This window comes from Dipodomys spectabilis, unplaced genomic scaffold, assembly GCF_019054845.1.
Source record: "Dipodomys spectabilis isolate Male_0828 unplaced genomic scaffold, ASM1905484v1 ptg000069l, whole genome shotgun sequence".
NCBI classification, from domain to species: Eukaryota; Metazoa; Chordata; class Mammalia; order Rodentia; family Heteromyidae; genus Dipodomys; species Dipodomys spectabilis.
In genome coordinates, this window is record NW_024870746.1 from 22,814,667 (window position 1) to 22,957,891 (window position 143,225).

General features: G+C 43.3%; 3 protein-coding genes across 20 annotated transcripts; all 3 read right to left on the minus strand.

The window, feature by feature from the left end:
• Positions 1-37,530: 37,530 nt before the first annotated feature.
• Positions 37,531-58,687, minus strand: Cd46 (CD46 molecule). Of its 3 annotated transcripts, none has more exons than XM_042681315.1 (11): positions 58,462-58,687; positions 54,646-54,834; positions 54,169-54,271; positions 53,474-53,562; positions 52,114-52,311; positions 48,421-48,603; positions 45,243-45,290; positions 42,361-42,402; positions 39,368-39,403; positions 38,457-38,480; positions 37,531-37,874 (listed from the first exon to the last, which is right to left on the minus strand). In XM_042681315.1, exons 1-11 carry the CDS (start codon positions 58,607-58,609, stop codon positions 37,597-37,599), a joined length of 1,338 nt encoding a protein of 445 aa, XP_042537249.1. In that variant the 5' UTR covers positions 58,610-58,687; the 3' UTR covers positions 37,531-37,596. The 3 variants fall into 3 exon arrangements, 2 of the variants coding, with proteins under 2 accessions (XP_042537249.1, XP_042537250.1); XM_042681316.1 differs by having other exon boundaries at positions 37,641-37,874; positions 38,457-38,517; XR_006147683.1 differs by lacking the exons at positions 37,531-37,874; positions 38,457-38,480; positions 45,243-45,290 and adding an exon at positions 47,789-47,990 and having other exon boundaries at positions 39,386-39,403.
• A 3,711-nt stretch (positions 58,688-62,398) lies between these two features.
• Positions 62,399-97,483, minus strand: LOC122109129 (complement receptor type 1-like). Of its 5 annotated transcripts, XR_006147679.1 has the most exons (16): positions 97,097-97,483; positions 87,964-88,143; positions 87,266-87,365; positions 86,174-86,259; positions 83,815-84,210; positions 81,810-81,983; positions 81,623-81,725; positions 79,743-79,828; positions 77,964-78,191; positions 76,391-76,567; positions 73,175-73,357; positions 71,411-71,434; positions 70,281-70,356; positions 66,361-66,465; positions 65,157-65,257; positions 62,399-62,596 (listed from the first exon to the last, which is right to left on the minus strand). XR_006147679.1 is itself a non-coding variant. In XM_042681312.1 (15 exons), exons 1-15 carry the CDS (start codon positions 97,218-97,220, stop codon positions 62,584-62,586), a joined length of 2,055 nt encoding a protein of 684 aa, XP_042537246.1. In that variant the 5' UTR covers positions 97,221-97,483; the 3' UTR covers positions 62,399-62,583. The 5 variants fall into 5 exon arrangements, 1 of the variants encoding a protein (XP_042537246.1); XR_006147680.1 differs by lacking the exon at positions 76,391-76,567; XR_006147681.1 differs by lacking the exon at positions 77,964-78,191 and having other exon boundaries at positions 97,097-97,482.
• A 10,817-nt stretch (positions 97,484-108,300) lies between these two features.
• Cr2 (complement C3d receptor 2) lies at positions 108,301-140,427 on the minus strand. Of its 12 annotated transcripts, none has more exons than XM_042681300.1 (26): positions 140,288-140,427; positions 133,142-133,324; positions 131,335-131,434; positions 130,578-130,663; positions 129,639-130,037; positions 126,588-126,764; positions 126,403-126,505; positions 125,756-125,841; positions 124,359-124,748; positions 121,962-122,150; positions 121,777-121,876; positions 121,369-121,451; positions 120,257-120,664; positions 119,269-119,445; positions 119,098-119,188; positions 118,738-118,814; positions 117,515-117,922; positions 116,965-117,138; positions 116,821-116,890; positions 116,446-116,528; positions 115,566-115,955; positions 114,454-114,639; positions 113,033-113,218; positions 112,208-112,231; positions 111,165-111,240; positions 108,301-108,409 (listed from the first exon to the last, which is right to left on the minus strand). In XM_042681300.1, exons 1-26 carry the CDS (start codon positions 140,343-140,345, stop codon positions 108,316-108,318), a joined length of 4,398 nt encoding a protein of 1,465 aa, XP_042537234.1. In that variant the 5' UTR covers positions 140,346-140,427; the 3' UTR covers positions 108,301-108,315. The 12 variants fall into 12 exon arrangements, with proteins under 12 accessions (XP_042537234.1, XP_042537235.1, XP_042537239.1 ...); XM_042681301.1 differs by having other exon boundaries at positions 116,821-116,887; positions 140,288-140,426; XM_042681305.1 differs by lacking the exon at positions 140,288-140,427 and adding an exon at positions 131,761-131,915 and having other exon boundaries at positions 133,142-133,203.
• Positions 140,428-143,225: the final 2,798 nt, after the last annotated feature.

Genomic DNA, 143,225 nt, shown 5'->3' on the forward strand with positions numbered 1-143,225 from the left:
TTTTCTTTTTTTTTTTTTTTTGGGTCTGGTCATGGGGCCTGAACCTGAACTCTGGGCCTGGGCGCTGTCCCTCAGCTCTTCAGCTCAAGGTTAGCGCTCTACCACTTGAGCCACAGCGCCACTTCCAGCTTTTTTCTTTTTTCTTTTCTTTTATTTTATTTGAGAACATACTGTACAGAGGGGTTACAATTACATGGGCAGGATAATGCATACATTTCTTATCAAGCATTGCAGCCTCCTCCTTTGTTTACCCTTCACCTCCCTTCCCAGCCTCCCCCCTCCCCCCTCCACCCAATCATTCCCCCCCCCCCCCCCTCTTTTTTTCTTATGTGGTGCTGAGGAATCAAACCCAGGGCCTCTGGCATGCAAGGCATGCGCTCTACCACTGAGCCACCTTCCCAGCCCCATACATCTTTATTTCACCGACTTCTTCACTGTGGTGCTGGCTTCCTTCCTTTACATTTTGGACAAAACGGGAAACTTGGTAGGTATATTTATTTGGACATTAAAATATTTTGGCAGTGTTTAGGAACCAAGAGTTTTAACATGATAAAGCAAGATTTCCCTCTTGTCCAGAGAAGTTGGACAGTCTGGACTTTTTTGGTCTTTATTCCCAGATGGCCCCAAGCAGGCTGAGCCCGGAAGCAGCTTCCCATTAGGGTTGGCGTGTTCCTTTCGCTTGGCACAGTCCCTGCCCATCTAGCTTCACTCCTTCAGTACCTGTCTGGCCCCTAAAGGCATTGGGACTGTTTACTTCTGAAAGGGATGAAATAGGCTTTTGAGGGATAACCTGGGAATATACGTATATTTCTTTGCAGACTGGGGTTTGAACTCAGGGCCTCATGATTGCTAAATATGTGCTGTACCACGTGAGCCACACTCTCAGCCCTTTTTTTTTTGGTCGGTTGTGGGGCTTGAACTGGGCCTGGGCACTGTCCCTCAGCTCTTCAGCTCAAAGCGAGCTCTCTACTGCTTGAGCCACAGCACCACTTCTGGTTTCCTAGTGGGTTTATTGGAGATAAGAGTCTCACGGACTTTCCTACCCGGGCTGGCTTTGAACCATGATCCTCAGATCTCAGTCTCCTGAATAGCTAGGATTACAGGCATCTCAGCTCTTTTTGTTAGTTGTTGTTGTTTTTTGCCAGGCCTGGGGCTTGAACTCAGGGCCTGGGGGCACAGTTCCTGAGCTTCTTAGAAGCTCAAGGATAGCACTGTACCTTGTGAGCCATATCACCACTTCTAGCTTTTTCTGTATATGTGGTACTGAGGAGTCAAACCCAGGGCTTCATGCCTGTTAGGTAAGCATTCTACCACTAAGCCATATTCCCACTCTACCACTAAGCCAAATTCCCCACCCTGCTATTGTTATTTATTAGATCACATGTTTTGCCCAACTGGCCTGATACCAGGATCTTCCTACCATACCTCCCGTGGAGCTGGGATGACAGCACATCCCACCATACCAGCTGACTGGTTGAGATAGGGGAGGAGTACCTCACTAATTTTTTACTTAGGCTAATCTTGACCCTCAATCCTCTTGATCTCTACTTCCTGAGTACCCATATTACACAAACCAGCATAACTTGGTCTCCAACTAGTATGGTTATTATTATTTCAAAGGGAAAGTGAATAAAGAGGAGACTTAGAAATGTATTAGCGATACAGATTTGGGAGTGCTTGTAGGGTCCTCAGCTAGCACATATATCTGAGATGTTGGCCTATTTCCCCTTCTTTTCTTGTGCTGTCGGCGTGTTTAGCACTTAGTAGGTACTTAATGATTTACTTCATGGATCACCAAGTGCCAGTTGTGTGCCTCCTCCCAGATGGTAAACAGAAATGCCATTTCACATGGACCCGGCCTGCCAGTTCTGCCTGAGACCGGATCACTGCCCGATATATCTGTAACACCCACTCCAGCTTCTGATATCCCTGCAGGCTGGTGCCATCAGCTCCTTACGCAGCTCTCCGTCTTGAGAGCATGATTGCTTTCACTGAGTAGAGACCCAGTCCCTGTAGAGCTGCCGTGAGGAGAAAAACGGGAGGCCCGGAGAGGCCGGTGCATGCCCGCTTGCCTGCTTGCTTTTCCCACCAAGCTGCCCAGTGGAGTTTGTTGCAGTTTGCTGCCGGTACAGAGTGCCTGCATTCCATACCCTGAACGAGGGTGGGTCAGAGTTCAGCTCATTCCCTTTAAAGAAAAAGAAGTCCTTGTCTTTGGCATTTTGAAGTTTTGACCCAGATCGTTCGGAGGCTATGGAGTGCTCATGATGACTGGGGAGTTGGTTTAGTTCTTTTGAGGCCTGTGATTATAGAGGAGCTGGGGAGCTCAGTGAGCCAGGGGGCTCGAGTTGAAGCTCTGCCTTTTTGACTTTCCCGAAGCCAACTTGGCCGCATGGGCTTGTGGCCGTGGATGGAAGGAGGCAGCACCTTCTCCTGGCTCTGGAATTATCTTTGCCCCCTGAAATCAAACACTACACGCAGCACCCTGTAAATCTGCTTCCTTGTGAAGCCTGAGTGTGCTTGCTGAGTAAACATCCTCCCATGTTTTTGGAACTGAATTTATTTCTGCTTCCTGGTCATCCATTCCCCCCCACCCCCTTTTTCTCGGTGCCCTGTAGAATCAGGTTAATAAAAAGAAGCCCTAGAAATTAGACAGAGGCACGTAACTAAGATGACTGTATTAATCCTAGTAAAACTGTGGGTAGGAGAATGAGGATTGTGGGAAGAAAAAGATTTGGACGAAAAGTGAAAGGAAACAAAGCCTTCCCACACGGTGTCATCACAAGGCTGTGCGAGTCACCGGTGGTCCCTGCCGCACCCTTCCGATGGGGAGTTGTGCTGTGACTGTACCACTGTGGTCCTCTCTCTATCCCGTTCCACAGCTGGGTATGGTCCCCTTGGCCCAGCATTGCTCTTGCTCTGTCATCTCTCATGACTGAATTGCCTCTTCTGTGTCACTTGCACCCACCCGTGAACATCTCTATCGCCATGGCAGTGAGCAGCCACATCATTCACCAAGTTCATGGGGTGATGGGCCAGCTTTGTGCCAAGCCTACTTCTCCCTCCTGAAGGAGGAGGCTCCCTGGCAGAGCTCAGAGCCCTTTGTTTATTTGATCCTGGGCTCTTGGATAAATCAGGAATGTCCTGACATGAACTTAGGCATGTTTTTCCTTCCCTGGAGAAGGAAACGATGGCAGATGGGATTTGAGTGAGCAGAGGACCATTCTGGGTGGGCCTTGCTTTGGTACCATCAAGGCCACATTCCTTTGGTCATCAGACAGTAGGTGACTTCTTTATTGGCATGCTCTACTCTAGAGCCCAGAAGGTGTGAATCTGAAGCACTTTCCCCCCTGCTGGGAGCCTGGCACAGATGCTCTGGGCTTCTTTTAAAACCATGGAGCACCATGGTTGTCTTCCAAGTGGTCCTTCTTTCTGCTGGGTAAAAAACCTTGCACTAGACTAGCTGCGTAAGAAGGTGGCTTGGGAGGTGAGTCTGGGATATGGTAGCTGCCAGGCCTCTCATTCATCTTTTCAGAGATTTGACTTCCTGATGTGATGTACTTTGTCAGTCCACTGCCCCTGGGCTTGAATATATGTCTCATCCTGGTCAGGTCTGGGCACCTATGGTTTGGCTGCTGTTGGAAACCTTTGTATGCCGTGGGAACCTGAGACTCACTAGATATGTGTCTGGGTCTAGTAGGGTACGATCGGAGCTATTACTGAAAACATCTGTGAGTATGGAGGGCAGGAAAATGTTGGGAGCTCTGTGCTTTGCTACAGCAGAGACCCATTCGTACCAATAAACAACCCCAGTGAGTCTCGGAACATGAGTGAAACACCCTTTCTGTAAGAGTTATGGGTGTGTGGATGTCTGTGCTATGCTTCTATAGAAGGATTGGGAGGTGAGCACTGGATGCGTCTTCCTTGGCTATCCCTGAGAGAAGCAGGACATTGGCCTCTTCAGATCCAGGCTTGGCTGTCACTCTGTTTTGCTGCTTTTTGTGTTGTCAGAAGGATCTTCTTGGGAACAAATGACTCAGCAACCTGAATCTCTGAGACTCTGTGGCCCAAGTGCCTTCTGGGAAGTAACAGGACGTATCTACGTAGGCCCTAGAATTTTGAGCTCTGGAAGAATGGAGATACAGACTGATGTTTACACTGGATCCTTCAGGCTGCTGTTTGGGTTTTCAAATTCCTGCCCTGAGAGAGAGAAGGATCTCATTGAACAGGGTAAGCTGGCGATGTATTAATTATGCTTTTTGGTCCTTAGGAAATTCAGGGGAGAAAAGGGTTCCGGTACATGCTCTCCCCATCCCACCCCTCCCCCCAAAAAGAAGAGGAGAAAACAATAACAACAACAGAAATCAGCAATGTCTGTAATTTGTAATTCTTATTTGTGCTGAAAGAGTTAATGGGATGGAGATCTCAGGGTAAAGACCATTTGGCCCCCATGGCTGGAAGAAGCCCGTCTGGTTTAAGAGATGTTGTGATGTATGTAGCCTTTCGAATAGGACACCCCTGTCTTGGGCTTGGGGGTGCTGACATTGAAAGAGTTAACCTAGTTTGTGGCTAGGAAACCTCTGAGAGGTGAGCCTGCAGGGGCAGGGACCTCTGTGTCCCAGGGGAAAGGGCTTTTGGTGGGGAAAAGGGCTGACAAGCGTGGCCAAGGAAGCCGAGTGTAGGCCCAACTTTTTTTTTTTTTTTGCCTTGTTTGACCAGCCTTGGCACTGCCCTCTCGCTCTCCAGGGGAAAAGCTGCAGTTCTGCTCTTGCAACACAAGGAGCAGGCTGGAGAATTTAGATCTGCGTCACAGAGCTCAGAGAGAGAGAGAGAGAGAGCTCAGAGAGAGAGTGAGAGAGCAAGTGAGCGAGCGAGCTCCGTCGATAGGTCTGCTAGCAACAGCCCTGCTGCAGCAGAGAGAGAGAGAGAGAGAGAGAGAGAGAGAGAGAGATCAAGAAACAAGTCATAGCAACACCAGGCACCAGGTTCTGCCAACTCACTTACCAAGCGTTCAGAAATCTGTCCGGGGCCAGAGGCCTCTAGGTAGCCTAGGCTAAGGAGATGACATGCAAGGTGGCACAGGCGGTTCCTGTGGGGAGGGGGTGAGGGGTTAGGGGTGGGAACAAGAGGTTGTGGGGTGATAGCAGAAGGCGTAACGGGACCGGATTCTAGAACATTCGGGACTGCAGCACCTTAAGGCTGGACGATGATTTGGGTCTGCGCAGGCAATGATGGGTGGTCGGATGGGCTTCAGGACTTGATGGCGTAGCTGCTTCTTCACCCACGTACGTATTTGCCGGGGTCGGGACGATATCTCTGCCTGTGTGGGTGCTTTGTCTCTCTCACCTTCTTTCTTGCTTTTTGCTCTTTTATTTTTTTTTCCTCCTCAGAGGGAGGCTTTTTTTGTTTTTGTTTTTTCCACTTTAATTTCTTTCCCCTTAGTGTCAGCTGCTCAAGCCTGACCAGGAGAGAGGAGTGAACAGGTCCCTAGCTTCCTTACTTGACCTCTCAGCCTTTACCCTATTTTCTTCTAGTGGACAGATAGACTGGTTTTCCAGGTTGTTTGGGTGTCAGCGTCCATCTGTCTGTGTAGATCTGTACGTGGAAGGAAGGGAGTGAGAAGTACCGAGAGGAAGGCAAGGAGGGACAGGATTTCCAAGGGGTTCTCTTCTTGAAATATCTAGCCCCTGCAGGCCTGGGGCTGGTGGGAAGTGGGGTCTGGATGGGGTGTAGGCCGGGAGAAGTGGGATAGGGCTGGTAGGTTTGTCACTGCGTAGTTGGGGAAGCAAAGTGGGGAATGGTGACGCAGTCACTGTTACATCTTGTTAGTAGCTCTGTGGGGACAGGTAGTGGGGATCTTGGGGGTCTGTAGGGCCAGCTGAGAGGGGTTCAGGATGAAGCTAGCATTTACAGATTAAATGTCATCCTTTTGGCTTTGGAAAGTTGTTTACCTTGCGCTCTCTGTGTCTCCATGTTGGCTCCCTTCCAGTTCACATGTGATGGCCTTCCCTGTACTGCTGCATCATTAACTAAGTGACTGAGCTGGCCTTCCATTGGCCAGGGGAGGGCTCTCACTCCAGACACTTCCTCTGATTGGCTGGAGAGCCAGTGGCAGGTGAAAAGCTTTTTTTCATTGGCTGAGGGTAGGGTATCAAATCTGAATTTGCATTTCACTTGCTTAAAGGGAGGGGGGAGAAGCCCAGCAGCTTTCTAAAATCTCTTTAGGGGTGTGCGTAGGCTCCTGTGTCTGCCTGCTTTTGACTGCCCAATCGAAGCTTCTTTTTTTATGCCTTTTTTAATTTCAGGCACTATAAGGGAGAAGAGCTCAGGGCTCCCCAAACTTTTTTCTTTTTCTTTTCTGTTGAAGGGAGGAAGGTTTGGGAGATGAGTGCGCAAGCGGTTGACAAAATAGGAAGAAAATATTTGTCCCTAGCTTTGGTGTCAGGAAAAGGGAAATTTCCAATCAGACACACCTCAGTGTTGCGGCAAAATAATTTCTTGGCTCCCCTGGAAACGCCTGGGCAAGGTAGGGCAGAGCTGCTGTTGCTGTTGCTACCACCCTGGGCTTCCTGCTGACTCTGGGCTACTCCCCGGGGACCAGAGATTTGCATTGACGTCTGGGGCTGTCCAGAGATCATCAAGGGGCTGTCCAGAGGTCCTCAAGAACCAGTCATGAGCTTTGCCCACTACGAGAAGGATCTTCCTTTCGGAAGCTGGCCACCGCCTGGTACTTGGAAAGGTAAGCTGGGCGACCAACCTCAGGAAATGGTCTATATGGTGGGAATTCCCACAAAGGTAATGGGGTGACAAGAGGGCTTAGAGGTCCTGGGTCAGAATAGCTTGTCAGTCTGAGGAACTAAGAGAGGGGGAAAAGTGGAAAAGGAGAGTCAAACTAGAGCAGCAGGCTTGTTCACCCCTGATTAGGGAGGGTCCTGGCTCCTCAGCTTCTCCTTGTGGTGCCTCTCACATTTGTGGGGAGGGGGTTTCACCAGCCCTGCGCCATGCGCAGTGGCCCCCACCCATGACTGCGCATCTGGGAGCGCAGTGCGCCCTGGGTCTCCGGCCTAGGACAAGCACCGCCCTCCTAGTTACATAACGCAGGGCACGGCATGTGCCTTCTCGGCCCTTCCTTGCAACCTTACCTCCTCCCTCCCCAGAGCCCACAGAGGTGAGGAGGGTCTAGTTTGTGAAGCAGTGGAAGATTTCACTCCTTGGGAAAGGCTAGTGCTTGTCCAGTTAGTGACCAGGACTAGGTTTGAGGACAGAAATGATTTGCTGTCCTATCTCAGGGCATGGGCCACAGAACGCCCTTCTCAATGTCCTGTGTCACCTACAGCCAGCCCCCAGGACATTTTGGGGGGCGGGGGGTGACACCTTTCTTTCCCTCAGATCCTTTCTGACTTGGGACAAGAAGGCTCTGAAGAAAATGTGACAATTGTGAGCATGAGGGAAGTTGTGGAGGCCTATTGGGAGGTGGTTGGCACATCCCTCCCTTGTCATGGGCTCCTTTTTCCCTGGGTAGGTTTATAATCTTGGGACTCTTTGGATCGGCTGCCATCTTGGAGGCATTTCCACTGGTCTCCCACATGGTGGCTGGTGGCGTTGGTTTTTCTGGACCTGCTGTGCCAGTTCCGCAGAGTGGGCGGGGGGAAGGGGCGGGGGCTATGACGGTGGGGGGACAAAGGCGCAGTGGAGGCGGGCACAGTGGTGGAGGCTGCCGCAGTGGAAGATGGCCCCAGGGGCAGAGAACCGCCCACCCTTGGGCAGCCCTGGCTTGGGGGTCTAGATAGAAGATTGCTGTTTATGGGTTCCATGACCTGAGGCCCCCCCCCCAGCTTTGCTAGAGTGTGGAATTGGGCTGTCTACGTCCCCTCATCAGCCAGAGGCTTGAATGCTGGGGGGTTGGGGAGGGAATGCTCATCTCTGAGGTGTCAGACCTGTAGTTTCTGTTACCCAAATAGGCTTTGTCTCCCGGCAGCTTTCCATCGGGGACAGGCAGTGAGGTCCATGACAGCCGGTAAGATTTGTTCAGAAGGCCCTCCCTTTAAAAAAAAAATACCAAAAACATCATTCCCCCCCCTACCCCCCGTTCTTCCTCCATACTCCTGGCCAGTGCCATGGATCCAGCTGCCATCCTCTAGTGGGCTCCCTGCTGCCCGTCTCTCTCTTCTCCAGGCCCTTGTACGTGTAGCGGCCATCTTGTTTTTCTTGCTCAGATTTTTAAAATGGTTTCTCGTCATTCCTAGGATGAAATTCCTTCCCTTTAGCTGGATGCTAGGGCTGTATGCAGCTGGCCTTAGCTTTCCTGCACAGACTGACTTCTCTTGGTTTCCCTAGGTGGACCTCGCATTCCAACAAAACCAGGTGATTCACGTTTTCTTGCTTTTCTTCTCTCCCTGTTTTTATTAGTGGTATTTTCTATGTCTCCTCTCTGCATCCACCTGTGGCATCTTCACTGGCACCACGAATCTCTCCTGGCAGCCTGTGAGAAGCATTCTCCATAAGTACCCCTGCCACTTGGGCAGACCCCAGACTCTGCTCCCCTTTTATGATACTTGAGTTGTGGTTCTTTTTGAGAAATCTCTAGAATCTGTGCTCCAAAAGGTAGGCCAGAGAAAGGAGAAAGACATATCTATTTGGGGCCTTCTGATTGTCAGATGCCACGTCAGGCTCTTATCTTGGCAGTTCATAGTTATTCTATTTTACTTTTTACTATAACCTCGTGAGGACCGTGGCTAGCAAGTGGTTTAACTGGTCACAGGCAGAGTGCTGGCCTTCCAAAGCCTTTGCATTTTTTCTGTCTGAATCCTTAGTGTTTGCAAGATGCCTATTAGGAGGTGGATCCCCAAAATGTGACTATTTAAGGAATGTTGCCTCTTAGGGGAATTTGGGTGACCGATCTTCTTCTGCCTGTGATCTGGGTCACTTAGCTGTTTCATTCCTACGTTATTAACTTTCTCCTTTCCCTTCATGGCCAGGTACACTCAAGATGTAGTTGGAATGACTGGATTAACAAACCTAGGTTGTCCTGACTGCTTTCCTCCTGGGAGGGGAAGCAGAGGAGGGTGAACCCCAGGCATTTGAGGCATAGCACAGAGACACCGAGCTGGATATACATAGGCCTGCATCTCGATCCTGTCTCTTCTCAGCTCTGGGCGGTTTTAGACAGGTCTTTCGATTTTTCTCAAGTCTGAATGTTTTTTGTTTTGTTTTGTTTCCCCCTGTAAGATAGAGCTGCAACAACATATTATTACAGAAATGCTCATAACAATGCCAGGTAGGTATAATAGATGTACCAGGTGTCTAGAAGGAACTGGGGGAGAAGGAAGCTTGTATGTCCCCTCCCCCTTGGGCACCATAGGCAGGGACAGGGAGGAGATATTCTGGCAGTACCCATGTTACGCCTGCAAGGGGGTGCCTGTCTTTCTCCTTCGGGGAGTAAATACCTCTCTACTTCAGCAGGAATGAGCTGTAGGCACGAGCCATGGACTGTTGATGTGTTGGTGGCAGAGTGAGGGTTAATCAGCGAGCCTTCCTGGGAACATTTGGCTGCCAGGTTTTGCTCCCCTTCTTTCCGAATCTCAGCAGTGTCTGCGTGCTTCCTGACGCTGTTGTGAGTCCCCGTGGGAGGGGAGCTGGGCACCCTGACGACCCTCATCACCAATTCCGGGGCTGCAGAGCGGAGAGTGACGACAGCCAGTGAGTCTCCTGTCGACAGCAATGGGGGCCCTAGTGACGGCTGCTTTGTTGTTTTTTTCCTCTTTGGAAGATGACTCAGTGTATCGGGAGCCGGGAGATGGAGCTCTCAGCCGAGTGGCCAGAATGTTCTGTCAACATGAAAGCAGCAAAAAAACAGCTCTGAGCTGGGGCTCTGAGCCGATTTCCTTAGCTTGGGATCATTTTCAGGGAGAGCTGGGCAGGGAAGAAGACCACTGTCGGCCCTTAGGATGCCGAAGAGACAGTAGGTAATTCAACCAGGGCTCTCTGACCCATGAATTTTAGAGCTGGGAAAGCGAATGCAGCCAATGGTGTTATTTAGTAAGCTGGGAAAACAGGGTCTTTTTTTTTTTAAGCTCTTCTCACTGGTCCTAAATGTCAGACATCTTCCCAGGGCCAGAAAAGCCTTTGGGATTTCTTATCCAGGATCTTTCTGTGACAGGCTTGGGGGTCATTCTGTGAAGAGGGGATGGGGTGGGATGGGCCAAGGAGGCCTCAGTGAATGGGAGCACTCGTGGACTTCAGGACTATGGTGCCTCCGTGGGATGTGGACCTTAGGAGTTCTCTGTAGGGAGCCCTGAAGGACGGCCGACCACCTCACCTGTCCTAAGCTAAAGGCAGCCCTTGGGCAGGTGGTCACCCCCGCGCAACTCAGCTTATAATCTTCCCTTCATCTTCCTCATTCCCTTCTAAGGGGAAATAATAGACTTGGAGTTTGGTCTCCCTCCCTTCCCGCCCCACCTCAATCATGGCGGCACAGGGTTCTAGGATTTTCTTGATCTGCAGCATTGCGCTACGGGCGCGTGATTCCCCACCCCCACCCGCCCCGCCCCGCCCTGCCCGCCTGCCACGGAGAACAAGAGACAAGATGAACCTCCACTGCCACTGAATCCTGGCCAAACTGAGATTCCCTTCCTTTTCCACCTTGAGCGAAGTGGGGGTGAGGCTGAGAAGACACAGGAACAACATGGCCCGGAACATGCTGTGGGTGCCATTTTTTAGTCAGATGGTTTTTGGTTGCAGACATATTTTCTTGGAGCCAGTCGCCTATGCCCAAGGACCCTCCCAGAGTGACTCATTGGGGTCACTGGGAGAAGCGGCTCCCAGCCTTTGGGAGGCAGCGGAGGCAGGCAGATGTGACCGAGGTCATTGCAGGGAGGAAAACAGGGCGTGTGGGCTGTTCCCACTCAGCATGCAAAGGTGACCACAGCCCCCTTGGTGCTGTATCTTTTTGAGTGGAAGGCTGCTTGACCTACAAAGATCGTCTGTATGGGAGATGGGACCTTTTGGGTCATCCTCATTTGTCCTGAGCTAGGCACGTGATAAGAAACTGGGTTCAAGCTTCAGAAGCCTGGTGTCTCAGGGTCGTTTTCTCAAGAGGTGACGGACAGGCCTTTCTCAATCAGACCCTGGCCTTTAAAGCCAAGATGACAGGGCTATATCATTTTGCCTACTGTTCACTTTTGTTTATTCAGTCAAGGATATGGTTCTAGGGAACCCTAAGTGGGACCCAGGGTATGTGTGTGGATCTATGCAGTTCACCTCATTGTGCAGTTGGCTCTATAAGCTGAACCTCCCTGCCTTTCTCTCTCTTCTTTCCCGCACAGAACTTGGGAGATTGCAACTTGGTCCTGGGTGGGTAACCACCTCTTGGCAACTCAGGCTAAGCTGAGGATGGTAGCTCTGTATTCAAGACACTGTGATGATCAAGACTCCACACTTGAGTGGAAAGTATGTGTGTGTGTGAGAGAGAGAGAAAGAGAGAGAGAGAGACTACTGGTGCCTGGCAGTTCCACTCTCCACAGTATTTATTTGCATTCCCGTACATTCTTTCATTTCCTTGAACATCGGAAGTGGATAGTTCTTGTCCCCAGCTTCGATGTCTTCTCTGTTCTTCTACTGCGCACCCGCCCTTAGTCCTCCAGAAGAGAGAACTAGATTGATTTTCTAGTGCTGCTGAAGAGCCGCAGAAACTGGTATTCAGGGTTCAGCCTTCACACATCCTCCGTATATCTGGGAGAAGTCAATTTTCCCTAAAATGGAGCCGACAGCCTGTGTTCTCAGTGAGGAGTACTAATGGGCTTCATGGAAGGACCCTGTGTGCCCTCAACTGCCCTCCAGCTGTGAGGTAAGCCTCCCAATTGGCTGGCCCTGGGAGGATGGGCCTTGCCAGCACCTAGCATGGTTCTCTGCCAAGTTCTAGCTCCAAATCTCTAGGCTGGTAGGAACCTAGGCTATATATAGCATTGTGCTAAGCAATTCTTATCAGACGTGTCTGCCTTCCTGGGCTGGAGAGGAACATTTCTATCAGAACAGGAACAAGGAGAGTGAGCCATCTCCAGGGGCTGGGAAAGGTGCGTGCGTGCGTGCGTGCGTCCGTGCGTGCGTCCGTGCTTGTGTGTGTGTGATTTGGAACTGCCAAGAATACTCTTTCCTGTTCCAGATGCCGATGGATTCAAAGGTCAGGCTGGATGAAGGTGCTGGGATAGGATGAGGACCAGGAGGGGCTGGTAGTTGGAGGTTAGGCTTACAGAAGGAGAGACTCAGTGTACCTGGCACGGCCAAAGGCAACTGTGCTTTACGTCAAGAATCAGCCTCATTTCTCATAGTTTCCTGTTGGCCTTGCTTTGCCCTAGCATATCTTTGACTGCCTCCCCCTCCCCCCTCCTTCTTCCTCTCCCTTCCTTTTATCTTCTTCTGTGTCTGCGTCCTTTTGATTTTCTTTAGGATTTGTGAAGGTAGGACTCAATTACCAAGAAGCCTGGAAGCCCAACAGCTCTGCCTACAGCCTCGTTCAGTAAGCAGAGGAAGCTGGGGGTATATGAGCATGTTGGGCTGGGTGGATAGTCTCTTCCTGTTCTAGATGCTGCTGAGACACCAGTTTGTGCAGACGGATATGACATGGTCCAGGTCTTGCCAGTGAGTCCTCACCAGGCTGCTTAGTGGAAAATCAGAAGTCGCAAGGGAAATAGCACCAATCCTACCTCCCAGGTGAGTCAAGTGCTATTCCCTTGGCCCTTCTCCAACATTCTTCCCTTTCTGCAAAGACTGTTTTCCTGACTCAGTGGGGGAATCCTCAAACTTCTCCATTCAGAATCTCAAACAATTGCTCACTTCTTTCCCTTCTCCCACTCTTGGCTTTTCTGTGAATGGGGTTAGTAACCCACAAAGCGCTGGGGGAAGGGTAGCCAGCTGAACTGACCAGGCTGCTAGATCTGTGGGAGATAGCTGGGTAGTTTTCTGGGTGTGGTAGTGGCAGAGCAATTGGACTCTCCCACATGAGTGAGTGGGAACTGTCTTTGGCCCCAGATTATTCTGGGTTTAATCTGTCAGTGGTTCTGGGTGCTGCCTTGAGGCTTAAACATTTTTCTTCCCTGTGTAGTGTGACTTACCCCAATGGGGTTTAGTGTAGGGTGGTGGTAGAGTTTAGATGGGGCTGAACAGTGGGCTCTTTTCCTACCTTGAGGGTTTCCTTTGAAGGAATAATTTTATTCTAGGTCTTTTTTTGTATGCCTTTGCTTTAAAAAAAGAAAAAAAAAAGACTTGGCCCAGTAAGTTACTGCAGAGAACATCGTTAAGCAGCTGACGCAGACATGCTCTTTCTCTACTACACTTGTTGCTGGCCCCGGTAATAGCAGTAGTGATAAGCAGTGATAATGTCCTGCAGAGCTAGGAGGTCTGTCTCATTATTGAGTTCAGAAAGCTGACTGCAGACGCTTGACATGCACCCAGAAAGCTCTCTCTCATCAAGTCGCTTACAGCAATGTTTTTGGCTAATGTAGCCAGCTAGAGCTGACAGACAGCTGATTGGCTGGGGTCTAAAGAGGAAAACAAAGTGGTACTGGTACCAGGTAATTTTATGAGGCACCTCTATAAGTTCCCACCTCTGGCCACATTATGGTGGCTACTCTTTTCTGCAGTCTCATCGATATGTATCCCCATTTCCCCACATCACTTCTGCCGCTGCTAGCCTAGGGAAAGCTGGCAAGTTCCACCTTACCGGGGCTTCATCTTTTTCCTCCCCCTGTGAGATGAGCCTCTGAGTTGGCTGTGAGCAGCCGGAGATCCTCGCCCAGTGAGGGAGGTTCAGACAAGTCACTATATCTTCCTTCAAGGAGCTTGACACATCCAGCCTCTACAGCGAGAGTGTCCAGGGATGGTTCGGGAGGTGGGAGGGGGCGGAGGGAGCTGGAATGTGAATAAAGAGGAGAGATGGGCTCTGGTGCTGCTGCGGAGGTGAAGAAGAGCCAGCCAAATTCCTCAAGATGTGTCAGCCTGGGCTGGCCAGCACTAGCTTATGGCTGGAGCCAGATGTAACTGTTGGCTATGCCTGGGAACCTCAGCTCTCAGTTCTGCGGGGCATTCCTGGTGACCACAGCTCCAGTGAACTACCGTTCATAGCCCTGCCTTGCCTGAGAAGGAAAACTGGGATGGAATGAAGGGAAATTGGTTTTGCTCCTAATCACAAAGTTGTCTCTATTAGGGTTGATGTACCCCTGCTCGTTTCCTCTATCTCTTAGTCTGATCATTTGCTCCCAGGTCACCAGCCTAGCTTCTGAGGCATGACAAGGGGGCATTGTGTGCTACCAGTCAGGCACGCAGGACAGTTGGTACCCTTAAGTTGGGGGCCCAACAGGTCTGGCACTTTTTTCTTGACCTTTGAGTCCCTGAGGTCTGAGAGCCAGAAGCAGCATGGGTGGGGCCTTTCCCTGTGGCATCCAGCTGAGTTTAACAGAACCTGTGGTGCTGGGGCCCTGGTGACGTGGCTTGGCCGGAAGTCATGAAGGAGGGGCCCTGCCCAAGGCCCTGATTGGCCGGCACTTACTCTGTTCCACTGAATACTGGTTTTGTCCTGGCTGTGAATTGTTTAATACCTATCTCAACTCTGTCCACTGGCTTGAGTGCGGCCAAGGCTTGAACAACAACTTTAGAGTATTTCTGTACTTCCCACGGGCCACTTTTTCAGGGCCTGTGGCCTCCTACCCTCTGAGATTTGTTTTTTTTTGGGGTGGGGGGGTCCGGTCATAGGGCCTGAACTCTGGGCCTGGGAGCTGTCCCTCAGCTCTTCAGCTCAAGGCTAGAGCTTTACCACTTGAGCCACAGCGCCACTTCCAGCGTTTTTCTTTTTTGCTTATGTGGTGCTGAGGAATCGAACCCAGGGCCTCATGCATGCAAGGCAAGTGCTCTACCACTGAGCCACCTTCCCAGCCTCCCCTCTGAGATTTGTAAGAGTTAGATAGCACCCTTCTCCAAGAGCCAGCTGTCAGTGGAAGGCTCTTATATGTCTCTTTCTTCTGGGACTTGCAGCAGCTGCAAAGAAAGCATAGACTGGATTTGGTTCTTTGCTAGCTTCTTCCACAGGAGCTGTTGATGAAGACAGATCTCTGGGGTACTGTGGTCCGCATGAAGCCTGGTGCCACAGGGGTCATCAAGCCCAAGTGGCAGTGTGTGTGGTTGGATCACAGGAGCAAGGCAGGAGGTATGGATGGACAAATCCAGTGCTCTGGGCCTGGATGATTGTGTATGTCCCCTATGAAGGATTTTCGGCCGAATGCCTGGCATTTCAGGCAGCATGGTGCCAGGTCAGGTCTGTAATGAGGCATGAAGGTATGAGATGGCATCAAAGTTCTGGTCCCCAAGTGCCATCCAGGTAAAAGGAAACTGACCTTTGTTAAGCACCCCCCCTATCTAATTCTATCTTTGGAACAACCATGTGACTGAAGTAGGTGTTATTTCCCTTTTATGGTTAAAGGAACCATGAGTATTAAATGACTTAACCAAGGTCACACAATAGCTAAGTGAAGTTGGTTGAGATTTAAGTCCAGCACTTCTGATTTTGAAGCCAGTACTTTTTTTTTTCTCACCCTTGTGGGCTGACGTCAGATTTAAAGAAAAAAAATAATTATTTATATTTTTTGATGAGGTAAGACCTTTAGAGACGTAATGTGAACCAAGAGAAAGACAGGCACTGGGGACCTTTCCACATTCTCGTGGGTCTGTGGATGTCCACTTTGGAGGAGGCAGGTCAGAGCCTAGGGACTGGAAGTGTCTCAGGGAGATGTACCCCTCTCAGATGTGTGTGGAGTTTCTTCTCGATGCCAAGGGCTGTCCTAGGCACATAGGGACGTAGACCCATCTGTTTCTGCTCTTGGGAACATACATTGTATGTGTGAGGAAAGATTGTTTATAGTAAAGAAATTCAAAAATCTAAGTGAAGTGCGGTAGTACGGGCCTATAATCCTAGTACTCAGGAGGCGGAGGCAGGAAGCTTGAGAATTTGAGGCAAGCTGGGACTTTATAGAGAAACTCTGTCTAAAAAGAAAAATAAGAAAAGGAAGGAAATCCAGATCATGGAGAGACTACAGGCTCCGCCACTTGGGATGCCACCACGATTGAACTTTCCTCTAAAGGGTTAGGCTTTTCCCCCTTTCTCCCTTGGCCTAATAACTAGGGCAATCCTTATGAAGTCTGGGTAGCTATAAAGAATGTTCAGTGAGTCAGGAGTCAAGATGGAAATAGATACTAAACCTTAAGTCACCAGCAGACTAGGTCCTCCCCTCCCCATTTGCTATGGGTGGCCTACCGTCTCCTACCTTTACCAGGTGCCAGCTGGCTTCCGTGTCTCAGTCTGGTCACCGTGCCCCCGTCTTATCCACGAAGCACAGGGAACATTCAGGTCAGGTCTTTGCCGAGTCACTGCTCAAATATGTGCCTGCTGGAGGCAAAACTCAGAGCTCAGCTGCTCTGCGGGGACCTGTGGTTCCTGGGACCAATGACTGCAGTAGGCTGGGAAGGGATGGACCCAGGGGGGAAAGAAGTAGCCAGTGTCAGGTGCTTGGGGCTGCTTTGTGCCATATAGGTAGGTTGTTGTTGTAGGAGAGCAAGAGGGTGTGTTTCAGTGCATGTAGTTTCAGGGCTCAGGACTTGTTTACTGTGGAGAAGCGGCTGGGCCCAAGGTAACTCAGGCTATGTGATTCCTTCCTGCCCGGCCTGCCATGATTTCTCGGCCCACTTAGATCACAAAAGCGTCCATGTTGCCAGGGGTCTGAAGTAGCATAGGAAAGACTAGTGTGGGTTGGAGGACACTGATCAGGAAAGGTGGGATTTATCCTGCTAGGCATAGAGGAGAGAGACAGCAGACGTTGATTATTGGGGTTTTTTTTGAATGGCTTCTGGAGAAGGAACAGGGCAAGGAACAGGGAGCTGACGAGGCTCTCAGGTGACTCCCTCCAAGAGGATTGTGGGAACTGCTGGGGGTTCCTGCTGAGCTGTAGGAGGCTGGGTTGAGAGACCTCCTTCTAGTGCAGTGGCCCTACGTCATGGGGAGCAATGGGACTGTGGACAGGAGAGGGTGTCTGTTCCCTGGGCTACCTGGTGTGCCAAGGTTTTCCTTCATCTGAACCTTCTTTTCTCATGTGAGTATTAAATAAGAATATTAAATAAGAAAACTAAAATGTTAAACAAGGTAATGAAAGAAAAAAAATAAAAACAGAGCTCTTAAGAGTCTCTGGATCCATGTTGGATTTCAACTCTTGAGTTAGTCATATAGAGCTACAATAAAATACATGAGGGAAAGCCTGGAGTCCTGAGCCTGGGGGCGATGGAGACGCTGGCCTACCTTGGGCACGGCAGAGCCATTGTCCTGCCCACCCTCTCTGAGGCTGTGTAAGGAAGAAACCATGGGATTAATGGCTCGAGTTCAATCTGTTAGACTACAAGGCTTGGCGGATACCTCCTATATGTCTTAAGACACTGCCTGCTAGCCACTTTGTAGGATATTTATCTGGGGTCCATAATAACTGAGCCTGTTCTGTCCCTGGTGTGGTGAGGTGACAGGGGTTGGGGCTAAACTCTGGCAGGAGAGGAGGGAATGGATGCACACGCACCCATCATCTTACACACACATAGCTCTTTTTGCATTTTCTGGCTCACTGGGTCCTCAAGCAAGTCTGCACCAGTAGGTGACATTTGTCCTGTCATGGATGGCACCTAGCCAGGCAGCAGCCTGCCAGTACAGGCGGCTCGTACCTGTTTACTTTTGGTATTTCTCCCAGGACTCCCATCCAGCTGTCCTTTGCCTGGGGTCCAGCCAGGGGCCATGGGTTCTTTGCTGCTGCCGCTGTGGGTGTGGGAGGGGAAGGAAACCTCAGAATGTCTGTATTCTCTTAACTTCTTGGAGCTCTTCTTGAGAGCTGGTTCATTCTTGGCTGAGAAGCCAGACACTCTCTGTGTATTCCTAAAGAAGGTATCCTACATGTAGAGACTTCTGGAATAGGTTGCGCTTTAAGTCATGCTGATAACCTGAACTATGCTTCATGCATGTGCATACAGATGTATTTTGCTGCACATCGCTCAGAGATGAAGCATCTCCATGGGGAGAAGATCTGTAAGGGATGTCCAGAGCTTTGTCCAGCTTGCCCGTTGTGTGTATGTTGCTGCTTACCTGCTAGAAGTGCTGGCTAGTGTACAATGTGCATTGAGATACTAGAAACATTGGCATCAGCGCTCAATTTTGCCTCTGGATTAAGTTGAAAGACGAGTGAGTCCTGGCCTGTGCAGAGGAAGCTGGTGAGAGAACTTCACCTGCCTCAGGTTTCTTAAATCCTGTGCATAACCCCATTCTTTAAAAGGGTGCTGAGGTCAAGTATTAGGACTGTTTGACAACTTGACCATACATCTCTTTGCATGCCCTTCATTTGATAAGTCATTCGATAGATTGGGAACTCATATGAAGGGGTAAAGAAGTTTTTTTATCTTCACTTACAGCAGATTTGGTCAGGATAGCTTGAGCTTTTTCTGGGGTGTTGGGATGATTGAGGTTAGATAGGAGTTGTATGCATGTGTTTACACGCGGATGTGTCTGCATTTGTGTCCGTGCTGTAGCATGGCATGGAGGGAAGTCCTGTGATCAGGAATGCATAAGTTGTTTTGGTGAGGAAGTCTTCAGAATCCTCATGTGGGAGCTTTGTCATGCTGAATCTGGTTCTTTCTGTTCATCGTGAAGATAGAAAGAGGGTGAGCCACTGGGCACTGGTGGCTCACGCCTGTAATCCTAGCTACTCAGGAGGCTGAGATCTGAGGATCGTGGTTCAAAGGCAGCCTGGGCAGGAAAGTCCGTGTGAGACTCTTATCTCCAATAAACCACTAGAAAACCAGAAGTGGCACTGGGGCTCAAGCGGTAGAGTGCTCACTTTGAGCTGAAGAGCGCAAGGACAGCGCCCAAGCCCAGAGTTCAAGCCCCATGACCAACAAAAAAGAAAAAGAAAGAGGGTAAGCCAACCCTGCAGCAGGGACAGTGGTCCAGTAGAAATCATGGAGGACTGTGATTGGGGACCATGATGGAAGACTGTGATGAAGGGCTGTGATAGAAGACTGTGCTGGAGGACCGTGATGGGGGACCGTGATGGGGGACTGTGATGGGGAACTGTGATTGGAGGACTGTGATAGAAGACTTGGATGGAGGACCACGATGGAGAACTGTGATACCTACTTGTCTCCTTTGCTGAGTGGCCTGGGTTGATTAAGTCATGCTTGTTTCTTATTGACCAGTTTTGGGGTTTTTTTTGCCTTCTTTATTTCCTGTTTCCCAACCTCTTGTAATCCTTACATCTGTATGAATATGCTCATCTTTCAATAGCTGTGGTGGATTAGCTACCAAAACTTGAAGCTGCTCAGATCCCTTTATAGAATGTTGTAGTGATTGCATTTAATGCATACACATCCTCCCATGTACTTTCGGTCAGTTCTAGATTACAAAAGCAATGCCAAATGCCATGTAAATACTGTGCAAATACTGCATTTCTCAGGGAAGACCAACAGGAAAAAAGCCTATATGTGATGGTAAAGATGCTATCTATGTATACATATCTGTACACACATGTACATGTATATTCATATAACACATGTTACACACAACCTGTATGTACATATATATATATATATATATATATATATATATATATATATATATATATATACCCATATATATATATTTTTAGAGTCCATGATTGGGATGAAGGCATGATACAGGACCCACAGTTATGGAGGGCTGGTCATATTTGTCCGTGCAATTATATTATTTCCTTGTGGTACAGCTCTTCCTGTGTTGCTGGTACCACTGAACATGTGCTAGTAAGCATGTGACTTTTTTTTTCTAGTCCTTATTATTTTTTTATTATCTTTAAGTAGTTGTACAAAGGGATTTCAAGTCCTCATGTCACTTTTATGAGTGCAGCTGTGAAGGAACCATAAACGAATGGAACCATCTTGAGGTGTGGAACGGCTGCCCAGACTCCTTCCAAGCCCTGAGTACCTGAGGAGCCGACAGGGCATCCTCACAGGGACCAGGGAGGCTCCACAGTGTACCGTCTTTGAGATGAACGTCATAGTAGAGACCCTCCTGCCTCTGCTGCTTGAGTAGCTGAATTTCTAAGCATGTACTACTGTACTTTACCAGGGCATAAGTCTTATTTGGGACAGGGGTTGCTTAGCTGTACATTCCCTATAAGGGAATAAGTTGTTGCTAATAAGTTGTTCCTTCTTTTCAGCTTAAACCCTCGGCACTGACCTTGGAAGTGCGAGAGCACGTGTCACTCTGCTAGGTGAGAAGGGCCAGAGAAGGCCAGCCCAGGCAGAAAGGAAGGGGACACCAGCTTCTGGCCATTGGCTGTTCTCCAAAACAGGTGAACTTTGTGTTCACAAAGGGACACATTTAATCTTTTGGCTCTAAGAGAAGTTATTTGTGTATATATTTTTTTGTTCCTCTATTTTCCCTCTTCTTTCTCCTTCATACCCCTCCCGCTCCCAACTCCCCCCCCCCCCCCCCCCACCAGCCTCTAAAGAATTTAATCTGCTGGACAACAAACAATACTGTTATAAAACTTGGAAAACAAGAGGGCGAGGTCTCCTGACAAGGAGAAGGGCATTCTGGGTAACGGCTCCAGGGAGCGTGCCAGGCCTGAGATGGAGCCGGGCGAGAGCCCAGTTGGCTGGGTACCTGAGTGCCTGCCCCTGCACAGCCCTCTTGCTGTACTATCCCGGGTCCAGAGGGGAAAGGACCAAACTGAAACCCTTACAAAGGAGAAGTTGTGCTCATTCTCTTCTCTGATCTGATGGGAATACACTAGACTGTGAAGCCTCCTGCATCTCTCCCCTTCCCTTCCCTCCTCCTTGTCTCTCTTCTTCCTCCTCCTCGTATCTCCCCCTTCCTTTTCCCTCTTAACTTCTCCCTCCTCCTTCCTTTCCTCCCTCTTCTTTCCTTCTTTCTTCTCCTTCTTTCTTCCCTTTCCTCCTCCCCTCCCTTCTCCTTCCTCCCTCCTTTCCTCCCTCTTCCCTCCTTCCTCCTTCTCTTCCTTCTTTCTTCCCCTTCCTCCTCCCTTCTCCCTCCTCCCTTTCTTCCCTCTTCCCTCCTTCCTCCTTCTCTTCCTTCCTCCTCCTTTCTTCCCCTTCTTCCTCCCTTCTCCTCCTTCCTCCTCCCTCCTTTCCTCCCTCTTCCCTCCTTCCTCCTTCTTCCTCCTTTCTTCCCCTTCCTACTATTCCCTTCTCTGCCTCCCTCCTCCCTCCTGTTTTCTCCCTCTTCTTCCCTCCCTTCCTCCTCCCTCCTCTTCCTCTTTCTCCTCCTGCTCTTCCTTCCTTCTCCTGCTCCTCCTTCCTCCTCTTTCCTTTTCCCTCTGTCTTTTCCTCCTGCTACTCACTGCTCTTGAGACTGGCAGGCACAGGGGTTCTGCTAGCAGTGAGACTGCAGTAGCAGTGGAGGTACAGCTACTAGCAGGCCAGCAAGAGGGAAAGCTGGCAAGACAAAGGGATTGGATTGGCTCTGGACTCAAATCTACCTCTGGCCTGCCCGTCCTCCCTCCCCCAGGTGGGGACGTGGAGTCATTTCTCGTCACAGGGTGTGCCCCAGTCCTTGTGCTCCACTAGGTGTGCACCCGACGCTGGGTAGAGGCTGGAGGATCTGCTCTTGCTTCCTGGTGCTGGCCTGGGGCCATGCTTCAGTCAGGATATCTGATTGTTGAATGCCCTCTTCTGGGGGGCAGGAGCTCTCTTCTTGGGAGAGCATGGAAGGCTCTAGAGGGAGCTCCTGGGGAGCCAGCGTGCAGGCCTGTGAGTGTGGCATCCGGTAGGCTATTGTGTGTTATTGTTTGGCATCTTCAGGAGGGGATATCAGCTCTGCTGGGAGAGCTGGGCGGTTGGGGCATCTTTGCCACAGCTTACAGTGTCAGGTCTCACCTGCGGCCGAGGTTTCCCATCCCTGTCCAGGTTCACTGAGCCAAGTAGATGATGAGGGAGTGGCGAGGGAGTGGCACTGGTGCTTTTCCTTTGGGCCACGTTGGCTTGGGTCTGTGAACTCTGTAGTAGACATTATGTTTGTGTAATAGACCATAGACATGCTCACTTTCCCTCTAGTGAACAGCCATGGCTTCTGTGCCTACCCTCCCTGGGAGAGCAAAGCCCTCTGCCAGGAGAGCATGGAAACTTCTGACCTTCACTCTGTCTCTCTTTCTTTTGTCACCAGCTACTCCCATGTCCATCTGGCCCTGGGGGCGGAGCTGCTTTGGTGTACTCTCCCAGCTAGCTGGTGGTCCTAAACCAGGGCCTTGGTGCCTCGTACTGAGTCTGGGAGCTTTTGAGTCCGGGTTTGGCTGGTAGTGTTGGGGAAGGGGCAGAAAATCGAAGATCCCCTTCCTCTAATCTGAGGGCAGCCAGGAGAGCTGATACTGGGCCTGCTTTGCTCCAGAGGACCCTTGAGGCCCATGCATCAGAAGGACACTGTCCCCCCCACTCCCCCTTCCCCCCAGGGTTCAGGGTCTCAGTTGTATAGTGGCCCAGAATCCTGAGCCCTCTTTTTGGGATTTTGGGGCAGCCAGCTCCACATTCCCCTCACCTATTCCCTTCATTTTGTCACCCTTTCCTTGGATTCATTAACCACAGCCTGCTGGCATGAGGCCCTGCCCTGCCAGCTAAAGACAAAATGTCCAGGATGCTGGGCCTGGACTGAGAGTGACAGGAAGCGGGCAGCTTGTTCAGTTCATAGACACAATGGTCTGGGGCTATCTTGAAGGCAGGATGTCCTTGCCCCCCACACCCTTCCCCCTCCCAATATTGTCCCTATATCCCTTTCACTAAGATGAGTACTTCTAGGAACCCCAGGGCCAGCCTTCCTAGAGGAGAGAAGATGGCCGATGGGCTTGGCTTCCGGTGCCCTCCCTCCCCCGCTCCTGGCTGGAGCTTACATCAGTCACGTAAGTAGCTGTGACTCAGCACCCAGCTCTAGGTCAGGAGGGAGCTGCTGCTGCCCAGGCAGGAACCTTCCCACGTTCTGCGTGGATGCGTGGGGGCAGGAGGTGGGGGCAGCACAGACCAGGCGAGCAGGATGGGCTTCCTGGGGAGAGCACCCCTCAGTTCAGCAGGGCTCAGAAACAAGGAAGTCCCACTCCTTCCCATTTTCTTCCTGGGTTATTTTTTGGGGCACTATTCTGGGCCACCTCGTTTGTAGAAGAAAGCGGTCTTTGCGATCTTTGTTTCTAACCAGCAGTCCATGAAGCGTGTTTAACCCTTAGCTGTGTTGTCTTTGGCCTGCGTGTTTGTTTTTTTGCTATCTGGTTCTGTGTGCCTTTAGACAGAATATGTCCCTTCTGGGTTGTTGTGTCTCTGTTGAGCACTGTGACTAACTCCTGTCTCTCAGCTTTCTGCCCAAGTCCTCTGAGCATTCGTGTGGTGACTAGTCTATCCCAGCCTCAGTCTTGACAGATAAAAGACACTGGGGCCCATTCTGGGCAAGTGGCAGGGGCCTGTTCCCAGTGTTTAGGCCAAGCAGGAAGTCTGAGGAGTCTGGGAGTGACCTTGCCTCCATCTTGGGGCCCTACCTGGGCAAAGTGTCCTGACATGGGAGGGTGGGAAAGCTTCTGGATAGAATGTGGGCAGAGCAAACAGTCTGGGATGGAATGTGGTCCCCCAGACCTCTTCCTTACACAGCGGCACTTCTGGGGACTGGCTTCCCCAGCCCTGGCTAGGTGGGGTTCCCTCCTAGGCAGTCCTAGCAAGTCCTTCAACATGGCCCGTTTCCTTGGGGCCAAACCAGAGGTAAAGCTGGGAGAATTCCACTGCAGAACCCTCATCACAGATTTAGGTGGCCCTCAGGCTCCAGGCCAGTGAAAACCCTAATCAAATCACCTGTCTACCCCCAGCGAGTGAAAACAGTCAGCTTGTCAGGAAAAGAGTCATTGCTCAGTTGTCTCTGAGAGGAAACCCGCTTCTGTTGGGAGGGCTAACACCAGAATGACCCTTTCCTTTTACCCAGTAGCACAGGAAGGACAGAGGGTCCAGATACCAGGTTTAACATTCCTCTCTCTTCTATTGACGTTTACAGCAATGCATTGTCAATGCTTCCTTACTTCTTCTTCCAGAGAACTAAGAGCTAAGGTTTTAGACCCAAGGTTGGGACCCTGGAAACAATTGCTGCCTGCTTGTTCCCTCCATGATAGTTGCTCCCTTGTGAGACACAGCCCTTCTCCTGGACATGGGCGGGGGAGTCACATCTTGGGTAGCAGGAAAGACACATTATTAGTTCAATATCACACTGACCATACAAAATAGGTACAGTCAGCAGGAGAGCAAACCAGACTAGTCTTCGGTGTGGCAGGTACTGGGGGTGGGTGGTAGCTGAGAGTAGATGGAGGAACAGCACAGGTCCGGCCTCGTGAGAGGAAGGGTGTCTCCTGCAGGACACCTGTGCATGTCACAGAGGATACCAGTGATGGGAAATTGCTTAAGGAAGGGATTGGCTGAAACGAGAATCAGAAGGATCGAATGTCTGATGCATCCCCCTTATATGGGATGTGGATCCTTGGAAATAACAGTCATGGGTAATGCTCGCTTCAGGGACCCTAAGGTCCCTGCTGTCACCTGCTTCACAGGGCCCTGGTGTTAGTTGCAGTGCGTCTTTCAGAGCCCCAGGATGTAGATCTGCTTTTACTCTCTTGTGCCTGTTACGGAGGCCTTAGGAAGTCCTGTGGTGGGCTGCAGTCTGGTGCTGGTGTCCAAACCGGAAGAGTAGGACCACTTCTGGTATCTTCCTCATTGCCGAGGGAGGACTACACAGAAGCACCAGAGGTGCAGGAGAGGAAAAGTAGGTTTCTCCAGTCCAGCTGACCCCTTATAGAACCCAAATCAAGCCCTGATTTCCACCCAGGTGTGCTGTGTAGTGCTGTAGTAGTATTATCACTTTCATGCAAGTATCTTGGCTAAGCTAAGGTCCGTGTCCCCCACCCTGTGCTCTTGATAGTTAAGCTATAGAGCTGACAGCAGAAGGAAGAGGAGCAGGAACATAGATTTGGGAATAAGAGACCTGGAATCTGTTCTCTGTTGGTCATGGGATACATTTATCTGTATTGAAGGATTCATTTCTTCTGCAAAATTTGGGACAGTACCAGCTCTGTGCGACTATGGTAAGGAATAAATTGTGAAGATCTTGATGTCCAGCTTTTATTTCCTTTTTCCCCTGTAGCTAGCAACACACAGTGTTACTGCCAGGAGCCATAAAAGAAATAAGCTCTCTCTGGGAGCCCAAAAGAATTTGTTAGGGAATTTAAACCCCACAGCCCACCACCACTTCCATTCCACTCTGCCTCTTCTTTCTCTGGCTTGTGACATCATAGGAAGCGCACCCATCTCTTCTAAGCATCAAATAGCAAAAGAAAAAAATCAAAAAAGAAAACAGAGGAAAGGACATCTGATTTATAATCTTGCTTGTAAATTTCATTTTCAGGCTCACGATGTGCTAAGAAGTGTGTCTTTGTAATGCAAGGATAGGGTGCCAGCTTTTTAAGTCATCCAAAAGGTCTGATCAGATCGCCAGTGAAGCGGGGGTCAGTTGAATGTTCTGAATGTTTTGTACAGGGTGGGGAGGAGGAGCCCATGCCCTATCTGGAAAGGCTACCCTAGCCCATGTGAAACTCGATTGCTTTCACAGCCTCAGACGCTGGTCTACTGCCTGGGCCCTGAGGCAGTAAGACAGTACACCTGCAGACATGTTGCATGCTGGGAAATACTGCAAAGATGGAGGGCCTTGTAAGTGTGCATATTAACATACTTAAATGTTTTGTGTGAATGTTTATAAACTTTAGTAGAATTAATGGGTATTGTATTGCACGCACATGTCTGAGGCATTGGCCGGGACTTTGATGCGGCTTTGAGGAGCGCTGTGTGACTCGCCTTTTAAGTCTTCTTCATGGATCACCCTGTCATGTCAACACAAGGAAGTTTTGCTCCTGGGAGGAATGAGTCTTCTGATCGATTGCATCTCTGCGCTTTCTTCAGTGAGATCCTCTTCTTCTGGAAGCTGGTTTCACATGGTGGCTTAGATTTTTCCATCTTTGTATCTAGCACCATTTGAAATCAGTGTTTTAGGAGTAAGAATCGCAGCGTGGCCAAGATTGGATTAAGGAGGAGCTGCTCACCAGACTGGCTTCTCTCCTTTCACCTTGAACTTGGGGTGGGTGGTAGGGGGCGGGGAGGGAGAGATTTGAATAGCAACACTCACTCTTGAGTGTGTTGGGATTTGGAAGGGCGATGTGAGGGAGGGTTGTGTTGAAAATAATGGCTTGAGGAAGGGAGTAGGTGGTATTATCTGTGGATTGCTAGCAGCCATGCTGAGCATTAGCATGTCTGGAGGGCCTTGGAGCAGTTGGGTAGTGATTGCAAGAAAGGGGTGGGGGAGAAGGCTGTGTACCTGGAGTTCTGGCTCACCCACATCAGCACCGCCCACCTGCTCCTGGAGGAGGCTCTGAGCATGCAGCCATTGATGCAGTGCAGTTGACATCAGCCTTGCCAGCTGCGCTGAGGTGCCAACCGGAGCAATACCACGGGCCCATCTCTTACACAGGCTGACCGATTTCTCCTGGTGTTCAGAGTCTGTTTTTGTCTAGCACCATTTGAAATCGGTTATGATGTAGGGGGAAAAGCAGCAACCTCGAAGCCTCGTGCCAAGTCTTGGTCCGCTGCAGCCCGTGGTGTCCTGGAAGTGGATGAGCCAAGAGTGGGCAAGGAAGATGGCACTTGCCCTGCTAACTTTATTAAGTGCACGTGCAGTGTGTTCTTGCAGAGCTAAGCGGGGAGAGCTCAGTTGGTTTTTAGAAAGAAATTGCTGTCAATTCCCACATGTTCTCAGAGTATTTTCTGAAACTGAAATGCTGTTGTAAATTGTATAAACCGGTTGTGTAATTGTTGGGCTACCTTTCTGTTAAGATGAGTCTGCTCGTGCATCCTGACCTTAATAAATAACTATATTCAATTTATCCTGTCTGTGTTTTTTCCAGCTAGTATTTTCCATTCATAATTCTATGGCGATGAGAAGTGGGTCCTGAAAAATTAATTTGCTGCGCAGATTCTACGTACTTCGACAAGGAATTTGCAGTAGGTTACAGCAGAGACATTGAAAAAAAAAAAAAGGTTATTAAGGCAAGAATTAAGCCAAGAAGTAAAGTGAGAGAAAAGATCAGGAAGGGGAGGGGAAAAAAGGTTGAAGATCTAGCCCAAGGGATGTCACTTATCAAAGGGGAGAGTTGTTCTTGGGTCCATAGGAGCAGCCCCCAGGCCTGTGTCTGTGAAGAAACCGTTCCAAACACTGTCACCGGGCCCTTAAGAGCGAGCAAGCAGCACTAATTGCAGTTGCATTATAACAGACGGAGTTCTACTTTTGGCTGGTAGTTTATTTCAACCCTCGAAGATAGGGCAAGCCAGTTTTGTCAAGCTATTCAGAGATTCACCAGATTTGACTATTTTTATAGGAAATGGTGTTTGGAGAATCTTCAGGAAAAGAGGGCTGTTGACCTCCTGGATCATATCCCCTCACCCCGGGAGTTCCATGAAGTTATTTCAAACCAGTGGTTCTCTGTAAATGATGGCAAATCAGCCGCCTAGGAAAACTTTTCCTGAGCTTACATCTCACCAGTCTTCCCCCAGATGGCTGCCCTGCCGAGTAGGCTGGGGGTGGGAGGCGGATGAAGCATTTGCTGGGAAGACTTCCCAGTGAATATGATGCAGCTTGCAGCTGCAGAGCTATTTCAGGCTCTTGGTAGAAGAATCCATGTTCTAATCCCCAGGATGTGGTGGTGGAGATAGTTAGGACCCTCGGTTGCATCTTTCTAGTCGCCTCCCCACTGAAGTAGGTTCAAACAGCATCCTCAAATATCACAGTATTGGGTCTGTGGTATTAAGTACACGTTAAACTGCCCTGCCCCATGACTTCATTTACTATTGAAAATACAGGATGCTGCTGGGTGCTGGTGGCTCATGCCTGTAATACTACCTACTCAGGAAGCTGAGATACGAGGATCGAACTTCCCAAAGCCAGGCAGGGAAGTCAGTAGGACTCATGTCCAGTGAGCCACCAGAAGAGCTAGAAGTGGAGCTGTGGTTCAAGTGGTAGACCAACCTTGAACAAAAAAAAGCAAAAAAAAAGCTAAGGGCTAAGGGACATTGGCCAGACCCTGAGTTCAAGCCCTAGTACCAGCACAAAAAAAAAAACGAAGAAAAGGCTTTTCTAACTTAAAATGTGGCCTGAGGACTGCCAGCATTAGTGTACTAGTTCCCAAGGCTGCTGTAACAAATGACCACAAATTTGATGTCTTAAAAACACATTTATTCTTAATAGTTCTACAGGTCCATAGCCTGAAACCAGTTTTCCTGGACTGAAATGAAGGTATTGGCAGGGACACAAACCCTAACCCTTCAGAAGTGCTAAGAGGAAATAGACTTTTCTTGCCTTTTTTTTTGCATCTTGAGTAGGATGTTAGGCTTGTAACTTTTCATCCATCTTTAAAGCCAGCAGTGTTACATTTTGCTGCAATGGGCACATTGTTTTCTGCCCAACCCAAATATGAGGCCCTTCTGTGAGGATCCATGTGATTAAATTTAGAGTCCTACCTGGATATTCTCCCTATTTCAAGACCTTTAAATAGGATTTTGGAAGAAAAGTCCCTTTTACCTCCTAAAGTAATATTCACAGGCTCCAGGCATGATGAGGGCCATCATACGGCATGCCACCAACAGCAATGCCTGAGAGCTTACTAGAAATGCAGAATCTCTGTGAGGCTAGGGAGGCTGAAACAGGAGGATCAAGTACTTGAGGCCAGCCTGCACTATATGGTGAGAAAAAGATGTAGAACCTCAGGGCTTATTTGAGACCTGTTGAATTTTACTCTTTGTTTTTTTTCTTCTTAAAAGATAACTATATGATTTACCTGAACACTAAAATTTGAGAAATGTAGTGCTATGGAGTCCTAATTGAGGATTACGTCAATTACAAAAATAAGAGTGCTAATTCCTGAGTCTTTGCAGGTGAGGCTGGGTAATGGGGTGATACAGTTTTTCCAACCATTGAACCTATGTGCTCATCTATGCAAGAACAGTTTCCTGAATTCTCAGTGAAGTCCCAAGTCCTAAATACCAGCATGCCAGAGCGCTCGCTTATTTGCAAGAGTCTGGCACAGGGTTTGCCATTGCAACATAAAATAATCTTTTATTTATTTTTTAAGCTAAAGGGCGGTAGATTTTATTAGCTTACATGGCTTCTTGCATCCGTTTTGCTACCTCTGACACAGGTTTTCTTGGGCTTTGTATGGTAAAATCAGATTGGGGAGTGGGGTGTTTCCACCTGTGGCAAATTAGTAAGAAGTAAGGAAAATTGACCATAAGATCTAGAGCCTCCTACCCCAAAATCTCCCCCAGTATTGATCCCTCTTCCCCTAATATCTCCCACATATTTATATAAACACAAGAGATTAAGCTTAACCCCTTACACAACATTAATTTTACAGGAGCAGAAGCGATCTAGTGTTATACCAGATCCAAAAAGAATTTTTAAAATGGCTTCTGGTTACCACAGCAAGCTACAATCTAAATAATGCCAGTGAACGGATGTGGAGCAATTTCCAGTACTCTTAAGAGGCCACAAGAGGGCAGCAGTGCTGCAGTCGCAAAGACCTGCTTCATGTCTAATCTTTTCTGTCAGCCTGGAAACTCGGACAGCAGCCTAGTTTTTAAGAAAAGTCTAGTTGTTGAAGAAAAGACTCTTGTACCACCACATAGAGTAGCATTCACAGGCTGCAGGTATTATTAGGGCCATTATACATTGAAAATTCACTCAAACTGCACTATTTCTGCAAGCCAGCCTGTTAAATTCTGCTCTTTAAACAATCTATATGCTGTTTAAATATGCAAAACTCAATCTTGGTTTAAATAAGTTGGCAGACAGGACCAACCTTTAGAATACCAGAATTACCTATTTCTTTTAAGGTGCAAGTTCAAATTCCTTCCAAGCCCAACTCTATTTCAGAAGATTCTGTTACCTTAGAAGTTCTCCCTATTTGATGGGATTTCTTTTTAATGGCATGATGAACTAAAAATTTTTAAATGCTATAGTCAATTCACCCAGTGTTAGGTTTTTTATCTATATTTTTGTGCCACAGCCTTTGCTTATGCAGGCAACAGAACTTGCAGGCAACAGAACTTAAGTCTTTGAAGGTGTGTGTGTGTGTGTGTGTGTGTGTGTGTGTGTGTGTGTGTGTGTGTGTGTGTGTGTGTGTGTGTGTGTGTGTGTGTGTGTGTGTACATGCAGGTCCTGGGTCTTAGACTGAGTCTGGGTCAGAGTCTGGGTGCTAGGGGTGTGTGTGTGTGTGTGTGTGTACAATGTACATGCAGAGTCTGGGTGCTAGGGGTGTGTGTGTGTACATGCAGGTCCTGGGTCTTAGAGTCTGGGTGCTATCCTTGAGCTTTTTTGCATAAAGCTAGTGCTCTACCACTTGAGCCACAGCTCCACTTTTGTATAAGTTCCTTGGAGATAAGAGTCTTCATGCGCAGTTCTTTCAACTGCAACCCTCAGATCCCAACCTCCTTCTAGGAGGATTACAGGTCCAAGCCACCAGCGACTCAGCAATTTTCTGGTTTCTTTAATAGGAAGAATTAAACTATGATTTTCTTTTGTGAACAATAGCTTTGACCTTCCAAGTTTACGTGGAGAAATTGACTTGGCTTAAGAATCCCCCATGGAGAGATTCACTGTCTCAGGTGTGCATTGGAAGCACCTGGGCCACAAAAACCTCTGCCCAGGCTGTGCCCAAATCCATTACAGAAGATGCCTCTGGGGTGGGGCCCAGGTGTCACCAAAGCTCCCCAGGCAATCCCCACGTGCAGCCAGGGGTGAGAAACACTGGTCTGATTGGAGAGTTAGCAAGTCAGATTTAATTAACATCTGCAAAGACTGCAAGATCTTTGCATAAACAAAACCAAATCCTATTCTTATGCACAACTCAAATTTTATGTTCTATTTCCTGGGATTTTTTTCCCCCTTAGTCCTAGGCATTAAGGTGATATAGGATCTTATCTTCTGTTTAGATACACCGTGTGTACATGCTTAACTTCAACAGCTTTCCCAAGGGAAAAAAAATGCACTAGGAATGTAGAAGAAAGCAAGGACAAATGGTTGGAGTTCCAGGTGGATTTTCTAAAGAAGCTACTAGGATTTTAAACTATATTGCTAAGAAAACTAGACTCCCTCCCCCCAGTCAGGGTGTCACTGAAGCCTCTGAGCTGAACAGGGACCAGGAGCAGGGCAGGGAGATCATTAGGAACAGGTGGAATGGTTAGCGATAGGCTGCAATTAGAAACAAACGCCGCTTTAACACAAACACCAGCACACGTGAGACTCCTGCACATCATACGTCTTTAGTTCTTGTCAGCCTTGAACCAGTTTTCAAAAACCCAATAAAAGTTCTTGAGACATTTCTGCAAATACATTTATGTCGCTGACAAAAGTATTTTAAGTTCAAATATGCCTGTTTCCCTGGCAAACCAACTTTGAAACAAAACTTTTCCTCATATTTAAATAATAGACAGATTGACAAATTTATATATATATATATATCAAATATAAATCTCATTGAAAAAATAAATTTGGAGCTGAACTTCTATAAATTAAATGTATTTATTTATTTTGGGTCCGGTCGTGGGGCCTGAACTCTGGGCCTGGGCGCTGTCCCTCAGCTCTTCAGCTCAGGGCTAGCGCTCTACCACTTGAGTCACAGCGCCACTTCCGGCTTTTTTTCCTGCTTATGTGGTGCTGAGGAATTGAACCCAGGGCCTCAAGCATGCAAGGCAAGCACTCTACCTTCCCAGCCCTGAATTTAAGTATAAAATATCTGGTGAAAATATATTAAGTAGGTTTAAAAAAATACTATACTACTTGCTTGCTTCTAAGCAATTCCTGCTTTTTTTTTTTTTTGGTGCCGCACTGGGGCTTGAACTCATGGCCGTGCACACTCACTTTTTCCTCTTATAGCTGATGTTTTTCCACTTGAGCTGTGCCTCCAGTTCTGGCTTTTTGCTGGTTAACTGGTGATAAAAGAGTCTCACAGATTTGTATGCCTAGCCTGGCTTTGAACCACAGTCCTCAAATCTCAGCCTCCTCAGTAGCTAAGATTACAGGTGTGAGTCATTAGTACTTGGCTTTTAAAATATTTTTTTTCCTGCTCAAACTTTTCTTCCCAAGTATCCAAGCCAAGGGCAGATGACAGAGGGCAGCTCTCCCTGTGTTAAACACATGCCTTCACAGTAAGACAGTATCTATTCTCACCCCTCTTCATTCTCTAATCCTAGGATCTGAGGGGCAACTGGCCACTTTGGCTATTCAATGTAACAATTTACCACACAACTTGGAAAAAAGGTGGTGGAGTAGCCTTCCCCTTTCTGCCCTCTGCATGGGTTGGGGACTCTCCTGATCAGAGCTGAGCTCTACCTGAGTGTCAAATGCTACCTGAGTTGTTTACTGTTTTCCTTCAGTATGAACACCAGTAAAGAGACTGTTTGCTTCTCTGAAGTACTGACATAGTCTGGACTGTCTTTCAGGATACAAAGATGAAATGTTTCTGTTAGCAAGCTCAACGTCCAGGGACTTGGGTCTCAATTGTGACGTAACCACTTACTTTTAGATGGAAGTTTCAGGTCAGACCTTTCCTTACTTACATAGGAAAAACAAAGCCACCCACGGCCAGAACTCAGCCAGCGCCTCCCTGAGGCCCCAGTGTTCATGGTGTCCCATCATCTAGCATTGTTATTAGGGGAGACAGTCCTCGACTTCTTATAACTATAAAGTTCATTGATGTCACAGACAGAAAAGAAAAAATAATGCATAAAATTTCTAGTTTCTTCAAATCAAACATGTCTCCAAAAAATTGAATTCTATCTTACCAACTTTTACTTTATTTTACAATAATATTCTCAGTTAAGGAGATCAAATGCCCAAATTCCCAATTTTCAATGTTGTTCTTTGCAAACAAAACCATTTTCCCCCACTTGATTTGGTAGCACTGCACTGGGTGAACTCAGAACCTTGTGTTTGCTAGGCAGGAGCTCTACCACTTGGGCCATGCCCCTCAATACCTTCTGCATTCGTTATTTTTCAAATAGGTTCTTGTATTTTTGTCTAGGCTGGCCTGGACTTTGATCCTCTTATGCTTTCTGCTTAGCTGAGATGACAGTTGTACACCATTGTGCCCAGATATTGGTTGATATGGAGGTCTCACCAATTTTTTGCCCTGGCTGTTCTCAAACTTTGGTCTTCCTGATTTCTGCCTCCCAAGTAGCTAGGATTATAGGTGTGAGCCACTACACCCAACTTTTATTTATTTATTTTTTTAGAAAGGGTTTCAGCCTCAGAACTGCTGGGATTACAGGCACCATAACGATACTGTGAACTATATTTCTTTGATTATAAATCTCCTGCTTCAAGATGGACTCACCCTTACATAAAGTGTTATTTAAGGGAAATCAGGCTCTATTGCTTGTTTACATTAAATTTGTACACATTTCAAGGCATCCAAGTCAGGTGACTACATTCAAGCCACATTAAAATGTGAGCATTATGACTTAAGAGCTGCATTTCTCATGGTAGAAACAGTAACCTTGTAGATAAGAAGACTACAAAGATAAACAGAGCTGGGTGCTGGTGGCTCACGCCTGTAATCCTAGCTACTCAGAAGGCTGAGATCTGAGGATCTCAGTTCTAAGCTAGCCCAAGCAGGAAAGTCCATGAGTCTTGTATCTCCAATAAACCACCAGAACACTGGAAGTGGTGCTGTAGCTCAAGTGGTAGAGTGGTAGCCTTGAGCTGAACAGCTGAGGGACAGCGCCTAGGCCCAGAGTTCAAACCCATGACCGACAAACAACAACAACAAAAAATGGAAACATGTTTGTGGTCATCGTGCAGTTGGCTTGGCGGGAGCAGTTGACTTTCTCTGGTAGTTGGTATACTGAACTCTAAACCTGTTTTCCTACAAAGATATCATCAAAGAAAAATACTAGGTAAGCATAGAAATAAAATTCAAGAATTAAATTCCAGAAAAACAGACCTGGTCTCTTCCTCAAAGCACTGTGGATTTAAACCCCAGACCCTTATGCATGCCAGACAACTGGTCTGCCACCGAGCATAGATTTCCCCTAGCGTGAAGGGGACAATTGCAGAAAGAGACTTGATAATATTCTCAGTGTTTAAACTAGCCAACAAATGAGCCTTGAAAAATTAATTTCAAGTGTCTCAATGTGTCTCTAAAAGCCCTCTTCTCCTATATTTTTAATTTCCTCTGAAAGGATTGACTTGTTTTAGTGTTTTGTCAGTCAGTGGGAAAGACCTGAGAGAAACATGTCTTTCCCTAATATTACAAATTTGAATGTGCAGCTCTGATTTGAAATAGAAAATGCAGTGCCCCCAAGAGGAGCTCAAGCACAGGAAGGCTGCACATACGCCTCCTGGTCAGGATCAGATATTTGAAGTTCAAGTTTATGTTATGCATTCTTACCGTGCATGTCTTCATAAAACCTGTTTCAGTGTAATTCTGTCCCATGAAATAAAATGCTAGTTGCATATGTAATTTGAACTTTTCTAGGGAAGAAACAGGCGTAATAATGTTATTTATTCTTCCCCTCTCCACCTGTCCCAACCCTCACCCCCTCGTATTGAACTCAAAGGCTTCATACTTCGAGCTAGGCTTGCCTGCTCAAGTCTGGTGCTATACCACTTGAGTCCCCTCCAAGTAAGGTTTTCTGCTGGTTAATTGGAGATGAGAGTCATAGGGACTTCTCTGCCTAGAATGGCTTCAAACTGATCCTCAGATCTCAGCCTTCTAAGTAACTAGGATTACAGGCAGGAGCCACCAGTGCCTAAGCCAATCAATACCCTTGACTACAAGGTAGTTTTTTTAATCATAAAAAAGCAGAGGGCTGGGCTGGGAAGTTGGCTCAATGGTAGAGCGCCTGTCTTGCATGCATGAGGCCCTGGGTTCGATTCTTCAGCACCACATTAGCAGAAAAAAAAAAAGCTGGAAGTGGCGCTGTGGCTCAAGTGGTAGAGTGCTAGCCTGGAGCTGAAGAGCTGAGGGACAGCGCCCAGGCCCAGAGGTCAGGCCCCACAACTGGACCAAAAAATAAAAATAAAAAATAAATAAAAAAAAGCAGGAGGCCTAGTTCCCTCTTCCCAGCCATGTAGATGTATATTCTAGCACAAAGAAAGGAACTCTTAATTTGTCTCAGTTGGAAAACAGAATGATGAGGGTTTCACTTGAGGAGATGCAAGCCTCAACTGTTCAATATTGAAAAATTATACTATGTATTATATAACTATATAATAAAGGATAGATTACATAATTAAGTCAGAATATATAACTATACTAAACTATAAATATATATTACACAGTATACATATAATGTATATACTACATATTAATATAAATTATGATTATATAATTATAGTAAATATACTAAAATAATATGTATTATAGTATGTTAAAAAACATATAATGTATATTAGACTATACACTCTAATACAGAGAAACAACTTGTCAAGTTGGATTTGGCTATATTCACCAAATTAAAGCAGTTTTGGTTTCTCTGAAAGCATGTTTTCCTTCTCTGTGTTCTTGAGATGAACTGGTTGTGCTCATTGCTCCCCTCTGGGATCAAAAGCACAGTTAGGTTCGGATTTGTAGCTGCTCTAGAAGCAGAAGCAACCAGATGCAAGGATGGAGGGAACAGAACTAGTTAAGCCTCCATCCAAGCCAATACCTGTCAGTACACGTTACATTTTACAAAGGAATGATAGAAGAAAACATCAGTAAGTTAGCAAGGGGAACGGGAGGGATCTTTTGAGTTCCCTCTTTGATCCTCACTGCCGACATATTTTAGCTCAGGTACTGAGATCTAAAACCCACAGAATATTTTCCAGAACAAAGCCATTGTTGCAAAGAAACAAAACAGAAAGCTAATAGACCTTTTCATGATAAAAGCAAATCTTTCTCTCCTCTCTTCTTCTTAGAGAGAAGCAAAGTTTACTTCTCTGTAGCTCTCCTCTGTTAGGTAAGTGCTGGAGGAAGAGAAAGAGCTAAATAATAAGTAGTAAATAGCGATATTGCATCAAAAAGAAGCCAGACAGTTGAGTACATGAGATAAAAATCAATGACAGGAAGGAATGGAAGGAAACATAAGCCTTAGGCTCATAAAGTACCATGTTGTGATTCTCATTGAGGGACCTGACAAATGAATTTGTACAAGAACTTAACTCTGAAGTCATATGTCATCTAGCTGATGAATACATAATTTCTGTTCAAAGAAATTCAATTTTTGCACATAGCAAATCTTAGAAAAAATTCATTGAATAACACTGTGAAAGGAGAAATGGGTCTAGACTTTAAAGTACCTTTGATTTTTGAGGGAATATATATTAAATCCATGCCATCCTGTCTTCGGCATTTTCAGATGAATCCTGTCTTTCTGCACTGGCATCCAGTGTGGTTTTATGGCACTTTATTTCAACTTGAGGGAAGATACATTTATTTACGTGCCCTTCCAAATTCCTGGGACAGTTCTGATTTCATTATATCATATGCTTTCTAAACTATGAACAGTATTTTTTTTCAATGTTTTAGAAAGGTTTGCTGTATGCTTACAACATTGGAGAGCCAACTAGAAAACCCGGCTCAATGTTAATTTGACTGTTTTGCTCTGTGTTCTTGAAAACTGTCTGAGCTGATTGCAAATTTCAAGCTCTCTCTGCTTGATGAAATGTTGCCTTCAGCACAGACAGCTTGAAACACTGACAAAAATCAGTCTGGCAGGATTCTGTGATCTGAAACAAGAAATAGCATGAATGGAGAAATCCATGATAACATATTGCCTCAGATAATACAAACTATGAATGGTATCAGCAATTATCATTAATTTCTTAACTCTCACCTACCCAGGGCCGATTTATCTAGCACAAACAAAATCAGGAGAAAACCATCACAAGGAAATAAAAACATCTGTAGTTTGGGATCACATGGACTTGCAAGATGAGAGTTAAACAATTGCCAGGCCCGGCTACAAAGGATGATAGGATTGGCTAGGTAGAAGCTGATTCAGACCAATGGTCATATTTTTAGTCTTGCACTTGCCAGGCAAGTACTCATCCACTAAGCTAAATCCCAACCAAAAGTAAGATCTTATCCATCTGTTTTTGTGCTTTGAAAAGAAGGCTGTAGAAAGGCAGTTGTGTTCCCAAACCATTACTATGCCAGTTTATACTAAACCCATGTGTGGGCTGGGAAGGTGGCTCAGTGGTAGAGCCCTTGCCTTGCATGCATGAGGCCCTGGGTTTGATTCCTCAGCACCACATAAGCAAAAAGAAAAAAGCCGGAAGTGGCACTGTGGCTCAAGTGGTAGAGGGCTAGCCTTAAGCTGAAGAGCTGAGGGACAGTGCCAAGGCCCAGAGTTCAGGCCCCACGACCGGAATAAAAAAAAAAAAAAAACCCATGTGTGTACTAAGTTTTAACAGCACCTCAAGAATGTTCATGGCTGCTACCCTATTTCAGCTGCCCATAAGAAAGACAGAAGTAGCTCCGTACATTTTATAATCTTGTATAAATGAGTTTCCAAAGACAATCTGATTTGATGGAAAATACATTTTGTCTTCATCACCGCACCCTGCGCATTAGCTCTTAAAATCTTTGAACTCTTCAAAGTGATGTTTCTATATATATCACTTGAGAGTGGCGAGTTTTTGACTTGACTGTTTATTGAGAATCCTGGAACTTTTAGCTTCCTGGGCAATAGTACCGCTTTTACTTTGCTTCGATCTAGAAAATGAGGAGAACATAACAGAAATCAAATAGTGCTGTTCTTAATCCCCGTTAATGGAAGTAACTAACTGAAATTAAATGGATTATCTGAGACATCTGATACATAGCTAACTGATACAGATAAATGGAAATTTTCATCATAGATACTCCAGTGACTACAACTGTCAGTGTGTCTATTTTGGCCATTGGTTCCCCTTTAGGAAGTGGTCTATCTAGGGTAGGAAGGGGCTTGTAATGGCCTGTGGTTCACCTAGGAACTTAAACTTCCACTCTCACAAGAAACCTTTTCTTACAGTTACCTGCTGAAGAAATACATAGGTTCCCTATATTGCCATGATGTTGAAAGTAGATAAAAATACTTTTAGCAAAAAAAACAAAAACAAAAACATTTTGTATGTCACGTGAATGCATAATTTAAAAACAGTGACTTCTGTTGGGAGTATAGCAAGCATGAGGCCCTGGGTTCAACCCCCAGTAAGGGGGAGAAGGATGGTACAATACAGAGAACAAACAGAAAGCTGGAGAAAGCATGCTGAGAATATGAAGGCCTAATAAATGAGAAGAAATGCTTTCACTTACCCTTTCTTTCTGGGGCCAAGAATCCTGTATAGGCAGAGACAAATGATAGCAATTGAAACAACTGCAAGACACCAGGAAAGAAAGAAAAAAAACTGTGAGTCTGAAACCTCATTACCAGGACTAAATTTAAGCAGAAGAAACAAATGCTGGTGGGGAAAGGGTATTTTATTTACACACATTTATCGTCTATTTGGTTTCTTCATTATCTAACTCCTTGGCATCACACAGTCCCATGACAAGGCAGAGAGGAATCATAGCTTAACTTAGAAAAGTATCGAAAGTACGTTTAGAGCCAGGTGTCAGTGGTTACTAGGAGGTTGAGATTTTAAGGTTGAAGTTTAAAGTCAGCCTGGGCAGCAAAGTCTATGAAACTCTTTTCTCCAAGTAGCCACCAAAAAAAAAGGCCGGTACAGGTAGATCTGCAGCAGAGCACCAGCATTGAGCAAAAAACAAAAGGGTAGTTCCCAGCTTGAGTTCAAGCCCCAGTACTGGCACACACACACACACACACACACACACACACACACACACACACACACACACACACACACACACACACACACACACACACACACACACACACACACACACACACACACATCACATTTGACAGAAATAGTGTACTATTATAACTTAAGAAGGCATATGTTATTTGTTTGTATATGTATGTGTACATATATACATAATAGTATATGTTATATACACTAAACTGTGTAGTAAATATAATTGAACACATATTACATAATATAAAATTACCAATGAGAATATATCATATATAAAAGATTAGGGTTTTATTAAGATGGTTTACTTAATCTTAAGTTTCAATAAAAACTACCAAAACTGAAAAACTTCTTAAAATGAACTTTAGAGTATTATTTTGACTTAAGCAATGTTAAATTGGGGATACTTACTGAAAATAAGAATAATCAGAGCAATGATCCATGCATCTAAGAAAGAATAAGAACAGAAGATGGTGAACATACCTTGGTCTCTAGATGGGGTCTCTAGATGGGGGTTAAAGTACTTAGCTGAAATTATCTAAATACTAAAGTTTCTCTAATTTTAACATGATTCCTAATATATCCCAGGTCTGGTCATGAAATCCTAAGCCAGTTTCCACAGTTAAGGGTAAGATTTGTGACTTTCAGTTTTCAGGTCTTTGTTCTGTAGTTACCCTAAATTGTATAGTAAAGCTTATCATAGAACAATTAGAATTATTACTAATTTTGAGGACAGTCATTTAAAAATATATTTCTCTTATAGTTAGTTCAGTTCAGTTACCTGTTTGGATTTGTATGTGTGTGACAGAATGAAACTTGAACTCTGCCTTGTACTCCTGCTTAGCTTTTTACTCAAGGTGGGTGCTCTACCATTTGAGCCACACCACTACTTCCACCTTTGGCTATTTAATTGGAGATAAAAGTCTCATGAGCTTTTCTGCCTGGGCTGGCTTTGAATTGTGATCTTCAGATCTCATCTTCCTCAATAGCTGGTATTATAGGTGTGAGCCACAGACGCCCAGCTTTGGTTATTATTTATTTTAATGATTATAAGAAATTAAAATTTTCTGTGTTTCCTTATAAGTGGATATGTAGAATAAGTCATACATGTTTTATTAACTGATCATATAGATGCTATTTATAGCCTTCACAATTAATACTTAATCTTAACATTAACCCCTTTTCTTATCTTCCTTCCATCTTTGTAGACACACCCCCAAATAGAGACATGCCCTAGCTGCCCAGGAGACACCAGGGCACAGGAATAACAAACACATGCAGAGAAATCTGAATGTGCAAGTTTGGCTATCCAGAGGACACTAAATAATTCTACAGAAGCTAAACTTTTACAAGTGCATCTGTTAGTAGTATCTCTGCTTGTAAGCTACCACTATATTTACTGGATTGCTGTTAGTCCATATGGCAAGTGTTATGCTTACCTTTGCTCTCATTTCATACACAGATGTTCAACAGTCTATGAAAGCATTGGAATTACTGGCATAATGGTAGTCTGACCACAGAATTTGAAGTTAAAACATAGACAGTCCTCAACTTGAGATGGTTTGACTTTTAAGATTTTTCTGACTTTACAGTGGTGTGCCAGTGATGCATATTCAGTAGAAACTGTATTCTGAGCTCTGAGTTTGTATTTTTCCTGGGTTAGCAATAAGATATGGTCTCAAGATGCCCAGCAGTGGCAGAGAGCCATGGTTTCCAGTGATCCAAAACCAGGAACTCTGCCCGGTGTGGCTAAGCTATACTGCTTCATAGGGGTTAGGTGTCAAAGGGATTTCACCTTTGGAAATCTTATATATATGTATATATTTTATATGTATATATATACATACATATATATAAAATATTTGTGTGTGAGTATCTATCTATATATATAATGTGTGTGTGTGTGTGTGTGTGTGTGTGTGTGTGTGAGTATGAGTGCACGTGTGTGTGTATGTGCATGCACTCCAGTACTGGGGCTTGAACTCAGGGCCAGAGCAGTTACCACTTGAGTCACACTTCCATTTCCTGAAGTTTGCTGGTTAATTAGAGATAAGGGTCTCACAGACTTTCCTACCCAGGATAGCTTTGAACTGTGATACTCAGATCTCAGCCTCTGAGTAGCTAGGATTACAGGGGTGAGTCATCAGTTTGTGGTGGGTTTATCAGGATTTAAGTTTCCAGCTGTGCAGTCAGCCATCTGGATGGTGCTGAATCCATGGATTCCACCAATTGCAAATCAAAAATATTTGGGGGGTAGAAAACTTATCAGTACTAAACGTGTTTTCTTGTTAGTCCCTAAATAAATATAACAACCATATAGACAGCATTTGCACTGTATTATTATATATTAAGTACACTCTAGAGCTGACTTAGGGAAGGCATTTCCATATTATATGAAAATACTATATAGACCATTTCATAAAAGGAACTTGAGACCATCCACAGATTTTTGGATACCTGGGGTGTGGGTTATGGAACAAATCTCTAATGAATACCAGAAAATACTAAGAAAAAAATAAGCTGAAGTAAGTTTTTAAAAACAGTTAACTTTTATGAAGCTAGTCTAAGTCAATGAAAAGAAATAGGTTTATATCTTCTTTTACTCACTAGGAAATCTTTTTATTTCCCTTAAAGGGAAATATATATTTAATATATAATGTGTGAACTGTGTAAGCCTACATAAAGGTACATGAAGCCAACTTTTCCCAAATGAAATATAAGTCAATTTATAGAACTTTAAGGTTCCTGTACAAAAATATATAAATAGAAAACAAATTTATATGCAGATTTTATTTTTTTTCTTTTTGAGTACGGTCGTGAGCCTGAACTCTGGGCCTGGGCGCTGTCCCTCAGCTCTTCAGCTCAAGGCTAACGCTCTACCACTTGAGCCACAGCTCCACTTCCGGCTTATGTGGTGCTGAGGAATAGAACCCAGGGCCTCTTGCATGCAAGGCAAGCGCTCTACCACTGAGCCACCTTCCCAGCCCAATATATGCAGATTTTCTTAACAAAATAACACTATCCTGTGGAAAGCAAGCTGCATTTTATGTATTTTAACCTATAAATAATACCACTAGCCAGGTTCTGGTGACTCATGCTTGGCTACTCAGGATGCTAAGATCTGGAGGACCATGGTTTAAAGCCAGCCTGAGCAGAAAAGTCCATGAGACTCCATTTCCAGTTAACCAGTTATCCTTACCTAGATTTCCTACACACACTATTATTTATATTTGTCCTGGTATCTGCACAAAGTAACCATAAATGTCAGTCATCACTAATGATTTATGACATGTGGTTTCTTTCTTAACTACTGATACTTTAGGATACTTGGAAGATAAAATATTTCCATGTAAAATATAAATAAGGTCTCAAAATGCAGGGTTATAAGCAACCAAAATAAGAACCTAGTTCTTGGTCAAAGAGTCCTTGTTTCGGCTCAGGATATCCTAGAAAAAAAAGAAGAAATATTGGTTTAGTAAAAAAAAAATTTCAAAAAGAAAACCAAAAAATAAAGCCTTTAAAATCCTTTAAATTCATGGTTGATTTCTGACTTTGGTATAAAAAACCTTAAAGTTTCACTCTCTTTTTAAACTTGTATTAATGTTTCTCATTTAAAGTAGCATCATAAATTCAATAAACTCGTATTCAAGATTATGGGCTTCCTTCTTCCTGTCCACTAAGGTTTCCCCATGCTAGTACTGTATAAGCCTAGCGAATTTCTTTTTAGTATATTCTCAAAATCAGTCTTTGAACTCGATATGATACTAATTGCAACTGAAAGATAAAAAGCAGCTAGATAAATGCTTCAGTTGTGAATCTAGAATGGAAGAAAAACTTCAACCAATAAAGGCTTCATGTAAATACCTTCAGCTGAAGTCATACTCTTAAGACATTAAATATAGTGAAGAATAAAATTCTAGGAACAAACTTAGCTCAGGAGGCAAAAGACTAGTGCAGACACAAGGACAGAACACTGCTGATAAACACATGGAAAGACGTTGTGGTGTGGATGTGAATTCATACCCAAAAGGCCTCAGGTGTTGAAGTCTTGGTCCCCACATAATAGCTCCAAACTTTGAGAGGTGATTGGATCTTGAGGGTGCTGGCTTAGTCAGTGGATTAATTCATTGATGGAGTGAGTCACAATTTTAGGAAGCTGGGCTTAGTTGAGAACCATGATTATGTCTTTGAAGTGTGTATGTATATTATTCCTGTCTGTCTATTCATACTTCTTCCCTCCCCTTTACCCTCTCCTCCTCCTCCTTTCCACTTCTTTCTGGCCACCATGAGATGAACAGCCTCTTCTGCACAAGCAACTGCCATCATGATGGTTTCCCTCCCCATTTCAGCCCCATGACAGTGGAGTCAGCTAATTATGGACTGAAACTTCTGAAACCATAGGTCAAAATAAACCTTTCTTCCTTTTTTTATTTTGTCACGGCAATGAAAAACTGATTAAGATGGACAGCATGTATTAATTGGTGCATACATACATATATTCTTCAGTAAGAGAAAGGAATAGACAGTTGTTTAGGAGGTGAAGTTTCAATGATACAAGACCTTAAGAACATCATGTTAAGTGAAATAAGACAGAAAGTGACAAATATATGAATTAACTTACATGAAGTACCTAAAATAGGCAAAGTTATAGAGATAGAATAATAGTAGGCTAGAGAGAGAGAGGAAGGGACAGAGAAAGAGAAGACAGTTGTTTAGGAGGTGAAGTTTCAAGCAGAGATGAAGTTCTTGAAATACAGAGTGTGATGGTCTCACCATCATGTCAGTTAACAGTGCCACTTAATTGTATTGTTAAAGTGGGAAACAAAAAGAAAACAGCTGGGTGCCAGAGTCATGCCTGTAATCCTAGCTACTTAGGAGGCTGAGATAGAAGGATCTCAATTCAAAGTCAGCCTGGGCAGAAAAGTCTGTGGGGGTGGGGTGGTCATGGGGCTTGAACTCTGGGCCTGGGTGTTGTCCCTCAGCTCTTCAGCTCAAGGCTAGTGTGCTACCTCTTGAGCCACATCACCACTTCTGGTTTTTCTGAGTGTTTTGTTGGAGATAAGAGTCTTACAGACTTTCCTGCCAGGCTGGCTTAGAACTGCAATCCTCCTATCTCAGCCTCCTGAGTAGCTAGGATTACAGGCGTGAGCCACCAGCGCCCAGCTCTGTGAAGCTTTTATCTCCAATTAACTACCAAAAAAGCTGGAAGTGGAGGTGTGGCTCATGTAGGTAGTGTGCTAGCCTTGGATGAGAAAACTGAAGAGCAGCACTCGGATCTTAAGTTCAAGCCACAGTACTAATATATACACCAAAAATAAAAAAATAAAAATAAAAAGGAAAAATAAAAAGCCAAACTACATGTACAACCTATGCATAATAAAAGTGTTCTAATGTACAGAAATAGAAACCTTAAGCTATTGATAGTAATTAATTTAGTTAATGGACTAGAAAGTTTTCTTTTTCCTCTACATTTTTGTAATATTTGAAATTTTACAAAAATGTTTGCATATTGCTCTTAGGAAAGATAAAAAAGTATATCCTAAATAGTATAAAACACTTAAAACTGACAAGTTCATCAAAGATGCACTGTACTCATAATGGTAACCCCTTTTTACCACTGAATATAATAAAATATAATAATAAACTGACAAATGCAAAACAATGTTCATTTTATACTAGAAGAGCTTTAGTTTACGAAAGTTCTCATAAATCAATAAAAATATTTTAAAATACCTAGTAGATAGAAAAATAGGCAACAGATATGAATATACATAATGAGTATATGATTCTCTAATATATATGTTAGATATGAGTAAGTAATTGAATATACATAGATAAATGGGTACAGTGGTATATACTTGTAGTGAAGGATGACTGTAGCCCAGAGTTTGAAAATAGTACCGGTAATGTTGTGAAATTGTCTCCAAAAAAAAGGCATTTAAAAACTGTAGATTAAAAATATCATTTAATCTTATTAAAAATTAAAGAAACCGGCTCTGGTGGCTCACGCCTGTAATCCTAGCTATTCAGGAGGTTGAGATCTGAGGATAGCAGTTCAAAGCCAGCCCAGGCAGGAAAATTCATGGACCTCTTATCTCCAATGAACCACCAGAAAACCGGAAGTGGCACTGTGGCTCAAAGAGCTCAGGGACAGCACCCTGGCCCTGAGTTCAAGCCCTGTGACAAAAAGAAAACACCTAAAGAAATGAAAAGAAGAAAATAGACTATCATTATTCATCTATCATTTATGGAGTTCTTTTATCAGCAAGATAAAGAATGACCAAACCTGGATATTCATACACTGCAGGCTTCCTGGGATGAGTAGGTCTAGGACCTGGAAAAACAAATTTGAAGGCTTATCACTTCGTATCCCTTATCAATATAAGATTACAGAAAGGATGGCTTATCCAAGTAAAAATAGCTGTACTTTCTGGTCATAGGGATTCTACTTCTGAGTATATCTGGCACACACAAGAATGGTCACTAGGGGCTGGGAAGATGGCTCAGTGGTAGACTGCTTGCCTTGCATGCATGAGGCCCTGGGTTCGATTCCTCAGTACCACATAAGCAAAAAGAAAAAAGCTGGAAGTGGCGCTGTGGCTCAAGTGGTAGAGCGCTAGCCTTGAGCTGAAGAGCTGAGGGACAGCGCCCAGGCCCTGAGTTCAGGCCCCATGACTGGACCCCCCCCCAAAAAAAAAAAAAAATGGTCGCTAAAACCCTACATTTTATATTAGAAAGACTAGAAGTTAACTACTAATAAATCCAAAAAAATAATGTGTTAGGGGTAAACATATGTTTCTTTGTAAGAAAGCCAGCAGTTACACACTACACCATTAACAGCTGAATTATTTCCAGTTAGCATTTCTTGGTCATTTTTCATATTAGCACACTTAGATCAACCTTAACACAGATCTATGTTGTTCATACTTGTGATATATATTCTTTCCCACTGGATAAAAAATTACTGACAACCTTTTGTCAGAAATTTGGATGTTTTTTTCCCTCCACAATTAGTTGTCTCTATCAAACCCTAAGCTAAATCATTGTTTTGCAAATCCTTTATGAAATACTGATTGTCAATTCTTTCAAAAGAGCCTATCGACAAACTTAGTATACCACATTAGGTATACTCTCTTGGAGTATATAAGCAGATACAAACGGACCAATGCGTATACATTTCAAATGCCATCTTACTTTTGCTCACATCAGCCCTCCAAAAATCTCTCCCTCTGCCTCACGATGCTTGGCTGAGGCAGGCAAAGAAGTTCCCTTGTAATTCCTGCCCACCCTTTAAAATATTAAGCAGTGGCCAGATATATGGGTGCATGCCTATAATTGGAGGTAGGAAGATCTTGGTCCAAGGCTAGCTTAGGGCAAAGAGCAAAATTCTGTCTGAAAAATGAGCTGAAGCTAAATAAGTAAATAAAAAAAAATAGGCTACAGAGTGGCTCATCTGAGAGAATGCTTGCTTAGAAAGCACAAGGCCTGAAGCTTAAACCTTACTTTTATGTATTAAGAGTAAATAATGTATGTGGGGGGGAGGGGGGAATGGGAAAGGGAAACAGAGGAGGAGGCTACAAATGCTTGATAAGAAATGTACTCATTATCTTGCCCATGTAATTGTAACCCCTCTGTACAGTATTTTCACAATAAAAAAATTTCATTTAAAAAAGAATAAATAATGTAAGCCCTAATATTTATATAAGGAGAATAGGAAATATTTGACCAAATTAGGACCTGTAATTTGTTTTCAGCTAAAACATCCTTATTAAACCAAAGGGACACTGAAGCCCATAGAAACAATAGCTGAATTAGGCATTTCCAAACTACTCTACCCTAGTGAATACCCTTTTCACCATTCCTGCCATCTCTTGCTTCTAAGAAACCAAGAAATAACAGCCCCGAATCCAGACAACAGTTCCTTTCTCTACATCAAGACGGCCTTGATGCAGTCTTGAGTACAGCAGCTGATGACTGGTTCCTTGAAGAAGCCATCCTATTTCAGTAGATAAGGCTTATCTGTGCCCTTCAGTTAATACAAAATCTAGTTTCTACTGCCTAATAAAACTGCCTAGTAAAAGACAAAGAAAGAATAATTTTTTTAGGTGAGGAAGGGAAGTGAGGAAGAAGTAAAAATATAGCCACGTTTTGGCAATGGCAGAGGTCTCCCAGTTATATATAAAGAACTGGCAGGGAAGCACAGCTTTCCACTAGAAAGGCAACCAACGAGGGTGTCAACAGATCACTTACACACACACACACACACACGTAAAAGAGCAAAGTTGGTGACACAAAACACATTTACAAACAGAAATCATGATCTTTCCTCTTCATGAATATTAAGTAGTGATATACTTTAGAGAGCTTCCTATATAAGCTTCCTAACCTGCTAAGTGCTTTCAACATATCTTACAAGTCTTAAACCTAATAAAAAAAGATACTAAGTCATTTTATATAGGTGTTAGACACATTTTAAATTTACACAGTGTTCCCAAGGAATGTGCACAGCCAAGTATGTGGACTATGCAAATAAGATATCAGAATTACTATAGATAACCAATAAGATGGCTGTAAACATAGTCTTCTTCCCTATAGATAACCAATAAGGTGGCTGTAAACATAGTCTTCTTCCAGATAACCAATAAGATGGCTGTAAACATAGTCTTCTTCCCTATAGATAACCAATAAGGTGGCTGTAAACATAGTCTTCTTCCTCTTACTACCAAAAAAATGACGAATGAATTAGATTCTACATGGAATATATAGGATATTACACGAAATCACCAGGAATTTAAAGGATTTTTGAAAAGTATGAGCAGGAAAGTACTCAACCTGAGACAGTGGTGGTGGTTAGGTTTGGTACAGGGTTGGGACTGACCCTGTTAAAAAAGTGAACAATATATATTGGGTCAAACTCTTGGAAGTTTTCGGTATTTTCACCAGAAATTTGAAATATTCTTGGGAAAATATAATCAGGAAGTGATTAAACCTCCGTAAATCCAAGTTGGAAGTTTGGGACTGGGAGAAGGCCACCCTGGAAAACAAGACAATGGTATTTAGATGAAGCAGTTTGCTTACACAAGTCATGCCTTTCATTCTGGATGTAATTAGATAGGAATATCTATTTAATTAGAGATCTAATTATTAATCTAATCATATTAGATTGATGTCTATTTCGTTAGAAATATTATGCTTTGATCAACTCTGAAAACTTCCTGCCATTCATAGTCTATGCATAATAATACTGAACAAGTGAAACTCAGAGACACACCAGTGAGCTAAACAACACAAATAAAAATTCTAAAACTCAAACTGTAACAGCAGAATTCCATGAGAATATAATGGCAGACCTAAAATTTATGTTTACAACATAGAAATAAATATAACATGGAGTTTATATTGAGATATTCAAGAAATAAAACCTAAACCATTAAGCAAGAAGGAAAAACAGAGCACATTTGTACCTTTAAGGCAGGGTGATATCGGGGGATCCCAAGCACTGTTTCCGTTACAGACAAATTTGTCAGTGCCATTTCGGTAAAAACCTTCTTTGCACTCAATTGTAATGGCTGCCTGGTAGGAAAAATTTTTTGCCAATCCTGAGGTAATTTCTCCATTTACAAGTACCGGAAATGGACATTTGACCACTGAAAAGAAAAGAAACCAAAGTATTCATTTCCAGTAGGAATGAAGAGACAAGAAATGGAATGCAAGATACTGTGTGTGTGTATGTGTTTTACATATTCAAATGCATTTTCATTCTAGCTAAGAGATTCAGAAAAACCTAATGATCCATCTTACCCTTTAAGGAACAGAATCTTATAATTTATTCCTTGTTTGAGAAAGGTCCCACTGTAAGACAAATTCAAGTCAAGTTCTACCGCAACTTTGGAAAACTGATGAACGATAGGGGTCTTTAAAAGCAGCAATATGCTGCTTTTTCAAAAAGGTAATGAAGACTTCTTGGAGAAGGTGACACTCAAAACTTTAAAACCTGAAAAGAAGCTAGCTAGTCACACAATGACACATAGGCGTGTTGTTTCTTGGGCAGAAATAACACACACAGACTGGGATATTCCAGAGCAGTGGAGTTAGAGTGTTCTAAATCTTGTGTCTGAATGAAACCTAGAGATGATGAGACACATTTTATGTTCCAAATGAATACACAAGCATAAAAGGTCCCAAATAAAAGTTAACCACCAATGCTTAGACCCCATACTAGTACACAAGAAATTCTCACAATGAAGGATTGGCCAGTGACAGATTACCTCAGATTTGGTTTATCTGAATATAGTTTCCAGCTGTACCACCTTCCATTTTAGATTTCTCCTTGATGCACTCCAGATAAGTATTTTTAAGTTCTCTTTTGACTATCTTAATCCACACCAATGTCTTCTAGCTTTTTTGGGGTAATCTGGTTTTGTTGTTGTTGGACTCTTACTGGCAATTTTTTTTTTCTTAATCTGTTGGTAGTTTTATCAAACTAATACTACTGAACCGCTGAGGATAGAGGCAAAGTTTAATAATTTATTCACTTTGCCTCAAAGTCACCGAATTTCCTAGATCTGAAGTGATTGTTTGCAGTTTTTTTGGAATTAAATTTGGATAACTTTTGGCTAACATTTACTCAAAATAATGCTTCCAATTACATACACCGTTGACTAGCTGACTCTCCCTCATAAGTAGGTCTGTAAGACTGTTTCTTAAAGTTTTCTTCTCAAATCATGTTGGATTTCTACAGGCCTGTCTCAGTTCATTTGCTGTGTTCAGCTGTACCAATGAGGATCCTGTTTGAAGTGAGCCCAGGCAGAAATGTCTGTGAGACTCTTTCCTGCAATTAACCAGCATAAAGTCAAAAGTGGAGCTGTGGCTCAAGTGGTAGAGTACTAGCCCTGAGCAAAAAAGCCAAGCCAGGGCATAAGGCTCTGAGTTCAAGCCCCAGTGCTGGCACAAAATAAACAGACCAAAGATAACTTTTTAAATATTTTCTTGCAAGATTTTTCTCCAGTTTTTAGTATCAAGACAATGCTGTCCTTATAAAATGATTTGAGGAGAATTTCTTTTTCTTGCATTTTCTTGAAAAGCTTGTGTAGAATCATTGATTCCTTTAATGTTTGCTAGAATTACTTAATGAAACTATACACTGTCTAGGCCTATGGTTCTCTATATGGGAAGGCTATTAACTACAAATTGTATTTTTTTCTTTTTTTTTTTTGGGTCCGGTCATGGGGCCTGAACTCTGGGCCTGGGCGCTGTCCCTCAGCTCTTCAGCTCAAGGCTAGTGCTCTACCACTTGAGCCACAGCACCACTTCCGGCTTTTTTTTTTTTCTTTTTGCTCATGTGGTGCTGAGGAATCTAATCCAGGGCCTCAGGCATACAAGGCAAGCGCATTACCACTGAGCCACCTTCCCAGCCCCCAAATTGTATTTCTTTAATAGATACTTTATGTCCTCCAAGAAGTAGGTAAGTTTTGTACCAGAGGCATATAGAGTACCTATCTAGTAAATGTAGGGCTTGAGTTCAAATGCCAGTGGTAATTTGACTAGCAAGTACAAGGCCCTGAATACCCTTGTACTACTGAAAAAGAAAGAAAAAGTGTATTGTAATCTCATCATCTTTTAGATGTCAGAATGCTATTTAATGGTATCTTCATTTTCATTACTTTTTTGCGGGGGTGGGGGAGGTGATTAATGGAGGTAAGAGTCTTACTGCTCAGGCTGGCTTTGAACTGTGATCCTCAGATCTCAGCCTCTTGAGTAGGTAGGATTATAGGTGAGAAACAGGTACCTGGCTCTTGTTTTCACTCTTGATAATTTGTGTCTTTATTTTTGGTCAGTCTGGCTATGGACTTATACTTTATCCATTTTCTCTAAGATTAAGCTGTTTGCTTCACTGATTTCTCTGCGTGTAAATTCTTTTTTTATCATTTCCTTCCATTTGCTTGTTTTAGGCTTAATTTGCTCTTTTTTAATGTTTTGAGGTAGACGCATAGGTCATTTGATTGCTGACTTTTTTTCCCTAACACAAGCATTTCACACATTTCTCTCTAAGCAATGCTTTAGCTGCTCCCACAAATTTGGATATTTTCATATGTTGTGTTTTGGTCTTTACTCAATTCTAATCACATACTAATTCCAATTTCTTTTTTTTTTTAATCAATGGTGATTTAGAAGCATCTTGTGAAGTTGGAGGCATGACTCAGTTGGTAAAGCACTAGCAAATGAATGAAAGCATCAGGTAAAAAGCAGAAGCATCTTGCGTAATTTTCAATTATTTGGGCATTCCTTTGGTGTTTGTGTTACTCTACTTTACTTCCTGAGAGTGTAAGATTTCAGTTTTGTTTTTTTTGACAGCTCTTCTTGCTCAAGGCTAGTGTTCTCTGCCACTTTCAGCCAACAGTACCATTTCCAGTTTTCTGGTGGTTAATTGGAGATAAAAGTCATATGGACTTTCCTGCCTGGCCTAGCTTCAAACCCCAATCCTTAGATCTCAAGCCTCCTGAGTATCTAGGATTATAGGTATGAGCCACTGGTGCCTGGCTTGATTTTTTGATATTTATTAAAAATTACCTTCTTGCCTAGACACTCTCCTACCTTAGAGAGCTTCCATATGTCTCTGAAAGTAGTATTTATTTGTTTATTTTGGTAGGATGCAATGGTGGCTCTTTTTCAAGGGGCAGATTGAAAGTGTCTCCATGCTGTTCGTCATTAGTCAACCTTCAAAATCTAAAGACTTTTAAAAAAATTTTGTCCAGGGCTTCTTATTCTTGTCAAGTAAGAGGGTCAGTACAATCTGCTCTACCATTAACTGTTGCAAAACCTCTGCAAGCCATTATCCTATTTTTTAAGCCAGTGTGTCTTGAGCTTGTTCTTTCAAATAAAAGCACCCTAACTCATGTACATCCATAGTAGTTCTAAACACATAAGGTGATATGCCAAACCATATTATGGTAAGGGATAAGGCACATATACGTAGGTACAATTATGTTTTGCTTGAACTTGAAATTATGACTATGAAATTATGACTATGAAATTAAATCAGATAACTGTTGTACAAAAGCAGGAAGCTCAAATGCCCATTTTGTTTATGTGTAGGTAAAACTCTACAGAATGCTTCCACAGGAAGCACAGGTAGAGAAGGGAAAAGTCTCTGTTACCTTTGCACTCAGGAGGATCACTGCTCCAAACTCCATTGCCTGCACAATACAGAATTTTCTGGCCAACAAGTGAAAGCTGATCTGGTCCGGGGATCTGATCGCAGCTGTAAGTGACAGCTTCGCGGAAGTTAAATACCTCTATATCAGTAAAAGTGTGTGTTCCATTTTTAATTTTTGGAGGTGGTGTACAAAGGATCTCTTTAAAAAAAAGTTGGGGGGGCAGAGACAGGAAAGGCATGAAAAAAGCAAGGTAAGAAATGAAAGATAACGTTAGCAAAGTTCTAAACTGCTATAAGGAAGTTCATCATTATAGATTTTCTATAAGCTAGTTGTGAACTCAGTATTTATTAGGGGGTTTCTGATATCCCAGATCCAAACCATTCATGTAGAAATGAATGTTCAGAAAACAACAGTTTATTTTCTTAAGGAATAAAATGTCTATATTTATTTGCAAGGCCATGCTCTGCCTTACCCTCGTCATCATAAGAGAAGTGGAAAATTGAAGAGAAATTAATTTTTGCAACTAAAAAGAAAACTGAGTGCTAAGTGCAAAATACTTTTTTATAATTTCTACCTTCTCTAAATGGGTATTTCATAATCATACTAACAGATATCTTTTATTGCCACCATCTTCACAATACTGAAATTTTTGGTAGAGGCTATAAACCCTGATAATACAGTAGACCAACTGCAGATGTCTTTTCATTAAAAACTCATCTTAAACAAAAACTTTTCCTTCAAAATAGGATACAGATAGGCTGAGTGCTAGCAGCTTATGCCTCTAATCCTAGCTACTTGGGAAACTGAGATTTTTTTTTTGGGGGGGGGGTCAGGTTGTGGGCCTGAACTCTGAGCCTGGGCGCTGTCCCTCAGCTCTTCAGCTCAAGGCTAGCACTCTACCACTTGAGCCACAGCGCCACTTCTGGCTTTTTTTTTTCTGCTTATGTGGTGCTGAGGAATCAAACCCAGGGCCTCATGCATGCAAGGCAAGCGCTCTACCACTGAGCCACCTTCCCAGACCGGAAACTGAAATCTTAAAATCCCGGTTCAGCGTCAGCATGGATAGGTCTGTGAGACCATAATCTCCAATTAACCAGCAAGAAATGAAAGTGGAGAGGTGGCTCAAGTGGTAGCGTGGCAGCCCTGAGCAAAAAAGCTAAGTGAGATTGCGAGGCTCTGAGTTGAAGCCCAAATACTGGCATAATAACTAACTAACTAACTAACTAACTAGTTAAATGTATGTTACATCCATTTGAATTCATTATCCTTAAAAATGAGTTAGTAATTACTTTAAAATTCTAGCACATGTGCACATGTACACACACACACACACACACACACACACATACACAAGACTTACTTTCACATTGTGGGGGAGTTCCGGTCCAAACGGCCTCAGCATCTTTATTAAGCACACAGTGTAGAATTTCTTGACCAATTAAGTAATATCTAAATGAGCCAAGAAAAGGTTACTATTTTTTTCAGCAATGAACCGGCTGCACATAATAAGGCAGGCAATTTTTAGAGGCAGTGGTTTGAGGGAGAGGCTTCTTAAGCAGCACATACTGGAAGTGTGTTATTAAACTGTGATTTTTAATCAAATAAGGAGCTTTTAGTCTACGTGAATAAACAGTGTTCAGGAATTACAGTATTGCTGTTGCTCATAAATGTGGACCTGTGAGCACAACTTCAATTCTATTGGTAGTAGAATGCACTTAGCATTCTTAATGCTTTAGGTTTTGCTGGAGTAGCTGTGAAACCCTTACCTATTTTTATTCAGAGTTACAATTAGTAGTGGTGCAGTTGGGTATAGCAAGTTGGCTTGTTACTTGATATAGCAAGTACTCTTTTAACTTAGGTCTTAAAAAAAATGAAAGGAAAGTGTAACTTCTTTAGTTATACTTTCATCCTGTCTCCAAAAAGCAGCAAAGGTTGTTTAGCTAGAAGTACAACTTGTCACAGAAGAAAAAAACAAACAAGTTTTACATGAATGTTTAAGGGAAACACAGAGAAACAGCAAGATAGTTACCTTATTTTTCCAAAGGAACAACTTACCCCTCCTGGCAAGCAAAGTGCGCCTTATTACCCCATGCCCAAGACCCAGTGGGATAGTATACCCAGCCAAATGCAGGATTTTGGAGAGTGTTACAAAGATCTCCTAACAGAAAGCAAAATGGTGGAATTTTAAACACATACATTTAAAGCAAAAAAAAAAATCTATATTGCATTTTATTACATTTTATGATGTATTGTTTTCTTTGTATTTATGAGGACAAATGTAAGATGTACAATCACTCAGGCAAGCAATGGCCAAAAAAAAAATCCCTAGAAGTTTCTCAAAGCCTGATTAAAAACAAAACAAAACAGAACTCCACAAAAATATGCAACAAAACAAAACCCACAGGAATCTCAAATCTCGCTTAATGTGAGAAAATCATGATTGCTCTCGTGGCATATATAGCCTGAGATTCTGAGTGAAAGCATCCTAGAACAAGCAAAAGGAAGTAACAGTAATATGTTGTGTTTACTTACTACCACAAACAATATCTCTAACCGGTGTCCATGTCAGATTCTTGTCACAGGTGGTAGTCATGGATAACAGAAGCACAATCGAGTACCCTCTTTTACACTTGTATAGCACTTGTTCCCCAACGCTGTAAAAAGGTTTAAGTTTATGAACAGGCTCCATCGCTTCAAAAGGTGGTGGTGGTTCACAGGTATCTAGGGACAAGGGGACAAAAACATAAAGGATATGCCTACTATTTTCACCAATCAGGGACTATTAGGCAGCAGGTAAGTTAGACCACAAAAAAAGAAAAGAATGAAGGCCTTTGACAAGATTGTAAATGATTGCGCTCTATTTTCACGCAAGTGGTAATATTAGCAAAAACAAATAAAAAAAACTTCTGGATTATAGTATAAATATACCGTCATGTAAAAATCACTTCTTGTTTTATTTCAGAATAAACTGAACTGCTGTTCAATAAGAAACTATCAACATTTTGGGTCTGAGAAAATATGCATTACAGGCTGGGTGAAGGTGGCTCGTGCCTATAATCCTATCTTCTTAGGATGCTGAGATCTGAGGATCACCATTCAAAGCCAACCCTGACAGTTTTATTCCTCATTCCTACTCACTGCTCTGGAAGCTATTCAATAGCCTCCTTCTGTTAAATTCAGAATACCAGTCTCCTTCTCTGGAGGTTCCTTTTCCTCTATAGGACACCCAGAGGTGTTCTGATGCCTATCGACTGTAGCTCCCTCTCCATGTCCTTGTCTTCCTGTTACACACCACCTTGGTCATCTGCTTGTCATCTGGTTCTCTGAGCAGATCTGCACCACCTTGGTCATCTGCTTGTCATCTGGTTCTCTGAGCAGATCTGAGATGTCCCTAGTAGATCTGTTCAAGGACCTCTTCATTCTACAGGTTCCTTTTCAATGACTTTGTTGCCAGTGACAACCAGCTGCCTTCTAAGTCTCCCTGTCTGTCCTGAGTCTCTAGTGACAGGTGACAAATCTACATACAAGGAAGTCTGCCTTATTTGTGGATGTATTAACACTAAGTTTTTAATAAGTGTGGTTAAAAAATAATATTTTAAAAAAATTAAAATAATGCAGAAACAAAAATTTTAAGCCAGGCACAGTGGTGCATACCTGCAATCCCAGCTATAAGAGAGCCTGAGATTGGGAAGACTGTGGTTTAAGGCCAACCTAGGTAAAAAGTTGGTGGTACCTCCATCTCTATAGAATAGCGGGGTGTGGTTTCACACACCTATTATGCCAGCTGTGGTAGCAAGAGTAGATAAGAGGATCTTAGCCCAGGCTGACTGTCAGCAAAAAGTGAGACACTATCTCAAAAACAACCCAAGCAAAAAAGGCTCAAGCACTGGCGAGTATAAAATCCTGAGTTAACGTTACACAATTAAAAAAATTCTCATATATGCATTATCACGCAGCTGAAAGGAAGAAATATTCACAAGAGTTGAGTTGCTCCAAAAATGAAATATTTTACCTACCTATTGCCTAATATAGCACATTTTCATTTGGCTTTTCCTAGGTTTCAAAACTATGCTGATTTTTACGTTTCAATTTAGCCTTGTTTTTCCTCTTCATGTTTCATTTATTACCATCCACATTGTAGCACTCCATTCCTCTTTATTTCCCTCCACATCAAAGACCTTTCATAGTGTTTGCTCATCGTCTTAAGCTTATATTTTGACATCTACCCTAAACATTTTTCTAAATGCCTTTTGTTTGTCTTATCACAATTGCCGTCCTCTCCCTCCTCCACTCCATGTCAAATGCATCCTTGAGGAATCAGGAAGAAACCAGACCAGAGTACTAGCAGCCCTCCCTGGAGAGCTGGCTCAGTCAACTCTCCCTGCCTCAGCACCAGAGAAAGACTATTCTAACCATGGCTCTTCAAAGAGCTTTCTGCCTGGACACAAGAGGACTGTCTTCTCCTTCTCTAAGCCCTGGCCAGATAGGATATTTAACTTTCTGCTAAAAAGTTACATGAGAGTACTGATATTGAGATTATAAACAACAACAACGTAACACTCTGACATCCTAGTTCATAGTCAGCCTGGGCAAGAAAGTCTGAAACTCTTTAAAAAAGCCTTAAGAAGAGTTATGACTCAAGTGGTAGAGTGCCAGCTTTGAGCAAAAAAAGCCAAGCAAGAATGTGAGGCCTTGAGTTCAAGCCTTGTACTTGTTCAGTACTGGCTCAAAACCAAACAAAACACAAAAACAAAGCACACTCTGGATATTTAGGACCGCAAGTATGTCAGTGTCCCTGTCTGTGTTGTATCTGACAGGTAGACCTCTGTGTGCTCATGGTGAAGAAGAGAAAAGATAGTTTTAGAAGAGTGAATGTGTCTCCTAGACACAGGATGGTCAGAGAAAGTCAGAGTTGGTAGATTAGACAGAACCAATGAGAACATAGAGTCAGAAGATGTATGTTCTAAGGGTTGGGGGGTAGGGGCAGCCATATACCAGGTATGTAACAGTGTCCTAGATATAACCTGGACATAGAAACAAAACACATGAGAAAACAAGAATGAGATATAAAAATGATTTTCTTTGGTGTGGTAGGTTTTATAGCAGTGTACAGTATATGTAGTCTTTGTGCCTGATAGGTTCTGGTGGCTCACTCCTATTATCCTAGTTACTCAGGAGGCTGTGAGATAGGAGGTTTGTGGTTGGAAGCCAACCCAGGCAGAAAAGTCTGTGAGACTCTTATCTCCAATTCACCAATAAAAAGCTGGATGTGAAGCTGTGGCTTAAGTGGTAGAGTGCCAGCATTGGGCAAAAAAGCTAAGGGACAGTGTCCAGGCATTGAGTTCAAGTTCCAGGACTAGCACACACACACACACACACACACACACACACACACACACACACACACACACACACACACTATAAGTCCCATTCAGTGAATTACAACATCAATTTAGTGGGATGGGTCTATGCCATATTGATATTTATGGTTTCTTAGGATACTAATTTCTCACTACTGGGGCTTTTAGGTTGCTCCTTTCAACTATGACTCTACCTATTGTGTGGACTGGTCTGAAAAGGGACGATAACTCTCTGGATGGAAACAAAACAAAACTCCAACAACAAAGAAAGCAATCAAGCAAATAGATACTTGTTAACCAAGATCGATTCTATCTCACGAAACAAGTAGATCCCACTAAGTTGTTTGTTTGTTTGTTTTAAGGCTTACAAAGTGGCCCCTTCCCATTCCACTAAATCCAGGCGCAGAGCCTACTTAGGGATAGATAACCCTAGCACAAGCCAGGCAAACCTGTCCTTCCGAACTCCTGCCCACCCAGCAGGTGTCTCCCTCCCCCCTCCTTTGATCCAGGCACCCCACCCAAACTCAGGACAGTCTATAACACGATCTGAGAAGCTCCAAGCCCTGGAGGCATCCATGGTGACCATTTCCATGTGTACCCCTCTCCTCCCCCAAGGCACCCCGCCCTTCTGCCCAGGGAACCCAAGGGGAAACACTCTCTACGCCCCCCCCCACGCCCCCCGCAGTACCTCCGCGCACCAAAGCGCTCCAAGCAGCGCTCGCCCGCCTGGGGCTGAGGGGCGGGCACCCCATCCGGTTGGGGGCACAATCCGGGGAAACACCCACAAGCTGTCAGTGGGGCCGCAGCTGGGGTGAGCGCCCTCCCCACCCACCCGCTCCCCGGCCCGCCCCTCCCCTGCGCCCCATCGCGCTCCCCGACGCGCGCGCGCTGGGAACCGCGCTCCGCACCACCCCGCAGGCGAGCCCCGGCCCGGGCGGCGTGTGTCCCTCCACCCCGGGGAAGGAAGGGCCCCGCCCCGCCGCCGAACCTGGCTGCTCGCAGAGGCCTCCACCCGAGAGCAGGGACAGCAGGAGGGCCACCGCCACCCAGACCCTTCCGAGGACGCGCCGCCGGAGAGCCCCCGGGGTGGCGCCGCAGCTGGCAGGCCCCGTGCCCCGCACCGCGGACCCCGTCATCTCTCCGGAGATGGACGGGGATAACTGAGCGCCCGCCGGGTAGGGGAGCCACTTTTGAGCCCCCGTGGGCACACGCAACAATCCTCCAAACTCACAAAGTGTGCTGGGCTGCACAGGTGGGCGTGGCCGGCGCCCGCGCCCCGGGACAGAAGGGACTGCAGGCTGAGCCAATCAGAGGGGAGCAAGGCGGGGCCTCGGCGCAGCACCCGGCGGGCGGGGGAAGGGCAGCGCCTGGCCCAGACAGGGGCTGCGGGGGTTCCGCTGGCGGGTCACCCCCCATCCCACCTCCCACACACCCCAGGCCTGCAAGAGCTGTGGCGACGCTCCCTCTACAGCCTCCTAGGCTCCGCAGTGGCTTGCGGGCATTGACAAGCAGGGCTGCCGTTCAGGCCCCGGGAAGGGTGGATTGTAAACAGCTGGTCTTTGTCATCATTTCCTGGAACTCTGGCTTGGAAAATAAAACAGGGCGAGCTAAAAATAGATAAGCCCTGAGTTTCAGCAGCGGGTCATCTTAGACTCGGGACCCCTTGGGAGCCCTCCAGGCGGCTCTGCTGGATTATCTGGGCCTTGGAATTAGGCATTAGGAAAGGTTAGTACTTTGCCTGACATTTTTCTTGCCCCAGTGTCTGCTGCTGGGCCCCCTCCTGGCGTTCTCTCCCCCCCACAGCTGTCAGAATCTCAGGTTTCACCACTGCACCCCAACCCCTAAGGTCATGTGTTCCTCCTCTTCCTCCTCCCTTGAGACACCCTCAGGGAGAGAAACGATTAAGCATCACCAAACATTACATACTGGGACTCTATGGAACCCTTGCTCTTGAACTACTTGATGTTACTGAAGATGAACACACATGTATGAAAGATAGACAAACGGGTGGCAGGATCTGGGAGGGGGTATGAATTTGTTGGGTGAAGTTGGGAGGGTGGATTCTTTTCAGGAGAAATCAAATGTTGGGAAATGAAGCAAAACTGTCCTGCGTTGGTGGCTCAAGGCTGTAATCCTACTCAAGAGGCTGATGATCACAGTTTGAAGTGAGCGTGGGCAAGAAATCCCCGACCCCCAAAACCACCAAAAAGCTGGAAGAAGAGCTATGTCTCAAGTGGCAGAGTGCCAGCCTTGAGTGAAAAAGCTAAGGGACAGGGCACTAGAAATAACTAAGAAGTTCTAGCAATAACTGCAGTTAGAATTCCAGCTTCTGCCTTTCAGTTGTAAAAATTGTAACTAGAGGTTAATAGAATTGTTTAATAATACATTTTAAGTTGGGAAGTATAGGATTTTATTCATAGTATATATAGTATTTTCCATGGTCATTAATAGAAAGAAAAACTATCATGGTTTCATAGTAATTAAAGTCACAGGTCTCAGTAGTATCTATCAATTGCTCACTCAATTGCCCCTCTACATTATGGAAAAGAATACAGAGGTGTTTGTTTTGTGTGAAAAAGCCAGTTCTTGAGCATTTAATTTTTAGTTCTTTAAAAGTCAACTTAAGGGCTGGGAAGGTAGCTCAGTGATAGAGTGCTCACCTTGAGCTGAAGAGCTGAGGGACAGCGCCTAGGCCCCAAATTCAGGCCCACAACCGACCCCCCCCCCCCCCAAAAAAAAAGTCAACTTAAAAATTCCCATGACATATTATTTGCTAAATATCCAGTTGAACAAAACTCTTGTCCCTGAGTGTCATATCACATCACCAGGCTTCTTAGGCTTCTTTCTAGATGATACGACAGCATTATCTAGAAAACTCTGAATAATAAGACTCACTTTGGGATTCAAGTTGTTGTTGTTTTTCTTTATGTCACTGGACTTATACTTTTTTTTCCTGTTTTGCATAACTTTAAATTGAAATTTAAACCAATGCCTAGCTTACTTCTTTCTTGGTGTCAAAGTAAATGTGGAAGAATAGACCAGTAAAAAAAAAGCTATTAAAATACAACTGCCAAGAGCTTGAGATCTGAGGATCCCAGTTCAGAGTCAGCCCAGGCAGGAAAATCTTATCTCCAGTTAACCACCAAAAATCTGTTAGTAGAGTTGTGGTTTAAGTGGCCGAGCACTTGGCCTTAAGCAAAAAAACCCAAAAAACAAAAAACTCAGGACAGTGCCCAGGCAGAGTTCAAGTCCTAGGATAGGTAAAAAAACAAACAAACAAAACAAAAAACCTACCCCCACCAAAAAAATCAATTCCACAGAAATGAGCAGTAGTTGTGTATAAAGCTAACTTTTATTTAGGGAGGGGGAGGACAGAGGAATGAGCGATGGAATGGGTGGGTCTGAACAAGGTTCACTGTATGTATAGCTGAATGTCAAAATGAAACCCTGCTGTACAGCTAATCAATCGTATGGATAAAATATTAAGAATATTAATATCGCAAAAGCGTCAGATTTTCTAGAGATCATTAGTATGTCCCAGAATACCATAATGTTTTCATTATTATTTTTTGTTAAGGAGTGGTACAAAGGAGTTTCAGTTTCACACGTCAAGTTGTGAGTACAATACAACTTAACCAATTTTGCCTTTCCATCCTTCTCCTCATCCCATCTCTAACTGCAAGTTACTGAGATCTATTTTTATACAATGTATATTGAATATAACTGTATTTGTGTACTTTCTCCCTTCATTTGTGTGCATTATCAGTGTTTGACTCTAAATATTTGAATAGCTTAAGACTATATAGCCACTCATTTTAAGTGTCAATATATGATTTAGTATACCTTTTTGAAATTGATATGAAATAAAATGTACAAAACACTATATGATGTTTATGTAGATAAACATTGTATATAGATGTGTAACATTCAAATCTCTTCTCTCAAATATTTATTATTTCTTTGTGTGGTAAAAACATTCTAAATCTTTTCTTAAAACTTTTTTTGTTTAATATGCAATGCATCATTATTTTTATCTACAGTTATCTTGACAATCTGGATGTAACTTAATTCCTGCGAACTGATAAATTCTTTTTTTTTTTTTTTGGTTGTGGGGCAACTTGAACTCTGCTTGGGCGCTGTCCCTGCACTCTTCAGCTCGAGGCAAGTGCTCTACCACTTGAGCCACAGCACCACTTCTGGTTTTTAGTGGTTTATTGGAGATAAGTCTCCTGGACTTTTCTGCCTGGGCTGGCTTTGAACCGAGATCCTCAGACCTCAGCCTCTGAGTAGCTAGGATTACAGGAGTGAGCCACTGGTTCCCAGCAACTGATACATTCTTAAAAGCGGTGCTGTTTTAGTTGATCTAATGTATTCTGAAGCTATACCAAAGTTATCTAGGTGTTTTTTTTTTAAACAGTAACAATTATTCTTTTATTTTACTTTTCATGTTTTTTAAAGTATAAAACATAGTAATATTTGTAAAAATATTTGTAAAACAGAAAATATCCAGTGATTGACATTTTAGTCTTTATCATTCTCCCCACAATCGTTTAATATCTCTATAATAAACAAAAATCCTCATCCATAAAGTAGAAATGGATATAAAATGTTTTTTCTACAAACTTATTTGAACGAGTGGGTTCTGCTCTATAAAATAAAGCAACTATTGGAGCAAGAAAAGTGTGTGTGTGTGTGTGTATAAAGACAAAAATGTGAGAAGTTACTGGCAAAAAGGAAATTAAGTAATTACTGCTTATCGCTGCATAATAGAATTCTGTACATCTTATTTTCATATCTCAGTGCATGTTCCAGGTGTTCCTTTTCCAGTGTATGTTATGAACATTTTGAAATAAGGGAAATGATTGACTTATAAACCACTACTCTTAGACAACACACTTCTTTAAGTCCCTGAACTATTTTTCTCGAGCTTAATAAGGATCTGATCCTCCAACAAGAGGATGAAGAGCCTGAGGGAGTGACCGAAGGGCAGACTGAGAAGGGAGGCCTGGGAAGCTTCAGATCTTCATGAATCCAGATCTTCTTCTGTTGCAATGAATTGGCTCCTGTCTAGTCAACATGTAATTGAGGTATGCTCCGGCTTTATATGTTGTCAAGGAAGGCCGCTGAAATAACAGGATATGTTTCTTTAGATGACAGCATGATGGATAACAGAAACTACCAAGACTCTATATGCTTAAATGCTAATGATTTTGAGGCTGATGTCAGGTAGAAAATACAAATTCATCAGATGTGTTTATAGCCGTTGGATGTGGTTACTAACTAGGTAGGTCGCAAGAAGCTGGATGTAAATTGAGACTGAGTAGATATGAGAGAGATTAATGAGTTATTTGACCTAGCCAAGAAAATGTGAGCAAATAAGTGAACAGAACCTCCTTCAAGGAAACATACAGGTCAGTCACAATGCAGGAAGTATTTCCTCGAGTCTTTTCAGAAGGGCAGTGGGTAGTGGCTGTTGGAAGAGGATCATCTTCAGAAAGCATCTCCTCCTACTCTTCCTACAGTTAAGAGGGAGCTCATGTGGTAGACTGAGTACAAGAGAAATGCTTTTCTTGCTGTGCGAAAGCTTCTCCTCTGTTCAGGAAGGCTGTCCTTCCCCCAAGGGACCGAGCCCCTGATGAGGCCCAATAGTCACAGACTCCATTATTTCTGTCACCTGATTCCTCACCATCATCCCCTGCCCAGCATCACCGGTTACCTAACTCCCCTCCAAACATTTCGTGACCTTCAACCCACAGTTGTGTCCTTAGCATCTGCCTCTTTCCCTGTGTCATCCACTCTCTCCCCGCACCTGGTTTGGGTGCACAAGTCTCATGGATAGAACAGTCTCTAACTCACCCCTTGCCACACACGATTAACCTGGCTCCTGTGGAACGCTGGTCCAGAGTTTAATCCTCTAAAGGAACTATGAAGTGATTCAGGATTTCCTTTATGGTTTGAAAGCGAAGTGTCTCCCCTGAGAGCTCATGAGTGTGAAGGCCTGGACCCCAGCTGCTGGACCCAGTTACTGAGAGGTGATTGTATCGTAAGGGCTCTGCGGTCACTGGTGGATTAATCCCTGGGTGGATTAATATGATGGCATTATAGGGAAAGAGTGGAAAACGAAGGAGGTAGGACCTAGGTGGAGGTTGTGATCGCTGCAGGTGTGCCTGCCAAGATAAGCCCTGTCCCTGGCCCACTCACCACAGCAACGGGCACAGCCAATCATGGACTAACGTCTCTGAAACTATGAGGTAAAACAAATCTTTGCTCTTTAAAGAAATTTTGTGTGTGTGTATGACAGTACTGGCCTTAAACTCAAGGCCTGGGTGTTGTCCCTGAGCTTTCTTCATGCCAGGCTGGTGCTCTATCACTTCAGTCACAGCTCCACTTCTGCCTTTATAGGGGTTAATTAGACATAAGAATCTCATGGACTTTCCTGCCTGATGTGGCTTTGAACTGCCAACCTCAGATTTCAGCATCCTGAATAGCTAGGATTACAGGCATGAGCCACCAGTGCCCAGAAATGATGGTCACTGGTAAGAAAAGGCAGGATTAAATACTGTACCATGAATATAAAGTTGAGGTACAGCTCTTCACATGTAAAATGTGCAAAACAAAGTTCAAAAATACTATTACCAGGTAGGATTTACTGCAGACTATACTATCTTTCTCATCTGTCTATCCATCAATGTTGTCTATCTGTCCTATTTCTCTCTCTCTCTCTCTCTAATAATGAAAATATAGTACTTTTAAAGGGAAACAGCTTGTTTTAAAAATGATCAGGGAAAATGTTGAAAGGGGCGATGCTGATCAAGATGTACTGTATTCACAATCTGCTTTGTTGAATGGAAACTTCTTTGCACAACTACTTAAAGATAATACAGAAAATGCTGCTTCAAAGATGGACATCATTTTGGACTAGAGTTGTTGGGAAGAGCGTTTTGGTCAAGAGAACTCCAAGCTAAGTTTGTAGAACTTAGGTAAGAAGAAAGGTGGGAACGTGTTTTAGGCAGGTAATGTGGCAAGACTGTTTTCTAAAAAAAACTTCTGTAAAAGTGATTCAGTGCTCAGTCTCAGCACAACTGGACTCAAATCAATTTTTCACAACTTTCCATTCTAGCATGATAGAGGGAAATGAAAGCATCACCTCTGGACCTTGGAGGCGTAAGTTAGACACCTGTAGAGATTCTCTACTCTCTCTCCTCATCTCTAAACCTCTTGCACTATAAGATGTTCACTCACTTACATGTGTTATCTGTGCTAGTTTTGTCTTTATCTGAGTAAAACAGTATGAAAAGGCATTTTTCTAAGATTATATGATGTCTCAAGACTTTTATAACCTTTTGGTTACCTAGCCATGCACCCCAAGGCACAGGCAGACAACCATTTGGAAAGTATCCGAGTGGAAGACCACTAAAAATTCAGAAAAATAAAATATCAACTCTGAGGTATTTTTTTTTTAAAAAAACAATGCATATTTCATTTGCCATCATAAATAATAAGGAAAAATAAGATGTAAGACAGAAGGAAAGTCACTAGGAAGCCAGAGAACACACAGGGTATTACCAATTCGCTTCTGTCATAGGAGAAATGAAGACACAGCCTGGTGTTTTATTTGTTTAGGAAAACAAATAGAGTTTCTCTATCTTGGTTAATTATGAAATGCCTACCTTGTGCCCTTACCTTTCCCTGGGGCTCCCTTGTTAAATTTAGGATTCTTGATGGGTGTAGCTAGAGAAGACCAGGCTTAGATGAATGCAGACCAGGGTCAGAAAGAGGAAGTACTGAGAGAAAGGAAATTTTTTTTTTTAATGAACGTGATTTTTTTTTTAATGAACGTGATTTTTTTTTTTTTTTTGCTACTTCATTCTGGATGACAGAGCCTAAATTCTTTTCTAGGGTACTGGTGCAATTCTTTCTGACAGTGCCCTGAGGATTTGTGGTTAAAAAATTATTACAGTACCTAGGAACAGCTGGAGAAAGCAAGGAGCAAATGCATTTCTCTGCGTGATACAGGCAAGTGGAAGTTTGAATTTGCAAGTAACCTGAGAGTTGAAAATGGGGTAAGGTGAATAGGCAGTAAAGATTTGAGCAAAAAGGGAGAGCATATAATGATAGAAAGAAAGAGGGAAGGAAGAGATGGGGAGAGGGAGAAGAATGAAGAGTTAGGGATGGTCTCAGGAGAGAGAAGTTAGTTACAGGAGGCGAGTGGGACAGTGAAAGCAAAGAATCGGGGAAAAGGGAAAGTGAGGGTCCAGAGGATTTGAAAGAGATTCTATACATTAATGGAAACTGCCGGACTTGAGGATACACTCCTAAATGCTACTTCTGAAAGGTTCACAGCAGCTGGGCGCCAGTGGCTCACACCTATAATCTTAGCTCCAGGAAAGGCTGAGATCTGAGGATTGCAGTTCAAAGCCAACCCTGAGCGAACAACTACATGATAGTCTTGTGTGTAAGTTAACTACTAAAGAGCTGGAAGTGGAAGTATGGCTCAAGGGGTAGAATGCTAGCCTTGATTAAAAATACGAAGCAAGAGTGTAAGACTACCAGTTCAAACCTTGGTATGGGCAGGCACATAGACACAGACACAGACACACAGACACACACACCACAGAGGTCACAGTTTTCACTCTGAAGAAGAAAAACCACATAGTGCCTGGTCACAGTACCGACAGTCATTATGCAAAATCATTGGAAAAGGCAATATTCCAGGAAAATGAATGAGTGAATGAATGAATGAGTAAACAGAGGTGTTTCCAGTGAATGAGGTAGTTTCTAAGTTGTTTGGTATCATGACCTATCTAGTACAGTATACTATTCCAATTCTACTTCCATGGGCAATATTTGAATTGTTACATTTTGACTTCACCACAAGCACAGGTACCTGCTGTTTTCTTTACTTGATAGCAGACTTTGGGGCTGGGCATGGTCGCTTTCTGGAGGGTATAGATTGATATTCACTTCTTTAGACTTTCCATGCGTAATATTGCTAGTTGGTGGGGGGAGGGGAAGGAAACAGAAAAGCCAACTTAGTCATCTCAGTTTCAGTTTTGAAAGAAATTAGTAACTTGCATTTTGAGGTTAAAGTTATAATTTGTTTCAAATTCCTGTTTTCTCTTTGCAAGATATAGAAAACAAAAATGATAACCATATCTCATCTCTCACACAAAGTGAAAACTTGGATTAGGACATAATAGTAAAACCATCCTATATATTGTGTCAGGACACCCTAAATTATTTATAGATAGGTAACCTTGCTTTAAATCATTTCCTTATTTCTAAAGGAATTTTTATTAGTAACAGAGTTACCAGAAGGTTCTGACAGATTTCATGATACAAATGGCTTGCACTGCAATCCTTTTGCACAAAGTTCCTTTTTGTCAGTAGCTAATGAATGAGTGGTACTGGAAAGTTCTATTTTACATAAAAGCACTGCCCACAGTAAGCAGAGTAGCAGTAACTGTCCTGAGATAAGGTTGTCTATCTCTCTCAGCTACACACTATACATACAAGCAACCTTAGATTACACATACTAAAGACAGTTGTGACTCCACTGGACACAGACTTTTTTCTTGCCATTCTTTAGTGAATAATACAGTATGACAGTTACTTACATGTCATTTCCATTGTATTATGGGTCTCATAAGTAATCTTGAGATAAATTATGGCATATAATATTAGGAGATTGTACATAAGGATAGGGAAATAGTATACCATCATATAGAAAGGATTTGAGCATCGGCACGAGGATCCTACAATCTATGAGAATCCTACAATCAGCAGCCGTGGTCCTGAGAGATAACTGGGCATAAGCCTGTAATCCTAGCTACGGTGGAGGCAGGAGTTGGAAGATCAACATTAAGACCAGTCTGGGCCTCAATGTTTGAGAGACTCCATCTTAACCAAGAGCTGTGCGTGGCGTCCACCTGTTATCCCAGCTACAGGAGAAGCACAAGAACTGAGTGTGGCATCTGTCTCAGTGATGCAGGAAAGCACTAGCAGGAGGATCAGGGCCCAGGCATAAGGTAAGACCAGACCTTGAAAATAACCAACACAAAGAAGGACTGGTCATGTGGTTTTAGTAATATCATACCTTCCCAGAAAGCACAAAACACTGAGTTTAATCTCCAGTACAGCCAAAAATGAAGGAAAAAAAAAGGTAGTAGAATGGCCACTTGCTAGTGACTATAATCCTAGCTGCTCAGGTGGCAGAAATAGGAGGACCACAGTTCCAGGCCAGGCTAAACAAATGTTTATAGACCTTCATAGCAACATAAAAAAGCTGAGCATGGTGGGATGTACCTGTTATCCAACTAGGGTGGGAAGTGTAAATAGGGTAAAAAAATCAAGATGCTATCTAAAATATAGCAGAGCAAAAAGGGTTGAAGGCATAGCTCAAGGGCTAGAGCACCTACCTAGCAAGTACAAAGCCCTGAGTTAAAACGCCAGTACTTGCAAAAAAATGAAGAAAGCATTTATAGTAAGGGGAAATATGTAATCACATTAACATCATGTCCACCTAACATTTTCTGACATTCAATATGGGAGGAGCTGTGTTTAGGAAGATAGGAACGATTATCTACATTAAACAGGCAACAAAATGAAATTGAGAGGGTTGTTTTTTTCTTCTCTACTAGAAACTGAATATAAGACCTCACATATACTAAGCAAGTGCTCTACCACTTGAACCATGCCCTCAACCCTTTTATTTTATATTTTGTTTTTTGAGATAGGGCCTGGCTAACTTTACCTGAGGCTGGCCTCAAACTCAAGATCCTCCTGCCTCTCAAGAAGCTGGGATTATAGTCATGTATCACCACGCATGGCTAGGAAGGATTGTGTCTTGTCTAGGATTTCAGAGTTGGTATGAGCTGTGAAGTCAGGTTTCTCTGGCTACAAAGCTCATGCTCTCACCTGGAATGCTAAAGGGCCTCTTCCAGGGTTACTTGACAAGCACGTTATGTTTTATAAAGGAAGCAGATCAACTGTAGATTTATGTGTATGAATTGACATTTAGGATTTAAGAATGAACACACAAAGCTAACTCATTTCTAAGTTCTCATCACTTAGTTCCTCTTTACTATCTCATAGAACTGGGGACAAGAAGACCATGAGTCAGGGACCAGCCGGGGGGGGGGGGGGGGGGAGGGACAAGAATGGGCTCTGTGGTTGAGAGAGCATAGCGGGCTTGGCGAATCAGCTGTGCGGGAATGGCAGGTGCACCCACATTCTGCCCATGTTTGAAAGAAGGTGGGACTATTTCTGTGTGTGTGTGTGTCTTCTTTCTACTTTTGTCTCACTTTAATTTCTTAGTGAATCTTCAGATGGCTTATGCATCTTCTAATAGTGTCCTATGTCAGAGGCAGACCTAGTTTGTATGGTTCCAGGTCTGGTCTCTCTTAGCATAGGCCTTCTTCTATACTCTCCCCCTCGATCCACATTTTTAGTTCCCAGTTAAGCTGCTCTTCTGGCAGGATGACCCAAATGAAGCCCATGGTCACTGACCCTATGAGGCAGGTGAGCCCACTAATATTGTATCTCTACTGTGTCTCTTCTATGACTCGTTTCTTCTTTACTGCTACCACCTGCAGATGAAGAACAAGCAGTCACCTCCTACCCAGCTGCACCAACTTAGCCCCCAGCCTTACTCATGGAAGAAGATGGTGATGGATCAGCTCAATGGATTCTAGGAGAAAGACTTCTATATCCTGAGAATCTAAATTTAAATGGTAACTACTCCCCCCAGTTAGTTATGGATTATTTCTAACATGAAGACAAATGGTGTTTTGTGATGGAAGTGTGCAGTCATTAGCCCAGGAAGTATAATGGGCCAAAGAGGAAAGCTTTGAAAGAGTTTAGGAAATATTTACAGATGCCACAGATGTACCGGTTTTGACCGTAAGATGCTCTGATGTACGAGGGGCTGACCTCCCTGACTTTTGAGGATAAAGAAGACTGGTATCCTTTGCCCTGCCACATCTCTGGTTCTATGATGAACTTGATGGTTTTAATGAATGTGGAAGAAATAGAAGCAGGAGGCAGAATTTCATTTTGTTTTTTTTGCTGATTCTAGAGTTTGAACTCAAGGCTTTTTCATTCCCGTAGCTTTTTCACTCAAGGCTAGTGCTTTACCACTTGAACCACACCTCACTTCTGGCTTTTTGCTGGCTAATTGGAGAGGAGAGGCTCAGGGACTTTCCTGCCCAGACTAGCTTTGAATCACAATCCTCAGATCTGTCTCCTGTATAGCTAGGATTACAAGTGTGAGCCACCAGCACCCCCCCGCTCATTAATGTCTTAACAACAACAAAGCCCTCTTTCTGCTCATTTTCTCAATTCCTTCTGAAATGTTCCATTTATTTATTTATTTTGCTGATCCTGAAGCTTGAACTCTGGGCCTGAGCACTGTCCCTGCGCTCCTTTTTTGCTCCACTAGTTCTCTACCACTTGAACTACAGCACCACTTCTAGCTTTTTCTGTGATTAATTGGAGATAAGACTCTCATGGACTTTCCTGCCCTAGCTGGCTTTGAACTGTAATCCTCCCAGCCTCCTGAGTAGCCTAGGATTACAGGCATGAGCAACCAGCCAACTTGAAAATATTAAAAAAAAGTTATCATGTGCATTTCTTTACTTCTAAATACTTGCTTTCCCTATTTTATGTCAAGGGCTTGCCTTATAAGAATGACCACATTTGTCTATGTTATAGTGGGTTTTGTTTGAGAATTTCTTTTACTTCCCTTTGACCTATAAAAGGACATAAATACAACAGTGTGCATTTATTTGAGAATTTGGCTGTACTTACCGTTTTTTGTACCTGGGAATTACCCAACATAGCACAATGATGAGTAAGATAAGGAAGATCATACCTAAGACGATGCCTAGAGAAGAAAACAAAATAGTTAAATGCAGGGGGAAAATTTCACCCAGATGTTTTAAATTCTACCTTGATACCTAATTCTCCTAAAGGTTGCCAAGCAACTTTTATATGCAACTGTAAGTTCTATCTCAGGGTTACATGTTGACCTTCAGGAAGTAGACAGAAAATATCACAGGGCTGTAGTTCTTGTGGCCTGGCCATGTCTCTTCTGTAAGACATAAGACACAGGCTACTCTAAGCAACAGGAATTTCCTCTGGAGCAAACACTACTATAAAAGTTTTCCTGCCAGACTCTGGTGGCTCACGCCTGCAATTCTAGCTACTCAAGGGGCTTAGATCTGAAGATTGTAGTTTGAAACCAATCTGGGCACAAAACTCCATGAGACTCTTATCTCCAATTAACCAGTGTAAAGCCAGACATAGAGCTGTGGCCCAAGTGGTACAGTACCAGTCTTCAATGGAAAAAGCTAAGTGGGAACGTGAGGCCCTCATTTAAAGCCCCTGTATGAGCACCAAAAACAAACAAAATAAAACACCTATTCTTATATAGACAAACCATAGAAATGAACTCAGCAAACCAGTCCTGCTGCTTTCAGTTTGTGCAAGATTACCATCTGGAAGCAAAGAGGAAGTTGCTGTCTCTACTCACATTGAAATATTTCTCTTTCTCCCTCCTCTATCTACACATACCTCTCTCTCTATATATAAGTATACACATGTACACACCTATGTATATATTTTTTCCATAATAGGGTTTGAACTTAGGGCCTTTGACTTGCTAGACAGGTACTCTACCACTTGAGCCATGTCTCTGGCCCCCAAACAATGATTTTTTTTTTTACACGAAAGGATGATTTTTTTCATTTGTAATGGTTCAAAGTAGTAAAAAAAAATCCTTTGATGAAAAATACACTTATTTTCATTTTAATTGAACCTTATGATGGTCTTTTGATCTCTTTTTACACTGTATTCATTATAAGTAGCTAAGTAAGGTAAAAAGTTAAACAAGTAGATACTTACTGTCAGAGATACCACAACCCCTTCACAAAACTTACCAATTATGAGAGTAGTACGTGAGCCTAAAAAGGAAAATCACAACATCAATCTGGCATACAACATAATCCAACAGCCTCTTGTGTGCAGGACAATCTTTAATACTCAGTTAATTATTTTCTTGTCCTGGGTTTGAACTCAGGGCTTGTGCTTGCTAAGCAGGCACTGTACCACCTGAGCCATGCCTCCAGCTCATTTTGCCTTCTAGTTATTTTCCCAATAGTCTGGTCTGGACTGCTATTCCTGCAACCTACAGCATTGAGAATGGAGGGCCTGAGCTCTGCTGCAGGGAAAGTACTCCCTGACCCATGCTGGTAAGTTTTCTTGAAGGCCTTCTTTCCCACTGAAGTATGCCTAGCTTTTAAGGCTCCCAGTCTATAAAGAAATCATGTGATGCGTGCAACTCTGAAGTGATATACACAGACAACACAGAGGACTCCTTGAGGAGAGTGAGGAGAGAAAGGCTGGTCCTCTTCTCATTGCCATAAGCTTTCTGGGAAGAGCTAGTAGGTGGATATCAAGAAGTGTGGTGTCAGGCACCAGCACTGGTGGCTCACACCTATAATCCTAGCTACTCAGGAGGCTGAGATCTGAGGACTACAGTTCGAATTCAGCCTGGGCAGGAAAGTCCGTGAGACTCTTCTCTCTAATGAACCACCAGAAAACCTGAAGTGGCACTGGCACTGTGGATCACAAAGTGGTAGAGCCCTCACTTTGAGCAAAAGAGCTCAGGGACAGTGCCCAGGCCCTGAGATCAAGCCCAGTGATTGCCAGAAAGAAACAAAGAAGTGTGAGAAAGAAGAGATCTCCTCTGTCACTCCTTAGTTTACAGACGAATCTAGGAACCAAGTTAATAACAGGCTGATTAACAAAATTAAACGTTTTATTTGACTTATATGTACATGGGGTGTCTGAAGGAATGACCTAAGCAGATGTTTGTTTTTTTTTTAGACTTTTTAGAGGAAAAATCCTGAACTGGCAAAGGAATGAAGGGCTAGTTTTAGGAACATCAATAAGAAACATGCCAGGTGCTGGTGGCTCACCCCTGTAATTCTCAGAATACTGAGATCTGAGGATCAAGGTTCAAAGCCAGCCTGAGAAAAAAAGCCCATGACAGTCTTATCTCCAATTAACTAGCCAAAAGCTGAAAGTGGAGGTGTGCCTCAGGAGGTAGAGCACCAGCGTTAAAGAAAAAAGCAAAGTGAGAATGTGAAGCCCTGAATTCAAGCCCAGTGTCAGCAAACAGAAGGAGGAAGAAGAGGAGGAGGAGGAAGGGAACACCGATCAATTTACTTATTCTAGTAAATTATAGCTTCAATGTCTAGTTACTGACGATTAAAGTTCTTTTCCTGCCTTGACAAGGGGCAGACGTCCCTCCGGGACACATTTTTTTTTTCTTTGCAGTGTTGAGGATCCAACCTGGAGCCAAGTGCATTAAAGTAGACAGATAGCACTACCACTGATCCAACCTGGAGCCAAGTGCATTAAAGTAGACAGATAGCACTACCACTGAGCAATACTCCTAGTCCCAGCAAAACAGTCGAAGGAAGGCACAGGCTAAATGTCCCTTCCTGCAGTTACAATTCCTCAGGTAATCTCATCATGAGACAGTTGCTCTTCCAATTTGTAATTCTTTTCTTGAGATGGAATATCTTTGATTTCTTCATTAGTCAAGACCATAAATATCACATTATACTTGGTGCAAGACGGGTGAATGAAAAGTCACCACAGCTAGGAAGGGCTACATTCATTGCCCTTATACTTACTAGATGTACATACAGCCAATTGAGGGTGCCATCCATCCGCTTGGCATTGGCTCCAGGGGCTGCCTTCCAATGTATACCCATGTTGGCACTCTAGAGTTATGTTTTCCTGATAATGATATTCTTCTTTAATTCCCATCTCCTTCCGGATTCCATCCATAAATGGTGGGAGGCTACATTTTATTTCTGAAACCAGAAAAATCAGAACCAAGCTATAATTGTTAGCTGCAATCATCCCAATAGAAATACCTGGAATCCTACACTTACTTTGCATTTGGCAAAGAGGAGACATGTTTTCAATCAAGAGTTGATTGAAAGGTCAGTTGACCTTTGACTCTTCCAAATATCCTATGATTTAACAATCCCCTACTTCTATTTCTGCTATACAGTGAAGGAACATGGAATACTTTTGATTATTTATTCTGCAACTGGAAAGTTCCAGAAGGCTGAGGAGTTAGGACAGTCACATTCTACCTTTGGATTCACTTGGGTCCTACCATAAGGCAACAGCAGTGTCATTTAATTCTTCCAAGATATCTAACATATACTGGTATTTTTTGGTCAGTTACATGCATATCTGGCCCATTTCCACACATAAAGAAGTTAGTCATGATTTTGAATTTTAAGTATGATTTTTTCCCACTTGATTTACTTTATCTTACTTAACCGTTCCTTTTGTTTTTTCTACCTACCCATCATTACTTTCTTCAGCTTCAAGAGAAATGTCTGTCTTATAAGAGCCTCAAAATTAGCCTAAAGTATTATTTTTCCTTTATAAGTATCATGTGATCTTCCTGTATGAAAATAGTAGATGGATTTAAAAACAACAGACCCCTTTGGTAAACAGCAAGTCCATGGAATGAAGAAGAAGAACCTGTTCTTTTACCAAAGTTCCTAGCTGATTTTTGCTCATGCTCTGGATGAAAAATCACTAGTAGAAAGCATGCTTGAAGAGGACAGTTAAGACAAAATGAATTATAAATATTCAATACTTGTCATATTTGAATAAATATATAAATGAGAAGAAAGCAGTTCCCAGCAAAGGGCATATTCCCCTTTTATTTTTAGAAGAACTTTCCCAGAGTCTCAACCCCCACTGCTGAAATATTTTTTGAATTTTCAAACATTTTATGTGACAGAAGCACATGGTCTTCTGGTGTGTGTGTGTGTGTGTGTGTGTGTGTGTGTGTGTGTGTGTGTGTGTGTGTGTGTGTGTGTGTGTGTGTGTGTGTGTGTGTGTGTGTGTGTGTGTGTGTGTGTTTATGTGACAGAAGCACATGATTTTCTGGTGTGTGTGTGTGTGTGTGTGTGCGTGCCAGTACTGGAGAAGTATTTTTTGAATTTTCAAACATTTTATGTGACAGAAGCACATGATCTTCTGGTGTGTGTGTGTGTGTGTGTGTGTGTGTGTGTGTGTGTGTGTGTGTGTGTGTGTGTGTGTGTGTGTGTGTGTGTGTGTGTGTGTGTGTGTGTGTGTGTGTGTGTGTGTGCGCGCGCCAGTACTGGAGCTTAACCTGTAGCCTTGTGTTTATTTTTTCACTCAAGGTTGACACTCTACCACTTGAACCATGCTTCCACTTCCAACACATGAACTTCTAGACATAAGCAGAGCCGCAGAACTGTGTGTTATGTGCAACCTATTCTTGCTATGATTAGCACAGAAGCATCACTGCTCTTACTGTGATGGGCTGCTTTTTCTCTGTCTCTAGAATGAGAGGGCTGGCAACACTGAGAAGGGTTTCTGAGACTCTGTGGAGAGACAGGACTCAATGTTCCTGCAGCTGGGTGGGCCATAGAACTCTGGGGCATGTCTGAACGTGACCCTCTGCCTACCCTGCCCTCAGCCTAATTGGTCTAAAAAAAAGAATATGGGGCTGGGAAGGTGGCTCAGTGGTAGAGTGCTTGCCTTGCATGCATGAGGCCTGGGTTCGATTCCCCAGCACCACATAAGCAGAAAAAGCCAGAAGTGGCGCTGTGGTTCAAATGGCAGAGCGCTAGCCTTGAGCTGAATAGCAGGGACAGTGCCCAGGCCCAGAGTTCAGGCCCCACAACCGGCACACACACAAAAAAAGAATACATGAAATAAAAATACTACAAAGCAAAAACACTTAGCTTACAGGCTTCTAAATTAAAACTACCCCATTTTTTTTAATATAAAGGAAACAACATATGGCATAGTGTACAGCCAGGATACAGGCAGGGATTCTGGGGTCCAACCTTTGACCGCTCTCCTCTCTCACACTCATAAGCTGGGTAACAAGGACTAGTGATTGGGTTTCTCTGGCCTTAATCTTTTCCTCTGTGGGACTGCAAGAATAAGAACCTCGTTTCTTCAGATTTTTTTTTTTTTGGGGGATCCGGTCGTGGGGCCTGAACTCTGGGCCTGGGCGCTGTCCCTCAGCTCTTCAGCTCAAGGCTAGCGCTCTACCACTTGAGCCACAGCGCCACTTCTGGCTTTTTTCTTTTTTCTTATGTGGTGCTGAGGAATCGAACCCAGGGCCTCAAGCATGCAAGGCAAGCGCTCTACCACTGAGTTACCTTCCCAGCCCTCTTCAGATTTTTTTGAAGTCTAACACAAGTAACTTCTGGAAAGATCTCAGAATCCTGTGGAGTCATGGGATATCTTTCTCTTTCTTCTTTTTTTTTGTTTGCTTTTTGTTAGTCCTGGCTTGAATCCAGGCCTTGGGCGTTGTCTCTGAGCTTTTTTCAGCTCAAGGCTAGTACTCTACTACTTGAGCTACAGCTCTACTTCTGGATTTCTTGGTGTGTTATTGGAAACAGGGGTTTTATTGAGTAGTAGAATTAATCCTTGGAAGGTCTTGGGAGTGTGCCTTCCTATGGTTTGTTTTGCTTTTCCCTTTTCCATCAATACTCATTCATCAGCTAGGTATTGGTGGTTCACGCCTGTAATCCTGGCTACTCACAAGGCTGAGATCTGAGCATCAAGGTTTGAAGCCAGCCTGGGAAGGAAAGTCCAGGAGACTCTTATCTCCAGTTAATCCCCCAAAGCTGGAAGTAGAGGTGTGGCTCAAATGGTAAAGCACCAGCCTTGAATGAAAGACCTAAGGAATAGCTCCCAGGCCCTGAGTTCAAGCCCCAGTACCAGTACTATCCTCCCAATCTTGCTAAAGCATCATGTCAATGAAAGCTCAATCTCACTAGCCTTGTGGTAAATTTTCTGTAAGAACACAGAATAAGAAATATCAAGAAATGAGATACCTTTGCAATAATGATCAAATTTGCTCCAGGTTCTCTGATGTGTACAAAAAATGAAGCCCCTTCCCACCAACAGGTAGCCGGGGTCACAGTTGTAGTTGACTTTCATCCCAGGAAGATATGACGATGTGTAGTCACCAATGTGGTGCCCGTTCTGGATTGTGGGTGGATGTGGGCAAGCTAAGACCAAGTTCACACACAAACCAAGAAAAGACACCAAGTTCAGCTGAGAAGTGCAAATACAGCAACCCAGGTATCTCAGGCTGCATGAAGACCCGAGGCAGGCAGGTCATGAATCACTCACTGTTAGCTAATGAGTAGAAGACTGATTCTTTCCACCCAGAACTCAGTATTTAGACACAGTCCTCTGTATTCTCTCCTATCAGATATCCACCCAGAACTCAGTATTTAGACACAGTCCTCTGTATTCTCTCCTATCAGATAGAAGGCCCACAGATGTCCATCAGTTCAATGCTGTTCCATTCTTACTGGAGAATGGAGAGCTCATAATAACCAGCAGAGCCTCAAATGAGCCTAAGATCATCAGGGACTCTCCTTTAAAGCCAGATGAACTTGTTTTTAAAAAATGAACTACAGAGACTAAGAGCACATCCTAAACCTTCATTGATCCAGGTTATCCCGAGCTGCTTTTGTTAATGGTGAGAGAAAAGGCTAACCAAATGTGGGCAGCAGCTTGAACAAAGCACTTGGGAAATCATAGAATATGAATACTTATATCTGCATTTCATTAATTATTCAAAGCATTATCCATTCTGAAGTAAATTGTGGATGACTATCTAGTATAGTAAACCACATTGATCTCAGATATATAGAATATATCTTTTCTTTTTTTTCCTTTTTTTTGTTCATGGTACCTGAACTCTGGGCCTGGGCGCTGTCCCTCAGCTCTTCAGCTCAAGGCAAGCGCTCAACCACTTGAGCCACAGTGCCACTTTCGGCTTTTTCTGCTTATGTGGTGCTGAGGAATCGAACCCAGGGCCTCATGCATGCAAGGCAAGCACTCTATCACTGAGCTACCTTCCCAGCCCCTCAGATATATAGAATATATCGTTTTTTCTCTTGTGTATATCTGTCTAGTAAAAGACAACTAACAGTAATATGCCATGAAAGAACATTTGTTTTGACACTTTTCAGTGTTGTTAAACTATTCTCCATAAAATCTGGATATTACCAATTCTCTTTACTTCCCAACTCTTCATTTTCAACTCATAGAAAAGGCCATTAGAAGACCAACAAATTGGTTTTACATAAAGCTTTGTTTTGTTTTTTTGATGGAATTTCATTATATTGCCAGGTTGACATTGAACTACTGGGCTCAATCTTCCTAGCTCAACCTCCTAAGTAGCTGGAACTACAGGTATGCACTATTGGGCTTAGCTAGACTATTACCAGCATGTCACATCTAGAACCCATCTTCCATTCACCTAGGGGACAGTTTTGTCTCTACCATTCCTAACGAAGCCAGGTTCACAAGCAAAACTGACTGCCACTGAAGGAATAAGGAGATTCTTGCAGATTGTCAACCCATTTAGGATATGTAGAAATGGATACTAACTAGAGGGAACAAAAAGGTCACAGCGAGGGGGAGGACCACTCCAAATCCCATTCCCTTGACTGTCATTGGTGCAGCGGATGGTGCTCTCCCCCGTGAGGTTAAAGGTCATCCTTCTGTCTGGGTGAGGGTCACAAGTATAAGACACTTCTTGCCCATAGGGAATATCTCCCAGAAGCGTGCTTGTGTGTCTTCCATTAAGGATAGTTGGAGGGTTTGGGCAAAATATTTCTAGAAAGAAGATAAGTGGTTAAGTTCTATTAGAGTTCAAATCCAGAGAACTAATACGCTGAGAAGGGTACCCTGTGAATAGATTATTGGCAGTTTTTTTCTTTCCCCCTTTTAGAAAGGATATACCTTACGTGAGTGGAACTCGAAGCTGTTATTTTTTTTTCTTGCTAAGAAAGAACTGACATATGGTCTAAATGTTGTCTTTGGCACAAGTCCAAAAGACAGATGCCTGGACCACTTAGCTGTTTTTAATGAATTTGGAAAGTGATTAATTTGTTTTGCCAATAACCACTTGGTTGCGTACTTTACACCAGGCATAACAAAAGCCCTGGGTTGACAACGAAAAGACAGATGGAGATTTATTTGGTCCTTAAAGTCCAGGGAAATCTTTGTGAAGCTATTCCTATCATCTTTAGAAGATATCAATTTTGAAATGTAAGGCACCTCATTACTTCAAAGATGTGGCTCACCACCTCAGCACCCTGCACAATGCCAGCCTCTCATGCAAACCTGTTTTATTCTCTTTCTCACATATCACTGTTTAACGTGCTATTTTATATAGCCTTGAATTTCTGTTTTTACAGAACTAGGGATTGAACTCAGGGCCTCATATTTGCCAGGGAAACAAGTGCTTTACCACTGAACTATATTCTTTTATTTTGTTATTATTATTATGATACTGAGGAATCAAACTCAGGGCCTCATGCATGTTAGTCAAGTACTCTGCCACTAAGCCACATTCTCAGCCCCTTGAGCCACATTCTTTTTTTTTTTTTTTTTTTAATTATAGGTTTTATTAATCCATGTTGCTGATGAAGATTAAATCACTTTCTTTTTTGGGGGTCTGGTCCTGGGGCCTGAACTCTGGGCACTGTCCCTCAGCTCTTCAGCTCAAGGCTAGCGCTCTACCACTTGAGCCACAGCGCCACTTCCGGCTTTTTTCTTTTTGCTTATGTGGTGCTGAGGAATCGAACCCAGGGTCTCATGCATGCAAGCCAAGCGCTCTACCACTGAGCCACCTTCCCAGCCCTTGAGCCACATTCTTAACCTCTATAGTCTATAGTGTTTTTTTTTAATTAAAAAAATTTCCTTCTTATCATCTGTGTCCCAACTAGAAAATGATCTCCATGAAAACAGAAGTTTTTCCTACTCTTTACTCTTTCTACATATGAGAAATCCTCTGCTGGTAAACAATACAGACTGAAGGACAGGATGAATAAAAAGCTTAGATAACTTGGGATAAAAGAGCATAAAGAGTGCAGAGAGATTACTTCTTGATGACAAAACTGAAAAATAATAAAATCTGACATACCTTTATATAACTTAATCTCTTCTAACATCTCTTTCCCATGAGGCTCAACATTATTAAGCTATTTATGTACAGGTTAATGCAATAATGTATGATATATAAGACCAACAAGACCTCTCTTGAAATTTTCCCAATAAAGAAGTATTTGTTTTAGCAGTAATGATCCAGGCAACTGATTATACATGAGGCAAAATACACCGGAAAATAAATAAGTGGAACTACACAGGCGGCTTTCTACTCACGTTCACATACAGGAACACTGCTGTTCCACTGGGTTTTTATTCCAGCCAAGACACAATAACTAGCTGAGTTGCCTTTTAATCGGAACCTAAGAAAGAAATCAGAATCAGGTTGAATAATTCCCACTCTCCTTTATATGAACAGATGTTCAGATTCTTCACTTGGGCCTAAAGAGAATCTGGTTCTTAGGCTTAGGCCTAGATAAAAGCCGCATTTCATTAGGGATCTGAATTCATTAGCACCTCTCAATACTCTGTTGACTGTCAAAGTGCTTAGAGCTGGTATGCTTAGTCATCATACAGATTCCACTGCCCACCATCCGCTAGGGAAGGCACTGAACATAGAACCAGACGTCCTTATAAGCACAGATCATGATCAGAGCCTATCTTTCGCTGGTGGCCTGCCAACATCCTACTTGTCCCCATCAGTGGGTCAGGAGGGAAAGAGCTCTTGATTTGGGTGAACAAATAAGCAAGGGGATAGAAAGAGAATAGGCCCTGTTCTCTTTGCTGCTATCATTGCTTGTGTGTGTGTGTGTGTGTGTGTGTGTGTGTGTGTGTGTGTGTGTGCATGTGTGTGCGTGTGTGTGTGTGTGTGTGTGTGTGTGTGTGTGTGTGTGTGTGTGTGTGTGCCTGTTCTGGAGCTTGAACTCAGGCATCAGCACTCTCCCTGAGCTTTTTTGCTAGCACTCTACCACTGGAGCACAGCTCCACTTTGGTTATTAACTGGAGATAAGAGCCTCATGGACTTTCCTGTTCAGGCTGGCTTTGAACCACGATCCTCAGAGTAGCTAGGATTATTAGGCATGAGACACTAGCACCTGCCTACTAGTATAATTGCAACGGGCAAGAAGGAAGATCACAGAAGCATACTGAAGCAAATGTTCTGAATGGGGAGGGAGGAGGGGAGCAGAGGAGTCAGTCACACTAAAATGCCCAGCTAATTACAGGATCCTTCTGACACCTACACCTTCTAAAACTGGAGATCATTATTGGGCAGTAGACTTTGTAAATGGCAAAGATTTCTGAGGAAGTATTAAAAGAGTAATCATTTTATTGCTCAATCTTCTTAACTTCCCATAGACCAATAGTATCCACTTCCACCAAGAGTGTTGGATTTATTCAAGCAACTAATAATACCGCCTGAAGCACCAACATTGGCCATTATGGTCCCAACATCAAAGACAGCACTGACATGAAGAAAAATGATTAGATCAAAGCACCCTTATCCATTTACTAATATAAATTCCACTACTAATTAGTTTTAAGTATCCTGAAGCAACTCTTGGATAACTCGTTATTGGGTGAACAATTTTCTCTTATTCTTAGAACTTTTTTCCCCTACCAAATTTTTTATGAAAGTATGCATTTAACTTTCCAGTCATCACTTATCTAGACACTTCAAATGCCAGCTAACACACCAAGATCAGCTACTGTCTCTGCGTGTACTTTCACTTTCTCTCCTACTGTTGGCACCACTAAGTTCATAACTTATTTTACAACTACCCTTCCATGCCAGGCACCAGTGACTCACTCCTGTAATCCTAGCTACTCAGGAGGCTGAGATCTGAGGATTGTGGTTCGAAGCCAGCCCAGGCAGGAAAAAGTCCATGAGACTCTTACCTCCAATTAACCACCAGAAAACTGGAAGTAGAGCTGTGGCCTAAAGGGGTAGAGTGCAAGCCTTGAACAAAAAAGCTCAGGGCCAGTGCCCAGGCCCTGAATTCAAGCCCCATGACCGACAACAAAACAAATAAAAAACTATCTTTCCACCAGAAGTTGATGGCCTTCTACTAAGTCAATCTGTATGTGTACTCTTGAATTCGACACAGTCATTATCTAGTACGGAGTCTCTGGGTCTCTCTCTTCCAAGTCAAACTCACCCTTCATCACAACTGAAGGTCACTTTTGCCCCAAATTGTAGACTTAGTGGAAGTTCCACATGACCATGAAGGAGTTGGCTGGTGACGTCATCACATAATTTCACTAGGAGGGGAAAAAAGAAAAGAGGAATTAAGTCTGACGTGGGAGAGGCAGAGTGATGTGAAAGCCAGTTGCGAGTCTAGACACCTGCACACGTTGGGGTTTCGGGGCTCCAGTCTCCCTGGGGTGTGCACTGCAGAGACGCAGCCCCGCTGAGGTCATAGCCGGGGTCACAGCTGTAGAGTACTTCCTGCCCTACTGAAAAGATGTCCACGCTTGGGCTATACTGGCCATGCAGGATTCCTGGAGGAGGCTGGCATCCTGGAGAAAGAGAACCAAAGCACCATTCATTCCATAAAACAGTTTTTTCCCTTCAATGGTGAACTGGCTAAAAATATTGGTATTACTATGGGTATTACAGTTTGTGTGTGTATATATATATATATATATATATATATGTATATATATATATACATATACATACACACACACACACATATAAACCCACAACTATTAATGGCTCATGCCTATAAGCCTAGCTACTCAAGAGACTAAGATCTGAGAATCATGGTTCCAAGCCAGCCCAGGCAGGAAACTTCATGACCCTCCTATCTCCAATAAACTACTTAGAAAAAGTTGGAAGTGGAGCTGTGGCTCAAGTGATAAGAGCCCTAGCCTTGAGGCTCAGAGATAATGCTCAAACCCTGAGTTCAAGCCCTAGGACTAGAAAAAAAAACTATTAATGGACCTACAAAGTCATGAAACTGATCCACTAAAAAATGATCCATTAGCCAGGCGCTGGTGGCTCACACGTGTAATCATAGCTACTTTGGAGGCTGAGATCTGAGGATCATAATTCAAAGCCAGCCTGGGCAGGAAACTCCGAGAGACTCATCTCCAATAAACCACTAGAAAACCAGAAGTGGTGCTGTGGCTTAAGCGGTAGAGCACTAGTCTTGAGCGGAAAAACTGAGCGACAGCACCCAGGCCCAGAGTTCAAGCCTGGTGACAGACAAAAAAAAAAAAAAAAAGAAAGAAAGAAAAATGATCCATTGAAGAACAGAAGATGCCTTAGTTCTTTGTTTTTTCTGTAACATCCATGATTAAGAATATATCTATGCTTAAGGAATCCTAGTTCCTTGTAGAATTCGTCCAAATTCTGTTCACATGGAGTAAAATTACTAAGGTTGGTGGGTTTTGTAGCCTCACACTGACTACAATTGCTTCACCTCCATGTATACTAAATTAAAAGAAAGTGACAGAATGCCTTCTCTTTCTAGAGGTAGCTGCTGCAGTGGCAGCCTTCAGAGTTTTCACCCTAGCAGCAGCAACTTTAATCAGAGCAATCTGGGTTCCCCCAAAACCAGCTACATGCTGGCAGCAGAGGCAGTGCCTGCAGCATTAGCAGGGCCTGCTGTGTGGGCACTGAGCATTGGCTCTGTGTTCTAGTCTTGGGGTAATAGCTGCTCCCTGACCCTCTGGTGATACTGCCTTCCTCCTGCTCTTCTTGCCTTTCCAACCTCTTCATAACCCATTCCTTGCATTAAATACCTCCATTAACTGAAGAATTTGGTAGAGCATAGGCTCTGGAGAAAGACAGGTAGACATAGCTTCTACCTTTTGATCTATACGTTAGTATCTGCTTTATCTTGGAAAAACAAACCTTTCGAACATTGTCTGTGTAAAACAAGGACAGAGTGGTAACTGCCTTCTGGATCTATTTTCAGAATGAAATGTGCAAATTTCCTGTAACCAGGGTGGCTGCCTGATTAGATGAATCATTCATCAGGCCTTAGCAATTATTGATAGATGTGTAATGGATAGGTAATGGAGGCTGGAGCTAGTGACACAGGTAGAGAACTCCTTTCTATGAGAAGCACAAGGACACATGCATTCTTAGATTCAGTTTTGCTTCTTAACTTGAATGCATGTGTTTATATAAATGTTTGCAGAGCACCCATGTGTGCATGTGTGTGCGCACACGCACACACGCGCTCACACACACACACAAACACACACACACAATTTCTACCTCCCAAGACAACTGACAGCCAACTGTGCTTATCACACAGCCCTCCTCTAGAATCAGTGCTGATGTTCTGGTCCTCCAACCACTCATGTCACCACAGGGCTCTGCAGGCCTCAGACTCACCCCTAGAGCAGCTTGGTAATTCCGGCTCCCATTTGCCCAGGGCCCCACACTGCACACTGGTGGGTCCTTTCATGACGAAGCCAAGCTGACATTGAAACTGTACTGTATCATGTAAGGAAAATAAGCTCCTGTTGCCAGACACCATGACTGCGTCTTTCACACTTGGAGGAGTGCAGGTATTGACTGTGATGCACTGAGGGGGTGGGCCACTCCACATGCCATTATTATCTGCATCGTTGGTGCAGTGTATGGATGGCTCTCCCACCAGGTTAAACTGCTTCTTCCCTCTCGGTCCAGGTGTGCAGCGATAGGTCACCACCATGCCATACTGGAAATCTTCACTGCTGCTCAGGATCTCTCCATTGGGAATGGCTGGCGGAGGCTCACAGAGAATTCCTGGGCAATTTAAATGATACAGGAGAGAAACTAGGTGACTCCCCAAATGAATGATTTTTACATGCACTGTCTGCTTTTAATCTAGGTTTAATGCATAGGTACGTTTTACAATATCGTAACTCGGGTTATAATTATGATAACCTTGTGAGAGCAGAAGGCCCTGTGTTTGAGCCCCAGTACTCACAAAACAAACAAACAAACTTACAAGCTTTTTTTCTTTCTGGAATTTTCCATTGAATCATTTTTGGATTGTAGCTGACCTTGGGTAACTGAAACCAGGGAAAATAACAGTGTGGCTCAGGGTGGATGGAGGCGGCGGGGGGGGGGGGGGGGGGGGGGGGGGGTTATGATATTCAAATGGAAGCAGAGGCAAAATATAATTAGAAGGTTTTACCCTACACCCTATGGTAAATGGAAAATAATTGCTGGGTGTGTGTGGTGTGTGTGTGTGTGTACGCGCATTGGTTCTGCTCTTGAACTCAGGGCCTTGTGCACTGTCTGAGCTCTTTTGCTCAAGGCTAATGGCTGTACCACTTGAACCATAGCCCTACTTTCAGCTTACAGGAAGTAAATTAGTGGTAATTCCTGTCCAGGCTGGCTTGGAACTGCAATCCTCAGATACCAGCCTCCTGAGTAGTTAGGATTATAGGCATGAGTCACTAGTAACCTTATTCTAGGTTCTTTTAGTGCCTTGTGGAGGAAGTAGGAGGGATGAAGGTGTGAGACACTAGCACCCAGCTAAGTGCTACTTTTGAATAATAGCAATATCTTCTGGAATAGAAGAATGACAGCACTAAGAAAAGGGCAGGAAGGTAAAAATGGAGCTAGCTTGCTATCTGGGTTCTTCCTGTGCTGTTGGAGATGTGGTAAAAGCAGAAGTTAAATTCCAGTCTAGAAAATCAAGGATGTAGGCTGCCACCTTTGGGTCACTCTTTGAGAGTAAGAATATTAAAAAAAAAAAAAAAAAGACATAGTTTAATAGGTGTTGAGGAAAAATGTGGAATAATAAAAAAATACTTGATTAATTAAAAAGTGTGAGAAATGGGGCTGGGAAGGTGCCTCAGTGGTAGAGTGCTTGCCTTGCATGCATGAGGCCCTGGGCTCCTCAGCACCACCTAAGCAGAAAAAGCCGGAAGTGGTAGAGCACTCGCCTTGAGCTGAAGAGTTCAGAGACAGCACCCAGAGTTCAAGCCCCATGACCGGAAAAAAAAAACAAAACACAAAACAAAACAAAAAAAAAGTGTGAGAAGTAAAACTGGGTACCGGTGGCTACTCAGCAGCAGGCTAAGATCTGGAGGATCAAGGTTTTAAGCTAGCTCAGGAAGAAAAGTTTCTAAGCCATCACCTCCAATTAAGCAGCAAAAAGCCAGACTGGAGTTGTGGCTCAATTATTAGAGCACTAGCCAAGAGTAAGCAAGCCAAGTAAGAGCAAGAGGCTCTGAGTTCAAACCCAGGTACTGGCACAAAGAAATAAACATGAAATAATCAGATGTTAGACTTATACTTAACTACATTAGTAACCTTATCAAATGTAAATGTTCTAAACACTCCAATGGAAAACTTCAATTTAGATAGGAAAAATGAAGCCTGACTAGATGATACTTACCAAACAAAGAAAGTCTGGAAGTAAAAGAGTTGAAACATATGTGATGCAAAAATGAAAAACAAAAACGCTGGTATAGTTATAGTAATTACATACAAAGTACCCTTTAAGGAAAAAATATGACCAGAGATATGTTTCCTTATAATAAAAAAAAGCCATTCAGCAGAAAGATACAAACAAACCCAAATGTTCATGCATGTTGTAAGGCAGTCTTAAAATGAATACATTAAAACTATTAGAACTTACAAGAGAAAGGACAAACTCATAGACATAGAGATTCCTAGCACTGGAAAGAATATATCATTCCAGAGGGAAATCAATTCACTAGTAAAAATGGTAGAAAGGGAAATTCAAACTCACTCTCACAATCAGGCGCTTCATTATCCCAAACCACAGTGTTTCCTGAGAGGATGCATAGGGCAGAGGAAGGTCCCAGGAGCCGGAATCTAGAAGCAGAGAGGAAGGGACATTATAAGCTAAGTGCACAGGTGTTTACATTGCTATTTTTAATATTCCCTTGTTCATGAGCATTCTTCTTTTCTTAGTATCGCTAATGGTTTTCTTTTTGTTTTTTCTTTGGGTCCAGTAGTGGGGTCTGAACTCTGGGCCTTGGCGCTGTCCCTCAGCTCGGCTCAAGGCTAGCGCTCTACCACTTGAGCCACAGCGCCACTTCTGGCTTTTTTTCTTTTTGCTTATGTGGTACTGAGGAATCGAACCCAGGACCTCAGGCAAGCGCTCTACCACTGAGCCACCTTCCCAACCCTGGTTTTTGTTTTCATCTTTCAAAAACACCAATATTTAGTTTTATTGCTCTTCTATATTTTTATAGTCACAGTCTCCATTTCATTTATTTCTGTCTGCTAGTTATTATTTCTTTCTTTCTGCTGACTTAGGGCTTAGTTTGTTCTTTTTGGGGGAGGGGGGTGGGTTTTGTCTTTGTGGTTTATCATAAGTGTACCTAAAGTGACTTATAATGAATGAGCTACATTAAAGCTGGTTACATCTTCACTTGGACTAGGCATGAAAATTTAACTTTGCCTTATACTTTCCTTTACCAGGCCTATTTATTACAATTTGAAGAGCTCCTTTCAACATTTCCTCTAAAGCAGATGTCGTGGTTATGAACTCTGGATGTTATTGTCTAAGGAAAGTTTCTGAGTGGACAGTCTGGCAGAACAGAAGGGTGGGCTTGCTGCTGCAGTCTTCAGACAGGCTGGGCTAGTGCCTCATTCAGAATCTGCAAGCCATTCGGTGTAGGAGGACTTTAATTTCTTTACAGGCTCATTAACCCTTATTATAGTCTACCTTTTAGAATAGTACAATCTTCATTAGTATAAGGTGGGTTTAATTTGCATTTCTCTATTCACTAGAGATACTGGCTTCTAGATGTGACTGGAAGGTAGTACTGCTATTCTAGCACCTTTGAACTAAGAGCCATTGAGTCTAACTCACCCTTGGTTACAGGTGTAAGTGATTGTAGATCCAAACCGCGTATCTGTTTGTACATGCACCCTGCCATTCAGAGGATCTGGAGGAGTGTTACATGGTTTACCTATGGGAAAGAAACAGAATTTTGAAGCCAGGTAAAGTCATCTGAAACTTTTTTTTTTTATTAGTACAAGAAGTCTTAACCCAGGTATAACTTACTGTAGAGCATGTGTGATTGTGATAATGTCACAGATACTGTAACTCTGAGGAAGCTAATCAGACCACGTTAGAATCAGCCACTAGGAAAGGCCTTCCTTTCCAAAAGACTAGCTCTCATTACTTTCTCATCTCTCACACTATGACTCCCAGAAACATACACAGTTCATTTATTATCAGAGTCTTATCCAGGTATTCTAATTCACAGGTCTCAAACACATGCTGGCATTTTCTTATTTTTTAGTTATTTAATGTATTATACTTTCCTTCTCACTCATTCATTACATAGTTGTAAAAATGGAAAACCCCTCAATTGTGCAATGCAATGGTTTTTTCTTATAAAGTAAACTCATATCAGAGGTGCCAGGAACTCATTGTAAAAAGATAGGATCTGTAAGACATGTCACATATACTGTAAGTTATTTGCTCCTGTGTGTCTTAACTTCTAACTCCTGAACAAAGTGTTTGGACAGATCCAAAAGATTTCCCGGATTAGAGTTACTCACGTATACACTTATCTGAAACATCTGTCCACTCGGAGTTTGGGAGGCAGGTGATCAAGAACTGTCTCCGTATGAACCCAGGGCGACATTCATACTTCAAAGATGTTCCGATGGGAAACTCAGACTCATCAATTGGAGTTGTAGGCTTGGCAGAGGAGAATTGTTCTGGAGCCTTGCACTGTCCTGGAGATCAAGACCACAGCGATAGCAACATTAACAGAAAGTTAGTTACTTTTCTTTCTATTTATTTCCCCTATACCGTGTGATCGAAAAAAGAGAAAAATCTATGTTTACAATAGCAAGTGATTTTTATTCCTTTAGTCAAGATCTTAAAAAATGAACTTCTAAAATATTTTGGTTACTATCTCCCCATTAAGAAGTTTCAGCTCCTTTGACTTAAGCAGTAGTGTATAGTCTTTTATTAAAAAGGAAGTCCAATCTGGGCACTGATGGCTCACACCTGTAACCGTAGCTACTCAGGAGGCCAAGATGAGGTCTGAGGATTGCGATTTGAAGCCATCCAGGGCAGAAAAGTCCCTGTGAGTCTCTTTTCTCTAATTAACCATTCAAAAACCAGAAGTGGCCCTGTGGCTCAAGTTGTACAACTCTAGCCTTGAGCACAGAGAGGCTCAAGGCCAGCACCCAGGTCCTGAGTTCAAGCCCCACAGTCAACCAAAAGAAAAAAGAAAGTGTGTGTGTGTGTGGGGGGGGGGGTAATTCCAGCACTGGGCATCGATGGCTCATGCCTATAATCCTAGCTACTCAAGAAGCTGAGATCTGAGCATTGTAGTTCAGACTCATTAGGAAAGTCCATGAGACATTTATCTCCAACCAAACCACCAAAAAAGGCTGAAGTGGAGCTGTGGCTCAAGTGGTAGAGTGCTAGCCTTGAGCAAAAAAAGCTCAGGGACAGTGCCCAGAGCTGAGTTTAAGTCTCAGGACCATCACCAAAAAAAAAAAAAACCAAAACAAAACAAAACAAAAAAAAGGAAACCTCCAGTTCCAAGTTTCAAAATTTAGCTCAGCAGAAGTGCCTGTGTCTGGGCTTATTCCACTCGAGTCCACTTATCACTTCTCACTCTCTGGAGCAACAAGATGCACTCAGGCATGTTGTCTCTTGGTGATTCAACAAGGCTGAGCGCCTCTCTTTGGCCCTCAGGAATGGCAGTCACTCTTTGAGAGTCTGTTATCAAGGAGAAAAGAGACAAAACTCAACTACTAAAGTTTGTACTTCTCTTTCTGAAAGCATTTATTCATTTTTCCTGATACCTGTTTTGAATTAAATAACTGACTTAGCTACCTTCCACTAGGACCTAGCAGACTTAAATTAAAAAATGTCATTTAGAGTCAAAACATGCAATTGGGAAGAAATATCATCATTTTAGCTTAGGTTTGGACATCTTCTTTTTCTCCCCCTCTCTCAAGATTAATTGATCTGAAGTATGAAGGGCAGGGTGAAGCCTATCCCCACTTTTTTTTTTTTTTTTTGGTATTGTTCATTATGCTCTGATTTTGATTTTAGCGTTATTGTTATTTTGAGGTGTCTCAGCCTAGGTCCTGGTGTCTGCATTACACGGTGCCTATCATGGGCAAGCTGTTTTTTGTCCTATTGACAGAGCATTAGACGGAACTGGGGATCATCTTTGCACTCATTATTTAGGCAAAGAATTCTGCTTCTTTTCAAAGAAACCTCACATTCATTTCTTCTGAAAATAATCTATTAAGTCCACTGCTGTCAAGCACGCCACCTTGGGCTATGATTCTTGGTTCATCTTGTCCCATTCTGTCTTCTTACTGAGATGTAGCCCTTTTGTTTTCTCTTCGTTTCTTATACACATACATCCTTTTCCCTGTCTCAGGTTTTTCTACTTGTCTTTCACTCTTCTAGAAATCAAAAATTTCAATCAGTTCTCTTTACCCTACCTTGCAAGACTTTCCACTGACCCATCCTTTTCTTTTCCTATTATATAAATAATATGTCGTGATTATAATATGCTTTTGAAAACTTGGTAGACTTTAAAAAAATATCTATTTCCCTCAACAGATACTGAAGATGGTTTATGTAAGGATGAGAGACCACGTATCTTTTGTTCCCTTAAATTAATACGGTCTAAGTACTTAGCCCCCAGCAAGAAAAACTCAATGAGTGTTTATTACAATAAACAAATAACTAATGAATTTCCCATAAAATTTAAAGATCAAGAGTGTAGGCAAGCCAGGAGCCGATGGCTCCCACCTGTAATCCTAGCTACTCGGGAGGCTGAGATCTGAGGATCTCGGTTCAAAGCCAGCCTGGGCAGGAAACCGTGAGACTCTTATCTCCAATAAACTGCTAGAAAACTGGAAGTGGTGCTTGGCTCAAGCGGTAGAGCACTCGCCTTGAGCTGAAGAGCCCAGGGACAGCGCCCAAGCCCAGAGCACAAGCCCCATCAACAAAAAAAAAAAAAAAAAGAAAAAGAAAGAGTGTAGGCAGGCTATACCCCCAAGAGTTCCGATTCACTGGATCTAAGTTAGGACCCAGCCATCTCTATCTTTAAAAAGTTTCACAGGTGACTTGGTAGATAACAACACTTAAAAACCACTGTGAAAATTAGTTCCTGCATTCTCAAATACTACGCCTCACTGTTTTCTAATGGACAGGGTGGGGTGAATAATACAATGCTGGTGTTTGTCTCAACTATTGAAGCTTGAACAAAGTGCTGATTCTGGTGCTAAAACTGGTGAGAGAGGCCAACTATCTCAGGAGGCCTACCCTGGGCAAGCCACATGGCCACATGGCCACATGCAGGGACTATTTTTGTAATGACATTTCTGTCCTTTATTTACCTAATGTTCTTAACCTGAGCTCTAGTATATGAGTACTATACGTAATAATAAAAATGTGGTAACAGTGCAGGAAAACATGCTCATGAGCCTTCACTAGAGAAAGCTTGATCTAGTTTCTTTTTCCTCTTGTGTTACCAGTCCTTCAAATGATGACTGCTCCTATGACAAATATAATAACATGCACTCCATAAACTCAAGATATACAGTATACAACATGCAATCGTTGATGAGTACTTATGCTCTACAAGTTGATGACATATGTATCCAACATGAAATCAAAACACTTCCCTCACACTCCCTACCACAGAGAGTTCTCCCTTAGCCATCCATCCATCCTCCCATTTCCTTCTCTGATTTGGGAATAAAGACAACTTCCATCCTGATTTGCCTTTCTAGGACCACCGCTCAGTTTTTGCTCTTTTTGATTTAGCTACCACACAGTATTATTATTTTGAGATTCATTCAAGCTGTTGCATATATAAACATGGTTGTTTTTGTGGTTGAGAAATATAGTCATATTAAAGATACTTCAATTTACCCATTCTTCTGTTTGACACACATTCTGGATTGTTTCCGCTTTTAGGAAAATTAACAATATGAAAAGTTGACTATAAAAATTAATGTGGATATAAGCTTTCATTTCTTTGGTATAAAAACCTAGGAACAAAATTTACAGTTATATGTTAAATGTATGGGTATGAGCTTAATCTTAAGAAACTGTCCAGCTGTTTTCAGAATTTACATTGATCACTCCAGTTAATACATTCCAGTTAATATTGGCAACAAGTGGCATGGTTAATCTTAATTTCAGCCACTGCCATGGAATGTACATTGTTACCTCATTATAGTTTTGGTCTTGGATGACACAGCCCACTTTCAAATACTCCTGATGCAAACCTTCTTTCAAGACAGACTGGCCCATCCTGCCATCAGCACAACAGACTCAATAAACTAGAGACTCCCATGAGTTTCCTCCAATGGGAGTTGTCAATCTGGGCTATTAACTCTGCTCCCATTCTGCACATTCTCTTTTGGGCTAAGGGGTTTGTAATGGTTTTGCTTAGGCAATTTGATCAGTTTAAAGATAGCATACATTTCCCCCAAACAATAAAATTTCAGATTATTAAAAATTATAGACAAAATTAAAGGCAGTATCACACAGCTGGTATAAGCATTTCAAATGCTTTGCTAGTCATCATGACTTAATGTGACCATGAAATAAAACCCAAAAGTAGACAAAATACAGTTCCAGTTTCCATTGACAATAGTGTATATGCAGCTGTAGTTCAACTGGTCTTCTTGATGCTTTCTAGATTATTTTTTTTTGGGGGGGGGGGAAGGAGAGGAGTCAATTTTTATCATTTGTTGTAAACTCAACAAGTGTTTCCCTCTCTCAATGCCTCTCACATCAAGCCTGTGTTGGCCTGTCTTCTGGGGAGGGGTAGAAGGAGGGTTGGCTCTTCCATTTTGTTTGTTGGTCTTAGAATTATCTTTGTTTGGTATTTTTGTGCAGGGCATTTTTGAAATTCCTTGCCCAAATATGAAGGCCATTTTTAGATAAATCTAAGTTAATCTAAAACATAAATCTACCAATTGGAGGTACAAAAAACTGGAATGGTATTTTTTTGTGTGCAAGACATTCTTGAAATACTTTGCCAAAATATGAAGGTCATTTTTTAAAGTAGGCTAACCTAAAACATAAGCCTACCCTTTGGAGATATGAAAATTGAAATGCCCCACCAAGCACAAATGAGAACTCCTTTCTACACTGCTTGTTTTCATAGCAGAAATAACACATTATGAGTTACAGGAGGACCAGAAGAGGGTGCCAGAGTCTGTGTTAAACTTCTTGCCAGTAAACATTGTTTAATGTTGTCAAACACTTAAACATTATGCCATTTTTTTTTGTGAGTCTAAATGTGGTTTATCTTGGTAAATTACCTACATGAACATGAGAAGAACAGACATTCTGCTGTTGATGGGTGAAGCAGTTTATACTGGCCATCTATACTCCCTATACTGATGGACTGCTAAGCTCAACTAGCTCCTTATTGAGTCTCTGATAGAGGAGTGTTAATGTCATCAATCATCATATTGGATCTATTTATTTCTGCCCACAGTTCTGTTAAGGTATGGCTTCACATATCTTTTTTTTTTTGGGGGGGGGGGTCCGGTCATGGGGCCTGAACTCTGGGCCTGGGTGCTGTCCCTCAGCTCTTCAGCTCAAGGCTAGCGCTCTACCACTTGAGCCACAGCGCCACTTCCGGCTTTTTTCTTTTTGCTTATGTGGTGCTGAGGAATCAAACCCAGAGCCTCTGGCATGCAAGGCATGCGCTCTACCACTGAGCCACCTTCCCAGCCCTGGCTTCACATATCTTGATCCGCTGTCATTAAGCACATACATATCAAGGATTGCATACATTCATTGAGGGAGGACTGTCTCCTTTATCAGTCTGGAATGCGTCTCTTTAACTTTCCTTCCTCTGAAGTCTATTTGGTCTGAAATTAACATAGTGAATGCCTTATAATAACAAAATAATCCCAATCTTCTGACATTTTATTCAAAAAAGCATATTATACAACCTGAGTTTTGATTTACTCTGTAAGCACTAATGTTTAAGCCATGCTCCTTTCATTCAGCCTTTTCTCAAAAGTGGGTTGCTTAAAAGTTCCTGCTTCGGCTCAGTGGCTTGGCTCTTACTGCTTATTCTGCTAAGATAATATCAGCAAATAAAGAAAGGGAAAGAGGAAGCCTGGCGCTGGTGGCAAACACCTGTAATCCTAGCTACTTGGGTGGCTGCGATCTGAGGATCGAAGTTCAAAGCCAGCCCATGCAGGAAAGTCCGTAAAACTATTTTTTTTGGTGGGGGGGGGTCCAGTCATGGGTCCAGTCATGAGGCTTGAGCTCTGGGCCTGGGCGCTGTCCCTCAGCTCTTCAGCTCTTCTACCACTTGAGCCACAGTGCCACTTCTGGCTTTTTTTCTTTTTGCTATGGGGTGCTGAGGAATAGAACCCAGGACCTCATGCATGCAAGGCAAGCACTCTACCACTGAGCCACCTTCCCAGCCCAGTCCCTAAAACTCTTATCTCCAATCAACCACCAGAAAACCGGAAGTGGTAGAGCACTAGCCTTGAGCTGAATAGCTGAGGGACAGTGCTCAGGCCCAGAGTTCAAGCCTCACGACCGACAAAAAAAAAAAAAAAAAAAAGGAAAAGAGGAAATCCTTTGGGATAAGAAAGGATTTTTGAAACATAAGGTTTGTTTTGGAAGCTTGTTCCAAAGTGGAAATAAGCCACCTTAGATTATTCAAGAAAGTAGTATTGGATGTGAGGGAGGCACACTTCAGATTGCTTTATAGCAGAGGGTGTTGGGTACATTTCGAGACTGCTTGTGTTCTGTTAATTTTATCTCAATGTCTTATAATGGTCACTTTATGCAAATACATCCTACCCTCTTCAAGCTAGCCAATCACAAGCATATTGTGGACCTAAGCTCAGCCAATCAAGCAAAGAGGCAGGGCCTGGTGTTTTAGGGATCAAATGGCAGTAGCCTGCCAGCTTAGTGAGGCTGCTTGCCAATGGTGCAACCCTTCCGCACAGAAGTTCTGCCTTGCTGAGACAATTCTGTTTTGGTGTCTTCAGCTGTGACGCCAGCGGTCCTTGGAGAACATATTTATAAGAGTTCACATTGCTCCTTATTAAGTCATCCTGCAGCACTTAGTCTCTCTTGAGTGACTTCCTCAGTCACACTTTCTCAGGTCTGCAAGAGTTGTGTAGTTACAAAACACTGTCCTGGTACTACCTCACCTGGTTTTCACAACCGGCCTCTCAAAGTTCAAGATGTCAATGACGTCCATTTTGTACATATGGACAATTGATGATCGAGTTGCTAACTCACTTGCCTGGAGTCCAAGGCTCTCCTGCAGTGAGTAGGAGAGGCTGGAAACCCCAAACCAATTTCCATAGACACAGAGCTTGGAGGCAATTAGCTAGCTCTCTTTTAAATTCCAAATTGGCTATGCTCAGGGGAAGGCATTCATTCCATCTACCTTCGCTTCATTTAAGCGAACTGACTGATTATAAGGTTTTAATCTGTGTTGCATTTGGAGGTTACTGTGATAGCCTCAACAAATGTTTGTTGTTGCTCGCAATTAATAGAGTAATAGTAACTTAATAAACACAGGCAAACTACAGCTACATACCAGTAAGAAGTGGGCAGCTAGTGATACAAGGACCACCTTAGTCTGTAAGCATTGACAACACATTCCTTAACTTACTTGGTGTACTCAAGTTTTGATCCTATCTCTTTGCCTGACAGGCTACTTTCTGATACCTAGAGAGACAAAAGATTCATAGCAACTGTGGTGGAAATTTGGTTTTCTATTTTCCTTGCTCTCTCAAAAGAGAAGAAACGATCAATGAATGTAAGTATTTCTAGAGCAACCCCGAACTGTCAGGAAGAGGTTGAACAATGCAAAACTCACTTCAACCCACATGTTGCCAGTGAGTATAAGCAACCAAGAAAACGGAGGAATGGATAGGGTGCGAGAAGGATTTTACTGAAAATGTTTACCTACTTGAAGCCAGGAGGAAGGAAGGGCAGATGTGGCCTCAAAATCTCCCTAGTAGGTAACGGTAGGCTTTATTTTGTGCCAACCACACTACCAAAATGCAAACTGTACACCCTTCCACTTCCCTTCTCAGACATCAGTTCCACTGTGGTGGGAGCTCTCTTGTTTTTCTAAACCCCAAGTATCGTCAGGAGAGCATCTCCCTTAAAGTAGGGGCTCAATTAAATGTTATTAAGGTAGATGGTGATTAGAGATGGACAGCAAAGGTATTAAATGCATCCTCAAATGCAGGGCAGTTTTCAGATGTACCCCTACGGTTATTTGTCTAAACACCCTTGGGAACCAAGGCCAGAGATGATGGTTGGAGGAAGGGACAGAAGAGCATTAAGTGACAAGTGTGTTGGTTGGCTCCTTGTATGCATCCAAAACACTGTAGCAACGCAGCCAGGATGGACAGATCATAAAGCACTGTAGAGATGAGGAATCAGACGGCCACCGTTGCTTCTCTCTAGGTGAAAGGGCTAGGTTAGAATTCAGGTTTCTGGGAGCTGTAAAACCCTTAGTTTTACTTGGGCCAGCGCCACACCCTACTACCTAGCCAATCCACACTGTGAATATGAGGAAGGATATGGCAGCTGTGAATTTAGAAACAGAGTATTTAAAAACAAAGGGCTACCTTCTTTGTTTTAACCCTTGCACTCCTTCATAAGCTGCAGTATTAATATAAGCTTTCTCCATCCGACCTTCCCTTCTGGCCCCAAACAATTAGTGTGCTCTAGAAACTGAGAGAAGCCATTAAAAAAAAAAACAAAAACATATATCCTAGAGAAGCAAATACTTAGAAAAAATGGCTCCTCCTGATACAGAGCACTTACCTCAAAGGATAAACATTTGTGGCAGGATGCATTTCATCTCAGGGATAAACACCAGTTTTAAAATATATGGCAGACTCTATTGTTGGAAATAAATTATACAACGTGGGGGGGGGGAGAGAAAAACCCGGAGAAAAATGAAGAATGGGGTGACATTGTCTAAAACAAAATAAATGTACTCATTACCTGATTTATGCAACTGTAACCCCCTCTGTACATCACCTTTACAACAGAAAAATAATATTGACTGTAGGGCAGAATGCATTCCCTCCTAAAAGTGGTGCCCAAACATAATGGTCATACAGGTAAAGTCCTGGCCAGTCTCAGAGCCCTTGAGCCCAAGTGGTAAAAAGTGTAACACCACCAACCTGCACAACTTGAAGCCAGGCCCGGCCTCTATCATATGAATTCGCCTGATATCAAAGAGCCCAGGGGTCTTTCCCTTTGACAGCACCACACCCGGTTAGAGGGTGTGTCTGCGGGTCGGCTTGCTTACTCAACAAAGAGCCGCCAAGTTTTCTTATTATTGTGACTAATCCTGAAATTCTTATTCGGTGATCAAAGTCGAGGACCTGGCGTGGAGTCCCCATTTTTAAAGGGAAACTTCACAAACCTTCACCGGATCCAGTGACGCACACAGACAGGCTGGGGAGAGGTTTGGTGCAGTCGGTGGCGCAGGGTGGGGACCTGGGGTTGGGGGGACCTGGGGTTGGGGGGAGCTGCACCCGTCCCCCGAGGCAAAGCACACCGGGGGACCCCGGACCCTCGCGGCCAGGTCGTCTCGCGCGCTGAGCCCACTGAGGCGGAAGCTTCGGAGACCCTCCCGCCCCAGCCGCGCCGCCTCCCCACGCCGGTCCCGCGTCTCACCCCAGGCCGTGGGCAGCGCGAGCAGCATCAGGATCGCCAGCAAGGCTCCTCCGCAGCAGAGGGAGAGCGGGGGCGCCGGGGTCCCCCCCGGCTCCAGGGTCCTCGGAGAAGGGGCCCCCAGCATCCCCGAGCCGAGCTAGAAACCAAGGTGTCCGCAAAGCGAGCGGCAGGGGCGGAGGGGCGCGCGCCGGAGGCCCGGGCTCGGCGACCCCCGGGGCTGGGCTCTGAGTCCCGGGGCTGCGCTCGGAGCCCGGGCTCCGGCGAGGGCTCCGGCTCCGGGACCGAAAGCTTCCGATCGCGGCCGCTTCCGGGGCTGCGCTTCCCGCACCAGGAGGGAGACCCGGGTGCCGAGCGCGACTCCGGCCGGCCACGCTGCGGCGGCGCGCCGGCTCCCCCCGAGCCCGGGGACAAAGGTTGTCCTCGCGGGCGGGGCGCTGCCACATCCGTATCCACCCCTTCCCAGAACCGCGCGAGGGCGGCGGGGCCCAGGCGCCGCCCGCGGCCGCGGGGGGGATCGCAGGCCACGTGTGACGTCCGGGGCGTGCGCTCGGGCGGCCTCCCCGCGGGGAGGTCGGGCTCCGCGCGCAGCGTCCCTCGGGCTCGCCGCCGGGTGGGGGCCGGGGCCCGGGGCCGGCGTCCGACGCCTCTCCGAGGCAGTGGGAGGCGTTGGCCTCGGCCCCCCGACTTGGGGTGGCCCCGGTCGGTGACGGGTGGTTAAGTGCGGGAAATGCTAGAGACAGCGAGCGCACCGGACTTGATCCTACGGCGGGAACTTTGGTTCGTCCTTTGCTTAAAATTGGCCGCAAGAGAATAAAAAAAGGGGATTATATATCCATACTGGCACTACTACTTCATAAATGGAAAAGTATGGCGCTCTCTCTCTCTCACACACACACACACACAGGCACACAAATGAGAAATAGGGTCTGGTGCTGGTGAATCACATCTGTAACCTTCACTACTTAGGAGGCTGAAGTCTGAGGTGTGTTGTAGGAAGCCAGCCAACCCCCCCCCCCCCCCCCCCGCAAATCATCTCCCATTCTCTAGCAAAAAGACAAAAGCTAAGGTGTGACTCAAGAGGTTGAGCACCATCCTTGAACAAAAGAGCTAAACTGGAGAGTGAGGCCTGGAGTTCAAACTCTGGCAACCAGCAGGGATGGGGGCAGGGAGTCAAAATTATATTAGGCAGTGGATTAAGGATTCAAGGGTGAGACCTGCGCTGTGGGCTGAATAAAGTCATTCCCACCCCCCTAAGGTCACTATATCTCAATCTGTGTCACACTACCAGGTAAAAGGGCTTTGCCGAAGTGATCAAATCAAGGATGTTGAGTTGAGGACAGCGTCCAGAATTACCCAGGTGTGTCTGATGTAATCACAGGGAGGGGAAGGAAGGGAGGGAAGGAAGGAGGCCACCAAGAAAGCCAAGGCCAGAGCTGCATTAGGAGCCAGGGAATGCTTGCTGCTTCTAGAAGCTGGAAGAGACTGCAAGAAACGTTTTCTCCTGGAGCTTTCGGAAACAATTTGTCGTACCAACACCATACTGGGACACTTTAGTCCTAGAAAACTCATTAACTCATTTTCACTGCTGACCTCCACAATTCTGAAGAATCAATTTGTGTGGCTTTCAATCAAAGAACACTAATGGAGGGGGGGGAGGGGTGCTCTACAGAGCCAGAGAGCTAGCACATTTCAATTTCTGTAAGCCAGTGCTGATGTCTTAACAACTGTAATCCTAACTACTCAGGAGGATTGTGGTTCAAAGCCAAGCCAGGCAGGAAGGGCCATGAAACTCTTACTTCCAGTTAACAACAAAAACCAGAATTGCAGCTGTGGCTCAGGTGGGAGAGCACTAGCCTTGAGCCCAAGTCCCAGGACTGGCCCAATTTCTTTTCTTTAAAAAAATGCATACACACATATTAAACATTATAATTGTCTATCTATTGTATCTGTCTGTCTGTCTATCTATTTATTTTGGTCTGGCATCTGTGGCTCATGCCTGTAATCCTAGCTACACAGAAGGCTGAGATCTGAGAATTGCAGTTTGAAGCCAGCCTGGGAAGGAAAGTCTGAGAGATTCTTATCTCCAATTAATCACAGCAAAAGCAGGAAGTGGTGCTGTGGCTAAAGTGGAATAGTTTAGCCTTGAGCAAAAAGGAGCCCAGGAATAGCACCAAGTAATTTGCTTCCTTTTAATGTTTTTTTTTTTTTTTTTTTTTGAGGAGAAAGGCGGAGGCTCAGATTCTAATTCCTTTTAATCTTGAGAGAATGGCTCTTTTGAAGCTTCCTGATTTGGCCAGGTTGCGTGACCCTTGTTTACATTTTAGTTACATAACTCTGTTCCTGAGCACTTTAATTAAGACATCCTGTTAGAAGGTCCTTTAATTATATCCGGTTAATTAAGCCACCTCTTTTTGCAGATTGTGACCCTGAGCTCAACCAATCCGAGCTGAGGGCCAGGGCCTTCAGCATGAGGGATTAAAAGGGAGCAGCCTGACTGCTCTGTGTGCTTGCTTGCCAGATTTTTGGCTGATGATGCGTTCTTCTGCAGAAGTAAACTTTGCCTTGCCAAGTTCTTTTCAAGTTGGTGTCCTTATTCTGATGCACCTCCCCAACATCCAGAGCTATTTCTAACGATGCGACAGAAGGACTTGGGAGTGGATAGATGGGCTTTAGTGAAGGTCAGGAGGTGTGAGGTTTATTAGGCAGAGGGTAGGGTTCCAATGCTCCTTATTTCTCACTAGTTTCCATTGGGCTCTGTCTTAAGACTCTACCATAAGAAACACCAGCATTGGTCATATACTTATGACACTTCCTTTTACCATTTATTCAAAGATCTGCAGCTGGGTGCTGGTGGCTCACACCTGTAATTCTAGCTACTCAGGAGGCTGAGATCTGAGGATTGGGGTTCAAAGCCAGCATGGGTAGAAAAGTCCATGAAACTCCTATTCCAATAAACTACTCAGAAAAAGTCAGAAGTGGTGTTGTGGCTCAAGTGGTAGAGTACTAGCCTTGAGCACAGAGAAGCTCAGGGACCTAGAAACACACACTCTCTCTCTCTCTCTCTCTCTCTTACATTCTCTCTCCTCTCTCTCTCTCTCTCTCTCTCTCACACACACACACACACACATACACACACACACAGATCTGCTGTTATCTTTCCAAGTTCTCAAAAGTAATGGACTGAGCCAGATTATAATAAGGTATGTTCAGGGAATAGGACTGTTTGCCTCTGATAGCTTTATAACCCACTCTATCAGAACAGGTGGTTTTGCACACTTGGTTTTGCAGTCAGCCTGTCCCTCTGCTTTCTCCTCCCAATCTTAGAAGGACTAAGTTCCTTACTCTCATTTTACTTTCTCCACGGCTACTTCCATCCTGATCCTCAGTGACTTCAATTTGGTATTTTCCAAATAGTTGGCTTTTGGAGTGCCTGGACTCTGTCCTGTGCTCCGTCGTGAATACCCTTGTCCATGCTCTTGTCACTGAAACTGCACCGTCCAAACTGCAACCATCTCACTTCTCCAGCTACCAATCCTATACCCCTACTACCCTGACACTCACAATCTCTGTATCTCTTGGTACCTACAGCAATGGCTGGCCTTACTTTAGTCACAACTCACTTCAAGTGGCCCATTGTAATTCCACCAAGGATTTCCACCATTATATAATCCATTGGTCTTCCATTCTAAATCACAGTTTCAGGTGTTTTTAATCTTGCTATTGAACACTAACACCTCCTTCATCATCCATCATCTCTATTTATAGCTTTGCTTCCTTCATCACTGAGGAAATAGAATCCTGTCAAAGAGAACTTCAACATGTTCTAACATCACTCCAGCCAAACACATTTGGCTTCAAAAGTCTTATTTCCTGCTACTACTGTTACAGAAAATACTCTGGGAAGAAGCAAGCCACACTGGGAGAACTGGGGCCTAGAGGAGTTTCCAACCTGAACCCCAGTGGTGAGGAGTACAATCTATTATTGGGTAGAGCACCAATGTTTTGACTTTGGGTGTAGCCCAATGGTAAAGTTCCTGGAAAATTACTTGTAAGCTGGTTCTGGCAGTAGTAGATTGAGTTCTGATAATGGCTGACTTTCCTTATCAGTATGTTCAGTAATGTTCACTCCTTTATGTGAGGATACGCTGTGTAAACTCAGTTATTATACTTGCTCAAGGGTAACACTCAAGGATTTTCTCTTTCTATACCACTCCACTTTTCTTCTCTTTCCCTGCCTCCCTCCTCCCCCCCCAACTCATTTCTACTAGGTTTTCCCACCTGCAGGGTAATGAGTCATTCCCAAACCACAGCAAGAGTATTGCCTCTTCATTATGTTCCCATTCAATGTTCCTTTTCCTCAGAATGTTCTTTTCCTAGGAATCTATCTTCTGTTCTCTTGAGTTCTTTTTCTCAGATGTGACCACCTTAACGGAGTCTTTCTTAGAACGTTCATTCTGAGCATATACTTTCCTAGTTCCCTGCTTTGTAATTTTTAAAGTGTTTTTTCCCTCATTACCATCTGACAATTTATTATTTGGCTCTCCCTTACCAATAAGGGTTTCATGAGACCACATCAGTTTATCACTGTCATATCCCATGACCTGGAATTATTTATTGAATGAATGAGTGAAATGACCGGTTGGAACAGTTAACGTCAACAAGTCGTTCAGAAAATATGGTGGTGAAAAGCGAAGAAGAGAAGGGAAAGAGAAATATTAGAAGAGAAACATGGATAGTTTCAGGAGTACTTACTTTCAGATTGAGGATATGGCTAATGGTTATTTATTTACTTTTGTTGGTCATGGGGCCTGAATTCTGGGTCTGGGCGCTGTCCCTTAGCTCTTCAGCTCAAGGCTAGCACTCTACCACTTGAGCCACTGCACTACTTCCAGCTTTTTCTGCTTATGTGGTGCTGAGGAATCGAACCCAGGGCCTCATGCATGCAAGGCAAGCACTCTACCACTGAGCCACTTTCCCAGCCCTATTGGGTACTTTAAATGAGTCCTTTCCTTTGGAATCCCCTTCCCCAGCTTTTCAACTGGGAATGGTTTTCTTCCAGTTCCTCATGCTTCTGGTAGACTGTGGGACCTCCTTCTGATGTTTTGTAGCAGATAATTCTCTGTTGTGGAGATTATTCTGTATGTAAGGTATTTAGTATGTCTCTGGCCTTTACCCATTAGATGCCAGTAGGATCCTTTCCCTCCCATTGTAGCCACCAAAACTGACTCTAAACACTACCCAGTAATACCACTTGGGGGCAAAATCACTCCACATGAGAACCATTGAGATAAAGCAATTCTACCTAAGCCTCCACAGCGGAACAAACTATTCAGCTCTTACCTTCTGCTTATTTGATTACCCTGACCCCACTAATTGGTTCATTTGGCGGCATGTATCCCTATTTGGACAAATCAGAGCTATCAAGTAGAGTTATTGAATAGAACTATTGAAGTTGGTGATGAGAGAAGCTCTTTGTACTGGAATGTGAAATTAATGGCATGTGGATTGGACGTTGTCAACAAGAGGTTGCCAATGGTTAGGGAGTATCTGCCACAGAGAGAAGTCAAGGAAAAGCAGTGTGGGAGGGAAGATCTATTCCTGAGGATGCACTATGTGTCACTTGGCAGAGCAAGTGACATGTGTGGCCTTTCTGTCATGTGACAGTGTACTATGATTTTGGCCTGCATTGGTATGAGATGGATGGCGGTCACTTGCAGAACGTGTCTGGGCTTGGTGAGGCTTGGAGGTGGGAAGGAGCCATCGGAGCTTGGAGAGGGTATAGTTAATGGAACAATGTTCTAGAAGAAACAGAAAGGGATGAGAATAAAATGATGTGGTCTGTGGAAGCAGAGGCTGGAGGTAAGTTCGAGTGAGTGGGTGTAGCTAGGCCTGGAAGTAGAGGGAGGAGAAGCTCACACAATTACCCTCTGGCGATGAGAAGGGAAGGAGGGATACCGGTAGAATTGATGGTTTGATGTGAGTAAAGAGATAATATGAGGAAATTAAAATGACACCAATGGTGAATGCATAGGAGAGGCTAACAACACTCCTCTTCTGAGTATATATCCCGAAGTCTGGGAAGCAGTATCTGAAGTGAAACGTGTACACCCATATTAATAACAGCATTATTCACTATAGCCAAGAGGTAGAAACAAACCATGCTCCTAACTGGAGGAAAGGACAAGCAAGGCATGGTCTGTGCATGTTCTGTGGTTACAAGTGTTACCCACACACCCCTGTGGTGAAGGCTACATTCCCAGTTGGTCATCATGATTGGAAGGCAGCAGAACTTTAAGAAGGAGTAACCTCCTCAGAGGAAGTTAGGTCATGCAGGCGTATCCTGGAAGTGGATACTGGAATGTTCCATACTCTAAGCTATTTAAAGCAGTCAGTGTCACAGCAACAGGAAGTGGTAATGGAAGACCAGGAGAAATACATTTGTTTAGTAGACAGGAAGTCTCAGCTTCACAAACATTAAAATAAAAGTTCCTGAGATCTGCTACATAACAACATAACAAATCTCAGGATGTACCATGAGCTGTGTACTTAAAAATGGTTACAATGGTAATTTTCAAGTTAAATATCTTGTATTTTTGAAACCACATTTAAAAAAACAAAAATCAGCTACGTAGCTGTGGTGGCTCAGGCTGCAATTCTAGCTAATTGAGAGGTGGAGATCAGGAGGGTTACAGCTCAGTGCTGGATAGCGGAAAGAAGTTTACTGAGACCTTCATCTCAACCAGTAAAAGCTGAGCACTGTGGCATGCACCTGTCATCCCAGCTGTGTTGGACATAGAAATTCGAGATTCACGGTCCAGGCTGGTCCTGGCATAAATGTACAACTCCATTAAAAAATAACTAAAACAACAAAAGATGTAGAAAAGCACTCCATTTCTGAGTATATATCTGAAAATCATGAAAGCAGTATCTGAAGTGATTTTATAAATGTAGTTCAAATGGCAGAGTGCCCGTCTAGCAAGCTCAAGGCCATGATTTCAAACCTCAGTAACACCCAAAATAATGAAAACAAAAAATGTGGATTGGGAGCGTATCTGATCTAGGAGAAGATGAACAGAGGAAATCATCAGTGAGGAGAGTTTTGTTTCTCAATAGTTTAAATAATTGAATAAAAGGAAATCAGCAGCGACAACTAGTATCTAGTGGGAAAGAATGGATGGATTGGAGGAAGGTGTTGGCTGGAAAATAAGGATGAGTCTTGGGGGTGTAGGTAGAATTTGTGAATTGGAGTTTGGCAAGAATGGCCAAGTGTTTATGTCCAGAACGAATAACTATTAAACATGAGCTCTAGAAACTCTAAGATTATGCTTATCATTCAAGAGTTCATTGACTCCAGAAAGACAGAGTCACATAAGGCAAGTCTGTTTTTAAACAAATACAATTTATTTTAACGGCTTATGTACACTTTATGAATTACATCCTACCAACTACTGAAGCTCATGAGAAAGAAAACTATGAAGTATCTAACACTCTAATCGTACACTAAATATTTATTTATTATTATTTTTTTGTCAGTTGTGGGGCTTGAACTCTGGGCCTGGGTGCTGTCCCTGAATTCTCCAGCTCAAGGCGAGTGTTCTACCATTTGAGCCACAACCCCACTTCCAACGCTAACTATTTATAAGTATAACTTTACAACAACTTCAAAACCATGTGCAAATTGAGATTACCAAGTGACTATGACAAAGAATATTCAGTGTCCTGAGAAATGTTCCAACCAAATGGGACTAATTAATTACATCAGAGAAGGAAGCTACTATTAAAAATAAAGCCAGTGTTCCCAATAAGGTGTGTCCATCATAACCATACTTTATCATAAGGCTTCCGGTGGATCTCAAGTTGAGCTTCAGAAATTCTTGTACCACACCCAGTAGAAAGCTGGGCTCCATCTGTACCATCTAGCAAGGTTTCTTTGTTCTGGAGAGTAAGAGCAAAGGGAAAGTTTTAGCTTATGAAATCATTTCACTGATGTGGAGACCACAGAAAGAGACTTGCTGATATTTGAGGTTCTTGAGTTCATGTGCAGTTGGATCCCAATCCAGGAAGCACACTGAAATAGATCATTTCTGTTCAGCATGAATAGCAGCAGTGAAAGTTAAAGTGTAAATAAGGAAGGCATTAACGTTCAACCTACTAGTCAGCTAGAATGTTTGTAAAGCTTCTAAGAAGCTATCATTCTGTTAAGAAGTACTTCTCACTTGACATGATCTAGAACAAATATATAATGCTAAATGAGGGAGAATGGAAGAAATACTCTATTTCTCACTTGTATAAACATCTATATAAACATCCATAGATGTTTAAAACGCAATAGCTTTACCACGAGGCCTCACAGAGTTGTATTTAGGGACCCCTGTGCCACGATGTTCCTGTTTTCCTCTTCCTTTTTCTACTCCCTGGCAGCGAGCAGCTCTTTCTTCTTTAATGGCCCAAGGGGTTTTTTATACCTTGCTATGGTACTTAATCTTTCACTAGGACACACACAAGTCTTATTGGTCTTAGTGAAATAAGGGGCAGAGGTGGTTGTGTAGGAGAAAGTAGTCTGAACTTGAATTCTTGACTTTGTTCCAGAGAAAGCTTCCAACCTTAGTTTTTCTCATCTTGCAAATGAATCCTGTGTTATCTGGAGATAACAGCCATCTTTTCAAAGCGGTGGTAAGGGCCAAATGAGGCAAGGCATGAAAGACCCACAGCATAACGCCTGCCAAGGTAACCTTCCAATGAATAATCCCCAGTTTTTCCATGGAACTTCTGGCAGACTGTTCACAGGGTCTGTCTCCTTGTTCACTAGCAACATACTTAATCCCTAACATCTTTCTCAACTCAGCTCCGTTCTGGAAACAGAACCACTGGAAGAGAACTTCACCATGTGCATTTCCCATCCCCCTTCCCACCCATCTTTGTCTATGCCCTGTGTTCTGACTTCTCTTCTGTGACTCAGTCCTTGACCATTTCAGGGCAGTGACTCAGTCTTGACCATTTCAGGGTAACTCCTCTGTTCAAGAAGCAGGTCTTGCATTCTCTAATGCAGCCAAATTTGCCCCAGCATGTTTCCTTCTCCCCTGCCTTCTATTATATTCATTAAATGATTAGATCATTCATTACAATCATTAGATCATTCCCATCAGCCTATAAAAGCCACACTATATTTAATCATTCTTCAGAATTCTTTCCCTTGATTTCTTATTTATTTTTTCCCCACTTAAGTCATGTTATTGCTCTATTTATCTGGTCCTCCTGATGGGAAAACAGGGGAGGGAGGTGTCTATAGTTAATATGTACAATTTCTCTTCCTTCACTTCCCTCCCCCCACCTCTCTCTTGGTTGGACATGGGGCTTGAAATCTGGGCCTGCACGCTGTCCCTAAGCTCTTCAGCTCAAGGTGAGGGCTCTACCACTTGAGCCACAGTACCACTTCTGGTTTTCTGGTAGTTAATTGGAGATAAGAGTCTCATGGGCTTTCCTGCCTGGGCTGGCTTTGAACCTTGATCCTCAGAGCTCAGCCTCCTGGGTAGCTAGGATTACAGGTATGATCCTCTGGTGCCTGGCCTTCAGTTTCTCTTAAGCTCATTCTACTCAGTCTTCTGCCCCTTTTCTCTCCATCAAAACTGTTCTTGTTAAGTTTGCCAACAAATTGTGTGGTGCTAAGACACATTCTAATATTCAGTTTATTCATCTCCCCCCCAACCCCTCAACCTCCAGGTTGGGGGTTTAGACTCTGGGCCTGGGTGCTGTCCCTGAGCTTCTTTTGCTCAAGGCGAGCCCTCTACCACTTGAGCCACAGTGCCACTTCTGGCTTTTTTGAGTAGTTTATTGGAGATAAGAGTCTCTTGGAGTTTCCTGCCTGGGCTGGCTTTGAGCCACGTGGAGGCTGAGATCTGAAGATCTCAGGTGTGAGTCACTGGCACCCAGCTATCTTTTTTGACTAATTGGTAACACTTGACCAAGTTGGTTGTCCCTTCCTCTATAAACTTCTCCTCACTTGACTTTAGCATAGTCTATTTTGCAGCTTTAGCTCAAGCTGCTGCTTCCATTCTTTATTGGTCTCTTCTCTATGACTTTAATATTGCAAGAGCCAAGGCTCAGGGCTTAGTTTTTTTTTTTCCTCCTTGTTACCTCCTAGATGATCTTCAGATCTTATTTAGTTTATCCATATGCTTACAAGGTCCAAATGTGTATGTCCAGCCTGGCCTATTGTTCACAGCGCAGAGCTAATTGTGCATCATTGGCCTTCTGGACACTTTGAGCTGGATGTCCATGAGACATCTCACGCTTAGCATCTCCAAAGTCTTAAGTCCCGATTTCTCTTCTAGCCTCACTCTTCACACTCAGTTATCTTATGCCAAGTCTATCCTTCTAGATGCGTAAGCCAAAAATGATGCCACCAGGGCAGCTTCACGGATGCCTCTCTTTCTCCCTTATATTCTGGTAAACACCGTCTGCAACTCTTATTATTATTATCTCTAAAAGAAAATGTGTGTAGAACCTGCCAGTTTCTTGCCCAAATTATTGTAATTGATTCCCCATCACGCACCCTTGCTCTCCTAAAGTCTCTTTCTCACATAGCCGTTGAAGTGATTATGTAGCACTTAGGCTCAAAACGCCAAGGGTTCCCATGTCAGCATCCAAAGTTATTAGGACAATCTAGCATTCTCTCTACAATCATTACCCCTTCTCTCAATCCTTACCTCTTCTCTCTCTGATTGGATTTCTACCATTCTCCTCCTTGTCTATGATATGCTTACTGGCCACCTGAGGGGTGCTTCCAACACATCAGGCACCCACCACCTTCTGGCTGCTCTTTCTTTTTGGAGTGCTCCTTCTCAACGGAGTCACACGGCTGGCCCTTTGCTTCCCTGAAGTCTTTATACAACGCGCACTTTCTCAGTGAGGTCTTCCCTTGCAACTGTCTTTTTCTCTGTCCCCTTTGGCCTATTTCTCTTCATAACAGTTCTTAGTTTCTTTGTTTTGCTCTTAGTCATTTTATTAGTATTTGTTGAATGGACAAATAGGTTTAAAAACTAAGAACACGAGTTGACAATAGTAACTATGCAAATGATTAATGCACTGGCATGATGATTGACACCTGTGAGATAGAACCATATATATTTTTAGTAGTTATTGATTAAAAATGAAGGCAGTCTGGACATAGGCATTAATAAAAATATTTCAGGGACATTAGATACCAATTTGTCTTCTTCTCAGCTTGCTGGGTTGTACGGATCAACAGAATACCCGTCTCGTGTTTCTAAGTGAAGCACTCCTTCTTTAGGCTTTGCATTTGTATAATAATGGCTAAATGGAAGAGATAAGAAAAAAAAGTTAAAATAATCAACTTTATTTCTTGATCATGATTACGATAAAGATGTATCAGTTGTTTGCTTGTCATTTTCCCAACTTTTAGTACTTTGCACAGATGATTTCATCTTACTGTCTTTAATATGAAGTAAATACTGTAACTTCCTTTTATTTAATGGCACATGAGAATAAATAATTTGTTACTTTGCTAACTGACCATGTCAGAAGCAGGTGGTAGATAGCTTTATTCCATGTCTAGGATGACTCTTAAAACTAACAACGATGGGGGCTGGGAAGGTGGCTCAGTGGCAGAGCGCTTGCCTTGCAGTGCATGAGGCCCTGGGTTCGATTCCCCAGCACCACATAAGCAAAAAGAAAAAAGCCAGAAGTGGTGCTGTGGCTCAAGTGGTAGAGCGCTAGCCTTGAGCTGAAGAGCTGAGGGACAGCACCCAGGCCCAGAGTTCAGGCCCCACAACTGGACCCCCCCCCAAAAAAAAAAAAACCAAAAAAACAAAAAAAACTAACAACAATGATCCTCAAATTGAAAGAAGAAAAATTGAAAAAAGCAATTTTTATTTTAGCATGTGGGATCAGTTTTATATTACAATTTAAAAGGAAACTTGCATATTTAATGTTTAAGTTGAAATTCTCACATACTGATGCAGCACTGAAAACTTAAGACACAAGACAGTGTTTTAATTTGATTCTTCGAAAGCACATGTGTGTGTGTGTGTGTGTGTGTGTGTGTGTGTGTGTTTGTGTGTTTGTCCATCAGTCTATCTCTGTTTGTCTCTGTGCATTGATGGGGATTAAGCCCAGGCTTTCAGTCATGCTAAGAAAACACTCTATTATTGATCTCCATCCATAGACTGGCTATACTTCTAAAACCACTTTAGCAAAATTAGTGAAGGACAATAAAATGTGATTATAGTATCATATAGGGCTTTGAAAAAACCAGTGGGGAAAGAAAACTACTGCTGAGGCAACCTTACACCATGTCTCATACTAGCATATTTAAGAAATCAGTTTATAGGAGACACATTAAGAATAATACAGAAGGAAAATTTTAGGCCCCTGTGAGATTTAGGCTTTGTTAAAGTACCTTAGATAGCCTAGAAAAGAATAACATAATCTTTTCCAAATGTTTGTTTTAAAAATACTTAATTTTTAAAATATTGATTCTAATATTTAATTAAAATTAAACATTTTAATTTTAAACATTTAAACTTTTATTTAAATATTTAATTATTTAAATCAAAGCATTTAAATATATTTTTAAATATTGATTTTTAAGTGTTTATTACTCCTCTATTAAAAGGATTCTAGAGAGCTCAAATGTCAAATATTATTTCAATTATTAGAAAATAAACTGAAGCTAGGCTCTGGTGGCTCACACCTATAATCCTAGCTACTTAAAAGGCGGAGATCTGAGGATTACAATTCAAACTAGCCCAAGCAGGAAAGTCTGTGAGATTCTTATCTCCAATTAACTACCAAAAAGCCAGAAGTGTAGGTGTTGCTCAAGTGGTAGAGCACTAGCTTTGAGCCCCAAAACTCAGGGATAGCACTTAGGCCTTGAATTCAAGCCCCAGGACCAGCACACACACACACACACACACACACACACACACACACACACACACACACACACACACACCACCACCACCACCAAAAACAACAATTACAACATAAATTAATTAATTAATAAAGTAAAATAAGTTAGAAAATGTAAACAAGAGAACAAGACAGGAATTTACTATCACATATATGCTCTGTTCATATCAGGGCATTTAAAGACAGTATATGGATAACAAATGAGCAAACAATAATAAACATACTGGAGCTCTAGGAAGTGTTTGCATTGTAAGCATTCCTAAACTTTCAGTGTTCCCCACACATGCAGTGGTCTGATAGCAAAGTTAGTAGTAGCATGAAGGAAAGAGATAGAGAGCACAGTTTCTATTTATTTAAACTTTTAATTACTTTTAGCCAAAATTAATCTTCTAGCTTCCTGTGGGGAAAGTCATACAAATAACAGACTTTTTTTTTTTGAGACCCTTCTTTTTCTTGAAATTTATGGAACGGAGTGGTTTTTTTCCTGCTCAGTCTGGTCTCATCGATCTTTTTTACTTTGTTACTTTTTCTGTTCTTCTTAGTGTCAAGGCTTTCAGTGTGATACTGGTGACATCTGCCTGATCCCACGCCCTTCCCCCAAGCCCTCCATCACCAAACTCAGAATATAGGCTAGATGGAGCTGGTTATATTTCTCCATGAGCTGTTCCTCTCTTCTCTTGGTGAGACACTGGATCACCATCACAGGAGTTGTTCTGTGTACCCCTAGCTCCCCACATCACTAAGTCCTGGAAATCCTAATCAGGTCAATAGCAAAGATATCTCTTACCTGTGTGCCTCCTCCTAATCCCTGCCACTGCTCCCTTAGTGGAGAGCTGGATCCTACTCCGGCATTTGAAAATGCAAATCTGAAGACTTCCCTGCCTGAGATCCTGAAGGACCAACTCAGCTCCCTGTCATGACATGCAAGTGTATGGAAGATCTGCCTCATGACCTGTGATCACCTTCCTGTCAGAGTGCATCTCCTACTACTAGGCTTTGTGAGTGAGTCTAATGTGGGGGTAATCACAGTAGGTACAGTTCAGTAGCTACAGAACAAAAGAAGACTAAATAGACACAGCCACCGTCTCTCTTCAGATCCCTATTTCCCTAGCAACACACACAAGGCTTCTGAACTTACCGTCCTCTGTATTTTATTATCATGAATAAGGCGATGACAGCCAAGATAATCAGCAGTGCTGAACCGGCACAAATACCTGGAGTGGGGGGGGGAGGGTGGGAAGCGGTGAATTTCAAATGTCACAAGAATATGACCTATTATGAAGCATTGTGAAGGCTATACCTTTTCTCAACCAGAAATGCTGAATTCCTGGAGGATTACAATTGAACTTAAGATTTTTTTTTTCTTCCTGATTTGATCCAGTTCATTTAATTGCTAAAGTACCAAGCACATGACCACAGATTTTCAGTCAAATTTCCATAGAGCTTCTCTGTTACTTTCCATTTTACTTGTAATATTCTTTCTTTTTTTTTTAAATTTTATTTTATTTTATTTGAGAACATACTGTACAGAGGGGTTACAATTACATGGGCAGGATAATGCATACATTTCTTACCAAGCATTGCAGCCTCCTCCTTTATTTACCCTTCCCCTCCCTTCCCAGCCTCCCCCCTCCCCCCCCCAATCCTTCCCCTCCCCCCCCCCCACACCGACATTGTAAAGCTCGTTTTTGACATGACATTTTGTACTTCTCATTGTTGCAACAGGTCCACCTGAATCCTTAAATGACTTACTTGTAATATTATTATCACTAGGTTGAAATTAGGCACATAGGATGCCAGGATCTCATGATTTTGTCTAACAACATTTGACTCTTGGTGACAAATTTATTTTGCTACAACATCGTAAGGCAGCTGAATTCTAATTCTGCTGCACTAAATCATGCAGCAGGGATTTAAATACCAAAAGCTAATGAAAATCAACCTTCTAACTTAGGAACCAGTACTAGATGGCGGTTTAAGTCAGTTCTCCAGTGCTATGCTAAAGAAGTATTTTGTAACATGCATGTTCATTAAAATATACTTAAAATACCAAAGAAGATCATATACAGTGGGTTAAAGTGAAAAAAAATATTAACAGGAAAAATATGGAGTGTCTAATTGTATATGTATTTACGAAACATCGTAATAATAGCTTTTGTCCAAGTGCTTAGGGAAACTTACCACCAAGAATCGGAATCAATGATCCTAAGGAGAATATAAAATAAAGACATCAGTTGTAGTATCACTATCCATTGTCCCCCAAGTTCCTTTATCTTCTGATTATGTGCTGTGAAACACTCAGCTCCCTTCCCAGTCTGCTTATAAACTATTAAATCATTGAGCTATAACAACTTTGTTTTGATTGGTCGTGGGGCTTTAACTCTGGGCCTGGGTGCTGTCCCTCAGCTCTTCAGCTCAAGGCGAGCACTCTACCACTTGAGCCACAGTGCCACTTCCGGTTTTCTGGTAGTTTATTGGAGATAAGCATCTCAAAGACTTTCCTGCCCAGGCTGGCTTTGAACTGCAATTCTCAGAACTCAGCCTCCTGAATAGCTAGGATTATAGGCGTGAGCCACCAGTGCCTGGCTATAACAACTTTTAAAAAAAATTATGTAATAACTCATTGATTTGTTTTTCACTTTAGTTAAGTAAGTTGGGAGAGTTCTGTATGGGTAAAAAGCCAACATATTCAACTTTATAATTAGTGATTTTTTTTCAGGATAGAATGCAACAAGATGGGAAATCTCTGCTACAGCTCTTTACAAAATGGAAGACTGTTAATTTTGTTTGCATTGTTTGCTTTTCTTAACTGAGCTCCCCTCTTTTGATTTCCTTTTATTTTTGTCCCTCACTCTCAGAAAGATATACTTTTTCTAGAATAGATACCTAACTTCAAGATAATTGGTTATAATTGCATTGGTCAAAGACCTGTGCCAATTGAAGTCTTGGAAGTCTCAAACATTGTACTTGACTGAGACAAACATCCGTGAAGTACCCTGTACTTACTTGATCTGCAGACCGCTAGGGGAGGGTTCCACTGGTGGTCACCCTGGCACTGGCTCTGGGGACTGCCGTCCAGGATGTACCCATCTTCACATTCCACGGTTACAATAGCTCCATACTGATACACTCTCCCTGGCTCCAGTCCCTTCTGAATTCCATTGATCTCTTCAGGAAAGCTACAGTTTACCTCTGCAATGAAAAGTATCTAGTTGAAGCAGATTATAGTTCGCTCTTTTACCAAGAAAGTAAAGTTTCTCCTAATGGAAAGCTTCCTGAGACCAATTTATTTCATTCTCAGTATGCAAAGTGTCTTTCAGCCACCTGTTTCAACCACTTGAAGATAATTTAAGCTGGATTGGTTTCTTTTTTTTTTTTGTGCCTCTATGTCTATGCTAACAGTTTTGGATATTTTGAATGTCTTCTTAGAATGGGAAGTATCATAATTACTGTTGCTCTGCACTTCTAGTCTTACTTCTAGTCTTACATGCTTTGTTATTTCTTCTTTCATTTGTTCAGCGTAGAGGTCAATAGTATAAGATCGTTGACTAGAATATTGACTACTTCCTAAGCCAGTTAGAAATCTCTCTATGCCACAAGGACCCCACCCATGAGAAAGAAATAATAATGGAACCATCTTCCATGGAACTTATCAAGGTTAAGGTAAGGCCTGTGCATAATATCTAGCATTTTGTAAAAAGTACTCTAGAATATTAGATGTTAACTTACTGCTTGTATTTCCTATACTTTGTTGGGAAAATGAAAATCACTTTATGAGATTTTTATACACATTGTACCCACACTGCCTATAAGAGCAAATGAACTCAAAATGCTTGTCATGTTCTTGTAATGGTGTTTTTCATATGCACTCATTGCAACCATCACTATAACGTGAATACAATCTGTGCTTTAGTTCAGTTTATAAAACCACTTTAACTTTCTATATCTGAAATGACTCCATAAGGGTCAGTAGCTGGGCAGAATATAACGAAAAGGCTTTTTGTGTATGTGTGTGCTGATCCTGGAGCTGAACTCAGTGGCTGGGTGCTGTCCCTGACCTTTTTTTTGCTAAAAGCTAGCATTCTACCAGATAAGCCACAGCTCTACTTCTGGCTTTTTGGTAGTTAATTGGAGATAAAAATCTCAATAACTTTCCTGAGTAGGCTGGCTTTGAACTGCAATCCTCAAATCTCAGCCTCCTGAGTAGCTAGGATTACAAGAGTAAGCCACCAGTGCCTGGCCAAGTCATTTTATCTTATTTTTTAAAGATACTTGGATGTGTTAATGTATTGATTTAGTTCTATGCATTTGATAAAGTGAGCCATTACTTTGATGATTTTAAGTTGGAAGTGTCTAAATGAACATATCTATTTTGGAACAAATTAGTGCACTAGGAAGAACAGCAGCAACAGAATTAGATGAAGTACCTTTACAGTAAGGGGCAGGCTGGCTCCAGATTCCCTCATGTGTGCAAACACGGAGTGCCTCTCCCACCAGCAGGTAGCCTTGGTCACAGCTGTACCGGATGGACATCCCGGGAGAAAACTGTGCTATATTTCCACCAGTGTGATTCCCCTTGAAGATTGTAGAGGGAGACTGACAGCCTAAGAAAGCTTAGAGTGCAAAAAGAAAAGATCTTTAGGTCAGCACAAGGGCATACTTATGCCTATTGGCTAATTAATTGTTAACCAGAGACATTCATTCCAACTAGAGCAAGCAACGCTGGGCAAACAGGCATTTCTTGTGTGCCATGTATAATCCGATGAAAAGTATCAAAATGAAGTTAAAACATCAGTGGCTGCGGACCCCACCCAGTGTAATGTTTTTCCATTTAAATAGAGATCAGGATGCAGTCCAGGCTTCATTCAATGCCCCCAAGAAGCAGGAAGTAAAACAACCCAATGTAACAAATTAGAAAAGTTTGGTCCTAAGTTCTAGCCACTGGAAACCTCACTGCAAGTTCACTGTAAAGTCCTGGAATGTAGAAACAGATTTCCGTTCATATAAGACCACTGTGCTGATTAAAGGGAGTGGTTCTGGGAACTGAAATCAGTTGAATTCTCAAATGGCAGCCTCGGCTCTAGAGAACCACCAACAGGATCAAAGATGTCCCCGATGATAATGGACACTACAAGAAATACAGTTCAGTAGCTTTGAAGGCGAATTTCATTTTCCAGATTATTCACAGGTCTTTCCACTGATACAGTAACCTTAAATATCAAAATATCAAGCAATGTTATTGTCAGACATGTGCCTAAAAAAATTGAGATTTTTTTTCCCCTCCAAAATCTCAATTCATAGGAATAGTAAAATTGGAGGCCCCATCAATTTGGAAGCTAACAACATCGTCCTTTCATGTGCTGTTGCTAAATATAACGAGAAAGGAATGGGGGAAAGCACGATCCAGATAGAAGTGAGAAGAAGGAAAAAGGCATCTGACATAACATTATAACTGCTTTGGCTTCGAGATGATTTTCCTTAGGCTGAATACAAGTGCATATTCAACACCCTTCTTGAATTCATCCCTTCAAGGACTTACCCATTTTGATACATGTTGGTATGCCTGGTACCCATGTGTTATCTGTGTGACATCTTATCAAGTGACTACCATTCATGAGGAAGCCAGGATTGCAGGCAACATGCACTATATCGTTGTGGGAATAGGTAGCACGTGTCTTATTGAGTTTGTATCCGTGTTTGACTTCTGGGTTAGGGCAGTGAGTTACAGGAGAGTGTAAACACTGTGGGAGAGGCCCACTCCAGGATCCTTGTCCTTTAGAATCTTTGCTGCACTGTAGATTTTTCTCTCCCAGAAGATAGAATCCCGGGTCACATTCATAAAAGACTTTACTTCCATATAGGAATGGCTCTTCCACTGTGCTTCTGTACTTCCCATTGGCAATCATGGGAGGAGGCTGACAGTGAATAACTGCAGAAGAGATATTAGAGGATTCAACTTCATCTAGTACATCCAAATGTCTGCATTCAGGCACAGATATCACCGTGCAACTGCATCATTATGTTCACAACTGTCTGTACTTTGGAGCCTGGATTATAATTGTGTTGAAAGACTCCATTAAATGTGATTGTGTGTGCAATGCACACTCATAAAACATTCCAATAATACATACTCATACTTGATTTTTTAATACAAAAAATTCAGAAAATATGATAAAGTCTTAGCAGGTCAGAAAGACAATGATGTTTTGGTATCCTGAAAGTATAGGCTACAATTTTTCCACATAGTAAAATGAGCAGATATATAACATATATTCATTCTTACTAAACAATCTGCTTCCCAGTATTAGTGTTAGCCACACACTAAATTATCACAGGTTTGCCAATTAGCTCTTCAGTATCTTGCCCTCTCTAACATGTCAGGTGTATGGAGAGTTCCCTCCCCCCACGCCCCAGTTTACCTGTACAAACAGGAATCTTTTGAAACCAAACCCCATTCTTAGTATCTTGACACTTCTCATAAGCATAGCCAGTCATTTGGTACCTACAGAGAGACAGATTATAATGTGGGTCCTCTTCCCCAGATCACATTTCTACCACCTAGCCTCTTCAAACCCCAAGTACAGAGGTACTTCTACGTAAGAACGTTGACAGAGACAGACTAAAACCCTTTCCAATATCAAAAAGACATGAAGGAGTCAGAGTTGGAACCTAAGGTGGCTGCTGGCTGTGTGTGCTGAGGAGGGACCCCTGGAGGGGCTGCCTGACAAGCTTTGGTGGAGTTAATACACCATCCATAGTGACTCCTTTCTCGGCATGCATTGTTTCACACTTACCCATCTTGACAGGGCATATTCACTAGTTTCACAGGTGAACCACGTGGAAGCTGCACAGGTTCACATCCTTCTGGAAGAGCAAAGTTGGAGTTACTTATAGATGCATCTCAGCAGAAAGAAAGACAACTCTGGAGCCAAAAGTACCTTCGCATCGTGGGGCGGGACTCCACTGTCCTGAAGGCATACAGTGGATGGATTTGTTTCCCACAAGCATGTAGCCAGGGTCACAAGTATAGTCTACAGACATCCCAGACACAAAGAGGATCATATTTCCACCTGTATGCCGACCGTGATGAATCTCGGAAGGAACCTGGCAGCCTGGAGAGAAAACTCCCCACGTAAACACAGAGGGATTTCAGCCTTAGAACTGCCAGGGCACAACATAATCTAAAACTCTGAAGCCAAGGCTAGGGTAGCTTTCATCCACCATGGAATGCTTTCTTCTCTTGTGAAGAAATAAGTCCCTTTAGAAAGCTTATCTCATTGTCCATCCTGCGTATATCCCACATCCCAGGGGGTGGGCATTTGCGTAAGGAACACACACTGTGTACAAGAGAACAATGGGAAGGTAGGAAAGTAGCCCATGCTCCTTTTCCATGGCCTTTTGGTATGAGTCTAGCTTTGGGTGGAGATAACAAACAAGTATTAATAAATAAATGCTTTGAAAGAAACTCTCATTGCATTTTTTTTTTACCTTTTTCACAAGTTGGTATATGAGGATCCCAGGTGTTATTGGCTTTGCAACGAATTTGGCTGCTGCCATTCAAAATGTAGCCATGATTACACTTGATTGTTATACTGTCATTGTAGACATACGATGCCTTCTTGACAGCTGTCGTGTATCCATTGTCAATGATCACCTCTGAGCACTGGACCACAGGGAGCCTGAGCCTGCAGAGGGGAGCTGGACTGCTCCAGCTGCCTCTCACTCCGTCCTTGCTTGTGCATCGGATGGTACGCTCCCCGATGAGGTCGAAGTGCACTCCTTTCTCTGGCCCAGGGTTACATGTATACATGATTGTTGTCCCATAGGGAACATCTTCTGAAGTACTTCCTGTGTGTATCCCATTATAGATAACAGGGGGTGGTGAGCAGGTGATTTCTAGAGAGACAAAAAGATACTGTAGAAGTTTGTTCACATGACAGAAGAGAAGAGAAGCTGGTTATGATCCAGGGCACGAACGGATTTTCCTGATGGGAGTCATATCCAAGTTCATTATGTATATAAAATACAATGTAAGCAGATTCCAGAGGAGAGACACATCTTCATTAAGTGAATACGCTGATCAAGTTCATATTACATGAGGCAGTAAGGCCTAGGAATCAATTGCTACTGAAAAAAAGAATTCTTTTAAATAACCAATAGGGAAATGAAATGTCCTTTTTTTGAGTATAATCTCTTTGCTCTATGATAATCTATATGGTTAGCAAGGAATATTTGTTGTTGAATGAACATCTAGTTAGCATCAGGCAGCTTCATCATTCAGAAAGTAGGGACAGTACCATTTAATTGCAAGAATTTTGGTTTCTGTAGATGTACAGTTGAGTGACTAGAATTCTAGAGACTCTATGTGAGTTGCCTAAGGTCAAACAGCTATGAAGCAGTAGGAGCAGAATCTGAATCCAGATCCTTCCTTAATCACTAAAACTCCAGTGTATCTCAAATGAAGAATAGTGGGTGAACACATTCATCATCATCATTAATATCACCCTAAACCACAGCGAGGTATTCATTTAGCTGGCGAGAATAAAGGGGTGAAAATAAAAACACAGCTCAGCCATGCAACCATAGCTGCTGACAAAGTTAACAAAACAGTATCAAATGCATGAATCCCCAAAGCCTGGCTTAACACAGACAATTCCCAGGGAGCACACAGTTCTCAACCATTGCACATCCTGTCGTTTTTTGCTACTCACCTTTACAAAGGCGAATCTCTACAAACCAAGGAACTGTACCTTGACACAGTTGGTAAGCACTCCCACTCAATCGGGACCTAGAGATAAAGAGTCAGGTCATTCAGCAATGTGGGTCACAGGAAGCTAAGCAAAAGCTATTGGCTTCCAAGCAGACTGAACACTTTCAGGACAAGGTGAAATAGGAAAAGCAACATCATCATCAACAACAGAAGGTAGCCAGCTTCCATACTATCCATCCATTGTCTAGTTTCCATGCTTGGAGAACTAGTGGGGTCCATAGTCCATGAGTGAAACCCTTACATAAGAGATCGCAGTGAGCACTGATAAGCCCGGCCTGACTGATGTTCAGTCTTCACTCACCCTTCACCACAAGAAGCATTAACAGCTGGTCTAATGAACTGGTCCTTGGGTTTTGTAAAGAGTTGTGGTCCTATGGGTTTACACTCTGCCACTAAGAAAAGAGACAAGGATGAGAAACCAACTCAAGGTAATCTTAAAGCCAGGATATCAAGTGTACTTGAGGTCTGGTACCTTTGCAGTGGGGGACAGCAGGGGACCACGTCCCCTCAGGGGTGCAATGTATGGATTCTTCTCCCACCAACACATAGCCAGGGTCACAGATGTAGTTTACAGATGTTCCTGGGTCAAAGTGGACCATGTGTTTCCCTTCTTTTTGCCCATTGAGAATTTCAGGAGGGGCCTGGCATGCTAAAGCAAAGGAAAAATACAAAAATCCTCTTTTAATGTAAACCACAGAAACCAGGCGCGGTAGATGGTAGATAGATCATGCCTATAAGCCAAGCTACTCTTGGAGCTGCTTATTCTCAAGCTGAGATCAGGGTAGACAGACGTGAAAGATTCTTAGCTCCAACAAACAACAACAAAGATGGAGCCAGGCAAGAATGCAAGGCCCCAAGTTCAAGTACACACACACACACACACACACACACACACACACACACACACACACACACGGGTGCACAACAGAAAGAAACCCAAAGTAATTGGCATGAATGTTAGAATTCCATGGTGGCAGTTGCCTGGCACAGAGGGGCATCTCGCAGTAATTTTTGAACGTGGCTTTCCCCTCTATCTGGTTTTCCTTTCTGTGCTGAAGCAGTTTCAGATCTTATTCAGTTTCCTGTTGAGCGTAACTCCTCTCCTGTCACCTCCATTCTTAAAGTGCCATCTCAGATGCTTTGAAGGGGCTTCTGACATAGCCCTGGGTGAGGCTTTGATGACTTGGCTTTTAAGAAATCAACGTTTAGCACAAACAAGTGGTCTCCCCGATTCTTTTTGTCTTTCCTAAAGAAATGGACAACTTAGTGATCTCTAACATTTTTCCCTCTGAGCATTGAAACAACAGTGGAGATGGTATGAAGAAAGCACGCCGCAGACATTAGTGTGACTGAGCATACTGGAGCTGGAAAAGGCCCTGTTTAAAGTCCCTTAGCTCTGCCTCTTAGCTCTTTCAAAGCCAGGCGTCCGTAGCACCTTTGCTGAGTACTGGAACACCTACCCTTTTCACACACCGGGGCTGGTGGCTCCCATATTCCTTGGGCATTGCACCGGACTTTGCTGCTGCCCTTCATGGTGAAGTCAGACTCACAGGCGAACACCACAGTCTCATTATAGGAATACTGCTCTTTCTGCACAGATAATGTTAGGCCTCTGAGAATATGGGGATGTGAACACTGAATGGCTGAAGTGGAGAGTTCACAGCGTGGGGCAGGGGCGCTCCAGCTCCCAGACATCAGGCTCCCCGCGGTACAGTGGATAGTGCTCTCCCCTACAAGGACAAACTCGATTCCTCCCTCTGGGCCTGGGTCACACGTGTAAGTGACTCTGCTTCCATAGGGAAAATGCACTGAAGAGCTGCCTGTATGTCTTCCATTGAGAATAGCGGAAGGCGCTGGGCAAAGGATTTCTAGAGAAATTGCAGAGAGATACAAATGATCACAGACTGCAGATAAGAAGGCCCTAAGTGTTGCTGGGAACTTCCTCACATACTAGGTTCAAAGGCAATGATATTTTGAATCTGGAATGAGTCCAGCCAGGCAGCTAGCTGGGATGATAACTTGGAACTTCCTTTCTGAGTTTACCTAGTCTGGCTCCATCTATTTCTAAGATCTGCTTTGTGTGAGTAACCTGGCTGTGTACTTAGCATGTCTATGTAGTTGTGTTTTGTTTTTTGCAGGCCCTGGGACTTTAACTCTGGGCCTGAGTGCTATCCCTGAGCTTCTTTTGCTCAGGGTTAGTGCTCTACCACTTGAGCCACAGCATTACTTCTAGCTTTTTTGAGTAGTTTATTGGAGGTAAGAGTTGCATAGACTTTGCTGTCCAGGCTGGCTTTGAACCATGATCCTCACTTCTCCGCCTCCTGAGTTGCTAGGCTTACTGATGCCCAGCTCTATGTAGTTTTGAGGGAAGGAAAAGCTTAGAAACTCTTCCTGGACTGGAGGAAGCCAGAGAATAACGAGGTCTTGTAGGCTGATACCATGGAGGCTGTCAGTGATAGCATACTCCCTTAAGATTTTAGTTCTTTGTTGTGAGCCTGTATGATAATGAATGTATGTGGTGTCCTGTTGAGCCTCTGAGATTCCTTAGAAACCAGTGAGTTACCTCACCTACCTTCACAGACAGGCTGTTTGGTCCAAACAGCTTTTTGTCCAACAATCACACACTGACTAGAAGGTTGGCCTTTTAACCAATACCTGCAAAGAGAGGGTTGTCGTTTTTGAACTGTTGATAGCTTGTGCTGAAGAACAACAGCCTTTACTTAAAAATCAAAGACAAGTTCACTTAATCTCTGAGCACCTACTCTTTCTATCAGTGCCCTCTCTCTCTCTCTCTCTCTCTCTCTCTCTCCTCCCCCTCCCTGTCTGGGCCTCCCTCTGTCTTACTCCCCTTCCCCTCCCTCTCTCCCACAAACCCCACTCCAGGCTGTTCTTACAGAGATCCCTTCTTTCTGCAGGCTTCATGGTTTATACTGTGTGTGTAATCCAAATGAATGAAATCTCACTCCTCCCCTCCACTCACCCTTCATTACAGGTGAAGCTCGCAGTTACACCAAACCGAGGACTTGCAGGTGCCTTTACCTTCCCATTGGGAAATGGTCCTAGAGGGTCACACTGAGCCTCTAGAAAACATCCACACATAAGAAAGCATACCAAATAACAGAACAACAATCCAATTTCTTCAACTAGATTGTGATTTTAGGGTACCTTTGCAAGTGGGACTGTCTGAGCTCCAGTCTCCTGAGGATAAACACTCAATAGTCTTCTGTCCATCAAGCAAGTAGCCAGGCTGGCAGCTGTAAGTCACAGATGACCCTGGGGCATAGTGGCCAGCCTTTTGCCCTGTGTGATACCCATGACGGATCTCAGCAAGTGGCGGACACTCAAGCGGGAAATCTTTATACACATCAGAAAAAAAAACGCCATCAGATAATACAGCCTTCACAAGCTAAATGCTGACATAGAACCAAGAGTTACATAAATGGCATGTGGTCTATGTATCGCTGTTCATCATTAACTTTCAACTCAGCCTTTAAAAAATTCTCTTGGCAGTACCAGGGGATTGAACTCAGGATCTAATACCTGAGTGCTCTACCACTTGAACCATACCACCAGCCCCTTGGTTATTTTTGAGCTTGAGTCTCACTTGCTGCCCAGGGACCTGGACTGTAATCCTCTTACTTGTTCTTGCCTGTGCCTCTGGGGATGACGGGCCTGTACCACTGCACCCAGCCACTAGGTTACACTGTAGTAACAGATACATGCCATTCCACCTCACAGGTGGTGGGGATGAGAGCTCATGAACGTTTATGCCCCGGCTGGCCTCTCAGTGTGATTCTCTAATCTCCACATTTCAAATGACTAGGTTTACAGGCTTAAGCCATCATGCTCAGCTCTGAATTGAGCCTTTAAAGGTCAAACAGACATTGTATCATTGTATCCATTTCCTGTCATGACTATTGTAAGGTTCTTATCTTTGATTACACTATACTTTGGCTTGAGAAAAATATTAATTGTTAAAAAGGCTATTTTCATCTCAGATTTAAAATTGTTCTCTGGTCCAAAAGGTACATGCTATCATTTAGAGAGTTATATTATCAGACATTAGAATATTGTTTATTGGCTTTTTATATCTGGTGTATATGCATATGTAGATATATGAGGCATACATGGATATCATATATATTACTTTAGTCTTGCTTCCTTTATTTAATGATACAGTGTATTTGATGTCTGTAACATCTTTTTTATGTCAGTACATAAGCCTTATTTATTTATTTGTTTGTGCTGGTGTACTAAGGCTTAAACTCAAGGCCTCAGTGCTCTCCATAGCTATTTTGGTTAAGGCTGGTATTCCACAACTTCAGCCACAACTCCACTTCTGTTTGTTTGTTTGTTCTGGCTATTTGGAGAAAACAGTCTCACAGACTTATCTGCCCAGGCTGGCTTCATCTTAGCTTTCTGAATGGCTATGATGATAGGCATGAGCTACGACACCTGGCTCTAAGTCTGTATAAAGGCTTGTTTTTCCATACAAGCCAATTTGCGACTACTTTAAGATCCCCTTCCTCCCAGATTATCCATCCCTCTCTCTATTGATTGATCAACTCATTAACACATAGATGGGATCCTGGTTTTGAACAAGTTGTTTCTTAGATCTTTAATCTACTTAAAATTTCTCAGCATTGTTCTTTATTAAGAAAATTAAAATACCCCGTTGTGTTGGTATAACTTGTACCAAACATTGCCTGTACCTATAGCATTAAATGTAGATTTGGATTTAGAGTTTTTGTTAGCCATACAACCCACATCAAATGAGAAGGAAATGGAGATACACAATGACTGTACTTTCAAAGTCATTTGATTTTACATATGACAGCTCAGGAGATGACGTGGGGGAAGAGTAGATCTATTGAGGACATGTTTGCTAAGGCCACAGAGCGCACAGCCCTGCCTGGGCCAGACTATATTAACAGATAAACATAGATGAATGTTATTTCCCTTGGTTGTCTTTTTGGTAGTAGATTCCATATTTCCTCTTATTTTAACACTTAGCTATATAGTTTAAAGATCACCCGGTTAACTGATCCCATTCTTGGGAAACTTTTCCCACTCAATTATGAGGTAAATTCAATTAAATTTTCTTATACTCAAACTCCTTTTCTCATTTGATCTTTGTTGTTGATTTTTTTTGTTGTTGTTTGACTCAGGGCAGGCACCCCTGTCTCTGAGCTTTTGTGCTCAACGCTAGCTCTTTACCACTTGAGCCACAGCTCCACTGTGGGCTTTTTTGATGCTTAATAGGAGTTAAGAGTCTCATGGACTTTCCTGCCTGGGCTGGCTTCGGACCACATTCCTTAGATCTCAGTCTTGATGCTTTTTGTTTTTGTTTTGTTTTGTTTGGAGGGGCAGTTCTATTCCTCTACACCGAAGAAAAACCAGGACGCTATAATGTTCACTGTTCCTCTTGCTTCCCCCTTCTGCCCGTACCATTCATATGTGTAGACGGTTCTCTTAGAGGAATGGAAAGCACGCTCTGGCCACAAAGGCAGGAGAGCCCCATCTCTTGAATGGGTTTTGTTTTTTCATGTGAGTCATACTTACCACTCTCACAGGTTGGCACTGGTGTGGGTCCCCATGTGCTATTTGCTCGGCACCAGACAGTTTTGTTTCCTTTCATGGTAAAGTTGGCGTGACAGGCAAATGTCACAGAACGGCCATGTGTGTATGATGTCCTAGATCCTTCCTTCTTGTACCCTCCGGGCACTTTGGGCTCGGTGCACCTAGCATTTCTATTGAAATATTCACATGTAGGAGCAGCTTTGTCCCAAACTCCAGTCACGTTGTCTTTACTTATGCAAAAAAGCGCCTTTTCTCCGATGAGGCGAAAGAGATTTGGGCAAGAGTATATTACAACAGTACCCAGAGAAGGGGTACCAGAGACAAGACTTTTCCCACCATTTTTGATAGGAGGAGGAGGGTCACAAGAAATCCCTGGAAAGGAGGAAAAGGATTATATAGGGGTACTGATCATTGCAACAAAAGGATTCACATTTAAACAAAAGATCCACATCACTCTTTTCAGAAGCAGAAATCTGTGGGATTTATTTCTTACTCATAAAGACCGTTCATTCCCAATCTCCTAAATTCTTACCTCCATGTAAACTGTGGTGGTCAATTTGAACAATGAACAAAAGATAAACTTGGCACATGAGAATAATAAATTCATGGAATATTAATGAATTTCAAATACCCACTGTCGTTCAATAGCTGTATGACCTTAGGCAAGTCGTACCCTCAAGTGTGGTAAGCAGCCAGTAGGACAAAAGAATGTGAAGGGCACCATTACAAAATCTGGAACATATCTTAAATTCAGTGCCTATTTTAAACACACAACAGGACTACAGGTAGCTTGACCACTTTTAGTCCTTCCCATAAAAACACACTGCAGGTGATTTTGTCATCTCTTAACGCCAGGCCCCATTGAGAAAGGAAGCTATAGAAAATGAATAGAAAATTTGAATCATGACCTCATATCCTTTATTTACCTATCCTGAAGGGGCATGAAGGATATTAGTTACTAATAGCTACTTTGGTGTGTGCACACCTTTCCTGGGTAAGTTTCAGAATGAAGGGAAGCTTGCCAACTTCCACATTTCCTAGTTATCCTCCATTTGGCTCTGAGAGGAGCTCTTCGGTAGAAAAATGGCATATGAAGACACAGCAAACTTTTCAAACACATTAGTACTAGGCTCAGATTCAGTATGGGTCACCTTCAAGAGTCCTTACTGTTATATATATGAAATCCACAATACAATATGCCATTTAATGTGCAACCCATGAAATGCTTTCAACCTGCATTCTAAAACACAGAAGAGAATGGCTTCTGTGTGTTCAAAGTATACACATGGATGGTAGGATATAGTCAACACACGTATGGAAGCACTCACAAAAACCAAGAGGCCACGATTTATATTTGATGAGTTTTGTTTTCTACTCACATTCACAGACAGGAAACTTATTATTCCAGATTACTGTCACTCCTTCTGCGACACACTGACTAGAAGATTTGCCATTTAACCGGAACCTTAAACAATAAGGGTAGCAAATCATCACAAGGTCGAATCGAATCTACATTTTAAAGCATTTCCAGCTGAAGGGAAAATGTTACTTGTGACTCTGCTCAGCAACACGACGAATTCAGACTAGGTAAAAACACAGGGAAAACAAATCCTAGGAGCTGTATTCTTTTTTTTCCCCTTTATCTCTTGCATCTGTGACAACCAAATCTCAATATTCTCTTGACTAACTTGACACAAACATCCTTAGTTCCTGGAGAAGCAAACATCAAAGATCTTGTTTCACAAGTTCACCCCAAGGAATTTATCCTACTGAACCCCAACCACAGCTTGTTCTCCTTAACAGGAGCCATCACTTCTGATCCAAAGTTTTCCCTTCCAGATGATGAACACACTATTCCCAGTCTGGCTGGGAAAAAGCAGAGAAGATTTGATTAATTGACAGGCTTCTGAGTCGTAAAGGATGAAGAAAAGGACAGAAAACAAATGAAACCATTGGCTGTCTTTCGAGTTCATACTTGGCAGTGTGTAGCTACGGGTGGGCATTCAGGCTCTATCCTCACACTCACCCTGGGTCACAGACAAAGGAAACCTCTGCCCCAAGCTGAAAATTGGGAGGGAGCAGCACACGGCCATTGGGAAGTTGGTTGGGAATGGCATCACATGATTTCACTAGGAAAGAAAAGACAAGGCTAGCATGGGAAGAATCGGGAAAGGGTTGAGTTTCCTTTGGATGGATCAGAGCTGTTGGCACCTTCACATCTGGGGGTGGTAGAACTCCAGGTTCCCAAGGATGTGCACTGAACAAGGTTAGTTCCCACGAGGGTGTAGCCAGGCTCACAGCTGTAGGATGCTTCCTGTCCAACTGAAAAGAATTCCTTATCCTTTGTATTAGAAGTACCATGATGGATACTCGGAGGTGGCAGACACCCTGAGAAAAGAACAGGACCAGAACGAGTCCTTTTACTTCTGAAATGAAACGTTCTTCTCTACAGCTCCTAGCCTGCTTGGGGTTGGTAGGATGAGGTAACCACGCTTGAGTAGGGCTCATGTACATTACGCTGCTCAGTCCTGCTGAACCACAAAGCTGTCTTTTCCCTGCCTTGATCTGAATCAGGAAACATCATGCCTGCCAATCATCCTTCATCTCCTGCATCTCAAGGGCCTGAGATATTGTTTCAATAATATAGCCAAGGGAACCAAACTTGCGTAACACATCTTCTCCACCTAAATCTAGCTTTACCTTTCTGCTCCCCAAACAAAGTGAAGGAGATTTCTGAGCCTTGTGAAAGGCGTTCCCGATACTGCCAGGTTTTTAGAAAGTCAAAAATTATACAATAAGAGGAGAGAGGGGGTAAATGGTGGGCATAGATTTCATCTGACTACTCGCCTTCTTCCATAAGGGTTACATTATCTTTGATATGAGAATATTTAATGTGTAAATTATTTTGAATCAAATTCTTATTTCAGTTTCTCCCATTGAGATGGCCAATAGGATTGAGAATTCATTATATCCTCATTTAATCTAGTTGAGTCATTTTTATATCTAATTACTGGCTTTGGCACTTATTTATATTTTCTAATGGATATAAACATGCATACTTATGTAATACCTAGTACTCTACAAACACATGAATACATTGTATCATATTCTACTTAGGGCAAATTCATCTATCTTCTCAAACTTCTATCACTTCTTTGTTGTAAAACCTTAATTTTTTTCATCTAGCCTTTTTTTTTTCCTCGTTGTTAGTCATAGGGCCTGAATTTGGGGCCTGAGCACTGTCTCTGAGCTCTACTGTTCAAGGCTAGTGCTCTACCACTTTGAGCCACAGCTCTGCTACTGGTTTTCTGGTGGTTAATTGGATTTGTTTTGGGTTTTTATTGGGTCCGGTCATGGGGCCTGAACTCTGGGCCTGGGCGCTGTCCCTCAGCTCTTCAGCTCAAGGCTAGTGCTCTACCACTTGAGCCACAGCGCCACTTCTGGCTTTTTTCTTTTTGCTTATGTGGTGCTGAGGAATCAAACCCAGGACCTCATGCATGCAAAGCAAGCGCTCTACCACTGAGCCACATTCCCAGCCCAGTCTGGTGGTTAATTGGAAGTAAGACTCTCACAGCCTTTCCTCCCCAAGCTGGCTTTGAACCATAATCCTCAGATCTCAGCCTCCTGAGTAGCTAGGATTGCAGGTCTGAGTCACCAGTGCCCAGCTCTTCTGGCCTTTTTGAAGTACACAGATTCATTATCATGAATCACAGCTGTGCTACTGTGCAAGACAGCACACGAACTTATTTCTTCAATTTGACTATAACGTAATGCTTGTTCATCAAGATCTTTCCTACTGCTCTCCCCAGCTTCTGTTCTTCTATGAGACCACCATTTTTAGATTCTATATGCAAGTTGTAATGCATGGTATTTGCCTTTCTGTGCCTGTCTTATTTCCCTTAATATAATAAGCTACGGCTCCATCCATGTTGTAGTCAATGCCAGACTTTCACTCCTTTTCATGGCTGCCTGCTATTCCATTGTGTGTATATATGACATTGTCCTTGATTGATAGACACTTGGTTGTTTGTCTTTCATGGCTACTATGAACGATACTTCGGTGTACAAGAAAGTGCAGTGATCTCTACAGCATTCTGATTACATTTCACTTGACATCTATCCAGAAGGAGCTTTGCCAGGTCATGAGGCGGCTCTCTTTATGTTTAACTTTTGGAGGAGCCTCATACTGTTATTCATAGCATCTGTACCAATTTACATGGTCACCCACTGTGTGTAAGATTCCCTCTGCTCCGAATCCTCCATTGTCCTGGCCGTACTTTTTCTGATTAGCAGCCATTCTAATCAGGTGAGAAGATCTCATTATGGTTTTGATTTGCTTTTATCCTCATGACTCATGCTGTCGAGAATTCTTAGATAGCTCTTGGCTATTCCTTTGGTTTCTATTCATATGTTTTAAAATGAGGTTATTTAAGTTTCTTTGCTACTGAGTTATTTGAGTTCCTTATGTTTTCTGGATAGCCACCCCTTGTTATGTAGCTTGCAGATACTTTGTTCCATTCTATATGTTCCCGCTTTATTCTATCATTCCTTCTGTTGTGCAGAATTTAGGACCTCATATCTACCAGGGCAGTGCTCTTTAACTGGTGTGATGAGCCATCTCCCCAGCTCTCTTTGTTTTAGTATACTTTCCAGGTAAGGCCTCACAGCTTTTATCTCTCGCTCTGTCTGTCTGTAGCTCATTTTTTGAGATAAGGTTTCACTAACTCTTTTGACCTAGCTACCCTCAAGCCACAATCCTCCCCTCTCTGCCTTCCACGCGTAGCTGGGATGACAGGTGTGTGTCACAACACCTGTCCCCTGTGGAAGCCTTTTGGTTTGATGTACCCTTATTTTCCCATGTTTACTTTCATTTCCTATGTTTTGGGGAGTTGTTTTCTAAAACCTTGTAACTGATCCCAATGACCTGAAATGGTTCACCTATGTTTTTTCTAGCCATTTTGTGTCTTACATTTTTGAGCCTTCAAGTTATTTTGACAGCTTTGTAAAAAAAACAAAAAACAACCCCAAAAGCTTTACTAATTTCCCTTACAACAACACAGATGCAATACTGTTCCACAACAATAAAATTTCTTATCTCTTCAACACTTAGATATTACTTCCCAAATTCATTTTCAAATTCATTAGCCACGAAATTCAGCCATACATAACTCTCACGATCCTACTACGCCTATCAGCACCTGTCTCTATTCTGCCAAAAGCCTAATTTTATTTTAAGAAACCCGGAGTATCAGCTCAACTTACCCTTGAAGCAAGTTGGCAGTGGAGGGTCCCATTTGCCATTTGGTTGGCACCATGCAATGCTGCTGCCTTTCATAGTAAAGCCAGGCTTGCATGCAAACATCACTGAATCGTTTAAGAAAAATGACCATCTAAATCCAGATTCTATATGTCCGTTTTTAATTTCTGGCCTTGGGCACTTGACTAAATCAATGCACTGCGGGGGTGGGCTGCTCCAGATGCCAACTTGATTGTCTTTGCTGGTGCAATATATCGATTTCTCACCCACCAGATCAAACAGCTTTTCCCCATGTCGTCCAATGTGGCAGTGATATGTTACCACACTTCCATAGGGAAAGATTTCTCTACTGGTGCTGAAGAAGGTCCCATTGGAGATGGATGGGGGTGGCTCACACAGAATAGCTTAGGTGGGGGCAGGTAGGAAAAGAGAAGGCATTTAGATGTTATAATCCCTGAGAACTTTCTCTGCACAGGCTTCCGCTGAGCCTACAATTGATCAATCTTATTGAACTTGTGTGTCCTGAGTTAAAAGGTGATCCTAAATGGAAAGGATCCAGGTAGGAAAATGCATGGGACTCTGAACGATGAAGCCTCTAAAGGCTGTAGATAAGCTGGTCACTAGTCCCCAGCCAGCGGATGGATAAACGCCTACGGGAAACAGTGAGGCTGACTTAGTTTGTGCATGGTAATGAGGCTGTGTGTGAGCTCATGATCTATTTTAGAGCTAGGAATTTATTCCTTATGCAGTCACTTTTCCTCACAGGTCAGCAGGGAGAGGGAAGTGTGGTGAGATGAGGAAGTCACAGAGGAAAATAAATCACTGCTCTGTGCCAAAACTAGTGAAGCCTTCCTAGGGGACTCAGGTTGATGCAGATGCCCAGCGACTCTCTAGGAGTGCAAGAGGAATTGAATAGAGTGCCATAAAGAAATCGTTTTACTCACATTCACAAGAAGGCATATCCGCATCCCAGACTACAGTATTGTCTGAGACAATGCACGTAGCAGAAGAGTCACCAATGAGTTGATATCTAGGGACAGAGAAATGTGTGGTCACCTCTGAGCTACACTTGAGTCTTATTTTATTTGTTTGTTTATTTGGTGCCAGTAATGGAGCTTGAACTCAGGTCCTCACACTTTCCTTTGACTTTTTTAGTCCAGTCTGTTGCTCTACCACTTGAGCCACCTCTACATTCTGCTTTTAGTTGAAGAGAAGAGTCATGTAGACTTGCTTGCTTGGGCTGGCTTCAAACCACAATCCGCAGGTCTCAACCTCCTGAGTAGCTAGGATTACAGGCATGAGCCACCAGTGCCTGACATCATTTACATTTTAGAAAGGCCTCAATTTTTCTTTAAAAAATAAGATATAAAAGAATAGAATGTGTAACAGGTAGTGGTGAAAAAAATCAAAGACTCAATAATTTAGAGCCAAAGGACATTTGACATCATCAATAGCATAGGACAGTTAAAACTAAAGAGGAGCCCCCTCTCCATTTTCTGTGGGGACTTTCTCGAGTTGTTTTCTGGAGCAGATTAGGGTGATAACACCATATTTTGCTTATTTAACTTTAAAGGGTAGGAAGTAAGGACCTGAGTCTCTTTTGGATTGGTGGATAGCATTGACTCTCAGGAATGGATAGTTTCTGGTTAGAATTAATATTCTACTTTGCATATATCCTGGAGATGTCTACTGCCAACTCACCCTTTGTTACAAGAAAATGTAATGGTTGACCCAAACTCGATCCCCATGGGTGTACGCACAGAGCCATGGAGCAGGTCTTGGGGCCTCCTACATGATTTGCCTATAAGGGGAAACAAGACAAAACAAAAGAGAATTGGGGACTAGAATCCAGAAGACCTTGTGTTTTGTATTAAATCCTAATGAGGTGGGAATTTGGTTCCCCAATAGTTGAATCTACTTAAATCTGGGCCTGGGCGCTGTCCCTCAGCTCTTCAGCTCAAGGCTAGCACTCTACCACTTGAGCTACAGTGCCACTTCCAGCTTTTTCTGTGTATGTGGAACTGAGGGATCGCACCCAGGGCTTCATACACACTAGGCCAGTGCTCTACCACTAAGCCACCTTCCCAGCCCTCAAATATAATTTTTTAATATTTAAAGAATTCATACCTTTTATGGATCAGTCGGTTCTAGAATCCTCTTTGTTTTAAGCGTATGTTTCTGTAGCTGGATGCACAACTGTACTTGAGGTTGATTATAACTTAGAATCTCCATTTTTCCCTCTTTCTTATTATGTCCATGGATGGCATCGCCTAACAAATCTCCTGGATCAAAGCAACCTCGCAGTCATCCTTTCCTTTCTGACACTCACCCTTGACCCCTGGCCCTTATTCGCTCACCACATTGACTGACAGGAGTCTGGTTATTCTGCCACTGCTGTAGTCTCTCATTTGGATTATTGAGTGATATAATTCTACACATGTAAAACTCAGGTCACCCTCGTGTGAGTACACCCTCCACAGAATGTACACAAATGAGGTCACATCATACCCACATTGGAACACATACAATGGTTTACAACTGTTTCTAGGAAATATATACCGCCTATTATATAGTTAAATGCTAGTATACTTATCACTATTCCTAACCAAGTAGACTCTACCATACTGATTTTTTTGGTCTATTTTCTTTAGACATCATATTCCTTCCCACCTATAAGCTTTTGTGTACACAAAAAGTGTCTTCTGCCCACAACTAGATTTCCCTAATGTTTCTAGATAACTACTTACTTTTCTATGATCTTAGGCCATGTTTCCTCTAAAAATAAATGATATGTACAACATGTATTTAAAAATCAGTCATTACTGATTGTAGGAAATTCCTAAAAGGTAAAACTACCCAACTATTTGGTTTTCCCAAACCCTATTGTTTAATTTCATGTATCATACCTACTACTCATTCAAAACTATTTATTGAATTGAGTGGTACAAGAATGAACTGAATTAACACTTTTCTTTTTCTTTTTTCCCCCCCCTCCCCTTTCTTTTTTAGGTCATAAGGCTTGAACTCAGGGCCTGGGTGTTGTCTTTGAGCTTTTTTTGTTTGAAAGCTGAAGGCTAGCACTCTATCACTTGAGCCACAGCTCTACTTCTGGCTTTTTGGTGGTTATTTGGAGATAAGAGTCTTATGGACATTGCTGACTGGGTTGGCTTTGAACAGTGATCCTCAGATCTCAACCTCCTGAGTAGCTAGGATTATAGGCATGAGGAGCCACCAGTGTCCAGCTGACACTTTGTAGACTAACTTTTTTACCTCATCCTAAGACATTGCAGAATGAAGAGATGATCAGAAAGAAGTCATGGAGAAAATAAGACATACAGGGTTGGCCAGTGGTAATGACTTTAACCCAATTAATAGCGCACTCTGAAATAAAAGGAAACATGGAGACCCTGGGAGCACCCTTTGCTTGCCATGAGCTACTAGTGTGTCAGTCTTTTATCTGGACTAGATCCTCTAGGACACGAGATGGAGAGTGACAAGGATTACTCACGTTTACAGAACTGTTGAGCATCTGACCACTTGGAATTCTCTAGGCAGGTGATAAAGAATGACTTCTTGGTAAAGCCAGGGAGGCATTTGTATTCCCAAGTTGTGCCAACAGCAAACTCAGACTGATCACTCCCAATATTATTAGGCTTAGCAAAAGGGTACCTTGGCAGGAACTTACACTGACCTAGAGACAGAGATTATAGGGGTATCAAAACTAAGAGAAGGGCTGAGGGCGTGGCTCCAGAGGTAAAGTGCTTGTTTGAAACTTACTTTGTACTTTAAAGCAAAGTACAAAGTGAAGCGTGGGTAGGCCTTTTCGTCTGCTTTTGTTTTGTCACCCGTTGTTGTAACAACATTCAGTTTTTAGGACAGACCTCAGAGGAAGAACTAGAGAAAATAAAATTTCATAATATCCTAGAAAGACCCTGTGGTTACTTCATTGCGTTACAAATTTTAAATAAAAATAAGTGAGTTTTTGTTTGTTGTTGTAGTTTTTCTTTTTGTTTGCTCTGGTTCTGAGACTTGAACTCTGGGCCTGGGTGCTGTCCCTTAGCTTCTTTTGCTCAAGGCTAGTGCTCTACCATTTGAGCCACAGTGCCTCTTCCATTTTTTCCCCCCCCCCGTTGTTTGCCTTTCACAGTAAGGTCAGAGTCTGGGGAAATGGAAAAAGCCTGTGGTGAAGGCCTTCAGCGATCAGCATACATGCTTGCGTTGGTTTTAGATTTATTTGAGGGAGAGCAGATATTCATATTTTTTCCTGCCTGTAATGAAGCATAATTGGCATACTTAAAACAGCATGTAATTAACATGTATGATGTGTTGAGTTTGGAGCAAAAAAAAAAAAAATCTCCACTTTTTTTTTTGTCAGTCATGGGGTTTGAACTCTGGGCCTGGGTGCTGTCCCTGAGCTTTTCAGCTCCAGGTGAGTACTCTACCACTTGAACCACAGCACCACTTCTGGTTTTCTGGCAGTTAATTGGAGATGAAAGTCTCACAGACTTTTCTGCCCTGACTGGCTTTGAACTGAAATCTTCAGATCTCAGCCTCCTGAGTAGCTAGAATTATAAGCATGAGCCACTGGTGCCCGGCTCCCCACATTTTTTTTTAATATAAGTAAAAATAGAACCTTACAATAAAAAAATCTTAGAGTAAAACTTTTAGGGGATAGCGCAGGAAACTAAAATACATCCTAAGTTATGCATATTTAATATTGTGTGTGTGACAGCTTTTCTCCAGGCCTCACATTTTCATTTAGCTTTTTCCACTCACAACTGGTGCTTGATCATGCCTCAATTCTGGCTTTTTGCTGGTCAGTTGGAGGTAAGAATCTCTCACATTTGTTTTCCCAGGTGGCTTTGAAGCTCAATTCTCAGATCTCAAGCTTCTTCTTGAGAAGCTAGGACTAGAGGGATGAGCTTCTGATGCCAGCAATCCTTTAATAAACCGAAATAATTATCCCAGCCTTTAGTGTCTTCAGAAAAATATGCTTATTCTCCATTATTTTATTTTCACCAACGATAGTAAAATAACCCCAGAGAGAACTTTGGAAAATACTCTCTGATGGTTACTAGATAAAAGGAACTAAAAATTTCCAGACAGTTTCTTCTGACTTAAAACAATCATATTTAATAATTAAATAATTGGTATCCTAGTAGATGGGCAAGAAACGGTAACAATCATGTAAAGGAGGTTTTCAGAAGTCATTTTCCTAGGTTATGAGAGAAGATTCGAGTTTCAACTCCTTAAATTCATTTACAGAGAGCAAGAAGTTCACTTTCCTTTCAGAACCGATAGTCATCATATAGAAATGTGCCTAGCTGCAAAGCCTGCCCAGAGAAGAAGAATATTTGAATGTTAACTTTGAGAGTCTTCTTCAAGCAAGTCGGAGACAGGTAAAAAAACAAACAGTAAACCAGGGGCGCTCCTAAGGTGTTTACACCTTGGCTAAGTTGTAACCAGACTTAGCCTTTCTGTGGCTTCATGCCTCTAGTGGAGAATGAATGTAAGACTGCCCACTGTTAGGACCTAATTGTCACTGGAGAATCCCCATCCATGAATTTACTCCCTCAACTCCTTTAGTTTCCTTCAGCAATGCCTACAAGTGCATATCCTGCAGATCAGAGGATCTTCACTGAGAATCAGACCTCCCTGAAGACAGACTTTTGTACTAGTTATTCTATGCAAGTGGTTTTACTTGTAATTATCAAAAGCAAATAAGAACCATGCCAAATTATCTTTTACAATCTGAAAAAACAAACAATTTAAACTCCTAAGACTTAACACCAATACAGGTTAAAAAGAACTCAAGATCTAAAAATGGCAAAAACACAGGATACATTACAGCTAACACTCCACAATAAAAGCAGATGAGAGTCACACTTGCTGGATAGGGAGCAATGGAAAAGACTCATCTCTAATAAGACCACATGGGATGATCTTTGTCTCTCTGTGTCTCTGTCTCTGTGTCTGTCTCTGTCTGTCTGTCTCTCTCTCTCTCGAACTTGGCCTTCTTCCTAATGAAATTACCCCCAAATCCCAGGATGCAAGACAGAATTCCAGAGTGAGATAAGAACTGCTTAGTTAGATGACTTGTCCTGAGAGCCACTGTGCCCTTTCCACATCTTTCTACAATCAGGTGTAAAGACCAGAGTAGATCACAACTTACCTAAAATGGAAGACAGGATATTCACACATGCACACATACACACACTTCAAACCATCTTTAAAACTAACTAGGCAAAACATTTTCTGGAGAATAGGATATAGTTAGCTCATTATTTGTTTGTAAGGAGCTTTACCTGAATGCCTTGGATCATTTGAAATGAGCGAAGGATGTGTGTGAGTGTGTGCAGGTGCCTGGCTGTGTGTGTGTGTGCCCACACACATATCCACATTATATATAAGATATATATGATGTTATATTCTATAATAATACATTAGTATATTATTATAGAGGCTGGTCAGGAAACATGTTAAAAGGCAAATAATGATATTTGAGAGAGAATGAGCATTATAATTAAATGCTTTAATACTAGGACCTTGCTATTTCATAAGCTGTGTGTGTGTGTGTGTGTGTGTGTGTGTGTGTGTGTGTGTGTGTGTGTGTGTGTGTGTGTGTGTGTGCCAATCCTGGGGCTTGAGCTCAGGGCTTAGGTGCTGTCCCTGAGATTTTTGTTTCTCAAGGCTAGCGCTCTACTACTTGATCCACATCTCTGCTTCTAGCTTTTTGGTGGTTAATTGGAGATAAGAGTCTTATGAACATTGCTGCCTGGGCTGGCTTTGAACTGTGATCCTCATAGCTCAGTCTCTTGAGCAGCCTGGCTTGATGGGTAATCTTTTGAAAGATAGTTACACATATTCCTTAATCATATTCCTTAAGGTACAGTCCTAGACATGGGGCATCCATCTGTGAACACTGGAGACAAAGTTCCCTTCCCCACATATTATATTCCAATCAAAGGAGACAGACCATGAATAAATACCAGGAAATAAGTAAGATGGTACTGAGAAGGAAATGGAGTGGAGTGACAATTCAATGCACTTGAAAGAGGAAGGAACGTGTCATGTCCCCTCCACATGGCATTTAGGTTGCATGTTGGCACAGAGGGAGAGAGAGAGAAAGAGAGAGAGAGAGAGAGAGAGAGAGAGAGAGAGAGAGACCTATGGAGGAGAGACTGGAATAGTGACTGCAGGATGAGGAGGATCCAGCCAAGCACCTGAAGCAGAGGCCTGGTAGCCACACTGGAGTCAGTAGGCTTTAGGGAGAGGCAGAAGGCAACTGCGATCAGGCTGTGGGAAGTAAGTATGAGATAAGCTAGAAGAATAGGAGGGATGGCACAGGATTTCTTAGGCTACCACAAGAAATTTGGAGGGTTCCCTGAGTGGAAGTCATTGGGGAGTTCATGCAAGGCAGCCATGGGACATCATTTGCTCTTTTAAAAGAATGCTCTGGCAGTTGGGCGAATTACACAATTCTGGGTAAAAATGACACTTGGTTCCAAAAGAGGCAGTGATAAGTAGATGCATTTGAAATACATTTTAGGAGAATTGATAAGCTATTGTATTAGATGTAGGATTAAAGAAATGGAAGGAGCCAGTAATTACTTCTAAGCTTTTCACTTGAGTTACCTGATTGAGGGAATTACCATGAAGTAAGATGGGAAGGCCTGGGGAAGAAATGGGCCATGTGTGTGCATGTGTGCACACACGTGTGCATTAAAGCTTGCATGTGTACTTCTGTGTGTGGTAAGGAAAGCGTGTGCTATGTCAGACCTGGTGTAAATACATCGTTACGCACAGATTTGCTGCTCAGAAGAGAAGTCAGGACAACTGATAACAAATTTAAATAGTATTTAAAGCCATGAGACACATGAGATCTTTTAGGAAGAAGATAGAAAAAATGGAAGAGGTCTAGGGTGGAGCCTGAATACCCACTGATATTTAGACCTAGGGTCATAGAAACTGAGCATAAGTAGACACCTGTGGAAAACAAAGATCAGAGACCCTGTTGTGGAAGATGAGAATGACAACTGTTTTGTGAAGGAGGAAGTAGTCCGCTTTGGACGAAAGCATGGGCACAAGGATGCGCAATGCACAGACAGGCGAGGCCCAGTCACAAGGACCTCGTTGACCCATTGGAGTAGATTGTAGATTCCCCCCCCCCCCCCCCCCCCGACACACACACACACTGGCATTCAAGAGCCCATTTAGATTTTCTTAAAGCCAAGGAGTGGAAAATGAATATGTATATAGGTAGCATACATATGCAGATGATAGGTAGATTGATTGATTGATAGATTGATTTTTGTTTTTCATCGTCCGAAAGTTTTACAAGACTGGAGACAGAGTGGCTTGTACATGAGTAATTGGATTGCTCAGGATTGCAATACTGGTATGCGAAAGATTTAACAAAGGCTGTCTTGGCATGGTGAACACATCTGTGTACTCAGGAGGCTGAGGTGGGATGATCTCAAGTACAAGTCATTCTGGGCTACTTAAAAAGACCTAGGAGCGGGCTGGGAAGGTGGCTCAGTGGTAGAGCGCTTGCCTTGCATGCATGAGGCCCTGGGTTCGATTCCTCAGCACCACATAAGCAGAAAAAGCCAGAAGTGGCGCTGTGGCTCAAGTGGTTGAGGGCTCACTTTGAGCTCACTTTGAGCTGAAGAGCTGAGGGACAGCACCCAGGCCCAGAGTTCAGGCCCCACAACCAACAAAACCCCCTCCTACCCACCCCCCAAAAAAGACTTAGGAGCAAGAAAAGGAGAGGAAGATGGAGGGAGACAGGGGGAGGGAGAAAAGGAGGACGAGAGAGTAAAAGAGAGAAGGAGAAGTAAGGAGAGAAGAAGTGGGAGGGAAAAAGGGAAGGGGAGGGAGAAAGAAAGAGGGAGGGAGGGGAAGGATAAGAAAAAGGAGAAAGAAAAAGGATGGGGAGGGGATATGAGGAGAGAGATATAAAGAGTATGGGTAGGAGAGAGAGAGAGAGGAGAGAGAGAGAGAGAGAGAGAGAGAGAGAGAGAGAGAGAGAGATGAACATGGGAACAGGGAAGACCTGCCTTTCTTATTAGGGGACCTGGATGCTGCTCTTGCTCTAGCACTGGAAGGGATGGTGAGGTGAAGAATTTGCTTTTCCACTGATAATATCCTTCTGAACTGTAGACATAGGAATGATTGGGAGGTGGGAGGTAGGTTTGATGCTGTACAGCATGCAGGTGTGTGGCTGTCTGTGATGGCGTCCTTGCTCTCACAGAGATGATAGGAAGAAAGAGGTGAGATGAAGACAGTGATTTTTTTTTTTTTTTTGTCAGTTGTAGGGTTTGAACTCAGCTTGGGAGCTGTCACTGAGCCTCTTTGAGCTCAAGGCTAGCACTCTACCACTTGAGCCACAGCGCCACTTCTGTTTTTTGAGTGGTTAATTGGAGATAAGAGACTTATGAGAACTCTTCTGCCCAGGCTGGCTTCGTACTGGGATCCTCAGATCTCAGCCTCTGGGGTAGCTAGGATGACAGGTGTGAGCCACTGATGCCAGGCAAAGTGATTTCTGAAAAGTGTTCCATTAAGGGTCAGGAGGTGGTGAAATGTCAGTAAGAAAATGGTATGTTGGCATAGAGTGGACCATGTCTGTGATCAGACTCCTGAACAGGCTGGCAGGGGTTTAAATGCTGGCTGCCCAAAACAGGGCCCCACACAGCACACTTGTTACTGATGTGGAGGAGTAACATTTGCTTGATTTCCTCTGCCTTCTAGAGCATCCCTGTGACATCACCGATCAGTGTTTGGCTGATTTCAAGATGAAGAAACAGGATCAGGGCACTTAAATGACTTGCCAAAAGTCACCCAGTTATTGAGGCCGGCAGGCGGCAAATGCCTTAGCGACTTGAACTATACCTGAGGAGCACTTCACAGACATCATCTAGCCAAGAGTTTCCAATCAGAACACATGATACTTCTTTAAAATCAAGCCAAGTTGGAAAAAAATAAAAAAGGTGGAAATACACATGAAGTAAGATCTTGTGGTAGTGTAGTCCCCACCATGAAGGGAAATAATAATAATAATATATAAAAAAAAAAAAACAAGAAGAAAAAACCACAGTTTTAATTCGTGTCTCCACCCTTCCCACTATCCCATCAGAAGAATAAAAAGTCCGTGAGACCCCTGCTGGAGAACCAGAGGTTACTCTGTAGGGAAAAGTTCGCCCAGGCTCTGCTGGGGCTGGAGTGGAGATAGTTTGGTACAGAACCACCTGTGTGCGCTAGGGTCCTGGCGCAGCGCACACGCGCGTATGTGCATGCTAAATCTGGGTAGGTTTCTGATGCAAGCTAGGCAGTGGCTCTTAAAAAACAAAACAAAACCCAAAACCCACTTTGGGCCATTGGCTATGAGTCCCTGCTACATCCAGGGGGCAGATGGGGTGCCAGGGGAGACATTCTCCTCGGGCTCAACATCCATGTCCTGTGGTCCTAGCTTCAGAGGAAGGACCTGGGGACGCGCAGGACGCAGAAGATTGCAGGGAGGGGTCCCCCAAGCCAGCAGGGATGGGGCGAGCGAGCACCCGGCATTGCCCGCCCTCTCCTACTTTCTGGCTCCTGTTTTGCATAGCCCCCCCTCCCTCCCCCGACGATTGAGCTCCCCCATCCCATCCCAGCTCACCGAGGACCCCTGGCGCGAAGACAGTCAAGGAAACCCAGAGCAGGGTGGTGGCGCCCATGCCAGGGCGGCCGCGCCGGCGGCGGGCGGGCGGGTGGGATGCGGTCCGGACCCCGGGAGCTTCCAGCAGCTCCGCAAGTGCGCGTGTGCGCGGGGGCCGGGGCGGCGGGCATCTGCCCGCGCCTGGGGAGGCGGCCGCTTAAATGGGGTATGGCAGCTCGGGGCGGAGGGGGGGGGGTCGGGAGAAGGGGGGCAGGGGGAGGGGGGGCTGGAGAGCTCACCTACAGGTGGCTTGGGGCGGGAGGGCGGGGTAGGGGTGGAGATCAGACGGGGAGGGACGGCCCCCGACACCCGGCGGTGGGAAGGAGACTTGGGGTTCCCCCCCAAGTCTTTGGGGACCCAGTCTGGAGGCTCAGTGCGGTGACTCACACACTTTTTTGGCTAAGCAATCCCGTATAGTCATTTCCTTCTCGCTGTCTTTCTAGACCTGATGGGCAACTTCCATCCTTTCTAATGGACGAATCTGCAATGTTTGCGTCTGTGCTGTTCTACACTATGGTATTTCTATTTATTTGTGTATGCATTTATTACTGATGTATTATGTATGTATGCATGCATGTATGTGTGTATGCGTGTATGCATGTATGTATGCATGTATGTGTGCATGCATGCATGTATGTGTGTATGCATGCATGTATGCATGTATTTTTCACTTTTGCGTGTGCCCTGACTGAGGACTGTGCTCTTCACTTGAGCCACAGCCGCATTTCTAGATTGTCGGTGCTTAATTGGAGATGAGAGTCTCACAGGACTTGGGATCTCATGAAATGAAAAGACACTGGACACCAGCCATCTGAGGGTTGACTAGGATTGGAGGAGTCCACTGAAGATGGTCACTCAATGGTTGATGATTGGCTGACTCACGTCTTCACTGTTGGGGGTCTACTGTGGGAGGCTGCCAGAGTATTATATGGTCTCAGGACAAGGCAAAAGCTAGAATCTCTCTCTCTCTGTCTCTCTCTCTCTCTCTCTCTCTCTCTCTCTTTTCCTCCCTCCTTCTCCCTACCCACACCTGGTGCTGAGACTTGAACTCAGGTTCTGGGCGCTCTCCCTGAGCTTTTCTACTCAAGGCTAGCCATTCTACTACTCCAGGCCACAGCTCCACTTCCAGCTGTTTTGGTAGTTAATTGGAGGAAAGAGTCTCATGGACTTTCCTGCCTGGACTGGCTTCAAACCTCCATCCTCATATCTTAGCCTCCCGAGTAGCTAAAATTATAGGCATAAGCTACTACCCGTGCCAGTCTTAGAATGCCTTTTATGACCTGTCCTCAGAAGTCACATTACATCATGTTCAGAATATCCTACAGAGCACACAGATCATCTATCTGTTTAGTGATGGGAGATATTCTGTGTATGAGAATACACTAGACCCTCGATGTCAGCCTGTATATGGAGCCCCAGCCACCACTGAAGAAAAGCCAAGCATGCCGAAGATCCACACAGTTCACTACTCTAAAATCACTCAGATTATCTACACCACATGTGCAATGGGTCTGAGCATCCATACTTTGAAAACATATGGAGCAAGCTACCTACTGTCATGAAATTACTGTGGTACCGATTAATACTGCTCATCAAAAGTAGACCTTCGTCCAGGCAGGCTCTTTGTCTCAAATACCAGGGCTGTTTGATTTGTTTGTCACACAGCACTACCCACCTTCTACTAAGGCCATGGACCTTTCCACAGATCGAAACCTCTGGTTTCATCACTTACATTGAATGCATTAAGCTTTAATCTCACTTTTAGGAGCTGAACACTCAGCAGATCACACAGAAATGTTAATGCACCTGACAATTCCACGGGACTGAGAGTTTCATGTCCACCGAGCTGTCTAATGCATGTGCTAGAATTAAAACTTTTTTGTGGTTGAGATTTCTTTCAATTTTTAAATATATTACTATTTTTGGACCATGCTTGGTCAAAGTAGAGTGTAATAAATCTGTGAATTAGAGGAGATTGCTGTACTAAGCATTGTGAAATTATTACAAAGACCATCCTGGAGGCTGGCTACCAACATCACTCAATTTGAGTTTGCCTGTTGTTTCTTCATGGTGCGTTTAAGTTATGCCTGATAGACAGGAATGCCAGAGAAGGGATAGTAGATCCTTCTATTGTTGATTGGGCCAATTACTGGTGGTGGTAATTTCCATCATTTTAGTGGGTTGTCTGCCTGGTTTCTCTAGCGTAGAGTTACTATTCTTCCTTTGGTAATTCATAAGTATTTTATGGGGATATACTCTAAAACTCTTCAAATACTTAAGAAACTTTGTTGTTATTATAAATGTGATGTACAGCAGGGTTACAGTTACATAAATCAGGTAAAGAGTACATTTCTTTTTGGACAATGTCACCCCTTCCCTTGCTCTCTCCCAATTTTTCCCTTCTATCCGTAGTTAATTTTTTTAAATCAAAATTTCACCCATTGATTTTTTTTTTTGTCAGTTGTGGGGCTTGAACTCTGGGCTTGGGCGCTGTCCCTGTGCTCTTTAGCTCAAGGTGAGAGCTCTACCGCTTGAGCCACAGAACCACTTCTGGTTTTCTGGTGGTTAATTGAAGATAAGAGTCTCATGGACCTTCGTGCCCAGGCTGGCTTTGAACCGAGATCCTCAGATCTTAGCCTCCTGAGTAGCTAGGATTACAGGCATGAACCACCGATGCCTGGCCTCACCCATTGATTTTTTAGCACCATTAATGATAAATAATAGTTGCCAAATTCAGTTTTTCCTATTACAGTCACAGTGGTATTTTTTCTTTGTAAGTCACCTTTCACTCTCTATTCATCAATTGGCATTCTACTGTAGACAAAAGACTTCCTTCCTTCCCTGTCTATTCATTTATTTCTATTCTCCTAGACGGTATCCACATCAATATAAATTTATT

Coding starts and splice junctions, on each gene's coding strand:
- LOC122109129 (XM_042681312.1), bottom strand. CDS start 97,220: ATGCTGGGGGCCCCTTCTCCGAGGACCCTGGAGCCGGGGGGGACCCCG. Junction 81,984..83,814: donor ATTACCAAGCTGCTCTAGGG/GTGAGTCTGAGG, acceptor CTCTTTCTCCAG/GATGCCAGCCTCCTCCAGGA. Junction 73,358..76,390: donor ATTTGATCATTATTGCAAAG/GTATCTCATTTC, acceptor TTCTGGTTTCAG/AAATAAAATGTAGCCTCCCA.
- Cd46 (XM_042681315.1), bottom strand. CDS start 58,609: ATGACGGGGTCCGCGGTGCGGGGCACGGGGCCTGCCAGCTGCGGCGCC. Junction 54,835..58,461: donor AGGCCTCTGCGAGCAGCCAG/GTTCGGCGGCGG, acceptor CCTTGTCCCTAG/ATACCTGTGAACCACCACCA. Junction 38,481..39,367: donor TCTGATTATTCTTATTTTCA/GTAAGTATCCCC, acceptor CTGCCTATACAG/GATTCTTGGCCCCAGAAAGA.
- Cr2 (XM_042681300.1), bottom strand. CDS start 140,345: ATGGGCGCCACCACCCTGCTCTGGGTTTCCTTGACTGTCTTCGCGCCA. Junction 130,038..130,577: donor GGATATGCCTTCTTGTGAAT/GTGAGTAAAACG, acceptor CCCCCACCTAAG/CTATTCTGTGTGAGCCACCC. Junction 116,529..116,820: donor AATATGCCCTGTCAAGATGG/GTAAGTGTGAAA, acceptor GTCTCTCTGTAG/GTACCAAATGACTGGCTATG.